We start from the raw sequence: 143428 nt of genomic DNA, 5'->3' as shown, positions 1-143428 counted from the left end.
CTTCCGAGTCACTTCCTTCAGAAGCTAGTCAAGAATCCTTCCTGGCATTCGGAAAACGAAGAGTGGAACAGGCTAGCAAGTGTGCATCATATGAGAGGCCCCACCTTACATTATCCGCCACAGATTTGGGGAAATTGGTCCGTGCGCAAAGCATTGTGGGGATTTGAAGGACGCAAAGTCTACATGTGCAGCCTCGAAGTTCCCTCAAACCAAGGACGCGGCCTCGGTGGAATTCCGAGTATGCTGGAGATGGGAACAGTCCTTCGGCGGCAGAGGCGCGGGAAGGTATTTTGAGTGGGGGTGCTGAGGTGCTGGACTCCAGTGAACACTATTACGGGCACTATAGAGCACGCACAAAAGCACTCCCCACACGCAAACACACAGTACACCCGCGACTGTTACAATGAAGGCTCGATAATCAGCTCACGGCATATAGGCAGGGGTAAAGTGCTATTTTTTTACGAGTGGGGAGCGGACCTCACCTCCTCTAGGGGGGTCCGGGGGCATGGTCCCCCGGGAAGATTTTTTTTAAATATTGAAGTTAAAAGCATCAATCTGGTGCACTATAAGAGCAACATTAAGAGATCTATGGATACATCTCTCAACACCCAGATGAAACACAACTGTAAGCAGATGTTCTTTTTCTTTATGGATATTTTACAAATCACTCCCCTTTCAAACTGTATTCTTGTTTTACTGCCATATAGTATTTCATAACTGTTTTTCCTTTATTCTCTTATTTTTTTTATAACGATAATGATCATATGAAAGTGTGCCGCGGAAATAATCTTTTGAATAATTTGTGACCAAACCGTTTGAGACCCACTGAGATAACTTAGACTAAAGTGAACTATCTAAACACTCAGAGAGTCCTTTAGCTCACCTGAGCCTCTCAGTCTGAGAGGAGAGCTCTCCTCCAGCTTGTTGTGGAACCAACAGCTCCGTATGTCCGTTAGTGCAGCTAGCTAACCAGATGCTAACAACACCGTCCCTGCTGCTGGCACCGGTCCCTCTCTCTCTCTCTCCCTCACACTAAATGCGACACACACACACACACACACACACACACACACACACACACACACACACACACACACACAACACACACACACACACACACACACACACACACACACACACACACACACACACACCACACACACACACACACACACACACACACACACACACACACACACACACACACACACACCACACACACACACACAACACACACACACACACACACACACACACACACACACACACACACACACACACACACACACACACACACACACACTGAATACATATTTACTGTGAATGTGTGCAAAAATGTATGGCATATAGCTGTCTAACAGAAGTTAAATTAATTTCTCACTTATTCTGACAATGTACTTAACCCCAAATAAAAGAACCCAATAAAAAGAGTTATTAAATAATAGTGAAGTCACGTTGTAATAACAATAACTCATCTCTCTCGAGTTTTCCTTTTGAGCTTTGCCAAAAGCCACTGTGTCAATGTTGTCCTACTTGGGTTGCCGTCCGGCGTTGTCCAATATGGCGGACCATCTCGCACATGCGCACTGCAGATCAGACAGAGCTGCAGATCGGGTAGTGACTGTCACTACCCGTCATGACTGTCATAACTGTTTTTCCTTTATTCTCTTATTTTTTTTATAACGATAATGATCATATGAAAGTGTGCCGCGGAAATAATCTTTTGAATAATTTGTGACCAAACCGTTTGAGACCCACTGAGATAACTTAGACTAAAGTGAACTATCTAAACACTCAGAGAGTCCTTTAGCTCACCTGAGCCTCTCAGTCTGAGAGGAGAGCTCTCCTCCAGCTTGTTGTGGAACCAACAGCTCCGTATGTCCGTTAGTGCAGCTAGCTAACCAGATGCTAACAACACCGTCCCTGCTGCTGGCACCGGTCCCTCTCTCTCTCTCTCCCTCACACTAAATGCGACAGATCAGACAGAGCTGCAGATCGGGTAGTGACTGTCACTACCCGATCTGCAGCTCTGCCCGATCTGCTGTGCGCATGTGCGAGATGGTCCGCCATATTGGACAACGCCGGACGGCAACCCAAGTAGGACAAAATTGACATCTAGACCGTCTGAACCATTCGCAAGTTTTTACATGTGACAAAATATGCATTGCGCATTCGCGAGTTTTTACATGTGACAAACGGTGATTTGCATTGCATCTGACAGAATGAAGACTTTTGCATCTGACAGAATGAAGACTTTTGTGTTTTATTACAGAATGAAGACTTTTGCATCTGACAGAATGAAGACTTTTGTGTTTTATTATTTGGGGTTAAGACAGAGCCTATCATACTGAATACATATTAGAGCAAATCTCTGTTATCAGTCCTTTTCTTCAGACTATTATTGCTAAATTTGAAAGAGTCCTTACCAGCTTTGGAATTCCATATATATATATATATATATATATATATATATATATATATATATACACACAATTCCATATATATATATATATATATATATATATATATAGCACCTTCTGCCATATCGTCACCCTTTGCAGTGATTGACTTGAACACTGAGAATGTTTTTATGAACTTCAGACATTTTCATATACAAATGTGATCATACACCAACACACATTTTAGAGATATACATTTTTCACACACAACCATTTACTAAATTAAACCATATCCCATCATAATACGAACAAATAAGAAGGCACAGCAATACATATATTGTGTGCGTGTGGGTGGGGGGGTGTTAAGATCCAGGTCCAATGGGGGCAGAGGGGAGAGGTGGGAGAGAGTTCAGCAACCTACAGGAAATGTCATTTGCATGTAATATTATTTATTCATATGGAATTATATAACTGGAGTTTGTTATCCTTTAATTTTGCTTGATTAATTAAAAAAACAGAAACACAAACATAAAAAAGGGGTCATTCAGGAATACAATTATTATATTATAAATAATAATAAAATAATAAATTATATTATAATATTGAATTAAATATTTGTTTGTATAGTATTATTTCATTTAGAAAGGCAATACAAATACAATAGAATACAAATACAATACAAAACTTGGGACAGAGCTAAGTAACTGATCAGTTAGTCACAACACAAAATAACAGGAGAATGAGAATTAATTACCTTTTACTGTAAAGTTCGATGACGCACGGCACATTTGATCTCGCTCATTTTTAGAGAGGTCTGTGTGAAATTCACCTTCAGACATGTATTCTCTCAAATTGTTGTAAAACACAAAAGTCTTCATTCTGTCAGATGCAATGCAAATCACCGTTTGTCACATGTAAAAACTCTGCAAATCACCGTTTGTCACATGTAAAAACTCGCGAATGCGCAATGCATATTTTGTCACATGTAAAAACTTGCGAATGGTTCAGACGGTCTAGATGTCAATTTTGTCCTACTTGGGTTGCGGTCCGGCGTTGTCCAATATGGCGGACCATCTCGCACATGCGCACAGCAGATCGGGCAGAGCTGCAGATCGGGTAGTGACAGTGACAGCCAGTATCCTCGAGATTGAGAAACGGCCACTCTCTGACCATGCCGTTGTCAGTACCAGATATGTTCGGGCTACCAGATATGTTCGGGTGTATTTCCGTCGCATCCGTCTTCCGTCATATCCGTCATATACTCACCTCCCTCTGCTCCCAGCGCTCTGCTGCCACACACCGGCCGTCTGCGGAACTGCAGCCGGAGGAACTCGGGACAGCTTGTTATGTGTGGGGTGCTATGGTGGGGTCCCATGTACTTGTGCACATAAATAATGTTTCTAATTATTTACAATTAAAAAATATATATATTCTGCGTTACTTTAGCCAACACTTTTATAAGGCCACTAGATTAGATAATTACGAAATGTGTAGATAGAATACATATATTTCAGGTTGTTATTTTGTCATTATGTTTAATGTTTTATTTACCTTTTAGTATTTTTATATAGTATCTGAACTTTGGAGAGGAGTTGGGAGACACACGACACATCAAATCACATCTACAGATCAAGGCGAAGCGAATGGATGTACTCCCATACTCCTAGCGTGAAAATGTTTGTGAAAACGTGTGCAAAGTCTCCGAAAATCCTAAAAATAAGCTCATATTTGAATTCCCCATAAAAAAACACATCATTCAGTAAAAACAAGGCCCCACTGATCATCTACTCTTTGAGACGATTCCATGGATGTCTGGCTTGAGTTTCGACCACCAGGGAAAGTGGACAAAAGTGCCCGAGATCAGCCTCTTAATTTACCCAGGGCCTAGTGCTTGGCTTTTGGCATGAACATTCAGGAAACTCCCCTGAGTATTTTATTAAATATCTGAACTTTGGAGAGGAGTTGGGGGGACACACGACACATCAAATCACATCTACAGATCAAGACGAAGCGAATGGAAGTACTCCTAGCGTGAAAATGTTTGTAAAAAACGTGTGCAAAGTCTCCGAAAACGGAGCAGTGGCTGTGATGCTAGATTTGCGGCTAGCGGTTAGTTGTTATTGTTTGAAGTTGTTGCTATGGAAACAACATGACGGAGAACAAATTAATATCTTCTACATATAATAACGGACAAAGTAAAGAATGAAGTGTAGGCTATGCCTGTTTGAAGTTGTTGCTATGGAAAGAATATGACGGAGAAAAAGTATAATTTTCTACATATAATAACGGACAAAGTAAAGAATGAAGTGTCGGCTATGTTTAAATGTTCGGAATTTGACCGTGATGGCCCTCTTGAGTTGCCGTAAAATATGACGAATATGACGGATGCGACGGAAATACACCCGAACATATCTGGTAGACCGAACATATCTGGTACTGACACCGTTTCTCTGACGCTAAACCGGAAGTGGCGATACCGTAAACCAGAAGTGAGGCTAAGAACGGCGAACTTAAAGATAATATGACCATTAGCACACCTAGTGTTGACTTTATGAACTGCAAACAAATTATAACATTATAAAATGCACACTGTTTGAAGCGCTGCACATTATATAAACTACCGTTACACACGGCAACATATATACATGAACTGCAAACAGTCGTGAATTGTGTGAAGTGTAACATTAAACAACCTATTAACATATTAAATACAACATTTATGACACCACTCGTTCCACTTACTTCTCCTCAGTGAGGAGCTAGCGGACGCCATTAGCCACTGTAGTGGAGCCGAACTAGCTCACATAATACATTAAACTACACATAAAGAACAGTTTCAAACACACTTCTTAGATCGAAATATGACATAATCTTTGTACACACTACTAACCTGTTAAACAGGAGAAATGAATGAAGCAGGGAAAGTTGCTGCCATTCTAGCCAGAATGCCAAGTCTGCGGCAGACACAATACTCACTTTACGGCATGCGCCCAGCAACACATTCCCTTTACGGCATGCACAATGAGGCCTTTCCGTGTCCTATACTGCCCTCTGCTGTTTGTAATGATGTACAACAATCCCTTTCTCATCCAAGAAATTACATTTTCCTCCCTTCTTTTAAACCCCACCTTCCTTCCATCCCCCACATACCTTTGCATTTTATAAAGATGTCTTCCTGTATCACTAATTAATGTTCTTGCCATGTTGTTTGTGCAAATTATATTTCTGTATGTTTTAACCTCCGCTTTGCTAAGAGGAACTTCTATGTCTGTGTTCGTAATTCTGAGTGTTTGTTTGGTCAGAATATCCACCTGTTCATTACCCTCCACACCAACATGAGCTGGTGAAGACCAGATGAAACGAGTTGCTATGCCTTTGATTTGCATTTTATATAAAATTAGAAATATTTCATTTATTATGTCTATTCTAAATGAAGGTCTGCCTGATCGTATACTCGATAATGCTGAAAAGCTGTCTGATGCAATTACACTATTATGTATTTCTTTCTCCTCTATCCATTTCAATGACAACACCAATGCCAACAACTCAGGCATATCTTGCCTCAAAACGATGCAGAGAAACTAGTCCATGCATTTGTTACTTCAAGGCTGGATTATTGTAACTCTTTATTATCAGGGTGTACCAAGAAGTCAGTCAAGTCGCTTCAGCTGATTCAAAATGCTGCAGCTCGTGTACTAACCAGAGTTAGGAAAAGGGACCACATTACTCCTGTTCTGGCTGCCTTACACTGGCTCCCTATAGAACACAGGATATAATTTAAAATTCTTCTTCTCGCCTACAAAGCCCTTAATGGGCAGGCGCCATCTTACCTTAAAGAAATGAAGCTTAGCGCAAGTTCAAGAAGGAAGACCATACCCCCTGGTGTTACACGTCACTGCAAGCTCTTCTCCCATTAAGTAATCAGGGGCGGTACTCCCCAGCTAGCAATCATTGCACCTGCTAAACCCTTTAAATCTGCTCTTCCCTCTCTGTCAGTTGTCATTTCAGGTGTCAACGCACAAGTGTACGCGTCACGGTGTTCATGGTTAAGCCAAGCAGCAGCAGGGCTTTGTCCCAGCTGAGGGCTTCGTTCCAGCTCCAGGCATTTATTCATCAGCTCCGCAGTATCGCGGATTAAGCTACAGGCGGCGTTCCCCAGTCGGGTAGCGGGTCAGCCGGCCGTCCCGCAAGCCCGGACGCGGGAGGAAAAGACAAGGAAATCGGGCTCCATGGAAGTTCCTCCGGCCTAATGGGAATGGCTACTTCACGCAAACAACTGACGTACGCTTCAGTCTCTTGAGAAGGCATCACTGGCATCAGGGCCGCCTAATGCGGCGCTTCCGGCTTCACGCGGAACGGGTCCTCATCACATGCGGAGTTTTACCCATTCTGGCTTCAACTACAACCCCTCCTGCAGGCAGGCAGGGCTTAAGCTATCCCATTGAAGCTATTCCTCCTGCGCTCACTTCAACAGGCGTCAGGGTAACGTTGGCAAAGGCAGTTGCAACAAATTCACGAGATGTTTCGTATATTGTTACGACATTTGGGTCATGCAGAGTGAGATCGCTACCCTTAAGAGAGGGGTGTGGCGTGTGCATGTGTGCATGGGCATGGTATGAGCGAGCGGGATACATGTTTTCTAGAAATAAACGAGGCAGCAGAAAAAAGGAAGGTCTGTGATCTTGCGAAATCTATCTTGCGAAACAGGAGAGCTAAATAATGCAACGACCTCCCAAGAAGAGCTCGCCTCTCTCCAGTCTTTCCGATAAAATGAGTTATTGAACCAGAAGCGTGTTGCTTCTGCCCTGGGAGAGGACAGAGAGTCACCCCCCCCCCCCCCCCCGTTTCCTCGACTACGGTCTGGGAGCCGACAGGAAGTTCAACACTATGCATTACTACCTCTAGTCAGGGTTAAGGTGAGCTTCAGGCAGTGTTGGGGGTAACGTGCTACAGTATGGAGTTTCAGTAACGTATTACTTGCATTACTAATGCAGTCGGGTAATTACTCATTACAATGCTCAGTAACTAAACGCAGGTTCAAGCTTCAACACAGCGTTTCCTGAAATGAATGGCGTTTCGTAGGGCTTCTTTTCCTCAATGAACAAGTCGCTGCACATTATCCTGTTTATGACCAGATACTAAATAAATTAGGAATTCACTCCCAATATTAATTTAATGATTATTGACTAAATGATCGGTTTTCTCTTTTTCTTCTCCACTAAGAATATTCCGTTTCTTGGTGCACCAACGGCTAGATCTGCGACAACAACATCTCCTTGGCAGCAAGGCAAGTTTATTTATATAGCACTTTCAATACAAGGCAATTCAAATTGCTTTAAAAAATGAAAGACATTAAGAAATGGCATTTAAAATCAGTCATTTAAAAGGAAGCTAATAAAATAAACATTAAAAGAAAAAGTACATGGATCAAAGTACAGTGCAGTCTAAGATATGAATAGTTCAATTAAAAGCAGCGACAAAAGAGCCTGGATGTAAAAGTAGTCAGAGTTGCAGCGACTAAGGGTGCAACAACTAATCGACTAATCGATCAAATCGATTACCAAATTAGTTGCAACTAATTCAGTCGTCGATTCATTGTGACGTCAGCAGTGTGTTTACGCGCGTAAGCTCCAACGTTATTGGTCTTTTTATCAGTACCGGAGACATTTATAAATATATGTCATGTTTATTGCTACAAAAAAAACAAAAAAAAACATTATATCGCAGTCTAGTGTCACAACTCGTTCTAATATGCAAAGGACAAACAAATGCGCCTATGATGTATTTTCGATCAGATGAGATCTCTCTCCCCCATCGCGAGGGGACGGGGCAGTTTGCACACACAGCTGCTACATGCAGCGGAGCACACTGCGGAGGTGGCGGAGAGAACGCGCTCCGAGGCGTGCTTAACTTCACCCGCTTCGACGTGGAGAATGCTCGTTGCCAAAGTGCAATAAGAGTTTATCATGTAAGGGCGTAACACGAGCACTTTGTCTAAACATTTAGCAAAAGTGCTCCACATCCAGACGGAGGAATGCACCGGGTTCCACTGTCTTTCTAGCAGCTCCGTAGCTCCATTCACGAGTAACGTTCCCACGTCAGATGTTATGTATGCTAGCAGCAACACACAGAGTAACTACATTATACAAACTCGGTTAATGATTAGAGGTAACTGAGTATTTATTAGTTTCAATTTCAGCTTTTCTGTTTACAGCCTGTCGACAGATTACTTAATACAATTCGGTAAATGCTCAGGGCAATCTCGATGACAAGGTCAATGTTCCCCCCTTTCTACGCACGGAGATAATGTAATCTAATAGCGTGCAGGCCAAGGCTGGCTCTTCAAAGCAGATATTACGACGCGCTTTAATGTTCCCATCATCGTTCAGCGGAACTCTTTCAGCCTTAAGTCAAGTAGGAGAAACTATGCGTGCACCGGCTATTCGGGTAATAATATTAATAGCGTCTCTCCCCAGTTCAAATCACCCACTGCTCAGGGAGATCTCCTAATGCGTTCAAATACAACATTACTAAACTACAACTCCGCTCAACTGGGAAAAGAGAAGAAGAAACAGAAGATACTCCTCCAGGAGCACAGTGTTCCTAATCATGAGGAACTACAGGCCCAGTCTCACACCGGAGTTCCTAGCCATCACATCAAGCTCATGGTATTATCGTTCCTCTAACCAACTGCGTGCATCCACATAAACGTCTTCAACGACAGTTGCTCTTCCTCACCGGGCAACCGTACTTTGCATGCGGATTCTTCGGCACGCATCATCTCCCGTTTCCTGGACGTGGCATCCGCCGGCCTCACGACGACCGTGTTTTCCCCGACTTAAGGACGTGCACTGCACATCCTCCGTTTTGGGGGGGATATCTGCATGAGATCATCAGATTTCCACTATTTCTACACATTTATTATCACACTTGCTGGATCTAACACTAGCGTCCCTCCATCATCCTCACTTCAGATGATAGAAGACAGTCTTAATCACTCAATCAGCTCATCAGCATCTATGACTCATCCCGGCACACTTAACGCTAATTAAGATATACTATATCATGGGTCATGTCTCAGTATTTAACTAAGTGTCCGGCACTTCATTCATATTCTCGGGTTCATGCTCACTTGGCTCGTGGTAAACCAGGTTACGATATTCATGCATCACCGTACTCAAGCTAACAGCTCTCGGGCATTATATCGTCTACATCTCCCTCTTCACCGGACATCGGCTCGTGCCGCCAATCAAGATCTCTTCAGTTTACCTATGGTAAATATGCATATAACTGGTGGTGGCGTCTAATAGCATATCAGGGCTTTCGTTCAGACAGGTGCAGCCATTCAAGGCATATCTCCCTCCTCCCTGCCAACTCGGACGGTGGTCCTCCTCCGCCTTCATATCCCACATTCGCCCGGACATCCGTGCGTGCTGGCCATCCAAGGTCCGAACACTAAACGGTATTTATACATACAACTGGTGGTGGTCTTAGCAAGTCAGCACTTCATATCGTCGTGACCTTCAGGTTCGCTCGTATTGAATCCTGCCGCGCAGGTTGCGGCCAGTGGGTCCGCATTATGTTTAAACCCTGCGCGTGCAGGGCGAGTAGGTCAGTGTCATGTTTAACCCTGTGTGTACAGGTTGCGGCCTATGGGTCAGCATTTGTTTAACCCTGCGTGTGCAGGTTGCGGCCTATGGGTCAGCATTTGTTTAACCCTGTGTGTACAGGTTGCGGCCTATGGGTCAGCATTTGTTTAACCCTGCGGGTGCAGGTTGCGGCCTATGGGTCAGCATTTGTTTAACCCTGTGTGTACAGGTTGCGGCCTATGGGTCAGCATTTTGTTTAACCCTGTGTGTACAGGTTGCGGCCTATGGGTCAGCTTTTGTTTAACCCTGTGTGTACAGGTTGCGGCCAGCGGGTCAGCGTCATGTTTAACCCTGCGCGTGCAGGTTGCGGCCGGTGGGTCAGCGTCATGTTTAACCCTGCGCGTGCAGGTTGCGGCCAGTGGGTCAGCATCGTCTAATCCAACATGCAGGCGCTAAGCATGGTTGGCGTTCACATTAACCCTACAGTTATTCCGACAATCTCATCATGTCCCTGTGTTATCTCATTTCATCCACAGATCTCCTCAATCAGCCAGCAAGGTAAGAAATGCTTCACATCTCAGCACTTCTTACTTCTCTTCTCTTTGGGGGTTCATCGGAGCGGTTTTCCCCCTGAATGATATCATACAAACCGGGGCCTAATCTCCAAACATCAGTTGATTCATTGTTGTAATCTGTCAATCATAATTTTCTATACCACGTGTCCGGTATTAAACATGTATTTCATACATCACGTCTCTCATGATTGAAATGAAGCTTAGCGCAAGTTCAAGAAGGAAGACCATACCCCCTGGTGTTACACGTCACTGCAAGCTCTTCTCCCATTAAGTAATCAGGGGCGGTACTCCCCAGCTAGCAATCATTGCACCTGCTAAACCCTTGAAATCTGCTCTTCCCTCTCTGTCAGTTGTCATTTCAGGTGTCAACGCACAACCCACCTCCACCCCTTCGCCTCCTGTCTCCTAATTCAGGGCCAAGCTAATCCTTCTTCCTCCAGACCAGACCAAACCATTATCACCACCACCAGTGTCTAGACCCCGGGGGGTTCATCGGAGCGGTTTTCCCCTCCTGAATGATATCCTACAAACCGGGGCCTAATCTCCAAACATCAGTTGATTCATTGTTGTAATCTGTCAATCATAATTTTCTATACCACGTGTCCGGTATTAAACATGTATTTCATACATCACGTCTCTCATGATTGAACTCATTATACCCTACTGTCCTACTAGGGCATTGCGTTCCAAGAATGCAGGGTTGTTGGTTGTTCCTAGAGTCTCTAAAAGTACAATGGGAGCCAGAGCCTTTTCTTATCAAGCTCCACATTTGTGGAATCAGCTTCCAGTTTGTGTTCGGGCGGCAGACACCCTATCCGTTTTTAAGAGTGCGCTTAAGACCTTCCTTTTTGATAAAGCTTATAGTTAGGGCTGATTAGATTCAGCCCCTAGTTTTGCTGATATAGGCTTAGTTTGTCGGGGGACATCTTACTTCTTCCTTCTCTCTGTCTATACCTGTGTACTCTCATGTTCCGATTAACCCAGCTTCCCCAAATGTCTTTCTTTTTGGTGTCTATATACGCCGGGATCCGGAGTCATGGATGATCCTGCGGTCCTGGATCGCGAGCCCTGGATCTTGAGTCGTGGCTGTGGTCCTGGATATCCTCATGGATTCATCTTCCTATTATACACACATGCATTTCCAAACATTTGGACTACCTATGTTGCAAATGTATTATCTTTTCAATTTACACACGCCATCTATTGCACGTCTGTCCGTCCTGGGAGAGGGATCCCTCCTCTGTTGCTCTCCCTGAGGTTTCTCCCATGTTCCCCTTAAACTGTGGGTTTTCTCCGGAAGTTTTTCCTTGTACGATGTGAGGGTCTAAGGACAGAGGGTGTCGTATTGTCATACTGATATCCTTTTTACATTTATTTTGAACTTTTCCTATATGATTGCTCCATGTTAACTTTCCGTCAAACCAAACACCAAGACATCTTATTGTATTAACCTGTTCAAGAGGTTGCTCATACCATTTTAACGATATAGGAGCAATGTTATGCCGTTTTGAAAAACAAATGACTTGAGTCTTAGCTACTGACAGTTTGAATCCCCATTTATTTGTCCACTTTTCTACTTCAGCTATTGCAGCTTGTATTTTCTTTCCAACATGTGCTACATTGCGGCCTCTTGCCAAAGCCCCATCATCTGCATACAAATATTTCCCCACACTTGGATGAACTTGAGAAAAAATGTCATGTATCATTATATTGAACAGCAACGGACTACATACACTACCTTGCGGAGTACCATTTTCCACAGCATAAACACTTGAATATTCTGCAACTACTCTTACTTGTATTTTTCTGTCCAGTAAAACATTCATTCAATATCAAAGAAGACTGCAACCACTACTTCCTTGAAGCACAATATAGAATCCATTGTATTCCGACCCCTCTGGAACCCACTTTGATATGGGGACAACAGAGCTTTACTTTCTAAGATATACGTTAACCTTCCTGTAACCATTCTTTCCATGATTTTGTATAAATGAGATGTCAGGGCAATAGCTCTGTAGCTGGATGGATCTGAAGGGTCTGGCTTTAGGATGGGCACTATTATTGCTTGTTTCCACACTGATGGAAGTTGACCAGTATCCCACACCCTCAATCTTAACACAATGGCTAGAGTTATCTGTCATGTGTTCCAACATTTTATAACAAACACCATCTTTCCCTGGAGTGGTTTGGCAAGCGACCCGACCACGGATAAGCGGGAGAAGATGGATGGATGGTTTGGCGAGCACTAATAATTGCTCTTCTCAACTCAAACATACTAAAATGCAGGTCCAATTGATCCCCTAACACTTCTACTCTATCCAATATTCTCGGGTTTTCCATTAGTGTATTGTTTCTGCACTGCCTGGCTTCCACTGTAAGGTTATCTGAACTGTTTGACCTAGGAGTTCAGCCTTTCCTAAGTTTGTGACCGCACAGTTATGTTGTTTTTCCGGTTTAGTAGACAACGAAAAAAGTAAACAATCCTTCCTTTCTAAAACGGAACAAAGAACACAAAATGATGCAATGTGCAAGTGCACTGAAAAGAAACAAATTCGAATTCAATTTTTAAATTTTTTATAAATTAATACATCTGAGGCTGATAAATTCCCATTTCTTTGAAACATGAACGCAGGCGACAGGCTACCACCTTAAACAACTGGAGAACAGACAGCTGTTGCCAAGCAGTGGGGACAATTAAGGTGAAGCAGATCTTGCAATACGTTGCATTAATACAAAGATTGTAAGTGAATGAAAAGAGATAATACAAAAAAAAGCTTAGTTTCCAAGATTCGAACCCGGCCCTCCCGGAATTTACACCCACACTTACTGTAGGTAATGCAATTTGAAAGATAAGAGTTTAAATTACGTCCACGCAGTACAGCGTCGAAGTGCGCATATTTTACGTATTTAATCATATATTTTCGAATATAAGTGGTATAAATATGATTCAGATAACCGCATAAATATGTGGTTACATTTTCAATGTATATTGTCTTGTATAAATTAAATTATACTCTCCAAGGCCTCCAAGGCATGTTTATGTTAAATATTGTATATCATTACAAACAGCAGAGGGCAGTATAGGACACGGAAAGGCCTCAGTGGTCATGCCGTAAAAGGGAATGTGTTGCTGAGTGCATGTCGTGAAGTAAGGCCCAATCCCAAACCACTCCCTCGACCCTACCCCTCCGTGACGGAGTGAACTCCGTCTGTAGCCACACTCGCAGCTCAACGAGGCTCCCTCCTGTCAGATGGAGGGAGTAAATACAGCAGCAAGCTTTGGGACGGCCTCCCCTCTCTCCGGCAGAAACAGGAAATGCCGTAACTGTATGTAATGACGGTTTCAAATCAGCATCTCTTACCCCCAAAACACACCAGGAGCGTCTGCGTCTTGTTACGGCCGCGCCGCGGCGGTCGTAACGATCGCGGCCACTCTAGTCAATGGATGCTATTACACCACACGCGCCGTGTTACGGCTCAGACGCGTCCCAGAAGCGGCTCGGCGCAGCGCTTCTCTAAAATTAGGATGAATACTATTTTTGCCGCGGCGCAGCCGTAAGGTAAAGTCGGGCAGGCAGCCCCCCCCTCACAGGAAGTGGAAAGGTGAGCGTCCGGGCCAGGCCCATCCCCCACATATACTAATTTAGCAGACCCCACAACACCTCCACTACGAAACGCACCATGGACGACGAGGTGTTCATAATGGAAGTGGAGAAACACACAATTGTATATGATGTAACCAATGCTTTTTACAAGGACAACATCAGAAAGGACAAGGCCTGGTTTTTAGTCGCTGCAGTTTGTGGAGTGGAAGGTAACAACTACATATTAATGTTTTAAAGTTAATTAATACTTGTAGGTACAGTACAGAGCCATTCAGTAGTTTAACATCTTGTGAAAGTCGTTAAAAAACTGTTCAGTAAACTTGCATTTCACAATAAAGTAAGATCTTATTTCCTATATCAAGATTATTATATTATTATTATTTTGTATTTATATTTTTATAAATATTGGTTTTTTAACTATACTTTATCTTGTGAATTTCACCCAGGGATCAATACAGTTGTGTTTAACTCTTTATAATGATATTATATTTTTGTATTATAATTTGTTTTTATTCATGTGTTATAACAACTACCCAAAATACTCTCAATAATGTTTAAATACAGTATGCTGTGGTGGAAAACCTTGCATTTATAGTCAGATGCAACAACAATAAACACGATTTAAACAGACACAAACATAAACCATTTAACTACGTATAGCCTACTTACTTGTAGAAGTACAAATGTCCAGGAAATATTCCAAAATCAACAACAACTGCGAGGCTGCACACACGACGCTCCGCTTCCGCAACGTTTTGAAACGCGTCTGGTGTGTGTTGTCGCAGGAGGAGGTCGCAGCGTGGCGCAGCCGCAACGTAACGCGGCGCAGACGCTCCTGGTGTGTTTTGGGGGTTAGACAGAAAGTTCAAAACTCAAATAAAACTCCAAACATCTTTCATTGTGTTTCAAAGCTCTTTTAGTTTTAAACCTGATGTTTATAAGCTTCTTAGTTTTTGCAACGGTATGTAAATATACACAACTTTATAATAAAATGCACACATTTACCTTTTTCTAGACTAAACACAGGTATGATCCTAAGTTAAAAACATATGAGGTTATCATGAGGTTGTTAACATCGCAGTTTATCAGTGGATGTTTGCTGGAACTAATGGTTAACAGCGTGTTTCCTGACGGACACACACAGCGTGACTCCGGTCAGGTAGAGACCGGTCTCAAGTCAGCACCGCTGCAGACTCGCTGTTTGAGGGCTTGATAGCCCACTCCCCCTCCACACTCGTTGCTTTGGAACAGCCGTTAATATGGCGGACCCTCCGCGTGAACGCGCAAACGGAGGGGTAGGGTGTAGGGGTAGGGTGTAGGGGGCGGTTTGGGAATGGGCCTAAGTGTTGTTATTATGGCCCATTCCCAAACCGCCCCCTACACCCTACCCCTCCGTTTGCGCGTTCACGCTGAGGGTCCGCCATATTAAGGGCTGTTCCAAAGCAACGAGTGTGGAGGGGGAGTGGGCTATCAAGCCCTCAAACAGCGAGTCTGCAGCGGTGCTGACTTGAGACTCTCTACCTGGGGGGTGGATCTAGAAAAATATTCATGGGGTGGCAAGAGGGTGGCAGGAGAATTTCAGGGGTGGCATCCCCTGGCAGAAGTATATGCTGATTTAATCGCAGTCATATCAATTAATGTTAAGTTGGAAAGCCACAATATTTATTTTAACTCAATAACATTAGGTGACATTATTGTGGCACATCAGTAAAGCCTTAAATATAAATATATGAGGTGGCAGACTTAATTTAATGAATTGTAACTGAACAATAACTGAATGAGTCTCACTCTTAGACCAGCAGGAGTACCAAATCTATGCAGACTGCTGCAATAAGTACATTAATTAACTGTCTCATCGATGTTTGTCTAAATTAATATGATACTATTAACAATCATATCATTCCTATCAGCTGTCAATCACTGTTATGATTCACATATTCAGTGTTATTATTAAATAAACTATATTTTTTGGAGGAGTTAATGATGAATGTTCCTCAAGATGCTTGCTCACCCTCCTTCAAATGTTAAAGAAAAATTACTATCATATATCAAAAGATCCAAAAGAACAGTTCAGTGCCCCACGACTTCATTGCAAACAGTTACAACCTTGACTTTACATCAGAAAGAACAAACACTAAAGAAGTGACTAACTGCATCAGTTAGGGTTAAAAAACGTGTATTCAGCTAAAACATAAACATCGCTGCAGTTATTATCCAGTGGAATGTCCTTACCTACTGGCCTAGTTCAATCAAAGTGGTTACTTTCTTTTGGCTGGGCAGTGTAGTTTTACACACCGTCTTATTTGACTTTCTCAGGACTTGAAACTGTTTTTTGGGGGCAGACCCCCACAAAGAAAAAAATATATTTACACACGTAAGGTCATCATCTTAACAGTTTGTTATTCTCATCGAGTCATCCGTGAGCAGAGCATCAAGTTGGCATGCCTATAAGATTACCATCTTGATCAGCAAAACGCCTCACAAACTGATTAAGATTTAAAGCTTTGGTGCGTTTTGATTCAATGCTGAGTACAGCCTGAAGAACATATCGAGGATTAAAAAACTAATGTCACAACAGGACTTAGAAAAGCTTGTCCATGCTTTTATCTTTAGTAGACTCGACTATTGCAATTGTGTATTCACAAGGCTGACAAAAAAATCCATCAGAAAGCTGCAGCTGATTCAGATTCAGAACGCTGCTGCACATGTCCTCACTAACATTAAAAGAGTGGATCACATCAGTCCGGTTCTGAAATCTCTACATTGGCTTCCAATCGGCCAAATAATTGATTTAAAAGTACTATTGCTAGTTTTTAAATCATTACATGGTTTAGGACCAAAGTATATTGTTGAACTCCTGCATAATTACAAGCCATCAAGGTGCCTAAGGTCTTCTGGGACGGGTCTGCTATCGGTTCCGAGAGTAAAAACAAAACATGGAGAGGCAGCATTTAGCTGTTATGCCCCGACACTCTGGAACAAACTACCCAAATCATGCACATCCGCAGAAACGCTTACTATTTTTAAATCGAGACTAAAAACATATCTCTTTGCCGCTGCTTTTAATTGAGATGCTCATATTCGCACTACAGTATGCCTTTTAAACATGTATTGTTTACCTGTGGTGTTTATTTTTATTATTTTATTATCTTTGCTTTGTAATGCCTGTTGTAAAATGCCATTATATATCTGTTTTTACTGTATGTATTCCTAAAAAGTATTTTAATTTGTTTTGTAAAGCACTTTGAATTGTCGCGTACAGAAAAGTGCTATATAAATAAACTTGCCTTGCCTTACAGCCAAACTTGACAGTCTCTTCTCTGTCAATGTAGACCGCAAATACCTCATTCCTTCCGTCTACTTGGATCCGAAATGCTTCTCGTTTTGCGCTGTCCCCCCGTTCAAATGAAATCGCCGCCAATCATATTTCCAGGCTCGCGCCAGGGCCGGGGTTACAATGCTCGCGTCTTCAGTGTGAGAAAAAGTTTTTAGAGAGTACTTGTCCATGGACAAGTGAGTTTAGCAATTTACTTGTCCGAATACATTTTTCACTTGTCCAGAATGGACAAAAATTGGGGCCACTGGAATCTTCTTCTTCGCCATCGTATTTAACATTTTCCCACGGTTTTTACGACACCGCTAACGTAAGTGAGCGGTAAGATTTTACTGCATCACACATAGGGTTGGGTATCGTTTGGATTTTAACGATTCCGGTTCTGCTTTTCGATTCCGGTTATTTTCGGTTCTCGATTCTGGTTCTTTGAGAGGGTAAAAATAAGTCCCATGACAAACTGGGAGAAAAATATATTTATGAAAACATTAAGTCAAATCTGTATTCCTATTTACAAATCACTTCATACTGTTGAATTTCTTACGGTTATTGAATACAATTATATAAAAATAATCTCTGCATTGTTTAGTTAGTTCTAAGTGGTGCAGTTTGAGAATGTACAATTGGCCCAGTCTCCTCTGATGTTACACTGCAACCTGCCTGTGAGACAGAGTCCAACCACACATGTCCAACACATTAGCCTAATAATAATAATACATTATATTTATAGGCCTAGCGCTTTTCTACAACTCAAAGACGCTTGCACGCTTACACATGTCCTGCAATACACATGCTGCAGCTGCCCAGCTGCTCACTGTTTGTAAAAGTAAATAAATAGTATTTTCATTTCAATAATGTACTTTCTATACCCTGCTTCATAAACAATACTGACATCCCTGTGCTCCTCCGAGTCTGGGGGTCCGGGGATGTGAGGACAGCGCGAGGACACAGACAGGGAGGCTGCTTCACTTCATAAAGGAAATGGCGGTCAATATTAACAACACAGGAGCTAAAACGCTTAATAACCTTCATTACGTGTTAGAGAAAGAACATAAGAAAGTTTGACAAAGATGAGGCTGTTAAATGGGCAGCGAATCCGCTGTGTGTAGAAAGAGAGAGAGAGAGAGACGCTGAGCTGCACCGTGCAGCGATCAGCTGATACGGAGCATAGAGAGAGAGAGAGCTGCAGTCCGTGCGGCTCGGCCTCGCCTCCTGTCCTCACAACTCTTATTAATCCCGGTACCGGACAATTGTTATTTGTTCCTACTCGGAACCGAGTTTTGCTTCCCAACCCTGCCACTGTGCTACACTTCCCGCCCCGCCCCCGTCTAACTGTACAGAAAGCGGCGAGATGCATTTCCTTAGGAATCGACAAGCAGAACCAAAACATTTCTAAACGAACAATGGCGGACACGTACAATTTGCAAATGAGTTCTGCCTTTTGTAAACTGAATTTATCAATAATTTTTCAATAATTCGGGGCGAAAAACGTCACTTGTCCGCCGGACAAGTCAATTGAAAGATCTACTTGTCCGATATTGTAAATAACACGTCCTGGACTGTGGGACGTGTACTTTTTCGCACACTGGTCTTGTGCTGCATTCACTTGCACTCGGACATTAGAGATTTTCTCTAATCTAAATATATGTCCGATGAGCCACAACTTTTCTTTCAAAACAAAGCTGCCAACTGGGGTGGCAGCTGGGGTGGCAAGGCATTTTTATGAGGTGGCAGCTGCCACCCCGTGCCACCCCGTAGAACCGCCACTGCTACAGTGGCTAATGGCGTCCGCTAGCTTCTTTAGCACAGGCTATCGCTCCCTGAATAATGTAGAGCTCAAACCACTATATTACTAGGTGTATGACTCCCGTGCACTAGTTTAGCTTACATTTCAAGTGTATTCTGCTTGTATAAATATGGAAATCTCTCACATCGACAACAACAACAATGGCCGATTGTATTGAAGCGCTGTTTGCTTTGGTTATCCTCTTACGAAACGAAATGGAAGGAATCGGACGACTTTACAAGGGACGATTTTACTTGGAACTTTACAAACATCACACGCAGGCATTTTGTTGTTGTTCAGGAGGTTGATCCCGCCCATGCCCCTGCCCCGACGTAAGAGAGATGTAAGCGGCACCGCCTCTTAGCTCCGAAGCTCTTGCCTCTAGACCGACAATTTTTTGGAGCTGGAAGTGAAACGGATTCCGGAGCTAAGAGGAGGCGCCTCTGCGGTGTGAACAGGAAAAACCGGTACTTTTCAGGCTCCAGCTGAAAACGCGTTGGTGTGAAAGGGGCATCAGTGTACAACAGAGCCAGGTTAAGGTGAGTACAGTCCACCGGGTTGTGTGTGTTATCACTGTATTATATACTTAGGGTTGGATATCGTTTGAATTTCCACGATTCTGATTCCGATTCCGATTCTACTTTTCGATTCCGGTTCTTAACGGTTCTCAATTCCGATTCTTTGAGGGGCAGGGTAAAAAAATTATACATGCTTCTTCCACCAAAAAAATTACATTTATTCGAGAAACTTTTACACAGGTTAGTTTACAGTAATATTCAAAAGAATCAGTCTGTTTATATTCACTGCTATGTAACTGTAACCTGAGAACCACTGAAGCTACAACAGTGCAACAGCCCAACTTTTAAAGAACAGTTCTTGTTGAGAAAAACAAGCATATCTCCCTTCTCAGGCAAACCGGGAAGAAATGTTTGAACATTTAAAAGTAAAATGCTTCAATCTGGTGCACTTTAAGCAGAATTACTAGAGACTAGATCTAGGGGGTACAACTCTAAACACCCATATGAAAAAGATCGGTTTACATTTTAATAATTAAATAAGTATGTGAACATAACCAATAACCTACCATAGCCAATAACAAATACATGTAACGTATTTTATTTTTGTTGTTCATTCATATCTTATTTTACTATTTTATTTATGTATATTTGTATATCTCCAGTTTAAAACGATATGTCTGGTTTACTGTCCTATAGTATACATTGGAATGATTTCAAACCTGTTTTATCCCAATAATTATAAAGGAGTGCCTTGGAAATATGTGTTTACATAAATTGTGATCAAAACGTTTGAGACCCACTGAGATAACTTAGACTAAAGTGAACTATCTAAACCAGGGGTGTCAAACTAAATTTCAAATAACCACTCTCTGTTTTTGTACCATTCTGCATTGAAGTACCTTCTCTTTGTCCAAATAAGCTTTTATTGGCCCGTCACAATGTCCCGACAACAAACCTCCATGCAGTCGGAACCAGCCTGTTTCGGTTCAACGATGCCGGCGGCGGCGGTTTTGACAGCCTCTGCGACCGCAGAGCTGCTGCTGGGGTTCATCTGGCTGCGCTGGTTCTATGGTTGAAGGACCAGGCTCCGGAGTTGTGGATGTCAGGGATGTGACATTCAAGTTGTTGAATTTCAGCTTAGTTTGACTGTATTTTGTTTTCTTATGCGCCGGTTCTTCTGACATGTTTGCAAGTTTATCTATCTAGGTTAACGGCTGACACACACTGAACAACGTAACACATAACGTAAACAACGTAACAAATAAACACATCTAAGCTTTGTTATTGGTTGTAATGTACATGGATACATTTGAATGGTGTGACAATGTCCTATTTGATTGGATTAAAATGTACATATTCTTCCTGTTATGTCTGCCTGCTGTATTTTACCTAATGCAAAGTGACCTGCTCCATCGAAATCAGTCGCATTGATCCGAAGACACATTTTGAGTTGTATATACTGTTGGAAAGAGGAGATTCCTAGCTTTCTAATGATATCAGGATTGTTTTTGTACTATATTAAGCAAAATATGTCACATTATATAATGACTGTCACCGAGTCATCATTTTGAGAAAAAGGCCTTTAAAGTTTCCTCTTCTCTGGATCGATCTGATTGATTATTAGCGGAGCAAATGATCAAAGTAGTACGGAGGGAAGATATTTTCGTTTGGATTACTGGTCTGGGGGGAGCTCGCGAGTGTGTGCGTGTATACCACGTGTGTGTGTTTTGTGTATTTTTGCGTTTGTTTCCCGGGGAAAACTTTCAGGAGAAACACCGGCTGTTGTTATGCCTGCTGTGACGTTAAGTTACTCCGTTCTCCGCTTGTAATTATGCCGTTAAAAGCTTCAAAGCTGTATTTATCATCTGAATTTGCCGAAACAAGTTTAATATTCTGAAAGCCAAGACTTTGTTTATTTGAAATCAGATGAAAACAAACTGTAACGGACCCTGCGGTGTTATCTATGATTACTATTTGCCTTACATTCATAATGTCAGCGGAGGGAGGGGGAGCGGCGCTGTGGAAGAGCAGAGTGGCGAGTGAGAGGCGAGCTGTGTTCTTCCCTTTACAAGCTTAAAAAATGCCTGAAGCTAATGAGATTGAATATAACAATCAACAATAACAAAATATACACAGCTAGATCAGATGGCGTTCTTTTTAGATGCGACTTTAGAGTAGAGGGGAATTATTGAAACGGGATGTGTACAGGGTTCCGCGGCATCCGCTGCTGCGAAAATGTGGAGCAGGGCCGTAAAGTGGGGGGGGGGGCAATGGCCCCCTGGCCCCCCCGCTTCCGGCGCCCTTGGCTTAGATACTATACTTAAATAATCTGTGGAGTCTCAGCTTTAATCGGATATATTGTGTGTGCAGTTTCGATAAGTAATAAGGGTATCTTTATTTAGAATTCTGTGCTAAAGTGTGTTAGCATTTTTTTTTTTTAAATGAATTAAAACCGCACGTCCCTGCGGTGTGAATACCGCGCATGCGCATACCGCGGTTATCGCCATGACATGGTATATCGTTCAGCCCTATCATATAAATACATCAGGTTTCATAGAGCCAAACCATTTCAAGTGCTACTCAACTGGCTTTAGATAAGCCAGTCCTTTATTAGTATATAAGTGCTTTGTTAGTGCAACTCGATTTTGACAAGAAAGCTACTGGAGACTTCTAGAATTGTGTGAGTAACATTGTGTTTTTAGACTTCTCTGTTTCAGTGTGTGTACTCTCTATCAATGCTCTGTAGTTGATCTGACTGGAATTGTGATTTCAAAACTCAAAACCGCTACAGTATCTGTCAGGCAGAAACTTTGGACAAGTCATTTGACTGAAACCTTAAAAGTGAACTAACTGACTGCGAGGGTTAACTTTGATTTAAACATTTGTAGAATACTAAGAGCTTTATTGAGTAGCTGTAACTGTATTAAGGGTTAAACTCATAACTTTATAACTTAGGGTTTAATGTAATTGACTTAAAAGACAATAACATATCAGGAGGAAGCCAGTCTCGATTGAGACCCATCAGCTGTGATCTGAGGCCACTCCCCCAACATAAACTGTATTTAAATCTCATCCTAATCACTGACCTGCCAGTGTGCAACTCGATTTTGACAAGAAAGCTACTGGAGACTTCTAGAATTGTGTGAGTAACATTGTGTTTTTAGACTTCTCTGTTTCAGTGTGTGTACTCTGTATCAATGCTCTGTAGTTGATCTGACTGGAATTGTGATTTCAAAACTCAAAACCGCTACAGTATCTGTCAGGCAGAAACTTGGGACAAGTAATTTGACTGAAACCTTAAAAGTGAACTAACTGACTGCTAGGGTTAACTTTGATTTAAACATTTGTAGAATACTAAGAGCTTTATTGAGTACGTGTAACTGTATTAAGGGTTAAACTCATAACTTTATAACTTGTGTTATGTAATTGACTTAAAAGACAATAACATATCAGGAGGAAGCCAGTCTAGATTTCCTTTTGAGGGCCACCAGCTGCAGAGTTAACTAATTAAAGGGACATTGCCCCACAGCTGTGAGAACTCAGCAATCAGGTGTCCATTTTAGGTAGCACTTTCCTGGAGCGTCAGCTTCAGCGTCAGACAGGCTAAGACATTAGAGTCCTGCTGGAGTCACGAGGGAGGCAAAGAGGAGGCAAATCCTACTTTGATTGAGCTAAGTATCGCTGGTGTTTTATTTTATTTGGTTGTTTAGCCCCTCATGCTATAATCATGTGTATTTTCTCCATTCCTGTTCATGTGTCTTCTCGCAATTATCACTGGCCCCGTGTATCTTGTAATCGATATAACCGGCCTGCTCTCGTCTATCCCACATGCTCCACTGAGATCCAACATCTAGTTTCAGGTGGCCTGTGGAATTGCCAGTCAGCTGTTCCTAAGGCTGACTTCATCTCTGGCTACGCCTCCCTGCAGTCTCTGGATTTCCTTGCTCTCACTGAGACCTGGATTACTCCATCCAACACATCCACCCCAGCAGCTCTCTCCACTGCATATTCCTTCTCCCATACACCCAGACCAACTGGCAGAGGAGGTGGCACTGGTCTCCTGCTCTCTCCCAAATGGAGCTTTTCCCTCTTCAAACTACCTAACTTCACTCCTTCCACCTTTGAATTCCATGCCGTCACAGTAACCCATCCTATACAGTTAACCATTGTTGTTCTCTACCGTCCACCAGGCGCCGTGGGGGACTTCTTGGAGGAATTAGATAATCTCCTCTCACACATCCCTGAAACTGGCCCTCCCGCTGTACTTCTCGGAGACTTCAACCTCCAGACAGGGAAGATAGACGAACTAACATCTCTGTTAACCGCCTTTGCTTTCTCACTGTCTCCGTCCCCACCGACTCATAAAGCTGGCAAAGTCCTTGATCTCATATTCTCAAGGAACTGCGCTACTTCTAACCTCTCTGTAAACCCGCTCCACACATCCGATCACTTCTTCATTTCATTCTCTCTACCCCTTTCCAAACATAACAAACTAATCTCTTCTCATCCTGCACTTGTCCGCCGTAACCTTCGCTCCCTCTCCCCCTCTACCTTTGCCTCATCGGTGCTCTCAGCCCTCCCTTCCTCTGACTCGTTCCAACTCCTGCCTCCAAACTCTGCTGCAGAAACTCTCCTCTCTACTCTCTCATCCACTCTGGACTCTCTCTGTCCTCTCACATCTCGGCAGGCTCGTCAGTCCCCTCCTGCTCCCTGTCTAAATGATGCACTGCGTGCTAATAGAACCGTCCTTAGGGCAGCAGAGCGGAAACGGTGGAAATCCAAACACCGTGACGACCTCCTAACCTATCAGGCTCTCCTCTTTCTCTGCTTCGATCTCTCAGGCAAAAAGCACTTTCTTTCAAGATAAGATCCAATCTTCCTATTCCAATCCTAAAAAACTATTTTCCATCTTCCCCACCCTCTTGGACCCTCCAAAAGCCCCTCCCCCTCCTCACTTCTGTCAAGCGACTTTGTTACCCACTTTGAAAAAAAGGTTGATGATATTCGCTCTTCTTTTTCTGACTCACCTTTACTCACCGCTGGGTCACCAGACCCTCCTTCCACCAACATACTTACCTCCTTTTCCCCTCTCTCTCCAAGTGAGGTTCTTACCCTCATTACCTCTGCCCGCCCTACCACCTGTCCTCTGGACCCTATCCCTTCAAACCTCCTTCAGACTATCGCTCCTGATATTCTACCGTTTCTCACCCATTTCATCAACACTTCTCTAACTTCTGGTCACTTTCCAAACAGTCTCAAGGAGGCAAGAGTAAACCCTCTCCTAAAGAAACCCACTCTCAACCCGTCTGATGTTATAAACTACAGGCCTGTCTCTCTCCTCCCGTTCCTGTCTAAATCACTTGAACGCGCTGTCTTTAAACAACTCTCCTGTTATCTCAATCAGAACAACCTTCTGGATCCGCACCAGTCTGGTTTCAAGGCAGGTCACTCCACAGAAACTGCTCTCATTGCTGTCACGGAGGAACTGCACACTGCCAAAACTGCATCCCTCTCCTCTGTCATCATCCTGTTGGACCTGTCTGCTGCATTCGACACGGTGAATCATCAGATCCTCCTTCGCACTCTCCAAAAACTTGGAGTTTCAGGCTCTGCACTTTCCCTCCTCACCTCATACCTGAAAGACCGTACCTACAGGGTGACTTGGAGAGGGTCTGAGTCCGACCCTTGTCAATTAACTACAGGGGTCCTTCAGGGCTCTGTTCTTGGTCCCCTCCTCTTCTCCCTGTACAGCTAAATACAATGTAATGTAATGTAATGTAATTCTGTCGCTCGAAGTGGAGTCGAAAGAGATGAGTTTTCAGTCTCCCCCGGAAGGTGTGTAATCTTTCTGCTGTCCTGATGTCAATGGGGAGCTCATTCCACCATTTTGGAGCCAGGATAGCAAACCCACGTGTTTTTGCTGATGGGAACTTGGGTCCCCCGCGCAGTGCGGGTGCAGCGAGCTGTTTAGCTGATGCAGAGCGGAGTGCATGTGCTGGGGTGTACGGTTTAACCATGTCCTGGAATATGAAGTCATTACTCAGTCCTGATGTAACTTTTCTGTGGTGAAAGTAGAGTGATAGAACTATTTTACTCCAAATTCTAATTAACACATTTTCATTTTAGACATGAATAACACATTTATATAGGCCTATAGGGTCATTCATATATTTCACTACTTTTGTGAACCAAAGACTTTGGTAAACCAAATCTGAAACACCAAAAAAAACAGTTTTTAAGTTTTCCAAAAATCGGATCTCTAAGCTAAGTATTTCATAAGACAGTGCCCTACGGTGAGTGACTTTGCGTTTCTAGCAAGACCAGAGACTGAACATTTTGATAAGTAACACCATGCCATGTTATAATAAGTACATTTAAAAGGTGATTTAAGGAGACATCTAAAAATTGAGAAAATACCCTTCACTTCACACTCCAGAGGGTTTAGGAAAAGGGCAAGGCGATTTTATTTTTAAAAGACAATGAAGGCAGGTTATATTGATTGATATACTTATTATATTGAAAGGCAAATTAATACATAGTCCCATGAATCCGGAATAATGTGCAATTCACAGCCTCACAATGTCAGGAACTTTTCATCTACAGATTGCTTTGGTCTGGCTTTACTCTTCACTGATTGGTTACTGAAACTTTGAACTTATACGGACCTCCCCGTTTATACGCGCAAATCATGGCGCAAATGGCTTTCCACATATGGCACCCCTGGGATGTGTGACCACATTGATATAATAATTATTATTGTTTGGAGTTGGAATATGCCTTTGTTTTGTACATCTGTCTATTTTCATTTCGTTGGCGGGGTTGAGCAGTGCATTTGGTAGTGTGGCGGAACGTTTGTGTTCCGGGGACTGGTTAGAGGGACGGACTTCCGGGGTTTCCTCAGAAGTAATCTGGAAGGAAACTGAACACAACAGCCTCATCCCAATACCCCTCCTCGACTCCTCTCTTCCCCTCCTCCGGGACTTGACCCGGAAATCGATCAAGACACGCCATTTTGAAGGACGTCCCAATAGCTGAAATGCACACGGAGGAGTTGAGGAGGGGTGAGGGAGGAGGGTTGCGGGAGGAGACGAAAGGGAGGATACACGCGAGCAGACTACACGGAAGTGTTTTCACTACTAGCGTATAAAAGCCCCGCCCCCACCTTCACAGCTGGTCGATTTCAACAGAGGAAAACCGACAACTGGAAGATGAGTGGAAAAAGCGTCACATAATAAAGTGCTCACAGCTCCGTGGGAATTATTATGTGCAATTCATTTCTAAAAGGCTTTCACATTACTATAATTATATTTTTATTTAAATGTAGGCTACATTTTACACCAAAACGGAACACAAAAGCAGGACCAACCATCATTGAATTCCTTGACTAACAAGAGAAAGATTCATTCATTTAAATAAATATTTAACAAGAAATGGGCCGGTTCTAAGGGGTTATTCAGTTAAGCCCGATGAGAGGGGATACAGCTGTGCACATGTCATCATTAACAGACGTCGTTTAAGAGTGACGTTTGAGTGAACGTGGACATCCCAATAGAGAGGCGAAGTCCCTCCCCTTCCGGGAGCCTCCATGGGACCCCGGAAGCGGAAAATTATACATTGAAGTTAATGGAGAGAGAAAGGTTATCTTTTGATCCCGTTTGAATTGTGCCACGAATGACACATATGATGTTTGTCAATTTAAAATAACATTTTACAAGTCAAAAAAATAAAAATGTGTCGTAAAACTGTGAAGTTACACATTTTTTTGTGTGAAACCGCTCAGTGAACTACAGGTCTCTGGTCTCGCACAAAACGCGTCACCATCACAAAGACGGCCGTCACGTTAGCAAATTTCACCTGTTTCTTTCAGAATGAGGCGAAAAGTATAAAACGAGGTGAACATCACTACAAGTCTGGGCATGTTGAGAGCTGTACATACACGAAAGGGGAGTTAGTCGGTTCTGTAAGAGCAGCGGGACCGGCTTTACAAGGTTTCGGTGAGTAATATGAGTGCAATGTGTAACGTTAATGTCAGCTAGCTAACATTAGCTAACAAGGTACACTAACGTGTTTTGTTTTAGTAACTAGTTTTCTCCTTAAGAAATTCGTGGTCTCTGTGTATGCTGTGGATAACATTAGTGTTCACAAGAACAAGGTACACTCCCGTGTTTTGTTTTAGTTGCTCTTCAGATTAAAGCGGACAGTTTTATATCGACTATACTGTATGTGTGATCTCCTTTTTCTCGTTGTGTCATTTGAGTTTATTTGCTGTGTGTAGATTCAAGGATTTTGGTTATCTAGGCACAGCTGTGTGTGACTCCCTCTGGTACACTGGTATGTGTTTTCCTAATGTAGAGAGCATTGATTCATTAATAAACTACACACTGAGTCTAGATCCTGACCAAATCCTTTTTTATTGTTGATCAAATGTTTTTCAAAAATGTATTCATACACATTTAGAAAAATACAATGTACAATCACAACCAATACAGCACAAATTACAAAAAATACAGAAAAAACAACAATAACAACAATCAGACAAGAGGACAAAACTATGGAAAAATAAACCCTCCCACCCCCAGATCCGGACCATCCTTGTATTATTGCTCATTCAATCTATTATAGCATGCTAACAAATGGTACTTACTTTATTTTTACAGATCTGCATGGGAGACGATGGCGCGATGCAGAGTGCTGTCTGTGATTGTGCACGGGGGATGTACAAATGCAGCCACGCTGCAGCATTGGCAATATTTGCCATGTGGCAGATCAGCTCCACAGATGTTGAGTGCCAGTGGAGGAAGCCTGGCACTTAAAAAGTAGTCCAGCCGGTGTCTCAACTTTACCAACAGCGAGAGGAGACATACAACCCACTGGCCAGAGACATCGCCAACTGTCAACTGGGGGGTTGTAAACGAGGCCGAAGGGGTGAAGGCTTTTGTGGAGGCCTATCAAGTGACAGTGTTCGAATCAAGTCTGGTCTCTTTGTGAGTGAGTCGGGTGTTTTGGGAGCATCACCCGATGGACTTGTGCAGCCATCTGCCCTGCTGGAGGTGAAGTGTCCACACAGCCAGAGGAACATTACCATCGCGAAGGCAGTCCAGTTACCATCCTTCTGTCTCCATGAGGAGGGTGGGTCATATATTCTCAAGGAGAATCACCCATACTGGCACCAGGTCCAAGGGCAGCTGCACATCACAGACCAGAGTCCCTGCTACTTTGTTGTGTGGACCACGAAGGAGGCGATCATCATCCCCATCCCCAAAGACCCTGCATGGCATGGAAATCTCCTCCTCCTGGAACAATTCTACACCCAGCATATGCTCCCTGTGTTGGCCAGTAGAGAGGAGGACATTTAAATAAACATACTCTTAACACCCTCGGACTCTGCGTTGTGTTTCGTATGTGTGATGGGGTGTTATGCAGAGGAGAGGAAAACAGGACACAGCAGATTGGGATTGTGGTGGAGATGCTGAGCAGTTATTTAATTGTTGCATGTAATTATTATTATACTGCGTGCTTCTTAGTTATTCCATCTTTTGCTGTAACATGGATCTGTATGTAACTCTATATTTACTTGTTATCTACCACACTTCCTTCTACATCATACACCATCATTATACATGATGGTGTATATAGGATATATATATTTGTATACATATCTGTAAATTGTATAATTTTATTTAAACGTCTTTTTGATCTCTCTGTCTATAAACACAAACTGAGTAAGATTGACAATAAAGTTGACTTTGAAAAATATATATATTCTTTATGAAAATAGTTGACTGTTGTCAAATGAATCCAAATGAAACGTTGGACTGAACTACAACTACGCCTTTAAATCTCTACGGACTGTTTTTCAGTGGGATGGCAAGTTCCTATCTTTAAACATTTATTAGTTTTTTCTCAGAACAGATTTGATTTTCTGAAGTTAATTTAACTTTGCCGACCATGTAAGGTCATTATTAAAAGGTACAATCAATTTGTTTAGGGTTGACTAAAATAATGAAAAACATTTCATTTGGATAATTTACTGACAGAATAATAAACTCAATGATGCTCTACTCACCTGTTCCCTTTTTATAAAGTGAAACAGTTGAAACGATAGATTTGAGTAAACTTAAAAACAACCTTCTCCAAAAGCTATCAAGGAATATACCGAATACTTGTTTTAGAACTTTATTACATATTTTTATATAAATAGTTTGAATGATCCATAATTGACAGAAGCTTGTGTTTACACTGACCTGTTACTCATATATTAATGTCTTTGTAACTTCAGTAAACCACTACCTCACTAATTTCTTTCATTCATCACGGTTCAGTAAACTAAGTGATACATGAACCAGTTTAATCATTATAATAACGTAGGATTGCAACTCTTTGAAACTGTAGGTGGCTCTTAAAAGAGCCGTTGTGTTTGGGTGTGCTGGTCTCAGGTCAGTCTAAGCCCTCTCTCCGCGGATGCGGCGGGCCAGCTGGATGTCCTTGGGCATGATGGTGACCCTCTTTGCTTGGTTCATCTTACTGGGGGGCAGCTACATGGATGTCGGTGCAGTCCACAATCATTGTGCAGTTGAAGGCAGAATTAATTTATTATTGACTCCGAATGAAGCACAACTTCATGTCATACAATACAATGACTTTATTTGTAATTGTGTAAAAAAATATGAGCATTGATTAGCAAGCAGGACCTGCAGGAACAGAGAATGGTGATGGATGGAGCTGGGAAGAGAGAAGAATAAAGAAAACAGATCAACTTTATTATCAGATATTAAAAATTCAATTGCAAAACAAGTTGCCGCTCCTACAGTTTTCTAGTATGTAAAGATGATTTCACATGACCTATGCAAAATATCACACTCAATACATGTGTGTCTCTGGGGGGTGCATTGTTTCTTTGATGTATATAAATAATATACCATAACCAAATACTATTACGTACAGTGGAAATCAGGTTGCCAGAGCAGGTCAGTGTGCATGTTCCTCAACGTCTCAGCAGTTACAGGTGAGGTAAAGAAAATAAAAGAGAAAAAGGTCAGTAACAACACTTTAAAGTAACAACACTTTGAATAATTATCTCTTCTAACAATTTTCTCTCAGTAAGCACACAACGACTGTCTTTCCAACAAACAGATTGACTCACCCTCACTGTCATCACAATGAAACACGTCCAGAAGAATGTCATGCAAAGCTCCATGCCTGCCTTCGACTCTCCCTGAACTGCTTCCTTAGCACCCGGTGGAGGGCGCAGTAGGCTACTCTTCAAAAGTTTCACGAAATACTTACCATCATGTTTTGTTACTGTTTAACATTTTGGTTTACTTCATGTAATAAAATAATAACTTCATGGTAAGGCTAATAAAAATGACAAGGCTAAGTAATGTAATGCTAACTAACGTGCTCGCTACTCGTCGCTACTAGCTAGGTAGCTAACTTGACTATGTTCCATGCACAACATGTATATTACCTATGATATTACCTGATATGTCTGATCCAGCGACTCCTGGTCCTTTCATCAGATGGGAAGCGATAGAACGAGCAAGTGGTATGATCACTTTTGTGATTACAACCTGGTACAAAGCACACAGGCATCTTGTAAAAGTTAACCAACCACTTGGAGCATTATCGCCGGTGACATCACTTACGCGACCCAGAATGGGATTTGGGATTTGTAGTCTTTGTAGTCGCGTATTTTTCATAGTCTTATATTTCAACAGTTTTACGACAAAATGTGACTTTTTTGACATGGAAATGATTGTTTAAGATTGACAAACATCACATGTGTAGTTCGTGGCACAATTCAAACGGGATCAAAAGATACGTTTTCTCTCTCCATTGAATTCAATGTATAATTTTTTGCTTCCGGGGTCCCATGGACCGGAAGTAGATGGGCGTGACTTCGCCTCTCTATTAATACCTGAGGACTCCTCTGTCCTCGCGTCACCTCCTCGTGTCCCTCGCTCGCAATTTACGGAGGCGGAGCTAAGATGCAAGGAAGGGACGCGAGTGAGGGAAAGGAGGAGTCGAGGAGGGGTATTGGGATGAGGCTAACGTGTTGAGACTTCTGTCTCACCTGCACCATACAGGTTGGTAAACTGTGCATAAATCACAATGAATCCCCCATAAGGTTTGCGTAAATAATATGTAACGGCCCGCTAACAGTTAAAGACTTTGTAGCGCTGTTTACATGTGTAAAACTGTTAAATAATGTGTGTATATTAGCCTAGCTTCCCCGGTACGGCGCCATTTTGGGGACAACGTGATCTGACGCAGTAAGGATACAAGTTTGTCAGTATATCTGAAGGCTCCCGCAAACATACATGTATAATGATTGTGAATTTGTAATAAATATGTACTTTGTAAGGGTTATAAGTTAGTTACTGTTGGTAAAACAGTAAGGTTGTTTGTTACACTTAAATATGTTTCAGTAATGCAATTTAGTGACCTGTCATTAATAGAGAACCGCAGTGACGCGTCGTAAAACCCGGAAGTAAACTTCTTCCGGTTCCTTCGTGAAAAACACATTGCAAATTCTCCATAGGATTTTGGAAAATAGCTGGAAATAAGGTCTGTGGTTGACACACATTTAAGAGAGGGATCACGTTTTGTTCAGCCGGATAATCTCCACATGTCTATCCTACTTTTATAATTTTTGAATCATAAATCTAGTCGCCAAAAGCGAAATGCTAACGTTATGCTATAAACGAACTACAAGCCAGTACAGCAGCAGGGTCGCACGACTTCAACGTCACGCCAACTTAAGATCGTTTCAACTGACTTGCACTGAAACTGCACTTTGAACACTCTAAATATTTTAACATTTTAAACTGTATACCCCGTTTATCTAGGCCCTTTTTGTTTTGTTTTATGTATACATATCACACTGTGGGAAATGATATTTCTGGATGTATAACACATGTAGAATTTTTTACAATAAAGCTGACTTTGACTTCCGCGTGCTTGCATATTTTAACAAAGCTTTTAATTTTAGCCACACTGAATTTAACTAGAAGTCATGGCTGTCAATGACCAGTCTGATATCGTTTTACAAAGATGACAAGAAGAGTGTAGATAGAGGAGAGAACCACTACAAGTCAGGACACGTAAAACAGTGCAGCCTAGATGAAGGTGTGCTTACCGGTGTTGTCAGGGCTAGCATGAGGGACAAGGTTTATAGAGTGTCGGTGAGTAGTGATAGCAAGAGTACCGTTAACCTAGAGTTAATTTATTCACATTAATTCCCATCAACAAATCCATTTTATGTGTCACATGAAATCTTTATTAGGCAAGGCAAGTTTATTTATATAGCACTTTTTAACACAAGGCAATTCAAAGTGCTTTACAAAAAATGAAAGACATTAAGAAAAGGGCATTTAAAATCAGTCATTAAAAAGAAAAGCTAATAAAATAAACATTAAAAGAAAAAAGTACATGGATAAAAGTTACAGTGCAGTCTAAGATATGAATAGTTCAATTAAAAGCAGCGACAAAAAGAAAAGTCTTCAGCTTGGATTTAAAAGTAGTCAGAGTTGCAGCGGACCTGCAGGTTTCTGGGAGTTTGTTCCAGATGTTTGGAGCATAATAACTGAACGCTGCTTTACCATGTTTAGTTCTGACTCTGGGGACAGAAAGCTGACCAGTCCCTGAAGACCTGAGAGATCTGGATGGTTCATCATTTAGCAGAAGATCAGAAATGTATTTTGGGCCTAAACCATTCAGTGCTTTATAAACCAGCAGCAGTATTTTGAAATCTATTCTTTGACACACAGGAAGCCAGTGTAAAGACTTCAGAACAGGAGTGATGTGATCCACTTTCTTAGTGTTAGTGAGGACTCGAGCAGCGGCGTTCTGAATCAGCTGCAGCTTCCTAATAGATTTTTTAGTGAGACCTGTGAAGACACCATTGCAGTAGTCGAGTCTACTGAAGATAAAAGCATGGACAAGTTTTTCCAAATCCTGCTGTGAAATTAGTCTTTTAATCCTAGATATATTCTTTAGGTGATAGTAAGCTGATTTAGTAACTGTTTTAATGTGACTGTTGAAACTCAGGTCAGAGTCCATGACTACACCTAGATTTCTGGCTTTATCTGTTGTTTTGAACATTGCACACTGAAGCTCAGCGCTAACTTGTATACGTTCTGCCTTGGCTCCAAAAACCATTACCTCAGTTTTATCTTTGTTTAATTGGAGAAAGTTCTGACACATCCAGTCATTGATTTGTTCAATGCACTTACTCAGTGTTAGAATTGGAGCATAGTCTCCTGGTGAAATTGTTACGTAAATGTGTGTGTCATCTGCATAGCTATGGTAACTTATTTTGTTGTTTTTCATTATCTGAGCCAGTGGTAGCATGTAGACGTTAAAGAGAAGAGGCCCCAAGATTACAAATATTACACACCAGAAAACACAGAAATATCCATGAAATAAACATACAGTAGGCTATAAACAATTAAAGGGATAATTGGGAAGGCATTACAAATGTAAATATATTTAAAATAATAAAACAATCCCACCACCACAGGTATCTACAGGAGAAGAGGGAATTCTCTCCACAAAATGTGAATGCTCATGTGGAGAATGGAAATGCAGTCATGCGGCTGCATTAGCCATCTTTGCCATCCACAATTTCAGCTGCACTGACACCCCCTGTCAGTGGAAGAAGCCAAAGGCAGCTAAACGTACGCATTCAGTGGAGGAGCTATTTCCTCCAACCAATAACTCATTCAACCCGCTGACAAGAGAGCCCACCTCCGAAGATCGTGACTGGCTGAGGGACAGACTCGGGGGCAGGTTCTCAGGAATGTCTTGGCTTCTCTCCCCCGAGCCAGAAGAGGAACACTACAGCTTGGAAACACTTACTGTTCCTGAAATTATCAAATCTGTTGGGCATCAGTGACCTGAGGCAATTGTGGCAAGCATGGCATTGTCTGAGGAGCAACAGAGGGCAATTCAGGTGGCTACCACTGGTCAGCGAACCAACCTAAACTGGCATTTGTTCAGGAAAGGAAGGTTGACTGCCAGCGACTTTGGAGCTGTCCTGAGGTCAAAGCGTGTGACTGCTTCCCTTATTGCCAGGGTGCTAGGGCAACAACAGGCCCTTGATGGTGTTTTGTCTGTACAGTGGGGGACTATGAATGAATGTGAGGGCGTCAGGGCATTCACCACTGCAACCCAGATGCAGGTCCATGAGTCAGGTTTGTGGCTCTCCCAATCAGAAGTGTTGGGGGCATCTCCAGATGGTCTGGTAGGGTCTTCCGCTGTGCTGGAGGTAAAGTGTCCCTACGGAGCCAGGGAAATGACAATTAGTGAAGCATTGCAAATCAAGGGCTTCTGTGTCAGTAAGGAGGGAGTAACATTCAGCCTGCATGAGGAGCATCCTTACTGGCACCACGTGCAAGGTCAGCTTCACCTCACTGCAAGAAAGAAGAAGAAATTGTCAATCGTTTTTAATTTACATTTACTCGCCTTTGCAATGTTGTGGTTGTTAGAGTGTTAGGCTTCCTGTCAGCTCGTCTGTTGGGAAGATATAAAATATTAGTTTCATGGAAGTCACACCGTCACATATAAGAGCATTAAGACATACATAGTCTAAAACAAAACATCTAAAGATATAACCTTGCACTTTGTCTCGTGAACATTTTCACTATTTTGACATTTTTATAGATGACAATTGAACTAAAGAAATAAATGGTAGATTAATCCATATTGAAAATAGGTGTCAGCTGCTACACTAATTATAATAGTTATATTTCTTAATTAATTAAGGTAAGATATTACTGTATTGATCCCAATTTGGGAAATGTTTGTGTTGCAGCAGCATAACAAGAAAAACAACATATAAATTGTTATATAAACAAAAGTATGTGAGGGATGGAATATTAAATTGAATATAAATGTAAAATGTACATGTGATGTTACGTCCAAGAGAAGCTATGGAGCAGAGAGTTCTCTGCCAGCCAGAGGTGATTTGGTATTAGTTCAATATGTCAAACTGATTTCCCTGACTACAATCTTTAGTTACATGGTGAAACGTTATGCTGCTTGTACTAATTAGACTTATCATATAAGCCACACAGGTTTTAATAGGATGTATTCATTATCTTTACTTATGTTGCGGTCTTTTCAGCAGCGCCATCTCTAAAACGGCGATACAGTCACTACCCATCATTTACATTTCACCGTGACATGGACACAAATGTAACGTCAGCTTACCTCATGGCACGAATCCAGACTCTCCTTTGGAAAACATTGGCCAGGAAACGATAGAACGAGCACGTTTCATGCAAAGACCTGTGGCTGCAACCCGGAGCAAAGCAACAAACCATTGCGTATCCAACTAGTAGCGCTAGCTTTAGCTAACGTTAGCTAACGAAACGAACTGCCGAGTAAAATTGGAAAACACTGGTAATTAATTATTCTATAATTTGTAAAACTACGGTGTTAAAAACGACAATTTCAAAAATACAGATTTTAATGGTCAGATATAGATATACAGATACTAAAGATAGGCAGGTACTTGCTTTCAAGCAGAACACAGGGGAAAACAAACTTAGCGGGAGTGTTTACGTGTTCAGCGTAATGACGTACAACGGCCTCGACAATTTCTGCAGTCCTATTCAGCCACTCGGTAACAACCATCGTTTTTCACGTGGTTGACACGTAAACTCTTCAAAAATCACCAGTGGGGTCACTGCTGATGTATTTAATGTCGTAGAATAAAACGTGATTTATCTCTTAAATTTGTGTCAACCACAGACCTTATTTCGAGCTATTTTCCAAAACCCTATGGAGAAAATGCATTGCTTTTTGACGAACGAACCCGAAGTGCTCAAAATGCTAACTTACTTCCGGGTTTTACGACGCGTCACTGCTGTTGACCAATTAATGGCAGAAGGTAAATAGTCAACATGAGAGGTTAGAGGGGTCACGAAATACTACTTTTAAGTGAAAGTAAAAGAAGAGTAGTATTATATACAGGTTAATACTGTATACAAATGTATTTAACGTACAACAGATTTGATTGAATGTGAAATTCAATTTGACATGTGTTTATCACATAAAAGTGTAACATACAGACAGAGTGAAGGTATGTGAATGGTTATTGAGGAATGTAAGTCGAAACTGAAATGCACAAGATAATGAATGTTTATATGATTTTGTGTAATAAAACAACCTCAGGAGAAGTAATCTGGAAGGAAACTGAACACAACGTGTCCTCATTACTTCTGTCTCACCTGCACCATACAGGTATCATCACTGTTACTGTGGTCCTCATATCGGGGACCCGTAACACATACACAGGGGTTTAATTTGCGCGCGAGGGTCATTTCATGCGCGTGTAAAAGCACATTTTCCACTCGTGAGTAGCTTGTTTTGTGCGCTAGAATATTGACCCAAATCTGACTCCATATTTAGCATCTCATTCGAAGCAAGGTATTTTAATCAAGCATGCTGAAAAAATTTGAAATGTATATGCAAAACACTTTTTTGGAAATGTCTCCCTTTTCTTTTAAGGGAAGTGCCTACAGATGCTGAGGGATAAAGACAAAAGTAAAATCTATGAAAACATACAGGAGCTATTAAACGTATATGCTGTGGAACTCTTCTGAGTTAAAGCTGCAGAGAGAAAGGTATCCATAACAACATCTCAAACTGTGACCTCACATATAACATATTACCAGAGGTGTAACGTAACTAAGTACATTTACTTTACATGTAACTACATGTACATGTACAATTTAGAGTACTCCCATGTTTGTGCTACTTTGTACTTCTACTCCACTACAAATCAGAGATAAATTGTGTACTTTTACTCCACTACATGTATTAATACCTTTAGTTACTTCACAGATGTGGATGAATGATGTGAAATCTAATCAAGTGTTAAATCAGACTTTAGTTCCACCTGGAGTAAATCCACACGCTACCCTGCAGTATACAAAGTCATTCAAACTAGCTGCACCTTTACCAGCTTTGAGAACACTTTCATGATCAATCATTATAAAACATATCATATATATTATTCTGAAATGGACCAATCTGCACAAAGACTACTTTCACTGTCGCTACTTTCACTATATTTTGATGAGAATACTTTTCTACTTTTACTTGAGGAACATTTTGAATGCATGACTTTTACTGTAACAGAGTATTCCTACACTCTGGTACTTCTACTTTACTCAAGTACAAGATCTGAGTACTTCTAGTTTTACTGAAGTACAAGATCTGAGTACTTCTACTTTTACTGAAGTACAAGTCCTGAGTACTTCTACTGAAGTACAAGTCCTGAGTACTTCTACTTTTACTGAAGTACAAGTCCTGAGTACTTCTCCCACCTCTGCAGATTACCAACGTGACAATACCCCAAAGCATTCTTCCCAGAATCTTCCAATAGTAAGATGTGAGGGTGCTGTATTACATACCCCAGCTGTCAGTCACAGGTTATTAAAGACACGTTTGGTATTCAAGAAGAAATCACGAGTCCATGAGGTGGCGCCAAAACACCGGCAGGTTTTCTGTGGTTAAACTGCAGGGAGTGTGTAGAGACGGAACAACTTCTCACACTGACCTCACATATAACATGTGAACCTTAACCAGTGGCGTTTCTAGGTGTACAAAACTGGGGGGGCAGAAAGAGGTCGGGGGAGAGAGAGAGAGAGAGAGAGGGGGGGGACAGAGAGAGGGAGGAGAGAGAGAGGGGGGACAGAGAGAGGGGGGGGAGGAGAGAGAGAGGGGGAGTGTCAAATTACATACTGAAGACCACAGGAGCAACACTGTGAGCGCATACCTTTACGTACACAGCGTGGGGATGTCATAGTAATGCACCTTCATACATGGAGTAAAGGTCACCATCACAAAGTAATTCTTAACAATAACAACAACCGTAATGCTTTAGCATTAAAACACCATAGACTGTAAATATAAGGAAAACACAGACACTCATCATCGAGGTCACAATATCAATCGATCCAGCAGAGGCAAAACACAGAAGATCAACAAAATATATGACATAAATGAACTTACCAAAGCTGAAGGCTCACTTGAAAAGAAAAGCGGCACGGCGGTCCTTCCTCTGACAGAATGTGTCTATCACTTTGGGGATGAAGTCCTGTAGTTGCTGGATCAACTGGCTTTCAATTGAAAGCATGGCCAATGCGTTAAGTCGCGGCTGTCCCATGGTGTTGCGAGTGAAAGTCTTTATCCTTTTGAGGGTGGAAAAGTTCCTCTCTGACTCGGATGTCGTCATCGGAGTTGTCACTATTATTTTGACCAAAATAACAGTCTCAGCAAACGTTTCCTCCAAGTTGTTCTCATGAATGGATTTCAACAGAGACAGGGCAGTGTTTCCAGTGTGAAGCTCACTGTGGCGGTAGAGCGTGGTCAGCTCAGACTTCAACTTCTCCTTGTTTCCCAACGCAGGCCACAGTTTCACGGCGCAGTCAAGCTCAGGTGTAGGAAATGACAGGACATGCTGTGGGAAGAATGAGCTGTCAACAAGCTTTGCAGCGATCAAATGGTCACTCTGTGAGAACCTCTGTTCCACCTGTGAGATGACTGTGTCACAAGCCTCCTTCATCACCGGCGCTGTGCTGCTGACTCGTCGGCCTGGCTCGTCTGTTCCATCATGAGCAGTGGCGGCCAATGCATCAGTTTTCTGCCTCATTTTCTGAACATTTTCCTTGAAACGGCAGAGCGCGCTGTTGATCCCAGGTGCATCGATGCTTCGTTTTTGCAGAGTGTTGTATAGAACATCCACTTCTGGCATAAGCAACGGAAAAAAACTCCAGGAGCTGCATAAATGCTCGGTCCCGCAGTTTCTTTGACAGGCCGTATGCCTCACTTATGGTGACCGCATCCCATCCTGGTTGTGCGCGTATATGCTTCATACACTGAAGTAGTGCATCTCGGGTCTCCCAAACCGCGTTCACAGTTCTGCTTTTAAAGTTCCATCTCACAGCCGGTGGCCGTGGGATGCGTCTCTGTGTTGCCTCTGCAAGAGCTGCAACACGTTTTGGAGCACCGGAGAAAAAAGTGGAAAAAGCAGTTAGATCTGCAAAAAACACCTTCAGGATGCTCATCCTTGCTGAACACAGTTGCTGCAGGGTCAGGTTCAGTTGGTGGGCGTAGCAGTGAACAAACTGAGCGTTTGGGTACGTCTCCTTCATCACCGTCTGTACCCCGCGCACGTTACCGCTCATGACGGCCGCCCCGTCATAGGTCTGAGCGATTAGCTTTTCTTTCAGCTTCAGGGGTTCCAGAACAGCCTTGATGCTGTTAGAGAGACCTACACCAGTTTTGTCCTTTACTTCCACAAACTCCAAAAAACGCTCTGTAACTGTGAGGTCAGGCATAATGTATCGCAGCACAATCACCATTTGCGATTTACAGGAGACATCGGTTGTCTCGTCGGCCTGAACGGCAACAAATGATGTGTTGTCCACTTGCTTGGCTATTTCCTCCCTGTACACATCATACATGCAGTCCAAGAGTTCATTCTGTATGGTGCTTGATGTCCCTTTGAAAACAAGCTGAGCTTCGTAGTGCCGTTGAAGCCTGGAATCGCCCTCACACATTGTCTCGAAAATTGACCTGAATATCCCTGGATTCAGAGAGTCCGCCGACTCGTTGTGGCCCCGCAGTGCTCTCTCACATTTCCCACACAGTTTAATACAGGTGATGATCCGACCAAGGACGTACCTGTTTTCTTCCACCTTCCTATTATGAGAATCAATGCCGCGTCTGTAGGCGCTGTCAATCTGAGCTGCAACATTCACCCTTCCAAGTAATCCCAATTTTACGGCATTTTCCAAATGACTGTTGCTGCTCTCATGCTTCATTGTCCTCTCCGAAAGATGCTTTAAGTCCTTGTAACCTGTCCTCGACCAAGTACCTTGATCTTCACCAAAAAGCAGGCAAGGAAAGCAAAAGAGGGAATTCTTCTGGATGCTCGCCGTTAGCCATTTCTTTTTAGCAAACCACTCAGCGTTAAACCCACGTTTAACTTTGCCCGCAGTCTGGACCATTTGGAAATCCGGTGGATGGTGGGCACCGAGGCGCTTTACCTCCAGTTTCTCTCCGAGACTAAGTGTCTCAAATGTGTGCTCCAGTAAATGGTCAACTTCATTCATTTTCTTTCAGTTTTTTACTTCTTTTAATCGCTGGTGATGTTAGCTATATGCTGCTCTCTCGTCACCTCTTCAAACTACACGTGACGTTTCTCAGCACTGCACACGTGAGTACTTACAGCCAATCAATTCTGAATTATGTGAGATGACGTATGGTGGGGATGGGAGCACTATGCCCCTACGGTCATTATTTTTTTGCCACACACATTAAATAGAAAAATACTCTGAGCATGCGCAGTGTAGTTTTTACAATCACCGTTCACTTAGACTGTGAGAGGGAGGGGCAGGATCGGGTTTTGTCCCACATGGCTCTAAACAGCTCAAAACGGCACTCTAGACACTAATTAGAAGAACACAGACTAAAACAGAAATGTACAGACGAATCAGATTATTAAACATGACCTTAAAATATATTTTATATGTTTTTTTATTTATTTTTTTGTAATCATTATTTGTAATACTTTCTTCTGACACTAGGTGGGGCTGTGCCCCACCTGCCCCTAATGACCCGCCGCCACTGACCTTAACACATCCATACTCTCATCTTGAAAAGGGAAACATTTGAACTTCACAACTAAGAACAACTCTACAGGATTTAAGCTCTTTCATTTATTTTACTTTATTAATTCCATCTAGTGGTTAGTTTCCTAAACACAATTCTAACTAGAAAATGCATTTCCTGCAGAAAATGCGTGCAAATGCTGTAAACTGTGAACATTTGTTGCTGAATTTAGCTGACAATGCAGAAAAAGCTGAATGTGTTCTTAGCTGAATGGAAGCTGCTCTAGCTACAGAGACCAAGTCAGTGTGTTGCTGAACTTAGCGGAGAAATGCAGAACAGTGAAATGATTTGATCAAATTGTTACAGCTCAAATGCATTGCAATGACTTTGTTGGACACTTGAAAGTGAAATGTTAAACTGGAAGAGGAGGACAAATAGTGAAGAAGCTTAATATTTAAAAGAAAAGGTTTTAAAATAATGTAATAGTTGAATGGTTTCTGCAGCTGAAAGTAGGCTGAAGGAGTTACATATCAGATGTACGTAGTAGTGAATGAAAGTGTATTAAGATGAGAAAAGAAAGTAAAAAGGCTTGGGAAAGCAGCAGAATATTTTTGACTGCAAACTCTTTAACTAAAACCATACGTCACCAATAATGTAAAAAAGATGTGGAACATGTTGAAGTCTGTATGAAGTCTCCATCAGACGGAAAAGAATAGGCTGTTGCACAGCATTCACACTAATGATAGCAGAATACAAAAATGTTCTTTTCATTTTTAAATATGTCTGACACATTTGAGTTACATGAATGTTACATATCATTATAGCATAACAACTCAACTCACACAACATGTGTGTTCGTCTGTTACTGTCTGTCTGCTCTTTAAATCACTTTTTAAAGAATTGATTTAATGTGATTTATGTTTCATTCTTTTGGTCTGCTCTGATCTCTGTGATTTATTACTTGGTTTTTATTTCATTTCATTTTCTGCATGTATTTCATGTGTCCTGTTCTCCTGTGAAAGCACTGTGGAGCTCAGTTTGAAAGGTGCTAATAAAGTTGGTTAATATTGGGATTATTCTTTTATTGCACAAGTATCCTAATGCTAAAATGGGAGCTATTACATATATGCTAAATCACTAAGCAGCACCTTGATAACTAGTTAGCTATAACATATTGTTATTTTGATATTCTGGTATAGTGTGCATCATAGAAAGCTCTGTTTATTTATTACACTTTGTTCCTGTTGTAAAAAAAAGAAGGCTTTTTTAGTCCTCATTCACAGTCATTTACCAATTTTGGGTTTTCTGGAAATTGTAAAGTAGTCTATGCTTTTGATGAATGTATTAAGCGTGAACAGCATTTGTAAACTAATACTGTTACTACATTTTTATATATGAAATATATTGGTTTCTTCTTTTCTAAGGTTACATTGTTACATAGAGTTAAGTGTTATTTATATGACCTTGTTTGCAAAGTAACGGAAATCAATCTGGTTACTTTTATATGTTGTTACTCTGATAAGGTTAATGATAACATTTCTGACATGTAACTGGTTATTGTAAGAGATTACATTTTGAAAGTAACCCTCCAAACCCTGTTAGGAATGTGTTGAATGTGACCTGAGGACACAGGAAGGTCAATCAGTGATCCTGCTGTCTCACACACTAAGTGAATACAGCTTCATTATGTGTATGTGGAAGCAGTGCTCCTAAACACTACACAGCCCTACTCTGAAGATGGTTCTTTCACATCATCATTTCTAGTGATTACCTAATGTCCTCCTTTAGTAATATTATGCAGCACCATTCCTCTGAGAAAGAGTTGCTCTGGCCGGGTGACATTGATTACATATTTGTAATGGATCAGTCTGAAAATGTAGCATTTCTCTGCTCCTCATGTTGTCTTAGTTTTGTCTCTTTAAGGACTGCTGTACAGATCACATATTTCTTCTTAGTTTTCTCCTTCCTCCCATTTTCAGCAGCTGCCTGTCGGATGAGTAGGGGGGGGAATGTTTGGTGACTATTTGTTTTCACATCATGGTACCCTGCCTAGAGAGCCAGGATTCCTATGTTTCACAAATGTCCCTCATGGTACATTCCTACAAGGATATCATAGATGCAAGGATAAATAGACAGTGAACAATAAAAGAACACAAGTGGTTGAAAGAGCGGTTGTCTTTCCCCTCTCTGTTTATCTGCTTTCACATGTCTGAAATGGGAAGGACTTAAGGAGTCTTAAAGATCTTAAATTGTTTGCCAAGAAATAATACATTATTAAAACACTTCCTAATAAATGTTGGAAATCTGAGAACAAATGATTTAGACTATTTTTTCAGAATTCTGACTTTAATCTCAGAACTGAAACAAAGAAAATGTTGTTTATTGGATCCGCAATGGAAGTTCTTTATGCTTCAGAACATAAATGTGTCGTTGGCCCTCAGGACACATCATTGGGCTTTAAATATGCCAGAACACTTGATTATAGATGTTCCGATAATCAAGAGATCTGTTACACACAATATTTGAATAAATGAGAACATATTTCAAATGATTTTTTACTGGCCCCGCCATCACGGAAGAATTTCGTATTGTAAGTACGAAGTCATTTACTGTAATTAACTTTTACAAACTAGAGTAGATTGGATAAAATCACCCCATGTCAAATGTGATGCTAAATTGGGAAGGAGTGGTTCATGGCTTCAGCAAAAAGGTTGTAGAAAGGAACATTTTTGTTTATTTTTGTATTTGTTCTAGAAAAAGGCTGTGGGGCCTTCAGGGACCGACTCACCCGCTCCTCCTTTGCGATTCTTCTTGACCCTCCTCACTGACTGCAGAGCAGTGTCTGGGAGCCAGGACACAAAGGCAATCTAAAGCACCTCAGGTTTCTCTGTACCTCAGAAATCAGCTGAAGTCAGAAATCCAGATGTAACTTCTTTATTGGAGTTCATCAAAATCTGAGTGATAGCATACCATAGCTGCATGTTTACTGATGTTGTATCCAAATGGTGTGTATGACACACAGGAAGTCAGTGTAGAGTGGACCGACAGCTCATCTGTAGCCACATGATGTGTTACACCATCTCACACGCACCATCTCACAAACACACACCATCTCACACACATCAACAAGCTACAGGCCTGACCTCTGTTCTACACGACACATAAAAAGAGTATATGACCCGGACCACGTAGCGATGAAACAATACTGACTCACTGGAGCTAACCCAGGCTCCAAAATGTGTTTGGCAAAGCAAATCAGCTGAGAAGCATGTCCTAATATTCTGTTCATGTGTGTTTTGAATTTATTCTTGAAGATGCAATAAGCCCATCAAAAACATTAGTATCCGTAGTGGTCACTTTCCTTGCATCAAACACTGAGTGGTCCCTAAAACATTTAAAGGGCCAGCAGCACCTTTCTGTGTATGAACACACAGCATATTCCTGTGTGACAGTCTGAAGTACCACAGAGTTTCTGTCATCCTATTGACCCAGATCCAACCTATCGGGATGAGTCAGCAGTATTTGTACCGTGTCATTGGCTGTGCAAACAGATCTGGTACCTGACGCCCCCCCCCACCACCTCTGATGTAACACTGTTCAGATGGGAGTGTTGGGCAAATGTCCGTTAGATCCCGTGAGGGCCCCGTTACAAGCAAAGCCACGGCCCTGTCCGTTACGTTTGCTCAGAACCTGGCCCCCCTGGAGGCCCTCCTGCTCCACAGGGGTCCTTCTGTCGGAGTCTCGTCTGGGGGGCCCCGTCTGGGGGGCTGTCCGGCTCCGGCAGCGCTGTCTGAAGACGTACAGCAGCGTGGTGATGAGCAGACTGAGGCTCAGCACCAGCAGCACAGACACCACCACCAGCTCCTTCAGGTAGCAGGGGCCCCGCGCCGCCTGCAGGGGGCCCCTGTCCCAGAGCTCCGTTTCTTTAGGCTCCTCCGCCCACAGGGACACGTTCCCCCCCCGCGGAGCGTCCCTGCTGGTGGGTGTCGGCTCAGTCTCTATTCGACTTGTTTCTGTTCCCTCGGGCGCCGCAGAGGGACGCAGCCGGGCCCCTGCCTCTGTGGTGGGGATGGGGGGGTTCTGGGGCCAGCTGTGGCTGCTGGGGGTCTGAGCCACAGGGCCGCTCCCCTGCTTGACGTGGTAGATGGCCACAGTCTGCTGGTAGCCGTTCTCGGTGGACAGGCAGAGGTAGGGGCCCAGCGTGGCGGGGGTGGCCACAAAGCTCAGGCTGCCGTCCCCCAGGAGCAGGTACAGGTCTGGGGTCAGCCGGCTGTTGGGACGCTCCCACAGCTGCTGGGACAGCAGGGACGCTGCGGGACACTGCAGACGCACCACCTCGTTCAGAGACACCGACACCAGCTCACCTGAGGACCGGGGGGAGACATAGCTTATAATATCCATGCTGTTAAGTAGGGGGCTCAGCCTTAGACCAGTTTCTTGTTATTGCTTTCTTGCTTGCATTATCAAACACACAATCATTTGTATTTCAAAAGGTATAACATTTTGCAGTCCTTGGGTATTGAATAACCCAGAATGTGTCTGATAGCAGCATGCACATTTTCTCAGTAAGTATTTAGTTGATCACATTCCCAGATAATGTGTGTGTGATTTGCCTCTCTGTTCCCACATAACCGACAGCGTTTTATAACTTTTAAGTCCAATTTATTTTAATAAGGGCTATAACAGTGTTCAGGCATTGAATTAGATTTTCCTAAATAAAATGTTGTCTCTTTCCCAATGTAAGTCAATGGGAAACTCTTTTTTGGCCCAGTGACGTCACAAACTGACACGGAAGTTGTAGTATCACCACAAAAAATAGCTTTAGCCCCCCTTTCCTTGATCCCACAAAACACCAAGACCCTCCATATTCTCTTCACAGTGTCACCAGATATCAATAAACTGCCAGCCTTCGTGGGATAATCAGAATCATCTAATGGGAAATGTAGATTTTCTATGAATAATGTTTTATATAGTGTGTAACCTACCATAGACTGAAACAAGTGACTCACCTGCAGGCAGTTTGTTTGGACTGAACCGGACTCTGTGTGAGAATGAAACACTGTTGCACGCCTCTTCAACATTCCCTCTGTCTACATCCTGGCCTCTGAGGATGGAGAACAGTCACATGGTCATAATGGGACAGAGACTGATTTAAACATATTGTTGTTACTAGTGTGTACAAGTGTACAATGACATTTAATGCAATACAATGACATTCAATGCAATATGTAGCCTTAAGACGTTCTTTATTAAAAAGCAGTATCATATATCATCATAATCCCCCCCTTCCAACATGACAGTGAAAGTATCTTGGCACTCACAGACTGGCCTGGCTGTTGGAGGCCCCCACACAGGCCCTGCTGGCCGGGTCCCAGCCACAGAAGGGGTCCCGGGCTAGGACACACTGAGGACAGGTCCAGTAGAAGGAGCAGTTTGCTGTTGGAACCCTCACCACCCCCTCGGAGGAGCCCACATAGATCATACCCTGCAGAGAGAAGAGAGTCAAGCCGTTACAACAGAACACTCATCCTGAGATGGGCTGGGGGGCCAGTAAGACTAGCATCAGAGTTTAAGAGTGTAAACAGATGATTTATTAGTCATAGCCGGCAGTTAGGCTGTAATGATGAGCTTGTGTTTCTGTATTTTAAGAACGAATGAATCAACATTTTTGAATGTATGCATGCCTGCAGGGGCGGTTCTATGGGGGGGGGGGGGGGCAGTACCCCCCTAACACTGCCTTTAGACCCCCCTGTCTTTTTTTATGATTAAACGATTTCTTGGCTGATGGAATAGGTGGAACCAACGCTATTTGTCATTCTAGTCGGACCCATTAGAGAGAGCACACCTTTATCTATTTCATATACAGATGAAGCGCTCCATTTCAGACGCCTACCCGTGCGGGTCCGTGATCGGCACGGGGTGGGCCCCTGCTGAAAAGGAAAACCCCCCGCAGGACTTGAAACGCCCCCTTGATAAATACATTTAATTATAATGAAACCAGCTGCAATGGATAATGGATCCACCAGGGGGAGCCGTGATTAAAAAGCTGCCACACTGGAGCTCATGTGAAATAAACAGCTGATCTACAGGTATCTGATATAGCGGATATTTGTTAAGATCCATATGTCACGGATAGGATCATATTCTGTGCTAAATAAGAGACATGTAATCATTTACTAAACATCCCCATGTTTTTATTTAACAAAATAATGTTTAATTCACGTTGGCGTAAGTACAAAACCATCACTATGTTTTTAGATCAGGAAATGCATCCAGGCTCAAACAAACGATTTTCAATCATCATCCTCACGATCATTTAATGTACATATGTTCGCGAGTTGAAATGAATGCACTACATTTAATCCACGTGAGTTTACAACAACAAAAATAATCGCTTTGTTTTTATATCACATCCGACCGGAGGAAAATGCAGCACGGGTCTCACTACCGATCATCCTAATCCCACGGGCAAACAATAATATGTACAGTGTTAATAGTTTACTGTATTATTAGTGTCTAATATTACTGGGGATTTCGGAATGGTGGCCTACTGGATTTTGATTTATTGTATCGGCTTCATATCGCAATATATTCCCGAAGTCTGAAATGCAAAAATGTCCCACATTAGGGCAATTCACCCTACATTTAATTATTCATACAAAATCATATTTCGTTTATTTTTAACGAAATAAATGTGGTTTAATCCACATAATTTACTGTGTTAATTGTTTACTGTAGTATTGTGCACATTACTTTTCGCTGCTTGTTGCACCTGGTTAGAAGCTAAACTGCATTTCGTTGTCTCAGTACCTGCAATATGTGCAATAACAATAAAGTTTAATCTAATCTTGAGCAGGAACAAATGTATTTAGGCTACTTAGTACATATCTGACATACACGATTAAACACATGTGTGCATTCTTTAAACCGAGTCAAGCCGAGTCCGGAGGTGGCGGCACATTAAAGTGTGCACCTGATTGTTTAACTTGAAGGTGCCTGATGACACTTAATCATTCAAACTAAATCATATTTCGTTTATTTTTAACGAAATAAATGTGGTTTAATCCACATCATTTAGGCCTACTGTGTTAATTGTTTAGTATTGTTTAACTTGAAGGTGCCTGATGTGAACATTTCCAGAAGCACTCTAGCTTGAATGGCCTTTGTATGTATACAGTAGGCCTAACATAGGCGGCGCGTGAGGCTCAGGTTTGGGAAGGCTAAATAACTTTTTTTTTCATCTTACGCTGCCCGCCTCCGGCGTCTATAGAAAAGAGATCAACTCAGTGAAAGCACCATCTGCTGACCGATCAGAGCTCAGTGTGCGGAGTTTAAATCTATCAAGTCATATTACAGGAAAAAGGAAATGCAGTTTAAACTGCCGTATGCAGAGAAGACGCCGACGTGTCGCACTTATCATTCATATCACACTGACATCACATCATCAATCAGATCATCGATCTCACATCGATATCACAATATTTCCTTATCTGAGTCAGCTTCTCGAGCCGTATCTGGCCGTACAACACTTAGTTACATTGTCACATATACTGTATGCAGACGTATTATTTTAAGCAACACATTAAGTTGACGAAACACTCAACTCAAATGTAATAAAGTCAGATCCCCTCGTGTTTTAGATGGGGCAGTATCATAAAACTGTTGTACGCTTTCAAACACTCGGTAGTTTATTTTTTAACGAGTTGTTCTGTATTCTCCTTGCAGGTGCAACTATGTGGCTTGTATCCTGGATTATATGTTTAAGTCATCATGGATGTTTAAAGTTCATATTTGTCTAATATTAGTTTACTTTTCATTAATGAAGTATGATGTTGCGCTGTCAGTACACTTGTCCCTGTTTGTGATTGGTCAAATGTAGCTAACCCCGCCCCTTTCACGTGAACGCGCTCTCAGCTGGAGAGAGAAACCCTGGCTTGATTTACCGAGTTGATAACCAGCGCCGTAGGACCGTTTAGCGAGATCGCGTTTGTTAGGGTTAGTTAAGATAACTCAAGCATATCCAGGGTCTGTTGAACTGGCTTCGTGGTACAGGGCACAGGTGGCTGCATAGCAGCGCTAATGTCAAAGACATTATATTTGTATTTTACCAGGATGCAGTTACACAAATATTTGGGAAGGCTTAGCCTTCCCTAGCCTACAGCACCCGGCGCCCCTGGGCCTACAGTATAGCCCAACCATGTACACCTTCCTTTTTTCCCGTCCAAAGTTTGAATTGGATAAAGGTAATGGTTATCGATGGTGCTTTTATAGCCTATTGTATAATAACTGTGTGATTTATATTGCTTTTCAAATGCATACGGCCACCCATTTACACTGCTCTTCCCGTCAAGAATATGAATAGAACTTAGTTAGATCACTTTACATTTCTGCAAATTAATTTTTAATCACACACGTCTCCCCGTCCCGAAAATGATAAATAAAATAAAAAGAGGAAACCATTTTCAAGTTCAGTTTTCAACGTTTTATTTAAAATAACTGACATAAGAGACACCATACTGTAGGCCTATCTGCTGCGGAAACCAGGACGAGCTATTTCGGGATCTGTTTTTCGGGGGCTCCTCAGTCTCTCATTTACCCGGCTCCTGATTAGAACACATCCTGGGGATTGTGTTTACAAACATTGACCAGACCGTTCACCAGCCCCCACCCCCCATGTTGCCTATGCTGTCCTGTGTTGCGAACTCTTTGTTTAAAACGAATTGGCCATCGGAATGTGTGGAGGAATTCTCCCAAGGGTCACATTCCACAGCTCTCCCCCCCCCCCCCCCCCCCCCCCCCACTCCTGTGATCTCCCATTCCCCAGTCTGTAGGTTTGTGTTTGCATATTTATATGCCGTAATTCCTACTGGTCCTCTCACGCACATACATTCTCCTTACAGTATACATACATAGGCTATATGAGTCCGTGTATCTACGGACCATTTGTTTTTCTTTATTAAAAAAGTAAACGGAAGAGCGTCTGAGAGGCGTTTTTGCCCTTTTGCTTGTTACCTTACTAAATGGTCTAATGGTCAGTGGAGCGAGGGGGGAGGCCCGCGAAACTCACGGAAGTGATTTCAAAACAAAGAGCACTCGTTTGCTTGGAACAAAGAAAACGGCCAAGACACACATTGAGTCCAGAAAATGAATGTTATTAAGGGCTGTAAATATAATAAGCCTGTGTCTAAAATTGACAACAGGCTTATTATATTTACAGCCCTTAAGATACACTTTTGTGTTTAACAGCTGACCACTACCATGACATACTTTGTTTTAGTAGATTTCGCATGAGAGCAAAATGTATAAATATGAGCATTACATTATATGAATATGAGAACAAAATGCATGAATGTGTGAGTGACAATATATGAATGTGTGCATTGAAATATGATAATATGAGAGCAAAATGTATGAATGTGTGAGTAGTGTGTGAGAGTGAAAATGTATGTATGTAAAAGGAGAATATATGTGTGTGAGAGTGAAAATGTATGTATGTAAAAGGAGAATATATGTGTGTGAGAGTGAAAATGTATGTATGTAAAAGGAGAATATATGTGTGTAAGAGTGAAAATATGCTGCATTTTGAATGTCCGATAGTCCACCATTTCCACCGGAAATATCAAACATTTAATAAAAGTGAAAAACAATGAACAAGACTTAACGTATTCATCATAATTAATTATATTTATTTCGTTTGGATGTAGGATTTTTGACTTTGTTTAGAGCAGTGATCTTCTACTATATGAACATTTTGGACCCAAAATGACAAAAAAAAACGTAAAAACAGATTTTGAAAATGATATTATTTTTCATATGTAACACAAACATACACAACGAAACCATTTAAAAGCTGGAAATATATACATGGGATGCCACTATGATAATGTGAAAGTTTGATTGAGGTAGCATGGGATTTCATTCTGATAAGGCAAAAGTGTTATTATAAATATAATACAAATATATATATATATATATATATACACATTATGTACAAAAATCAGTTTTTTCTGTCTTTATCTGTGCCACGCTTCAAAGCGGTTTCTGTCAATACGACACAGAGGGCAACATCACAGGTTCCTCCTCCTCCATGTCAAAAAACAAGCTTAAAGCTTGACTCATGTTCAGAGTTCTCTTCATCATAGTTGAATCTTCAAAACTCTAAATCTATCTAACTATATCTAAATTCTCAATGTTTGTCTGTCACTTTACTTCAATCCAGTCTCCCGCCATCTCTCTTCGTCTCCCGCCGCCTGTCTTCGTATATCTTCGTCTCTCTCAATTCCCGCCGTCTCTCTTCGGTTCCCGCCGTCCCTCTTCGTCTCTTTTCGTCTCGTTTCGTATCACTCCGTTTACCTGATTACCTCACCCCCTCCCTGGTAAATACATCCTGTTGAGCAGAATCTACAGTTTCCAGTATTTTCCGTTTCGTAAAATTATCAAATACGGCGAAGATATTAAAATATGTGCTTCCATTATTCATACTTCTGAAATATATCTGTATTAACTTTATATCATCGTATGTCCGTGTTTATTTTTGTCTGTTTATTGGGTCTTTTTGCATGAAACAAAGACTGGCATATAGTTTCAAGCCAGTACTTTCGACAGAAATACACATATACAACCTGTTGAGCAGGATCTAGAGTTTCCAGTATTTTCCGTTTCGTAAAATGATCAAATGCGGCGAATATATTCAAATATGTGCTTCCATTTTTCATACTTTTGAAATGTATTAACTTTATATCATCGTCTCTCCGTGTTTACTGGGTCTTTTTGCATGAAACAAAGACTGGGATATAGTTTCAAGCCAGTACTTTCGACAGAAACACACGGCAATGTTGTCCGGACTGTTGTTATTATGCGGCACAGGTCATGTGATCTGATCACGCCGGCGTGACGGTTGACTCCAAAGGGTTAATATTAAATACATATAAGTATTTTTACAAATTGTATTTAGAAATACACTGTTGTAATTATTGATGCATAAATGTGTTCATCCATTCAATGTGGCATCTGCTATAATGGGGTTAATGTATGATATTACTTAATAATACAATACATTATAATACATGATATGATAATTATATTTTAGTTTTATTCATTTCTTATTTCATAGTTTCTCATTATTATTTTTTGTATAGCTCATCTTATTTTTGATTTTATTAATCTGTGTGAATCTGTGCTGTCCTGTTTTTCACTCTCACCCTGTTGCTGTTTGAACTACTGAATTTCCCCACGGGATTAATAAAGGTCCATCTTATTTTATCTTAATGTATAAGTTGATTTACTTCAATCTACTGTACTGTGTAAAAACACCCCAACAATATTACAAGAAATATACTGCATAAAGCAAACTATATACTTTATTTGATCTAAAATATTGATGTTTTTTCATTATAGTAGCTTGTGAAAACCATACAGTATCAAATAAGTGATTAAATGCTACAGTATTCAGCAAACACAACTGCAGAGCTGCAAACTTTGCAAACAGTTGTCTTTGTGTATTTTGTGAATGAAGCGCCATCTCATGGTTAAATCCTGTAATTGAACAAATGGGGAAATTGGGCAACGCCCCCTAGCAATTTGGCAACACCCCCAGCCGCTGGCATCCGCTGGGCTTTTGACTGGGACACACCCACCTGAGTCTGATCTGGAGTGCTTCATCTGTAGTTGTAAAAAATAAAGTAAGAAATCATTCCAATGTGTACTATAAGACAGTAACAAAAATTAAAAAGAGTTTGAAAGGGGAGTGATTAGTAAAATATGCATAAATAAAAAGAAAGAATGCTAACTAGGTAACATAAGATAAGAATAAACTAGTTTAAATGATTTGTTATTGGTTTTAATCATATTCCAAAGATTTTTGGATTATTGAAGAGTATACAGCTCCCTTTCATCTGAGTGTTGAGAGCTGTATCCATAAATTCATTTTGTGCTCAAAGTGCACCAGATTGATGCATTTCACTTCAACAAAAAAAAAAAATCTTCCCGGGGGTGCATGCCCCTGGACCCCCCTAAAGGATGTGAGGTCCATCCCCCAAATAAAGAAGGTTAAAATAATTAAATTGCATACATTTTCTTTTAGTAAACACTAGCGATGGGTATCGAGAACCGGTAAGTCTAAGTCAATACCGGTACCTGATTGGACGGTATCGGTATACCGTTAAGCCGCTGGACAAACGGTGCTGCTATCGGTATATGTGCAGTGTTGCCAACTCTCACGCATCTGGCGTGTGACACACGCTTTCACTCTCAATCTCACGCTCTCACGCTGCCCAAACTATTCTCACGCCAAAAACAAGAATACCGAAGACAAGAAACGGTTTTGAAAACTGTTGTCACGTAGTGATCGTCTTCTCAATAGAACATATTTGATAATGTCTTCTGGCCAATCAGAATCAAGATAACGGCGTGGTGTTGTTGCAGGAAGTCCCGACGGAGAATACTTTTGCTGTAGTACATCTCTATATACATCGATACAACATTACGTGTTGATAGAAATCAACACATAATGAAATAAGACCCCACGGTTTGATGATTGATAGGTGTGTGGGCTGTCTTTCATTTTGACACACAGAACAATGGGGGCTATCCACCCTTATCCACAATGTAAAGTAATTCACACAGCCTTGTCCCTCTTCTCTCTGTGAGGAGCAGCAGGTTCAGCTTTCAGAACTAAGTAACACAAAACTAAAATGGCATTCATTTTTTCGTCGTGAACTAATAGATTTATTTATTTTTCTTCTCCAGAGAGTACCAGAATGTGTATTTTATGTTAGTATTTCAAAAGATCTCCTGGGGGAGAATCCCCCCAGACCCCCCTGCAGTGCCAAAGCACCCCCTAAGCACCCCCAAGAAATGTGTTTTTATTTTTCGAAAATAATAATAATAATTTTTATTAAATTAAATTAGAAATATTATTGATTACATCAATGCAAATGTGAAACAAACACATTTTTGACCAAAAACATAAAGCCAACACAGGTGATATGATTAGGCCAATGGCCAGCACCGATTCGATTTTTGACCTACCCATAGGCTAAATGACTTTGTGACACTTGATGACTTCCTGTTAGCTAGAGCGCCAACTTATTTGCAAACAGCAAAGTGAAAAATGGATCGTTTTTTAGTCCTTAAACGTCCACGTGTGGACACTCAATCAAAACCACCTGAAAGCGAGAGGGATTCTGCACATAATAGCATAGCCTCGTGAGTACAAGTAGCTTACTTCTGGGTCTCTGTGTTTCATTCAAGCTCTGCTCTGTGTGTGTGTGGCACGAGCCATTTTGTGTGCGTGCGCGAGCGAGTGAGAGAGCTCACGCACCGGTGGGTAGGCCTATCTACTGGAGATCGTTGTGGTTAGCATCTGGTGCTAGCTAGCCAAGCTAACGGATATAAGGAGCTTTTTCAACAACAAGGTGGAGGGAGAACTCTCTCCTGTCAGACTGAGAGTCTCAGATAACCTCAGCTCAGGTGAAGTAAAGGACTCAGTGTTTAGATAGTTATCTTTAGTATAGTTATCTCAGTGGGTCTCAAACGGTTTGTTTTAAAAGGGGAGTGATTTGTAAAATATCTATAAAGAAATAGAAAATCTGTTTACAGTTCTGTTTCATATGGGTGTTGAGAGATGTATCCATAGATCTCTTCACGTTGCTCTCAAAGTGCACCAGATTGATGCTTTTAACTTAAATATTAAAAAAAAACCTTCTCGGGGAAGCATGCCCCCGGACCCCATTAGAGGAGGTGAGGTCCCTCCTAGAGGACGTGAGGTCCACTCCCCACTTGTAAAAATAGCACTTTAGCCCTGCTTACACCTATATGCCGTGAGCTGATTATCGAGCCTTCATTGTAACAGTCGCGGGTGCACTGTGTGTGTGTGTGTGGGGGGAGTGTTGCAGTAGAAAATTCAACTGTAGCGCTGGTAATGTTTGAGCACCCTCTATGAAACGTCAAGCTACCCCACAGCACCCCCTAGAGTTAATCTCTGGCACCGCCACTGGTTAGCCCTACCATAGATTACCCAACACAAATACTCTCTCGCAACTGCCGACCCGTATTGCGCATGCGCAGATCTAAGATCCAGTAGAAATGATAAAAAAGTAAAAGTCTGCTGCTTATTGTTCTACTAGGCCAAAATAGAGTCAAAGAGTATATGAGAGTGAGAGTGTGTTAATTAATATGTTTGGCAGTTTGGAGTAAGTCTGTAGATGTATCTGTGTGTGTGTGTTTCATGTATAGGCCTCTCACGATAATTAATTTTGTTGGATACATTTTCCCGGAAATTATTGCGATAAACGATAATATTGTCGGCACCGTTGTATGACCATTTTAGACCACTGACATAATGATAATATATAATAATAATTAAAGTATCCTTTCAAACTGCTAGTCACATCCTCATATAAATGGCAATTTATCGAGTTCATTTTTATTTATCGTACGATAAGTCAATTAATTGCTTATCGCGACAGGCCTATGCACACAATAAAACAGTGGAAACAAACATGTGTTTGACTTTCATTAGTGAATTAAACTGTGTGTCCTTTATAGTCTGTGTCCAATTTTGTGTATTTGTATATATTGTATATATATCCTATATATATGCTATGGTCCCGCTGCTGACACGATAGCAGTCATTTCGTGCGCATATGTGTAATTAAACCCATGATATCAAAATCTCACTCCAGCCAGGTATCCAAAGTTGGCAACCCTGATATGTGTTACGTCTACTTCCTTAGTTTAACTTTAAACCATTCTGGTTGGTTGGGAACCCTCATCCCGTGTGATGTATCTGGTTTGAGACCCCTCTGATTGGCCACTGTAAATGCCACTCGTCATCTCTCTCAACAGCGCTCTTATTATTGTTGAGAGACTCCCGCAGGCATGGCGGACAGAGCGAAGCGATCGAAGGTCTGGGTGCACTTTAAAAAATGTAGTGGCGATAGTGCAAGGTGCAATCTATGTACTCAATTAGTTGCTTGTAAAGGGGGTAACACAAGCAACTTAATGAAGCATTTGCAAACGAGACACTCATTGAATCTAAAACGGTGCAGCGTATTTGACAGCCTAAACAATGTGGCTGCGAGCGATACTGCTAGTGCTAATAGTGCTAGCGGGCTTCAGCCGCGCCGTGTGTAAATGTGACCTGAGCGAAGGCTCGCAGGCAGGTCAGCTGCTGCGCACGGGTAATATGTTTTTTTACCTGGGTGCAGTCTTGCAGGCACATCTCCTTGTCTTGTTTTAGTTTATTATCACTGACAGTGATCTTACTTCTTCCTTCTCTCTGTCTATACCTGTGTACTCTCATGTTCCGATTAACCCAGCTTCCCCAAATGTCTTTCTTTTTGGTGTCTATATACGCCGGGATCCGGAGACATGGATGATCCTGTGGTCCTGTGTCCTGGATCTTGAGTCGTGGCTGTGGCCCTGGATCATAGGTCCTGGATGGATATCCTCGTGGATTCATCTTCCTATTATACACACATGCATTTCCAAACATTTGGACTACCTATGTTGCAAATGTATTATCTTTTCAATTACACAACGGCATCTATTGCACGTCTGTCCGTCCTGGGAGAGGGATCCCTCCTCTGTTGCTCTCCCTGAGGTTTCTCCCATTTTCCCCTTTAAACTGTGGGTTTTCTCCGGACGTTTTTCCTTGTACGATGTGAGGGTCTAAGGACAGAGGGTGTCGTATTGTCATACTGATATTCTGTACACACTGTGAAGACCACTGAGACAAATGTAACATTTGTGATATTGTGCTATATAAATAAACATTGATTGACATTGATTGATTGACAGTGTATTAATGTGAGCTCCTACACCTAATAATTTGGCCTTTCATTGAATGCTTTATAAACCAGTTAAACTTACAGATGTCATTGTGAATTGGAAAACTGCATTTAAATGTTGTTAAAGGTCAACGTTTCAATGTATGGTTCAGCAATTGTTGGTCGTTTTCTAGGAATTGACATATGTTTTTAGCTCAAATACTTTGTTCTATGTTTAAACCTTCAGACACATTTTGACGTGTTTCAGTTCAGCACATCATTTATTTTGTGATGATTTAAAAGTACAATCCAGAATAATATACGCACTCGCCTTTATCTTTTTGCCATCTTAGCCTTTTTACCAATTTCTTCATATCACAGTTTTGCATGATGTCACTGTAGGACAATGTTTTAAGGATATCTTGTCGAGCTAGGTTGTCAGTTTTGAAACGTCTGGATGAAGATGTAACTGATTTACAAATGTTAAAAAATGCCTATTTTCATCCTCTGTCTGAGGTAGGGTGACTAGATGTCCCGCTTTGCGCGGGACTGCACAGCATTTTCACGACTTTTGGTGCGTCCTGCAAATTGAGACCATGCCATGCATATTTCATTTTGATTGGCTAAAACGCTTTTCTTAAAATCAGATTTATCTAATGGCTGTTGAGAAAGCAGGGAAGGCTATCATCACGGGGCTGTGTTTGCTGTCAATCAAACTGTAACACACGGCGGGTGCTGGTCAAGTGTTAACCAATGAGAGTAACTCACTCACACACCCCCCCCCCGCCAAACAACAACAACGAAAGTCAATAACGCAGGCGACGCAGCAGGTTATGGAAAATGGAGGAAACTGAAACTACAGCTAAGAAGAAAAGAAGATGCACATACAACAAAGACTGGGAAGACACGTACCCGTGGGTGAAGCCAGTGCAGGGCGACTCTCAGAGAGTTTTTTGCAATCTTTGCAAGAGTAATTTTTCAATTTCACATTGCGGTGAATATGACGTCAAAAGACACAGAGAATGCGATTCTCACAAGAAACGTGTCGCTCAAAAAGAGACATCCCACTCTATGGAGACATTCTTACTCAAACCAAAAAATGATGGCCACTCAGACAAGGTAACAGCAGCAGAAATAACCAGTGTTACCATAGTGACTGTAACAAGCTAGCGCGACCATTTTTCCAGACTCTGACATAGTAAAGAAAATGTCATGTGGTCGTACAAAAGCAGCGTCCATAATAACAGATGTGATTGCCCCTGCCTCTGTGGAGAGTTGTTTGACAGAGCACCTGCTGTTGCTGTGATGGACAAAACTGAAAGCTATTTTATTTTATGTATTATTATGTTTTTGTTCCCTCCTGGCCAGTTTTGATTTGTACTTATGGTTTTATTTTATCTATTAATTTATGTTGTGCCTACTTGTACAGGTAATACACTAGTTGAATTAGGAAGATGCATTTCTAAACACTTGAAGTGAATAATGCCTGCTGCCTTGGTTAGCCTTAGTTTACTTTTCTTTATTAAGATACTAAATTGTTACTGCATTTTAACCTCACTTTCTGTCATTGTTTATTGGATGCTGTTGAATAAACCAAATGAAACAGAATAGAAATAGAGATGTTTTTCCCGGGGGGGGTTGGGTGCTGTTGAGAGGGTGTCTCAACAGTTACTGTTTAATCTTCACATCTTGTATTCATGTCTATAATTTTGAGCACCACATTATTGAAAAGTATCGATAAGAGTATCGAAAAATACCGATACCGATAAGCAGTACCGGTATTGATCAAATCCTAATGATACCCATCCCTAGTAAACACTGAAAACGGGTCCCACAGACCCAAACAGCACACAAAGGTTAAAGGTAAGCATATAATAATGTTAAAATGTGCTAAATATATACACTGCAAAAAACAACAAAAGAGGAGTAAAAGTAGCTCACGACTTGTTTTGTATTTTGAAAGTAGCTCTCATCCTAAAAAAGGTTGGAGACCCCTGCATTAGAGCGTAAACACTGTAACTATAAGTATCTGAAATAAATATGTGTAATGAAACAAATACCAATAACTGTATTGCATTGTTTTCTTATGCACAATTACTTCATACTGTCTTTGTCTTTTTCGTCCTGTATTTATTGTGCCCCCCTCAGAAATAACTTACCCCAGCCTGGCCCCCCCAGTCAAATTGGTCTAGAACTGCCACTGCACGTCTGGAAGTTACTTACGGCCCGTCCACACAGCGGCGTGTGTTGACGCTTGCCGGCGGGCAACAACCAACAACCAATCACATGAATCTCCCGCCCCAGACACACAAGCACGCGGTTTGATTGGCTAGAGCTTGTACTGGCATATGATTCGATTGGCTGAACATTGCTCAACTTTTGAATCGAGCAACGCCAGCAACGCTCAACGTCGCTTCCCAAAATGCAGTTCGGCTAAAAGTGACGTCACCCCATTCAAAGTGAATGGGCAGAAGCGTTGGAAGCTTCAACGCTGTGTGGACGGGCCGTAAGTGTCCAAATGTTCAACATATTCTAATCCAGCATTACTGTGTGTGCTTTAACCTCAGGAGGACAAGCTTATGATGAGACAATTCACTATCGTTAATAAATCATTGTGGCACATCTAGATTTCGATGGTATCTTGAAGGCAGCATGTCTAATAATGAGTATCCCTCAGAGTGTCCCTCGGTGTGTCTCTCTGTGTGTCCCTCAGTGTGTGTTCCTCGGTGTGTCTCTCTGTGTGTCCCTCAGTGTGTCCCTCAGTGTGTCCCTCAGTGTGTTCCTCGGTGTGTCCCTCAGTGTGTCCCTCAGATTGTCCCTCAGTGTGTCCCTCAGTGTGTCTCTCAGTGTGTCCCTCAGAGTGTTCCTCGGTGTGTCCCTCAGAGTGTTCCTCGGCGTGTCCCTCAGTGTGTCCCTCAGTGTGTCTCTCAGTGCGTCCCTCAGTGTGTCCCTCAGAGTGTCCCTCAGTGTGTCTCTCCGTGTGTCTCTCAGAGTGTGTCCCTCAGAGTGTGTCCCTCTCAGAGTGTCCCTCAGTGTGTTCCTCAGAGAGTGTCTCTCTGAGTGTCCCTCAGAGTGTGTCCCTCAGTGTGTTCCTCGGTGTGTCCCTCAGAGTGTTCCTCGGTGTGTCCCTCAGAGTGTGTCTCTCAGATTGTCCCTCAGTGTGTCCCTCAGTGTGTCCCTCAGTGTGTCCCTCAGAGTGTGTCTCTCAGATTGTCCCTCAGTGTGTTCCTCGGTGTGTCCCTCAGTGTGTCTCTCAGTGTGTCCCTCAGTGTGTCCCTCAGTGTGTCCCTCAGTGTGTTCCTCGGTGTGTCCCTCAGAGTGTTCCTCGGTGTGTCCCTCAGAGTGTCCCTCAGTGTGTGTCTCTCAGTGTCCCTCAGTGTGTTCCTCGGTGTGTCCCTCAGAGTGTCCCTCAGTGTGTCACTCGGTGTGTCCCTCAGTGTGTGTCCCTCAGTGTGTCCCTCAGAGTGTGTCCCTCAGTGTGTCCCTCAGAGTCAGAGTGTCCCTCAGTGTGTCTCTCAGTGTGTCCCTCAGAGTGTCCCTCAGTGTGTCCCTCAGATTGTCACTCAGTGTGTCCCTCAGTGTGTCTCTCAGAGTGTCCCTCAGAGTGTCCCTCAGTGTCCCTCAGAGTGTCCCTCAGTGTGTCCCTCAGTGTGTCCCTCAGAGTGTCCCTCAGTGTGTCTCTCCGTGTGTCTCTCAGAGTGTGTCCCTCAGAGTGTGTCCCTCTCAGAGTGTCCCTCAGTGTGTTCCTCAGAGAGTGTCTCTCAGAGTGTCCCTCAGAGTGTGTTCCTCAGTGTGTTCCTCGGTGTGTCCCTCAGAGTGTCCCTCAGTGTGTGTCCCTCAGAGTGTCCCTCAGTGTGTGTCCCTCAGTGTGTCCCTCAGTGTGTTCCTCTGTGTGTCTCTCTGTGTGTCCCTCAGTGTGTCCCTCAGTGTGTGTTCCTCGGTGTGTCTCTCTGTGTCTCAGTGTGTTCCTCGGTGTGTCCCTCAGTGTGTCCCTCAGTGTGTCTCTCAGTGTGTCCCTCAGAGTGTTCCTCGGTGTGTCCCTCAGAGTGTGTCCCTCAGTGTGTCCCTCAGAGTGTCCCTCAGTGTGTCCCTCAGTGTGTCCCTCAGTGTGTTCCTCAGAGTGTTCCTCTGTGTGTCTCTCAGTGTGTCCCTCAGTGTGTCTCTCCGTGTGTCTCTCAGAGTTTCCCTCAGAGTGTCCCTCAGAGTGTGTCTCTCAGAGTGTCCCTCAGTGTGTCTCTCCGTGTGTCTCTCAGAGTGTCCCTCAGAGTGTGTCTCTCAGAGTGTCTCTCTCAGAGTGTCTCTCAGTGTGTCCCTCAGTGTGTCCCTCAGTGTGTCTTTCCGTGTGTCTCTCAGAGTGTGTCCCTCAGATTGTGTCCCTCAGAGTGTGTCCCTCAGTGTGTGTCTCTCAGTGTCCCTCAGTGTGTTCCTCGGTGTGTCCCTCGGTGTGTCCCTCAGTGTGTGTCCCTCGGTGTGTCCCTCAGTGTGTGTTCCTCGGTGTGTCTCTCTGTGTGTCCCTCAGTGTGTCCCTCAGTGTGTCCCTCGGTGTGTCCCTCAGAGTGTCCCTCAGTGTGTCCCTCAGTGTGTCCCTCAGAGTGTTCCTCGGTGTGTCCCTCAGAGTGTGTCTCTCAGATTGTCCCTCAGTGTGTCCCTCAGTGTGTCCCTCAGAGTGTGTCTCTCAGATTGTCCCTCAGTGTGTCCCTCAGTGTGTTCCTCAGTGTGTCCCTCAGTGTGTCCCTCAGTGTGTCCCTCAGTGTGTCCCTTAGTGTGTCCCTCAGTGTGTTCCTCAGTGTGTCCCTCAGAGTGTCCCTCAGTGTGTCTCTCCGCGTGTCTCTCAGAGTGTGTCCCTCAGAGTGTGTCCCTCTCAGAGTGTCCCTCAGTGTGTTCCTCAGAGAGTGTCTCTCAGAGTGTCCCTCAGAGTGTGTCCCTCAGTGTCTTCCTCGGTGTGTCCCTCAGAGTGTCCCTCAGTGTGTGTTCCTCGGTGTGTCTCTCTGTGTGTCCCTCAGTGTGTCCCTCAGTGTGTTCCTCGGTGTGTCCCTCAGTGTGTCCCTCAGTGTGTCCCTCAGTGTGTCCCTCAGTGTGTCTCTCAGTGTGTCCCTCAGTGTGTCCCTCAGTGTGTCCCTCAGTGTGTCCCTCAGTGTGTCCCTCAGAGTGTGTCTCTCAGATTGTCCCTCAGTGTGTTCCTCGGTGTGTCCCTCAGTGTGTCTCTCAGTGTGTCCCTCAGTGTGTCCCTCAGTGTGTCCCTCAGTGTGTTCCTCGGTGTGTCCCTCAGAGTGTTCCTCGGTGTGTCCCTCAGAGTGTCCCTCAGTGTGTGTCTCTCAGTGTCCCTCCGTGTGTTCCTCGGTGTGTCCCTCAGAGTGTCCCTCAGTGTGTCACTCGGTGTGTCCCTCAGTGTGTGTCCCTCAGTGTGTCCCTCAGAGTGTGTCCCTCAGTGTGTCCCTCAGAGTCAGAGTGTCCCTCAGTGTGTCTCTCAGTGTGTCCCTCAGAGTGTCCCTCAGTGTGTCCCTCAGATTGTCACTCAGTGTGTCCCTCAGTGTGTCTCTCAGAGTGTCCCTCAAAGTGTCCCTCAGTGTCCCTCAGAGTGTCCCTCAGTGTGTCCCTCAGTGTGTCCCTCAGAGTGTCCCTCAGTGTGTCTCTCCGTGTGTCTCTCAGAGTGTGTCCCTCAGAGTGTGTCCCTCTCAGAGTGTCCCTCAGTGTGTTCCTCAGAGAGTGTCTCTCAGAGTGTCCCTCAGAGTGTGTCCCTCAGTGTGTTCCTCGGTGTGTCCCTCAGAGTATTCCTCGGTGTGTCCCTCAGAGTGTGTCTCTCAGATTGTCCCTCAGTGTGTCCCTCAGTGTGTCCCTCAGAGTGTGTCTCTCAGATTGTCCCTCAGTGTGTCCCTCAGTGTGTTCCTCGGTGTGTCCCTCAGTGTGTCTCTCAGTGTGTCCCTCAGTGTGTCCCTCAGTGTGTCCCTCAGTGTGTCCCTCAGTGTGTTCCTCGGTGTGTCCCTCAGAGTGTTCCTCGGTGTGTCCCTCAGAGTGTCCCTCAGAGTGTCCCTCAGTGTGTGTCTCTCAGTGTCCCTCAGTGTGTTCCTCGGTGTGTCCCTCAGAGTGTCCCTCAGTGTGTCCCTCGGTGTGTCCCTCAGTGTGTGTCCCTCAGTGTGTGTCCCTCAGTGTGTCCCTCAGAGTGTGTCCCTCAGTGTGTCCCTCCGTGTGTCCCTCAGAGTCAGAGTGTCCCTCAGTGTGTCTCTCAGTGTGTCCCTCAGAGTGTCCCTCAGTGTGTCCCTCAGATTGTCCCTCAGTGTGTCCCTCAGTGTGTCTCTCAGAGTGTCCCTCAGAGTGTCCCTCAGTGTCCCTCAGAGTGTTCCTCAGTGTGTCCCTCAGTGTGTCCCTCAGAGTGTCCCCTCAGTGTGTCTCTCCGTGTGTCTCTCAGAGTGTGTCCCTCAGAGTGTGTCCCTCTCAGAGTGTCCCTCAGTGTGTTCCTCAGAGAGTGTCTCTCAGAGTGTCCCTCAGAGTGTGTCCCTCAGTGTGTTCCTTGGTGTGTCCCTCAGAGTGTCCCTCAGTGTGTGTCCCTCAGAGTGTCCCTCAGTGTGTGTCCCTCAGTGTGTCCCTCAGTGTGTTCCTCTGTGTGTCTCTCTGTGTGTCCCTCAGTGTGTCCCTCAGTGTGTGTTCCTCGGTGTGTCTCTCTGTGTGTCCCTCAGTGTGTCCCTCAGTGTGTTCCTCGGTGTGTCCCTCAGTGTGTCCCTCAGTGTGTTCCTCGGTGTGTCCCTCAGTGTGTTCCTCGGTGTGTCCCTCAGAGTGTGTCCCTCAGTGTGTCCCTCAGATTCAGAGTGTCCCTCAGTGTGTCCCTCAGTGTGTCCCTCAGTGTGTTCCTCAGAGTGTTCCTCTGTGTGTCTCTCGGTGTGTCTCTCGGTGTGTCTCTCAGAGTGTCCCTCAGAGTGTGTCTCTCAGAGTGTCCCTCAGTGTGTCTCTCCGTGTGTCTCTCAGAGTTTCCCTCAGAGTGTCCCTCAGAGTGTGTCTCTCAGAGTGTCCCTCAGTGTGTCTCTCCGTGTGTCTCTCAGAGTGTCCCTCAGAGTGTGTCTCTCAGAGTGTCTCTCAGTGTGTCCCTCAGTGTGTCTTTCCGTGTGTCTCTCAGAGTGTGTCCCTCAGAGTGTGTCCCTCAGAGTGTGTCTCTCAGATTGTCCCTCAGTGTGTCCCTCAGTGTGTCCCTCAGTGTGTCCCTCAGTGTGTCCCCTCAGTGTGTCCCTCAGTGTGTCCCTCAGAGTGTTCCTCGGTGTGTCCCTCAGAGTGTGTCTCTCAGATTGTCTCTCAGATTGTCCCTCAGTGTGTCCCTCAGTGTGTCCCTCTCAGATTGTCCCTCAGATTGTCCCTCAGTGTGTCCCTCAGTGTGTCCCTCAGTGTGTCCCTCAGTGTGTCCCTCAGTATGTTCCTCAGTGTGTCCCTCGGTGTGTCCCTCAGTGTGTCCCTCAGTGTGTCTCTCTGTGTGTCTCTCAGAGTGTGTCCCTCAGAGTGTGTCCCTCTCAGAGTGTCCCTCAGTGTGTTCCTCGGTGTGTCCCTCAGAGTGTTCCTCGGTGTGTCCCTCAGAGTGTGTCTCTCAGATTGTCCCTCAGTGTGTCCCTCAGTGTGTCCCTCAGAGTGTGTCTCTCAGATTGTCCCTCAGTGTGTCCCTCAGTGTGTTCCTCGGTGTGTCCCTCGGTGTGTCTCTCAGTGTGTCCGTCATTGTGTCCCTCAGTGTGACCCTCAGTGTGTTCCTCGGTGTGTCCCTCAGAGTCTTCCTCTGTGTGTCCCTCGGTGTGTCCCTCAGTGTGTGTCCCTCGGTGTGTCCCTCAGTGTGTGTTCCTCGGTGTGTCTCTCTGTGTGTCCCTCAGTGTGTCCCTCAGTGTGTCCCTCGGTGTGTCCCTCAGAGTGTCCCTCAGTGTGTCCCTCAGTGTGTCCCTCAGTGTGTCCCTCAGTGTGTTCCTCAGAGTGTCCCTCAGTGTGTCCCTCAGTGTGTCCCTCAGTGTGTCCCTCAGAGTTTTCCTCGGTGTGTCCCTCAGAGTGTGTCCCTCAGTGTGTCCCTCAGTATGTTCCTCAGAGTGTTCCTCTGTGCGTCTCTCGGTGTGTCCCTCAGAGTGTGTTCCTCAGAGTTTTCCTCTGTGTGTCTCTCGGTGTGTCCCTCAGTGTGTCCCTCAGTGTGTCTCTCAGATTGTCCCTCAGTGTGTGTCCCTCAGTGTGTCCCTCAGTGCGTCTCTCAGATTGTCCCTCGGTGTGTTCCTCGGTGTGTCCCTCAGAGTGTCCCTCGGTGTGTCCCTCAGTGTGTCCCTCAGTGTGTTCCTCGGTGTGTCCCTCAGTGTGTCCCTCAGTGTGTCTCTCAGTGCGTCCCTCAGAGTGTTCCTCGGTGTGTCCCTCAGATTCAGAGTGTCCCTCAGTGTGTCCCTCAGTGTGTTCCTCAGAGTGTTCCTCTGTGTGTCTCTCAGTGTGTCCCTCAGAGTGTCCCTCAGAGTGTGTCTCTCAGAGTGTCCCTCAGTGTGTCCCTCAGTGTGTCTCTCAGAGTTTCCCTCAGAGTGTCCCTCAGAGTGTGTCTCTCAGAGTGTCCCTCAGTGTGTCTCTCCGTGTGTCTCTCAGAGTGTCCCTCAGAGTGTGTCTCTCAGAGTGTCTCTCAGTGTGTCCCTCAGTGTGTCCCTCAGTGTGTCTTTCCGTGTGTCTCTCAGAGTGTGTCCCTCAGAGTGTGTCCCTCAGAGTGTGTCCCTCAGTGTGTGTCTCTCAGTGTCCCTCAGTGTGTTCCTCTGTGTGTCCCTCGGTGTGTCCCTCAGTGTGTGTCCCTCGGTGTGTCCCTCAGTGTGTGTTCCTTGGTGTGTCTCTCTGTGTGTCCCTCAGTGTGTCCCTCAGTGTGTCCCTCGGTGTGTCCCTCAGAGTGTCCCTCAGTGTGTCCCTCAGTGTGTCCCTCAGTGTGTCCCTCAGAGTTTTCCTCGGTGTGTCCCTCAGAGTGTGTCCCTCAGTGTGTCCCTCAGTATGTTCCTCAGAGTGTTCCTCTGTGCGTCTCTCGGTGTGTCCCTCAGAGTGTGTCTCTCAGAGTGTTCCTCAGTGTGTCCCTCAGTGTGTCCCTCAGTGTGTCCCTCAGTGTGTTCCTCAGAGTTTTCCTCTGTGTGTCTCTCGGTGTGTCCCTCAGTGTGTCCCTCAGTGTGTCCCTCAGTGTGTCTCTCAGATTGTCCCTCAGTGTGTGTCCCTCAGTGTGTCCCTCAGTGCGTCTCTCAGATTGTCCCTCGGTTGTGTTCCTCGGTGTGTCCCTCAGAGTGTCCCTCGGTGTGTCCCTCAGTGTGTCCCTCAGTGTGTCCCTCAGTTTGTCCCTCAGTGTGTTCCTCGGTGTGTCCCTCAGTGTGTCCCTCAGTGTGTCCCTCAGTGTATCCCTCAGTGTGTCCCTCAGTGTGTCCCTCAGTGTGTCTCTCAGATTGTCCCTCAGTGTGTCCCTCGGTGTGTTCCTCAGTGTGTTCCTCAGTGTGTCCCTCAGTGTGTCCCTCAGAGTGTGTCTCTCAGAGTGTCCCTCAGTGTGTCCCTCAGTGTGTTCCTCGGTGTGTCCCTCAGAGTGTTCCTCGGTGTGTCCCTCAGTGTGTCCCTCAGTGTGTCCCTCAGTTTGTCCCTCAGTGTGTCCCTCAGTGTGTTCCTCGGTGTGTCCCTCAGTGTGTCCCTCAGTGTATCCCTCAGTGTGTCCCTCAGTGTGTCTCTCAGATTGCCCCTCAGTGTGTCCCTCTGTGTGTTCCTCAGTGTGTGTTCCTCAGTGTGTGTTCCTCAGTGTGTGTTCCTCTCAGTGTGTGTTCCTCAGTGTGTGTTCCTCAGTGTGTCCCTCAGTGTGTCCCTCAGTGTGTCCCTCAGTGTGTCTCTCCGTGTGTCTCTCAGAGTGTGTCCCTCAGAGTGTGTCCCCCTCAGAGTGTTCCTCAGAGAGTGTCCCTCAGAGAGTCCCTCAGAGTGTGTCCCTCAGTGTGTGTCCCTCAGAGTGTGTCCCTCAGTGTGTGTCTCTCAGTGTCCCTCAGTGTGTTCCTCGGTGTGTCCCTCAGAGTGTCCCTCAGAGTGTCCCTCAGTGTGTCCCTCAGAGTGGCCCTCAGTGTGTCCCTCGGTGTGTCCCTCAGTGTGTGTCCCTCGGTGTGTCCCTCAGTGTGTGTCCCTCAGTGTGTGTCCCTCAGTGTGCCCCTCAGAGTGTGTCCCTCAGTTAGTCCCTCAGTGTGTCCCTCAGAGTCAGAGTGTCCCTCAGAGTGTCCCTCAGTGTCTCTCAGTCATGGATGTATATTAAGAACTGGATACAGCGTGGGAGGCGGGGCCTCATTCATTCCTATGAGAGTTGCTCATTAGCGCATGATGATAAAATGGCCCAACTTTTGAGAGAGTGAAACGTCACAGATTACCCGGCATGCCTGAGAAGTACCCGTATGTGCGCTCATAGCGCATGCGCAACTTTAACCAAAATGCTCGTTCAGATCAAGCACGTCAATTTGCGTACACGTAACAGCACCGCGCGTTCATGACAACATGGTAATGGATTGTTATTATGATGGATTTTATATTAACGAGGCGGCAGTTAGCAGCTAGCTAGTAATTATGCTAATGTACACATCAATCGTTATGTACTTATATTACGTTGTAACAGGATCTAGTGATATCCAAGCAACAGAGCTTCATTTAGCATGAAATAATTATTGCACTGTATATATACATATATATATATATATATATATATATATATATATATATATATATATATACACACAGTGCAATACGAAGCTACAGGGACGTTAATAACGTCGGTAATATTAACTTTATTTAATACAACATTTACGGTACAAGATTTAATCATACTGATTCACATTGGTTTCTCATACAGCATCTCTGTAAACTACGTGTATTCACTGAATTTCACTCTCTGCCTTTAACGGCTCGTTGTAGCTCCAATAGCTCTAGCCCCCACCCTCCCTGTGAGCACAGTGTGCTCTGATTGGTTGGGACCATGCTGAACACGTAACATGAACGTGCCGGGCGGCGCGGTCCCGTGGGTTAGATGCGCGTTCATAATGCAGAGGGAAATAACTCTCAGAATAACGTTATTAACACATTTTTACAACTTGAGGAACGAATGTTTAATAAGTGTTCATACTGGGTAGTTTATTTTTATCCAACGATTTACAGACCACTCTTTCCCCATGTAAGTCAATGGGAAAAAGTGTTTCCGGGCCTGGCAACCAAACGGAAGTGTAGTACCGCCGTTTGGCCACCACGAATATTTTCATCTGAGTCCGGCGCACTTCCTGGGGGCTTGCTCTCAGTAGGCTCGTTTGAGATGAGCAAGACTATGGCAAGCCATTTGAGTATTTATTCAATTTCCTTGATATCAGACGGCAGCGGACTACACTAGTTGGCTCTTTGATTTCACTTGTTAGATATATGGTCAAACTAGTCAGGCACTCTGCTTTACTAGTTGAATAAAACATTTCACTAGTCGCTCTTTTTCAGCAACTAGTGGCACTTTTGTCCGACTAGTTAACACGTATGCCTTACTAGTGACGCCAGGAGCAGCACTAGTAGCACCAAAGTCCCAACGTGTAAGCTTTTTGATGAACTAGTAGCCCTCTGACCGTACTAGTGACCCTAAAAGTCTTACAAGTTAACTAGTGCACTGCAAAAGCTCTGACATGTTAACTAGTCACACAAAAGAAGCACAACTAGTTAACATGTCAGAGATTTTGCAGCGCACTAGTTAACTAGTCGCACCCAGAATCACTCACTAGTTAACTAGTAAAGGCAAAATGTTCACTAGTTAACTAGTTGACGCCTCTTTTGACCTTACTAGTTAACTAGTGGGGCTCAAAATGTCTACACGTTAACTAGTGAACCCGTTGCCTTTTACTAGTTAACTAGTGAGAGAAGTTTAAATTCCACTAGTGAACTAGTGAGGCTTAAAATGTTCACTAGTAGCACTAGTGGATCCCAAATGCGCACTAGTCACACTAGTTGCACAGAATGCTAATGAGGAGGAGGGGAAAGAACGCATCGAGGTCTCCTATTGGCCCTAAGATATAGAGCGCCACCCAGCCAAAATAGTTTATTTAAGAGCTTAAATACACTGTTTTAAAATATGACCATATTTAAACGAATATAAAACAAAAGTATTTGTGTAATTGTGATCATTGTATATCAAATTAGGTAAGAACATTGAAGACTTTCTTAAAATTAAAAAGTTGCCTTAGGACTGCAGGCAGGAATATAGATCCTCTTTAACACATTTTATTAAACTGCAATTTGAAAGGTGCTTGGATTAGATTAGCATTGTGATAACAGAGGGACATTATTGATGGATTGAAAGAGGAAGTAACCCTCTTCGGATCACAGCTTTGAGAGATCGCCGTGACTTCCGTAAATATTAGTCTTGGCAAATATGGAGAGGTTGTTTATCTTCATACGGATCTATCGTTACCCTGATTTTAAGATCTGTCCAGTGTTTCAGCTTTATTCATTTCATGAGCACCGCTGATAAAATGTCCCACGATCACTTCCTATACTTTTGTGTCTCGAGTGCCGGTGTTCTCACACACAAGCGTGCGCACATTCGCACCAACAAAAACACACACACAAAGCGGAACAAAGCAGAAGCAGAAACATGTATTTTCCTAGGCAAAACACACACTTACTGACTTCCCACGGACAATATGTTAACAGTAGGCATAAATACCCGACTGATGCACCTCACGTCTTCAAGACGTTGCTAAAAACATCGCAGAAGAACGCCCCCTCAGGCTCTCCCTCAGAGAGCTGAACTGACCAATCAGAATCTGGGTCCCGCCTGCTTCATTTGCATATAAAGGCTCACTAGTGAACGTGTATGGCCTTCACGTTCACTAGTGAGCCATATGAACTGCAACTAGTTAACTAGTGGATGCATATCGGTCTCCTATTGGCTCTTAAGATAGACCTCGCCCATCAATCTTCACAGAAGTTCAAACACAAACATGGGAACCGTAATATGTGATTTTCACAGAGCATGCTTTTGAAATGATTTCTAACAAAAACCTTTCTAAATTATAGTAAATTATTAAAAAAGTTTTAGTCAATACGTTTTTCTGCCTAAAATAGTTGAAATTGAACGTAAACTATATGAAACACCAGATGCATGGCAATTAACCCATTTTTGCCCGCTATTTAAATTGACTTTGGTTAGTTAATAAAAATATTGATATTATATATATATATATAGCATATAATTGATGCAGTCTTTCTGAACACTTTTTAACAAAAATACTGCAAATAAAGAATATTTAAAATGTTCTGCACAGATAGTGCCCTAACTTACAGCAGTTGAAAAGATTTGTGGCTCTCTAGATAAAGGGCGTTGTATGGTTGCTTGTATTATCCTCAGATAGTGGTTTGTTTAAATAACTAGTGACATTTTAATAAATATTGCAAAAAAGGGCTCCAAAAAAGGCATATATATATATATATATAACCTGGCCGGCTTAGCCAGTGTGTATTTCTTCAAGCACCACAAGATTCATAGTTTATAAAGTACAATTCTGGGCCATTGATTGTGTCATTTCTTCAAACACATACAGTAAAAATGCCTGTTTTTGAAGCCTTAAAATGGTGCAGGAAAAGGACTTTATATTGGGTTATACTTAAAGACAGAACTATTCAGTTAAGACAAGAGAAAAAAGGAAATAAAATTGTTATAATGGGTGATTTAACATTAATGACAGACGCAATTTGAAGTCCCTGGCACTCAGACTCTAGAGGGGTCATGTTGTGATCATGTGTTCTTGTTTAAGATTATTCATACTAATGTGTGTATTTAACATCCATATCACTCTTCAAAACTGAAACAACTAAAACATTTTTTTTAAAGCATTGCAGGCCTAAAGCTCCACGTCAGTGACCTATATTTTAATTTCTTCCATCAAACTTTAAAAATGGCAAACAGCATGTTTTTAAAGATGTAATCTTTTAAGAAACAAAATATCAACTTTGAACAGAAGGGTTTAAACACACGTTTTTAATGCAAATAAACTTCAACTTATATATATATATATATATGATATACATCATATATATATATACATACATATATATGCAAGTATTGCTAATGCAATTGTTTTTTAAGTTTTTGTACATAGTCTCAAATGTTTAAATTGTTTATGGAGGCATTACAATTTAAGACTGATAAATTAACACTGAAACTACTGTTTTTTTTGCATTAAGTCATACTGAGATGTTTGCTGAAATTGATTGCATGTGGTACAGCCCTACTTAGAAAAAAAATCCACCAGCCGCCACTGCTTATAAGGCTCTTCACTCAGTTTGGACACTGACCAATCAAAATCTGGGTCCCGCCTGCTTCATTTGCCTATGGCTGACTAGTTAACGTGTTGGCCATATGAACGGCAACTAGTTAACTAGTGGATACATATTGCAGCTTACATGTTAACTAGTGAAGGCAAAATGTTCACTAGTTAACTAGTTGAAGCCTGTTTTGGTCTTCTAAGCTGACTAGTGAGGCTCAAAATGTGCACTAGTTAACTAGTGAGGTCCAAATTGTCCACTAGATGCACTAGTACAATTGTTTTTACCTTACTAGTTAACTAGTTACACACACTTTATCTCACTAGTTAACTAGTGAAGCCTTAGAGGAGTCACTAGTGAACTAGTGACACATATGTTTTTCTTACTAGTTAACTAGTGGAGGGCATTTATTCTCACTAGTGAGGTTATATTATAAACATGTTAGTCTTTGACCTGACATGTTGCACATTTGTCTTACATGTAAGGCCTTTCCTTCGACTAGTTTGGCTTTGTTTGCACTAGTGAGCAACTGCATGCAACTAGTTAGCTATTGATTCAACATGTATGGCTTTTTCCAGAACTAGTGGATATTTAGAGCCCACTAGTTGTGGTTTTGTTCTCTCTAGTTCAACACAATGACTTACTAGTTGACGTGTACGTGCAACTAGTTAACTAGTGAATTGTTTAAAAGTCATACATGTTGACTAGTGCATTTGTTGACACATCACTAGTAAACTAGTTGTACGTACACGTCAACTAGTAAGTCATTGTGTTGAACTAGAGAGAACAAAAGCACAACTAGTGGGCTCTAAATATCCACTAGTTATGAAAAAAGCCATACATGTTAAATCAATAGCTAACTAGTTGCATGCAGTTGCTCACTAGTGCAAAAAAAGCCAAACTAGTTGAAGGAAAGGCCTTACATGTAAGAAAAATGTGTAACATGTCAGGTCAAAGTCTAACATGTTTATGACAAAACCTGACTAGTGAGAAAAAATACCCTCCACTAGTTAACTAGTAAGAAAAACATCTGTGTCACTAGTTCACTAGTGACTCCTCTAAGGCTTCACTAGTTAACTAGTGAGCTAAAGTGTGTGTAACTAGTTAACTAGTAAGGTAAAAACAATTGTACTAGTGCGTCTAGTGGACAATTTGGACCTCACTAGTTAACTAGTGCACATTTTGAGCCTCACTAGTCAGCTTAGAAGACCAAAACAGGCTTCAACTAGTTCACTAGTGAACATTTTGCCTTCACTAGTTAACGTGTAAGCTGCAATATGTATCCACTAGTTAACTAGTTGCCGTTCATATGGCCAACACGTTAACTAGTCAGCCATAGGCAAATGAAGTAGGCGGGACCCAGATTCTGATTGGTCAGTTCAGCTCTGTGAGGGAGAGCCTGAGGGGGCGTTCTTCTGGGATGTTTTTAGCAAGGTCTTGAAGACGTGAGGTGCATCAGTCGGGTATTTAGTGCCTACTGTTAACATATTGTCTGTGGGAAGTCAGTCAGTGTGTGTTTTACCTAGAAATATACATGTTTCTGCTTCTGCTATATTCCGCTTTGTGTGTGTGTTTTTGTTGGTGCGAATGTGCGCACGCTTGTGTGTGAGAACACCGGCACTCGAGACACAAAAGTATATGATCGTGGGACATTTTATAAGCGGTGCTCATTAATAAAGCAGAAACACTGGACAAATCTTAAAATCAGGGTAACGATAGATCCGTATGAAGATAAACAACCTCTCCATATTTGCCAAGACTAATATTTACGGAAGTCACGGCGATATCTCAAAGCTGTGATCCGAAGAGGGTTACTTCCTCTTTCTATCCATCAATAATGTCCCTCTGTTATCACAATGCTAATCTAATCCAAGCACCTTTCAAATTGCAGTTTAATACAATGTGTTAAAGAGGATCTATATTCCTGCCTGCAGTCCTAAGGCAACTTTCTAATTTTAAGAAAGTCTTCAATGTTCTTACCTAATTTGATAAAGAGTCATATGATCATAATAACACAAATACTTTTGTTTTATATTTTTGTAAATATGGTCATATTTTAAAACAGTGTATTTAAGCTATTAAATAAACTATTTGGGCTGGGTGGCGCTCTATATCTTAGGGCCAATAGGAGACCTCGATGCGTTCTTTCCCCTCCTCCTCATTAGCATTCTGTGCAACTAGTGTGACTAGTGCACATTTGGGATCCACTAGTGCTACTAGTGAACTATTTAAGCCTCACTAGTTCACTAGTGGAATTTAAACTTCTCTCACTAGTTAACTAGTAAAAGGCAAAGGGTTCACTAGTTAACGTGTAGACATTTTGAGCCCCACTAGTTAACTAGTAAGGTCAAAAGAGGCGTCAACTAGTTAACTAGTGAACTTTTTGCCTTTACTAGTTAACTAGTGAGTTATTCTGGGTGCGACTAGTTAACTAGTGCAGACAAATGTTTGCCACTAGTTAACTAGTTGTGCTTCTTTTGTGTGACTAGTTAACATGTCAGAGCTTTTGCAGCGCACTAGTTCACTTGTAAGACTTTTAGGGTCACTAGTACGGTCAGAGGGCCACTAGTTCATCAAAAAGCTTACACGTTGGGACTTTGGCGTTACTAGTGCTGCTCCTGGTGTCACTAGTAAGGCATACGTGTTAACTAGTCGGACAAAAGTGCCACTAGTGGCTGAAAAAGAGCGACTAGTGAAATGTTTTATTTAACTAGTAAAGCAGAGTGCCTAACTAGTTTGACCATATATCTAACAAGTGAAATCAAAGAGCCAACTAGTGTAGTCCGCTGTCGTCTGATATCAAGGAAATTGAATAAATACTCAAATGGCTTGCCATACACTGCAAAATCTCTGACATGTTAACTAGTTGTGCTTCTTTTGTGTGACTAGTTAACATGTCAGAGCTTTTGCAGCGCACTAGTTAACTTGTAAGACTTTTAGGGTCACTAGTACGGTCAGAGGGCCACTAGTTAATCAAAAAGCTTACACGTTGGGACTTTGGCGCTACTAGTGCTGCTCCTGGCGTCACTAGTAAGGCATACGTGTTAACTAGTCGGACAAAAGTGCCACTAGTGGCTGAAAAAGAGCGACTAGTGAAATGTTTTATTCAACTAGTAAAGCAGAGTGCCTGACTAGTTTGACCATATATCTAACAAGTGAAATCAAGGAGCCAACTAGTGTAGTCCGCTGTCGTCTGATATCAAGGAAATTGAATAAATACTCAAATGGCTTGCCATACAAGACCAACGCAGACCAACACAATTGCGACCGCCGTCTTGCTAGTGCGTTGCATGATGGTTAGTCATTTTGTCCGACTTGCTCTGAAGGCTCGACTCCATGAGACGTTGAAATCTTGTGGGACAAAGACGCCGGCAGCCTTGAGAGCGAGGCGGCGCAGTTCCTCTCCACGAGCTGCAGAAGTGAAATGCTTGATGGAAAACGACTCGCTGGTATCTCGAGCTGAGCGCTCATTGGTGGTTTTTACCCCGTGCTGGTGATGAAACTCTCCCATTGGCTCGGCAAAAGTTTGTTATTGTTTTGTGTCAGTTTTACGTCGCCACTTCCATTCACATGTTTCATCATTGTTCCACAATGTTTATCATCATGAAATTAATATCTATATATTTTATACTATACTTGCACTGCTTACCGTTTTCATACTTTATATATCTAGTGTATTCATACACACTGTTCATACTGCTCACAGGCTGCTGTGTATATCTAGTGTATTCACACCCCTCACTGTTTATTCATCATTCAATTCATTCTATATTTTATTCTGTAGATTGTGTACATTACTTTTCACTTCACTGCTTGTTGCACCTGGTTAGAAGCTAAACTGCATTTCGTTGTCTCAGTACCTGTAATATGTGCAATAACAATAAAGTTGAATCTAATCTTGAGCAGGAACAAATGTATTTACTTAGTACATATCTGACATTAACGATTAAACACATTTGTGCATTCTTTATAAATGCAAATTGGTCAAGACCACTGACGGAAGTGGTTTTGAAAAGTAATAAGTGGTTCTGTCTTTTACATGTAGGATTCAACCCCCCTTTTATTGATTTGTTTTAAAATGAGCAGACACTTGAGTCATTCATTTGTAGTGATATAATAATTGTGGGATTTCTATTGCATCCACTTAATCTGCAACGAAGAACGCCAACACAATTTCTGCCATCGCAAACCGAGTCAAGCCGACTCTGAGCTGTCCGACTTCAGGCGAGCTTTTTGAGACCTCCCCCGGCTGCAATCGGCTATTCTCGTCTACTTTCGAGGCGAGCCGCAGCTCATCTCAAACAAGCCTAGTGTGTCCCTCAGTGTGTCTCTCAGAGTGTCCCTCAGTGTGTACCTCAGTGTGTACCTTGGCTGTGGACAGCTTCAGGCTCTTGATTGGCTGAGGCTGCTCAAACACCTGCACCTCCTCTATGACGTGGGCCCCGCCCTGCAGCAGCACCGCTTTGTGAAGGTATCCCGACTCTGAAACAGTGTTAGTGGACACATTTATACATTATACATACATGTTATATCATACATATACAAGTCGACACTTCCCCCACTGAATTCATCCTTACAGAGGTCATCACACAAACATAAAACTTAAATACATCACTAAACCCCGCCCCTCCCGCCGTGGTGGTGGCCTTGCTGTAATCCACAACCAGAACATCCAGATCACAGAACTCACCCTCCCCGCAGTATCATCCTTTGAATTAATTGCCTTCAAAGCCCCTCCCTCACTGACAGTCATCCTCATCTACCGGCCTCCTAAACCTCATCCCTCTCTGATTTCACTGAATTCCTCACACTTGCCTCATCCCTCTGTTACTACTTGGTGACCTCAACATTCACATTGACTCACCCACCTGCAAACTGGCATCCGAATTCACAACCCTACTGGACAATTTCACTATCACCCAACATGTCACCTTCCCCACCCATGACAAAGGACACATCCTTGATCTCGTCTGCTCTACCAACCTCCCAGTGCTTGACCCTCCACCATAACCATCTCTCCGAACTGCTATCATCTAATCTCCCCCTGGACGCAACCCTCAGCTCACCTGATGATCTGCTCAACCACCTCAACTCCACCCTACTCACCTCCCTCAACACCCTAGCCCCCCTCAAAAATAAAACTGTCACTTTCAAGACCTCCTCACCCTGGTTCACACCCGCACTCCGTAAAATGAAGCAGCGAGGCCGCCAACTTGAACGTCTTTCAAAGAAATCATCCCTCACAGTCCATTACATAGGCTACAAACTCCATCTCAATGCATACAAAGATGCTCTTATTGCCGCTAAATCTGCTTACCTCTCCAACATCTTCACTGACCCCTCCCGTAACCCCAGGACCCTCTTCTCCACAGTTAACAAGCTCTTCAAACCCTGCGCTGACAACCTCCCTACTTCTACTTCCGCTACTTGCAGCTCATTCCTCAAAATTAACACCATTAACCACTCCTTCTCAGCTCCATCTGACATACAAGCATCTCCCCCAACCTCCACCACTTCTCCCCCCCATCTCCCTTGATCTCCTGACTCCTCCTCCCCAGCGCCGCCTCTCCCAGTTCAACCTGGTTACCCCACTTGAAATACTCCATCTGATCGGTTCCTCAAATCCAACAACCTGCTCCCTTGACCCTCTCTTCTCCTGAAGTCCTGCCTCCCCGTCTTGCTAACCTTTTCAACTCCTCGCTGTCCCATGGAACCGTCCCCTCTGCCTTCAAAACTGCTGCCGTTACTCAAATCCTCAAAAAACCCGGTCTTGATGCCTCCTCCGACACTAATTACCGCCCCATCTCCGACCTACCATTCCTCTCAAAAAATCTTGAACGCATTGTAGCCAAACAAATTCACTGCCATCTCCAAAGCAACCAGCTTTACGAACCCCTTCAGTCTGGATTTCGTCCTCACCACAGTACAGAAACTGCACTCGTCAAAGTCCTCAACGACCTCCTCACCTCTGCTGACACTGGTTCCCACAATTTTAGGGGTGTAACGGCACACGTACCCGTACCGAAATTATTCGGTACGGGCCCTTCGGTTCGGTACACATGTGTACCGAAGTGTACCGAACGAATATAACGTTAAACGTAAAAAATTGAGAACGTGAACAACTTTTTGGAAGTAATCTCAGGTGCTGCGTCGCAGCATTCAGAGTAATTTGCTCACATTGTGTTCATCGCGTCATAGAGCGAGCAAGTCATTTCATTGGACGAGAGGCATACTATGAGAGCTGGTCAGAGGGATGCGTTCTTTTTAGCCAGTAATTTGAGGAACTGTCGAAATGGCAAACGCAGAAAAAGTTGAGCTCGAAAATCCTCCAGCATCATTGAAGTCTCCGGTTTAGGAACATTTTGGTTTCGCAGTTACGTACAAGGATGACGGACAAAGACAGGTGGACCGAACCAAAGCTGTTTGTCGGCATTGTTCAACTAAAATTGGTTACGCGGCTGGCAATACATCAAACTTGCACACTCATTTGAAAAGGCATCACCCGAACGTGAATATTACCGGTACCAAAAGAAAAAAGACTTGCAAACCCAACTCCCACTAGCATGTAAGCCTCCACCACTCGCAGAGAGTTCAGACCGAGCCAAAGCTATTACAAACGCCAAATATCCGTATGTTGCCATGTTAGCAAAGCGCTACCTGGCTGTATCTGCTACCTCTGTCCCTAGCGAGAGGGTGTTCTCCACATCAGGAGACATTGTTAGTGCCAGCAGATCTGCCCTTTCAGCAAGCAATGTGGACAAGTTCATCTTTCTTTAAAAAAACATGAAAATACAATGACAAGCAAGTCCTAATGTCAAACTGGCTGCTTAGGTACAGTACAGTTCAAATACAGATTATTTCAGTTCATCGACATGCTGCACCTTAATGTTTATTTTATTATATTTTGTATTTGAGTGAATATTCACAGTTTAATAATAATAAAAAACCCAAAACTAATAGTTTATGTTTTGTGAGTACTAGTACAGTAAAGTTCAAATACAGATTATTTCAGTTTATCGAAATGCTGCACCTTAATGTTTATTTTATTATATTTTGTATTTATTTGAGTGAATACATTATTCACAGTTTAATAATAATTAAAAAAACCCAAAAAATATTTTATGTTTTGTGATAATTTTTTCTGCTGTACCGAAAACGTACCGAACCGAACCGTGACCTAAAAACCGAGGTACGTAACAAACCGAAATGTTTGTGAACCATTACACCCCTACTCAATATTCTCATCCTCCTCGACCTGAGTGCAGCCTTCGATACCGTGAGCCACAACATCCTGCTCACCCGACTCAGGGACATTGGTATTGAAGGTACTGCACTCAGATGGCTCCAGTCCTACCTCACTGAATGATCCCACTTCATCTCCCTCCCCAACCACTCCTCTGCCACAGCCTCAGTCACCCAAGGCGTTCCTCAAGGATCAGTACTTGGCCTCCTCCTCTTCATCATTTACATCCTCCCCCTCGGTCAGATACTCCGCCAATTCAACCTGGACTTCCACTGCTATGCTGATGATACTCAGATCTACCTCAGCACCAAATCCCTCCATAACCCACCCCTTACCCACATCGACTCCTGTCTGACAGCTATAAAAACTTGGATGCAACACAACTTCCTCAAACTGAACAGCAACAAAACTCCTCCTAATCGGCTCCAAATCCACCCTCAGCAAGGTCACTAACATAACACTCACCACCTCACATCCGCCAAATAGTCAAAACCTCATTTTTCCACCTCCGCAATATTGCAAAAATCCGACCCTCTCTCACCCGCCCCGCAGCCGAACGACTAATCCATGCCTTCATTTCCTCCCGCCTCGACTACTGCAACTCAATTATTTACGGCATCAGCACTACATCCCTCAACAGACTCCTACGGGTTCAAAATGCAGCTGCACGTCTCCTCACGCATACCAAATCATGGCATCACATCACCCCAGTCCTCAAAGACCTCCACTGGTTTCCTGTCTCCCATCGAATCAACTACAACATTCTGGTCCTCACCTACAAAGCACTCCACCATCTGCCCCCCCCCTTATCTCACAAACCTTCTCACTCCTTATCAACCCCCACGGTCCCTCAGATCCACCGCAGCCGGACTCCTATCCATTCCCACATCCACACTCTGCAGCTTTGGGTACAGAGCCTTCTCAGTGGCAGCTCCTAGGCTCTGGAATTCCCTCCCCCGAGATCTTCGTGACTCTGAGTCCCTCACAGTCTTTCAGTCCTGCCTCAAAACCAATCTCTTCAACTCTGTCTACCCATAAGCCCCCCTCTCACTGAACTTCCTCTTGACTGCCTTTTCTGTTTTTTTGTGTCTACCCTCCCTCATACTGTAAAGCGTCTTTGAGTTGTAGAAAAGCGCTATATAAATATAATGTATTATTATTATCACACTGTTCAAATGCGGTTAATCTCCTACCATCAGCATATTTTTGAGTATTTTTTTATGATTTTACTTTAAGTCGCTTTTTACAAGTATATGTTCATTTGTATGTAGGGTTTTCTACTAAATATATATATTTTTGAAAGAGCGACAGAGAATAGAAGAAGAAAACTTCCTGTTTTAGGGTCAGTGAAGCGCTTCTTTAAAGTTACACTCTTCTGGACTGGAAAACAAACTCACCATCAATACTCTCCTGTAATGATAATCACTGATGTTCTCGATAATAATCAGTTTACTTCGTTAAACTTATCATATCAGTACCTCCATTTCTCAACTGCTAAACTTCTTCCTCCTTTAGCTTTTTTTTTGGTGGCAGCCCTTACGGTACATCCACACAGCAGCTTTTCAAAAATCTTGAAAATCTTGGAGCTGGGCGTGTCTGAAAGCTTGGGGATTTTTTGCGAGCAACGCGACCAACAACCAATCACATGAATCTCCCGCCCCCGACATACAAAGCAAAAAACCCCGGGGATTTTATGCGAGCAATATTTATATATATATAAACTCCCCAAACAGGAGCATTAACCTACCAGTTTCACCCACTGTCTCTGCCACCTCCCTCCATGCCTGGTTCCTCCGGTTTGTATCCCGTTAATAGTTCTGGTCGTAAAGAACCGGGTGATTTGCTACCGTAATTTCTCGTTTGGAATATGAGGAAATGAACTGCGGTCTGGTTCTCCCTGCTTACACGCGGTTTGATTGGCTAGCGCTTCTACTGTCAGATTTGCATAAACGGGATTTGATTGGCTGACGCTTCCAGCTCAGCTTCAAAAGTAGAACATTGCTCAACTTTTGAATCCTGAAAATCCTGGAAATCTTCGCTTCGCTCCCCCACAATGCAGTTCGGCGAAAAGCGAGGCAAAGTGACGTCATCCCCATTCAAAGTCAATGGGCAGAGAAGCGTTGGAAGATTTGTTTAAAGCTGCTGTGTGGACGTACCGTTATATTGTGTTTACCTATGCTAATAATAATAAAATAAAAACAACAACATTATTATCAAGTGGATACATCATTCAGCACACCTGGGTGAGGGCAGATTTTAATGGAAGGAGACTGGAGTTGACTTCTCTCAGAAAAATCAAACATTATAATGACCGGGTCCTGCATGAGGCAGGTGGTGCTGGGGGGGCTGACCTGTGAGCAGGAACAGCACGGTGTAGCTCCGGCTGCCGGCGCCCTGCACCCTCTGCACCCTCAGGTGTGTGTAGCTGTGCTCAGCGGACACCACCGTCACACTCCTCCCCACCGGCCGCACGCTGTCGTCTGCCAGGAAGTTCTCTTTGACGAAGCGCAGCGCGTTGTCCGAGGCGTTGTGCAGGCCACACTGACACAGGCAGGGAGAGAGAAATACAGATACACACTGGGTAAAATCTAATTATAATATGAAATGAATATCTTACATACAGGTCAATTCAACTGCTTAATCCAATTGAACACAACTTGGATCTTGTCATTGTGAAATGGTTTTTAAGGGATGCACGATTTGAAATAGAAAAACTAATTGAGATTATTTTTGATTTAACTCAGAAGATAGCATCGCAAGGGCTCCAACGACAAAAAGCAATAGGATTTTTCTGTTGGATTTGATCATTTTGAAGAAAATATGGCAAAATAAGGCAATCTGATGTTTATGGTACTTACACATTTCGTTCAGCAGGATAATCTCCACATATTAACACCCCTTCATGATTTTTGGAGCCTTAATGTAATCTCCAGAATAAAAAGCCAATATAAGGCTGTACACAAACTACAGCACAATCACATGGCTGCGCATCACATTACTTTTATTTGCACTCCTTATCATTTGACTCTTTCCAGCTCTGTATTGAAGCTGCTGCACAACTGTTTCAGTTATAATGTTCCTCTGCATGAGCGAGGTTCTATCCTTGTTCCATATTCATAATGATTCATATGAGTGTTTACCTCTCCTGGATTGGCAACCTTCTCTTGAACCCGTGTGCTCCACTGTAGCGTGTCCCTGTTCAGGACTTTGTAGTTCCCAGAGAACACTGATTTGATGTCAGCCAGGCGGAATGAGCACACTGCTGAGCGTCCGGAGTTCACAGACCTAGGTAATGGAGGGAAAAACATTAAAGACTCAGTTAGATAACTGTGACCGAAAGCACCGGTCAACAAGAGTAAGCAAAACCTGACATGCACTTTATATCATCTTCAATGCTTCTTTCAACATGCCTGGTTTCTCTCTCTATACACTGAGTTAGTTAGATGTAATACAAAAGTTGGCGTTTCCTTAGGTGTATAGCTCTGCCTCAAGCTTTGGAATACACATGTTGCTAAATGCATGAATTTCCCAGTGTTTCTACAACATGTAAGATTCTGTACGATCCCATTTAAATGACACCTCGCCGTGCACTCAAAAAGCACAAATCATTCGAGACTGTCTGTATTTATGATCAGGACTGTGGTGGAATAGTCTTTTATGCTGAGGAATGTTTCTAACTGAGTTGGTGGAATTGTCTAAATGCTGAGGAAAGCTACTTCCTTTCGTATCTATCAAAGATAATGCCATCCCATAATTCCGTGTAGCAGCTAAATCTAAAATGACCGTAGACATATTTAAATGCATGCTATGGATCACATTTGAAAAACTTCCATCTCAGGAGGTGTGATTGTGATTAAGAAAGGAATCTTTACTTTACTGTTCAGCACTAGCTAGCATTGCCAAAGCCACTGTCCCAGAGAGCCGCTGTGAATGTTATCAGGGCATTTGCTAGTGTAGAATCATCTACTGCTGCTATCTGCTCCTACAGGGGTGACTCTGCTGTCTCACACTGCTGTGACACTTCAAGAAACACTCCGTCTACACCCCACCTAAAGAACGAGTGCAGAACATTTGTCATGGATCAGTTGTGCTTCATCCAATCCAATCCACTTTATTTGTATAGCAAATAATAATAAAAACAGAGGGTTTACCAAAGTGCTTCACATCAAACATAACATTATAATAAAATATAATATTACAATAATAGATAAAAGGCACATGTAACACATGCACCAAAAGTGAATGCTGAGCACAGAATTATTTATACGAATCAGTTTCGATCAAACCTCTCTAATATAAATGTAGACATTTCAGTGTGTGGACCAGCACATCAGAAGTCTAGGTTGCTCAGGAGAAAATGGATACTGTGCAACAAAGGTGAAAAGACACAAAGCAGACGTTGTTTGGAAAAGGTAAAGAAAGCTATAATATTTATTCTCTTTCTTTCAGATAAACATTTGATATACATATATATTCAGTTCAATCAGTTCTTGGCTCTCAACTTGTGAAGGCAAGGCAAGTTTATTTATATAGCACTTTTCAACACAAGCAATTCAAAGTGCTTTACAAAAAATGAAAGACATTAAGAAAATGGCATTTAAAATCAGTCATTAAAAAGAAAAGCTAATAAAATAAACATTTCATAAACGTGAAGAGGAAAAGATGCGCAAGTTCTTGTCCTACCACCGTTGTGGGTAACTGTAATAGTTATTTTCCTTTAGATAGGTCGATGGGTAGCTCGCAATTCGCCACAGTACACCAGCAGAGATGAGGGCAGCGTTCCAGTCAAATAATCCAGATAATCTCCTTCACATCACACAAAAAAGACCCGATCTGGCAACAAGGCCAAGAGTCAAATGAATGCTTATACAATGGTTTAAATGCTAATTGAAACAGCACTTCTCTGTATCTTAATCAAATCAACAAAATACACTGAACATGTTCCTAAAATCCAATTAAACAAACAATTCTAAATACAACAATTATCAGTCAGCTTATTTAACACATCTGTCACACATGTTATTATTTTAACAAAGTCTACTAAACTCATTTTCGGCCAACCTATAACCAGCCACAGTTAGCTCCACTTTGCTCATATTCCACAACAAATAAATAACTGTGGTCAATGCCCCTTCAATGTGCCACAACAGGCGGCAAAGCAACGTGAAGACCACCGCCAAAACCACAGACAATGGAGTGGTGCGGTGACTTCACCTCCCTCCGCTCCGCACACATTAAAGCAGTGGTTCTCAAACTTTTTCTGTCATTTCCCACTTTGAACAGGTGGGCCTTTTCATTCCCCACCTGTTCCTCATCGCTCCAATAAAATGGTAGGCCAAGCTTAAAATTGTCAAATGTATCGTTCTATAACAGGGGTCTCCAACCTTTTTTAGGATGTGAGCTACTTTCAAAAAATAAAACAAGTCGTGAGCTACTTTTACTCCTCTTTTTTGTTTTTTTGCAGTGTATATATTTAGCACATTTTAACATTATGATATGCTACCTTTAACCTTTGTGTGCTGTTTGGGTCTGTGGGACCCGTTTTCAGTGTTTACTAAAATAAAATGTATGCAATTTAATTATTTTAACCTGCTTTATTTGGTGGTGGACGTCACATCCTCTAGGGTCCGGGGGCATGCACCCCCAGGAAGATTTTTTTTAAATGTTGAAGTTAAATGCATCAATCTGGTGCACTTTGAGCTAGGGCTGCTCAATTAATCGTATTTTAATCACAATTACGATTTTGGCTTGCAACGATTATGAAAACAACATAATCGAAATAAAACGATTTTATTTATTTTTTAAATAGGGTTTTCAGTTGAATTATACTTAAAGTTCAGGGTCATCAACTGTTAAAAACATACTTTTCAAATTATTTTCTTCAATAAATTGATGTTTTTCAAAGTAAATGGTTAATCGTTTTTAATAATCGTGATATCAATTATTGACCCAAATAATCGAGATTATGATTTTTGCCATAATCGAGCAGCCCTACTTTGAGCCCAACATGAATTGATGGATACAGCTCTCAACACTCAGATGAAAGGGAGCTGTATACTTTTCAATAATCCAAACATCTTTAGAATATGATCACAACAAATCATTTAAACTTGTTTATTCTAATCTTATGTTACCTAGTTAGCATTATTTATTTTTATTTATGCATATTTGACTAATCACTCCCCTTTTAAACTTTTTACTGTCCTATAGTACACATTGGAATGATTTCTTACTTTATTTTTTACAACTTTATTAAATAGATAAAGGTGTGCTCTCTCTCTTGCTCTCTCGCTCTCTCTCTCTCTCTCTCTCTCTCGCTCCACATTGCTTTTCTTCCCGACTGCAACGCTGTTGTGTGTGTCTGTGAGAGCCTTTCACATGTGTGTATGAGAGATTTTTACCAGTGGCGAGCCTGTCTCTGAGGGCCTAAGATATTCTACAAAATAATATTTAAAAACATTAAAACAAATTATATTTTTCTTTATATATTTTTTTTAAATATGTTTTTAGTAATATTTGTCATTAGTTTTACCAAAAATAACTTGATTAAATTGTATTTAAAATAACATTTCCAAAGAAATAAATCCTTTGAATCTGCCTATTCAGTTTCTGTTTGAATGTGAAGGGTTAAATGAAAGAAGCTCCTCTCTGCGAGTCTGTGAAGACAGGAGCTGATTGGACGTCCAGCTATGAATTCACAGAGGGCCAGCTATAGTAACTGAACGAGAGAGTAATGTCAAATGACAGTACAATTGACCAATCATATCTTCCCTCTAAATGGGTGGGCTTTATTATCGCGGACTTTATGACAAGTTCCGCCCGCTGTGAAACGTTTCTTGTTTCCATAGCAACAACAACTGTCAACAGCGTAAACTCGCCTTCAAAATAAAAGCATGCCAAATTACACTTAAGACATACAACTGCAACGAAAGTAACAAACACAATGCAATATCCTTTTCAATTTCAAAGAACACAAATTGGGTTATCTACAGGTGTTGTTTTGTGTGGTAGAGGGTCGCTTTCATTGATGCGTGTTGCACCCCGGGCGGGCCGTTGTTTTGATATTCCACCAGTGAGAAAAAAAAAGAAAAAAAGAAAATTTACATTTTTTCTTTTTTCGCGACCCACCAATCACATCTCTGAGAAACACTTTGAGAAACGCTGCATTAAAGCAACATAGATACACGCTAGGCTAACGCGTTAGCAATGGTTAGCCGCGGCTAATTTAGCATCGATAATTTCATTAAAATACATATGTAACATCCGTATTTTCTCATGCAACTCACCAAGGGTATCATATAAGAGGCCATGCTCTTGGGGAAAAGTAGCAAAGTCGGTCATTCTACATCAAAAGTTGTCCAAATAACTACAATCAAAATCTACAGTGCTAATGCTACTGAGTCATCGTCCCAAAAAGATAAACAGAGCATCTCACTTCCTGGTAGATGGGCAGACACGGGGCGGGTCTAAACTTTGATTTGCTTAGCCTTGCTTTACAACCACTTTAGATGGACAGGGGATTTATCTAATCACACTCATTTAAATGTTTTCATGAAGAATGGTCTAAATCATGTTGTCCTAAATTGCATATTGTGTATCTATATTGTTTCTATTTTAGTTTCAAATAATTGATATTGTTTGTGTATGTAGTGCTAAGCCTTAAAATAAAGTTGACATTTTAGTCTGTGTTATTTCTCAGTGTCTTAGTAACCGGGAATACACACACATAAGAATTAATACACGGTACATAAAGGCTATGGACAGACAATAAAAGCATAACAATCGATAAAACATAGCTCAGACTGACTCGAAAGCGAGAGAAAAGAGGTGGGTCTTTAGGCGGGACTTAAAAGTTTGGAGAATGGGCGACAATTTGACATGGGGGGGCAGGTCGTTCCAGAGCCTGAGGGCTACCGCTGAGAAGGCTTGGTCTCCCCTGGTCTTTTTCTTGATTTTAGGGACTACCAGCAGCAGCTGATCAGCCGACCTCAAAGCCCTTTAGGAGCACCTTTACACCTTTAGGAGGTAGATGTACTGAGAGGCCAGCCCATTAAGCGACTTAAAAACAAGCAATAAAATCTTAAAATGAACTCTAAATGGACAGGAAGCCAGTGGAGGGAAGCCAGTGGAGGGAAGCCAGAATAGGTGTGATGTGCTCATGCTTGCGTGGTCCTGTAAGCAGCCGAGCCGCAGCGTTTTGTACCAGCTGCAGGCGTGCCAGCGAGGTCTTGTTTAGGCCGGCATAAAGTGCATTAAAGTAATCTAGACGCGTAGAAACAAAGGCATGAATAACACGCTCAAAGTCTAAAAAGGATAAAACCGGTTTGATTTTGGACAGGAGCATCAAGTGATAAAAACTGGACTCAACCACAGAGTTTATCTGTTTATCCAATTTAAAAGCACTGTCGATTTTGACGCCCAGATTTGTGAGCATGGGTTTTGCATACTGTTGCTGGGAACCCAAGTCAATGGACGGAACATCACCATTTGGCCCAAACACAATGACCTCCGTTTTGCTCTCATTTATGTTTAAAAAGTTTAGCGCCATCCAGGCCTTTATGTCATTAAGACAGTCAACCAGGGGCATCAGAGAGCTGGTGTTTTTTTTTTTAGGGGTACGTATATTTGGGAGTCGTCCGCATAAAGGTGGTAGGAGACACCATGTTTTCAAAAAATTAGTCCAAGGGGAGAAGGTATAAGGAAAATAAAATGGGCCCCAAAATAGAACCATGGGGAACTCCACAGGATAGGGGGGCAGAAGACGATGTAAAGTCACCAAGCCTAAAGGCCGCTACACACCAACCTGAGACCAAAGAAGGCGTACCGAAGGCGTCCCGAGTTTTACGTCCGCTACGTCGCCTGCATCGGCTACGCCGCCCGCCTACGAACACACCGCAAAAACTTTAGTCGACGAGTGGCAATACCTGTCCTTACCAGCAGGCAGCGGTAAATAATAATAATAATAATTCATTTATTTTATATAGGCGCCTTTCAAGGCTCTCAAGGTCGCCGTACAAACACATAAAAAAACAAGATACACAATACCTAACACCAGCATAAGAAACATAAACAAGACAATGCAACAAATCAAATAAATAAAACAGAGGATGTGTGATGGATAATGATCAGGGTGGATATGCGAGTGTGAAGAGATATGTTTTGAGGCGTGATTTGAAAATGGGGAGAGAGTCAGTGTTGCGGATGTCAGGTGGGAGGGAGTTCCAGAGGCGGGGTGCAGAGCGGCTGAAGGCTCTAGACCCCATGGTGGTTAAACGGAAGGGGGGTGCAGTGAGGCTGAGGGAAGCAGAAGACCTGAGAGTGCGGATGGGTGTGTTGATGTGCAGGAGGTCGGAGAGGTACAGAGGAGTGAGGTTATGGATGGCCTTAAAGGCGAGGAGCAGAATCTTAAAAACGATACGGGATTTGACGGGGAGCCAGTGAAGTTGCTGAAGAACAGGAGTGATGTGGTTAATGGAAGGGGTTCTGGTGATGATGCGGGCGGCAGAGTTCTGAACCAGTTGAAGTCTGTGGATGGATTTGAGAGGGAGACCAAAGAGAAGGGAGTTGCAGTAGTCGATGCGGGAAGTGACCAGGGTGTGAACAAGAATGGCGGTGGTCTTAGGGTTAAGGGACGGCCGGAGGCGGTTGATGTTGCGTAGATGGAAATAGGCAGACCGAGTGATATTACTGATGTGAGATTTGAATGAAAGTGTGCCGTCGAGGATGACACCCAGACTCTTAACCTGAGGGGAGGGGGAGACTGAAGAGTTGTCTATAGTAATTGAAAAACTGTCAGGTTTGGTTAGGGTGGATTTTGAGCCAATGAGGAGAACCTCGGTTTTACTGTCGTTAAGTTTGAGAAAGTTAGAGGAAAACCAGGATTTGATGTCCTGTAAGCAGTCAGACAGGGAGGATGGAGGGAGGATGGTGGTTGGTTTGGAGGACAAGTAGAGCTGGGTGTCATCCGCGTAACAATGAAAGTGGATGTTGTGTTTACGGAAGATATTGCCAAGAGGAAGTAAATAGATGATAAAAAGAAGAGGCCCCAGGACAGAGCCCTGGGGAACACCGGTTGTGACTGGAAGTGGCTGTGATTTGAAGGTTTTGAGTTGGATGAACTGAGTGCGGCCAGAGAGATATGATTTAAACCAGAGGAGGGGTGTGTCAGTGATCCCGATGGAGGTCAGTCTGTCAATGAGGATGCTGTGGGAAATGGTGTCAAAAGCTGCACTAAGATCAAGGAGGATGAGGATAGTTAGTAGTCCGGAGTCAGCTGCCATGAGGAGGTCGTTAGTGATTTTCACCAGTGCTGTTTCTGTGCTGTGATGGGGGCGGAAACCAGATTGAAATTGTTCATACAGGTTATTGTCAGACAAGTGCGGTATGGATTTGGGATGCAACAGTTTTTTCCAGGATTTTTGAGAGAAATGGTAGGTTAGATATGGGACGGTAGTTATTAAAGTTGTTGGGGTCTGCACCAGGTTTCTTCAGTATGGGCGTGATGGCGGCTGATTTGAAAAGTGAGGGAACAAGACCAGAGGTGAGGGAGGAATGTATGATGACAGTAATAAGGGAGGACAATGAAGGTAGACAGGCTTTTACCAGGGGGGTAGGAAGAGGGTCTAACTGACAGGTAGATGGCTTGGATTTACTGATGAGGTCAGATATTACAACAGCAGAGGGAAGTGTGAAACTTGAAAGAGAATGAGAGAGATGGTCGGTGAAAACAGGGAGAGATATACTGCAGGTGGTGTTAGGAGTTAGTTGCTGGTGAATGTTTTCTATTTTGTCATTAAAAAATGACATGAGGGAGTTACAGTAGGCAGTTGAATACTGATGAGGTGCAAGAGAGTCCGGTGGTCGTAGAATGTTCTTCACTGTAGAGAACAGGACCCTTGTGTTCCCTTCGCCAGAGCTGATGAGAACTGCGTAGTATGATGATTTGGCTGTAGAGAGAGTGTCCTTGTAGTGGAGAATGTGGTTATTGTACATCTCTTTGTGAACGACAAGTCCAGTTTTTTTTGCAGAGGCGTTCCAATCGACGGCCTTTTGTTTTGAGTTGGCGTAGTTCAGGTGTAAACCATGGAGCAGAATGGGTTAAGGAAACAGACCGGGTTTTTAAAGGAGCCAGGGTATTGAGCAGTTTATGAAGATTGTTATTGAAATGAGAAACCAGTTCATCAGGCGGGGATGAACAATTTATGCTGGGGAGGTTGTCAATGCCACTGGAGAGTGTAGTTACATTAATATCCTTGATGTTGCGGAAGGAAATAACACGTGACAAATTTGGTTTGGACAGTGTTAAGGTGACAGTAAAGGATATTAATGAGTGATCAGAAATGGGAAGATCAGTTGCAGTACATTTAAGAGGAGTGACACCAGAACAGCAGATCAAGTCCAGAATATGTCCTTTGGAATGAGTCGGAAAATCGATATGTTGCTGTAATCCAAAACTCTCCAGGCAAGATGTGAAGTCCTTTGTGAGAGCATTGTTGACAGTATCCATATGTATATTAAAATCTCCCAGCACTATTATGTTAGGTGAGAGTGAGCAGAGATGTGTGAGGAAAGCAGCAAATTCGTTTATGAATTTATTATTAAGCTTAGGTGGACGGTAGACGCTTGCAACTATGGTAGGGATAGGCCCATTGAGTTGTAAGGCAATTGATTCAAATGAGCCGTGAATAGGCACAGATACAGACGAGACTTTCAAACTCTCGCGGTAAATCATCGCGAGACCTCCCCCTCTGCCGGTGGCACGGGGTTGACAGATGTAAACAAACCCAGGAGGAGTAGATTCATTCAGCTGTGAAAAGTCATTAGGTTGTTGCCACGTTTCTGTCAAACATAGAAAATCAAACTTACGATCAGTCAGGAGATCTTGGAGAAGAGGACCCTTGGTCGTAAGAGAACGGATATTGAATAGTGCAAAGTTGACATCAGTGTGGTCGTGTTTATGTTTAGCACTAACGTTAGCCGACCTGGCTAAGCTGGCTAAGACAGTGTGGTCAACTTTGCGTGCGGAGTTTCTTGGGTGTTGTCGAGTTGAAGACCAGATGGATTGTATGGGTTTGGAGTCATCGATGTAAAACCTTCGCCGGGAACCACGGTGGATATATTTCCGACGGGGATGACGAGCGATGTCCAGAAAGAGTTGCAATGCCTGTGATGTGTCAGGCAGGTGGAATCGTAGTCGGAGGAGCTCAGCAGCTGTGTATTGGAGTGCCGCTGTCGCTAGGTTGAACGACAGGGCAGTCCAAATGAGAACAGACCACACAAACAGCTCGTTGATCCACATAGTTGTCGGTGATGTTTGGCTAGAGGATGGGCCTCACGCCACGGAAGCAGCCAGGTGAGGGGTGGTGGCCCCGACACACAGCAGGTAGGGTTGATGTTAGTCCAAAATACACACACACTGCATATACGTACACCGGTTAATTCGATCGTTGGGCAGATACATCCAGATCATATTATAATGGCCAAAGTCATCAAAGTGAGTGATAACAGTTGCATTAGGCTACATAAAACTAAAAGTAGCTGGAGAGCAGCGGCAGCTAAGTGCGCCAGCGTTCGCTCTCAGAGTAACAGCTGATGAATACTTGCGGTAGTGTGTATTCATCATTGAAAAGAGGCAACAACCGGAAGACAGACTGCGTTATACACCGAGAGAAAAAGAACAGACTGTGTGATATAAACAAACAACAAATAACGTCTGGGTTCCATTTTCACTCTCTCTCGTCAATCGAAAACATGTATCGTACAGTACTGGCGTAATCAGCAATTGGAGTGTTGCTTGCGGCTGCAGAGATTAAGAAGCGGAATGACCATCTTGAACAGCTACAACGTTAAAATACTTCCAGGCAGATTGTGGAGGATAATGGGAGAAAGAATAGAGGGGCAGACAGAAACACCCCTCTGAATAATGGCCACTTCTTGCAAAATGTACATGTCCATGTGATGCTCACAATAGGTAAATGAACAATGAACAGTGGTAGACAGTAGCTCTGTCTGTCTGTGTGTGCCTTCTTAATCGTTTGTTTTGGTCCCTCACTTCTATGGGCTCAGAACAGTCTCATAATACACACATGCACATAGAAGGATTCACACTTGTATTTCATGATCCGCAAAAGGATCCACACTTGTGTTTTTCAATGCACACACAAATGTGTTCTGGTTCATATACATTTAAATATAATCCAAATACAGAAAAAAGTTTTACATATGTATTTTTGATCCTCACATATTTGTTTTCCGTTTAAATCCCCTGAACCTGTAAACACAAACCGCTTCCTGTGCACGGATCGCTGTGCATTCGTGTGTGGGTTTTTTGAGACTCCCCTGACGGTCACCCGATTCGTATTTGTAATTGTTTCTATCTATAGCCAATCAGATGTCTCATTCATTCTAAGCCAATCACATGAGCGCGCCCCCACGAGGGTATGATTTATTGTGTTCATGACACTTCTATACGCATTTTTGCGCTGTCCGGTCAGCTCGCTAAACAGAGGGCGGAGCATCAGGTGATTATGCAGAGCTGCGTGTCTCCGTCAGACTCAGCAGCTGATCTGATCTCTCTCTCGCGTCCGGTTAGACTTCACTCGCGTTTATGTCCATATCGATCAGATCCAGCTCTCCTGATCCTGATCCTGAGCACCGATCAAACTATTAAGAGTGAATATCGGCCGATAATGACCGGCGGGGCTCCCCCGTTGACAGTTCACTGTCTAGCACTGGCTTCGTAGTGCACTGATCGATTAGGCTAAGCTAACCTGTAGCTGCTCCCTCCACACTCACAACAACTTCATACAGACATAAATAAATCAGCTGTATTCGCCATACAGGAAACACACATTTAAAACGGTTTTGCCTGCCGTTTTTGTGTACACAAGCATTCATCAATGGTTCGGAAAGTGGCGCTGTACCTTAATAATATAAAGGCTTGTATTTGCGTGCATTTCCTATTCGGAAAGTGGCGCTGTACTGAGAGTGGAGGTGTCCTGAGATTAGCGCCTGCAGGCAGGCTCCATGGACCTGTCAGCTCCGGGCAGCGCAAAATGCATACAGGAAGCGCTACGTCATGAACGCAAGAAATCTACCCTCGTGGGGGCGCGCTCATGTGATTGGCTTAGAATTGAGGAGACATCTGATTGGCTATAGATAGAAAAAAATACAAGTACGAATCGGCTGACCGTCAGGGGAGTCTCAAAAAACCCACACACGAATGCCCAGCGATCTGTGCACAGAAAGCGGCTTGTGTTTGCAGGTTCAGGGGATTTAAACGGAAAACAAATATGTGAGAATCAAAAATACATATGTAAAACTTTTTTCTGTATTTGGATTTTATTCACATGCAAACGGAACACATTTGTGTGTGCATTGAAAAACACAAGTGTGAATCCTTTTGCGGATCATGAAATACAAGTGTGAATCCTTCTGTGTGCATGTGTGTATTATGAGACTGTTCTGAGCCCATACACTTCCGCTTCGCTTCTCGTGCACTGATTCACTAAGCTGAAAAGCCAATCAGAGTGATTTCTTTGGCCATCTGTCTAGGCCGTGAAAATGTGCCGTAAAGAGACAACGGTGCGGGACACACCAACCTGAGTAGGGCGCCGCGAATGCCCGACTGCCTCCGACGGCCTCTGACTCCCAAAATCGGGTTGGTGTGTCAGGGCTAGGGATGGGTATCAAGAACAGGTACTAAGTCAATACCGGTACCTGATTGGACGGTATCGGTATACCGTTAAGCCGCTGGACAAACGGTGCTGCTATCGGTATATGTGTTACGTCTACTTCCTTAGTTTAACTTTAAACCATTCTGGTTGGTTGGGAACCGTCATCTCGTGTGATGTATCCGGTTTGAGACCCCTCTGATTGGCCATTGTAAATGCCACTCTTCATCTCTCTCAACAGCGCTCTTATTATTGTTGTGAGACTCCCACAGGCATGGCGGACAGAGCGAAGTGATCGAAGGTCTGGGTGCACTTTAAAAAATGTAGTGGCGATAGTGCAAGGTGCAATCTATGTACTGTTGGAGCACCACCCAATGGCGGTGGTGGAAGGTTCACCTCTGCTCCGCGCGTCCCTTGATGACTGATGAGCTGGTACATTTTACAAAAGAAGGAACTCAAAGCACCAGGATAGAGGTTAAACAATAATCTGTTTTAATGGTAAAAGCAACAATACAATACAGAGCACTCTGCAATAGTACCAAATACAGAGTGCTCCGGGCTCAATTCCTACCACCGTGTGATATACGTAGCACGACAGCCAGTCAGGAAAAGAGCGCCGAGCATGAGAATATCGTAATATTTATACACACAAGTGGGGAGGAGTTGTATCGGTTACGGAGCGTCCACACAGCAGCGTGCGTTGACGCTTGGCGGTGGTCGTGTCTGAAGCTTGGGGATTTTTTGCGAGCAACGCGACCAACAACCAATCACATGAATCTCCCGCCCCCGACATACAAAGCAATAGCAATGTTAAAACGAAGTAAACTGGATATAAAATCCCCAAACAGGCGAAAACCTACCAGTTTCACCCACTGTCTCTGCCACCTCCCTCCATGCCTCGCTCCTCCGGTTTGTATCCCGGTAGATGAACAGAGACTGATCATTCAGCACAGGGTGATTCACTACCGCTATAATGAATTTTCCCTCAATTTTTTGGAATATGAGGAAATGACCTGCGTAGTCTCTCCCAGCATACACGCGGTTTGATTGGCTAGCGCTTGTACTGGCAGATTTGCATAAACGGGATTTCATTGGCTGACGCTTCTGCCGAGCCGCCAAAAGTTGAACATTGCTCAACTTTTGAAGCCAGCAACGCCAGCAACGTTCCACGTCGCTTCCCAAAATGCAGTTCGGCTAAAAGTGACGTCACCCCATTCAAAGTGAATGGGCAGAAGCGTTGTAAGCTTCAACGCACGCCGCTGTGTGGACGGGCCGTTACTCCTCCCTAGCTATTTGTTATTGGCGAATTCACTTCTGGGCGAGCTAACCAATGAGTTGGCAGTTCTCCATTGGCCAGTTTCACTTCTGGGCAAGTCCTAGACCGTGAGCTGGTAGTTCTCCATTGGCCAGTTTCACTTCTAGGCGAGCCCTAGACCGTGAGCTGGTAGTTCTCCATTGGCCAGTTTCACTTCTGGGCAAGCCCTAGACCGTGAGCTGGTAGTTCTCCATTGGCCAGTTTCACTTCTGGGTGAGCCCTAGGCAATGAGTCAGGAGCTGCCGACTCCGTCTGATTCGCTCCCTCTCCTTACTGTGTGTGTGTGTGTCTAAATAAGGATGTTTCCTGCCATGCAAACTGCTCCTACTTCATACAGAGTAATTAAGCACACACATATATTTAAGCCAACCAACAAAGGTCAACTGCCCCCACATCCCAAGGCCCCCTCTGAACTTCCTCTAAACCCCGAAGTCAGCTCACTTAACATGAATACATATATTGATAATTCAGAAGGACCATTATCCCTCTAACTGTGTGACTCTGTGAGGCTGACAAGTGAGCGGCCCGACCAAGTAAGGAGACAGAGGCAGAACGTCTTGATACAACCCGGTGTGGGTATTTATTCATCTTTTGTACATGGTTGACCACATCAATATCCCCCAATGACTGTCTCCCACACTATTCTCTCCCAAATGAGCCCAACATGCCACCCTTTATAGCCCCACCCATTGGACCGTACCATCCAAAAGGGGTGGCATGTGCAGAGATGGTCAGCTCAGATAAGGACCATAGTTATTCACAATAAACATTTAGTGGAGAATGACAAACATCCTTTACTTACATTATATTGAATTACTGTATGCAAAGAAAAACCATTATAAACTAACAAGCCAAATGTACATGATAACAAATCACCCCTGCCTCCAACCTGCTCCTTTAACCCCATCCAGAACGATAAAAAGGATCCGCTGTTTCCCCGGGGACCCTTTACGATGACGGACCTTGGGACCGGAGACGGGAGAGCAGGCGGAGGTGAGTGTTATGATGTTGACTGTTATAGGAGTAACTTGTACCATTAATGCACCTTATATCATGACTTTTACACGCTAAACATATCCTTTGCACATAATCTCAACCGCTGTCAATCTACACAAACCAACACTTTGGCGCTCTCGCTATAACTCCCCTTTCTTTCCAGGTGGAGCCGAGAGCCTGACCAGCGTCTGCCAGACGACATCACAATTTAATACGGTTGAATCATTTAATACACACTACATCAATAAATAGTATTAAATGTGCAAATAGGCAATGTTTAACTGTACTGTGCAAATCCCGCTAATAAAGTGCAAAACTGTTCACTAAAGTGCTGAGTGACATTTGTCCTGTGCAAACCCACATGTGCCAGATTACCCGGCCCGAAGCCGTCAGTCCATAGTGACAAAGTTACCTTCGTCACAGACTCAATAACAGACATCTTCTCATGGCCTCTTTAGGAGTTTTGCAGGATATGAATTATCCAATTAACTAACGTCTGCACAGTAGCGCACATACATTTTCCCCTATGCAGCTTACGCACCAACATTTGTATCGTTTCTTAGCTAATGCATGCTGGATATGAACCACTAATCAACAAGACTTTAATTGTATTAGGTCTGAGGAAGCCCATCTCTTGGAGTTCCTCTGACCTCTTACCAATTCAATTAACATGGGTACATCTGCTGTTAATTTGCAAAGACCATTGATAATTAGCAAAGAGACTCCCGGGCCTTTTCTACTGACTTTCTGAAAAATACTCATCCACGGGTAATCCTTTTACTCAAGGCAGAAATCACAGGTTGTACTGTACCTCACCTACTCACAAATAGCCAAAAAAACACCTTTTGATTATACAGCAGTTGTGGAAGAAAAGACCACTACTTCTACTAAAAATGGGACATCATTATAGGAATATTTAATATAAAAAAACCTCTCTATATTTAAGAGGAAAAAATGTACTTGTCCATCCAAGTTTTAACACACATGAATATATATAAAAACACACATATATTAGATGACATTAAAAATGAATATACCAGAAATACGCTATACTAAACTTTCTGCTTAATACGTTATTTTAATACTTCAGTACTCAATTAGTTGCTTGTAAAGGGGGTAACACAAGCAACTTAATAAAGCATTTGCAAACGAGACACTCATTGAATCTAAAACGGTGCAGCGTATTTGACAGCCTAAACAATGTGGCTGATAGCGATACTGCTAGCGCTGTGCTTTGGGCTTCAGCCGCGACGTGTGTAAATGTGACCTGAGCGAAGGCTCACAGGCAGGTTAGCTGCTGCGCACGGGTAATATGTTTTGTTTACCTGAGTGTAGTCTTGCAGGCACATCGCCTTGTCTTTTTTTTAGTTTATTAACATTGATATTGTATTAATGTGAGCTCCTACACCCAGGGCCGCCCCTCCCTACAGGCCAATCACGCAGGCTGCATGGGGCCCCGCCTTGCCCAGAGGGCCTCAGCTGCTGTGCGCAGTTCTCCGCGCACCCCCCGCGAGAGTGAGAGGTGACAAGGGGAGCACGTCTGTAATCCGACACCGTTGCAATGAATCGACATCTGACCAATCACGGCTTTGATACGGCCACTAGTGCAGGTGAAGAGATGTCGGTGAAAAGACAGTTTCAGTCCGGCGCAAGCAAGAGGGGAAAAAAAACAAAACATGAAGAAACTAGAGCGTCACTCGAAGGTGGGTTATTGTATGAGTCAAATGTACAACTTGCGAATGTTGTATAAGTCAAATTGCCAATTGCCATATTAAAACATCAGCTGCAATTCACGACATGAAGAAGGCAGTCTCTGCATAGCATATAGGCTAATGGAGATGCAGTTATTTCCAGCATTCTTTATTTAACATTCATTCAAGTAATTTATGCCTTTTATCTGCTAATGTACAGGAGGAAGAGTGATACACTGTCTGTCTAGTTGGCTTACATAACAGTTAAAGTTTACAGTTTAAAAAAATGGAGCATTGTTTCCCCTTTTATTCATTTGTATGTCAATTTGCACATTTCATGGTGATGCTCAGCCTCTCCCCTTAACTCCTAACAGTCATCATCATGTCAACCACAACACAGAGAAATACTGTACTGATAGAAATGTGTGTGAAGTTGTTGATACATTGCTGACAGAGGGAACTACATTTGAATACAGATTTAAGAAATATCAGTTTTTGAGCATGTCATAAGCATGTTTTGTCTTGACTATATTACAACTATATTATAATAAAAATAATATAGTATTTATATTATTGAATTGATTATGATTATTATTATTATTAGTAGAAGTAGTTTATTTGCATTAATTATATTTTAATCTTTTTGAGACTAGTATTTGGCAGGAAATGCAGACGTATTCACCTGTAAACACATACTGAACGACATACATTTACCATTTACCTCACTGTATAAAAAAGTAACTGTGTTGATAATAATAATAATAAACAGGAATTATATTTGTAAAGTAGCCTACTTTGTTTTAAAAAAAAAAAAGTTTCACTCCTGTTGGTTGGGGGGGGGGGGCCTCATCTCACAATGTCGCTTGGGGCCCCAAGTTGGCCAGGGGCAGCCCTGGGCCTTTCATTGAATGCTTTATAAACCAGTTAAACTTACAGATGTCATTGTGAATTGGAAAACTGCATTTAAATGTTGTCAAAGGTCAACGTTTCAATGTATGGTTCAGCAATTGTTGGTCGTTTTCTAGGAATTTACATATTTTAAGCTCAAATACTTTGTTCTATGTTTAAACCTTCAGACACATTTTGACGTGTTTCAGTTCAGCACATCATTTATTTTGTGATGATTTAAAAGTACAATCCAGAATAATATACGTACTCGCCTTTATCTTTTTGCCATCTTAGCCTTTTTACCAATTTCTCCATATCACAGTTTTGCATGATGTCACTGTAGGACAATGTTTTAAGGATCTCTTGTCGAGCTAGGTTGTCAGTTTGAAATGTCTGGATGTTAAAAAATGCCTCTTTTCATCCTCTGTCTGAGGGAAAACCCCAAAAAGCATGATAGGGTGAGCCAGTTAAGTTATTTTATTTATTTTTGTCTGCTTCTGAGAAGCTAATGTATAAGTTATACAGTTATTTCTGCAAGAAAATTACAATACAATTACTGTTTAATCTTCACATCTTGTATTCATGTCTATAATTTTGAGCACCAAATTATTGAAAAGTATCGATAAGAGTATCGAAAAATACCGATACCGATAAGCAGTACCGGTATCGATAAAATCCTAACGATACCCATCCCTAGTCAGGGCCTTAACAGAGAAAGGATCTCTGGGACAAATAGGACCTGGACCACTAAGGCAATGCCCCTGATACCCACACAGTGCTCTAGACCAGCGGTTCTCAAACTGTGGTCTGCCGACAACTGGTGGTCCGCGAGGGTACTGGAGGTGGTCCGTAGAAAAAAGCTAAATAAAATCCACTTTTTATTATCAAGGATTTTCGGGGACCACCTCATATGTGACTTGCTCTATCGAAATCAGTCGCATTGACCAGAAGACACATTTTGAGTCATATACACTGATGGAAAGAGGATATTCCTAGCTTTCTAATGATATCAGACAGTGGGGTAGTGGTCGTTGGGCTCATCGGACATTTATGAGAACATTTCTAATGTCCGAGTGCAAGTGAATGCACCACAAGACACAAGCCTTGTAACCCCTCCCCCGGCCCTAGCGCGAGCGTGGAAATATGATTGGCAGCAATTTCATTTGAACGGGACGGCGCAAAACGAGAAGCATCCGGACCATGGATGTATAATAAGAACTGGATACAGCGTGGGAGGCGGGGCCTCATTCATTCCTATGAGAGTTTCTCATTGGCGCATGATGATAAAATGGCCCAACTTTTGAGAGAGTGAAACGTCACAGATTACCCGGCATGTGCGCAACTTTAACCAAAATGCTCGTTCACATCAAGCACGTCAATTTGCGTACACGTAACAGCACCGTGCGTTCATAACAGCATGGTAATGGATTGTTATTATGATAGATTTGATATTAACCAGGCGGCAGTTAGCGGCTAGCTAGTAATTATGCTAATGTACACATCAATCGTTATGTACTTATATTACGCTGTAACAGGATCTAGTGATATCCAAGCAACAGAGCTTCATTTAGCATGAAATAATTATTGCACTGTATATATGTGTGTATGTGTGTGTATATATATATATTAATGCTGTCAAAATTATCGCGTTAACGGTGGTAATTAATTTTGTGAATTAATTGCGTTACAATATTTAACGCATTTAACGCATGCGCAGAATGGCTCGCCCCATACATCCCACCAGTGGCAGGGCCAGGGTATGGCTGGGGTAGGCTACAGCCATACCAAGAAATAGCTTAGCCCCACCATGAAAAATTATGTTAAAGTGAGCAAAATAAAACCCGCTAACTCGCGGAGTAAATTGCACAGACAGTAGTTAGTAAGATTGATTTCAGTAGCCACTTGTCTGGAAATACCGAAGACTAGAAACGGTTTTGAAAACTTTTGTCACGTAGTGATCGTCTTCTCAATAGAACATCTTTGATAATGTCTTCTGGCCAATCAGAATCAAGATAACGGTGTGGTGTTGTTGCAGGAAGTCCCGACGGAGAATACTTTGGCTGTAGTAGCCTACACCTCTATAGAGAACCGCAGTGACGCATCCTAAAACCCGGAAGTAAGTTAGCATTTTTACCACGTCCGGTTCCTTCGATAAAGAGCAATGCAATTTCTCCATAGGATTTTGGAAAATAGCTCCAAATAAGGTCTGTGTTTGCAACACACTCTCACTCCATAATCGTCCAGGAGCGACGTTTGGTCAGGGTCCCGTGGCGTGCAGTTGTGACGCTCCTAGGCTCCTTCAGCTTCATAAAGGGACGCAAATAGCTTTCAACTGATTGCAATGTATTCCCATCTGCGGTGGGATTTGACGCTCATGGAAGCACGGCATTCGTTTGTGTCGGCTGCCCTTAAAGGCAATGTGAGCTTCATTTAGCATGAAATAATTATTGCACTGTATATATGTGTATAACGGAGAATTGTACACCCGGAAGTAAGTATTCCCCTTACTGTCGATTGATTTTACAGTGATATCTGCACTACTCATCGACTAAAAAACACCAGATTATCCTTGTTAATTACACAACATTGATTGGTTTAAATTGTGTGCAATGCTTTTGTATTTTTCCCCTTCGATTCGGAGAAACAAATATTTTTTCAGAGTAAAGGATGGCAGAAGATAGTACACTACCCAGAATCCCCAGCTATCGTTTAGGACTATACCATGTGCTCTGTTTGACAAACCCCATTTTTTTTCACCATTCATTCCAATGGCTGGCATCTATGTCACGTGATCTTCAAATTTCTCCCTGCAGAAAAAAAAACATGGCCGAACTTCGTTTTATTCTCGGTGTAAAATGCCTATTTTAAAGTTAGTTTGGCCATTAAAATGCGTTTTGATGTCATTTGATGCGAGAAATATGAGTTGTTATTTCAGATTATGTGTGGATGTACATGATCTTTAATTTGCTAGTTATTACGAAGATTACTTCAGGAAATTGCGTCCATAGAATGTTTTCATTGTTACGAAGGTGGTTGCTAGGGACGCTGCTATCGATATTATTTCTGTTATGTTGTGTAACTGTTTAATGGTGTTATCTTTATTGCTACCCCCTTCCCCGTCAATGTATAGTGTTGGTCCACAGCGCAAACGTTTAACAAAATCCGCATCTAAAGATACGTTATTTTCCCCTGTGCAATTCCAGTCTCACATCTCACAGCACATCGTCATTAACAAATACCGGAAACAGACCGAAAACATTTAAAAAATAAATAAATAATACTTTATTCCGAGTGTGCTTGCTTTTCTCTTTGAAAGTCATCACATAACGGCATTGTAATACACGGTTCGGCTGCATTAAATATTACATATCTGCCGTAGTTCTGTATTTATAGAGCCCTGATGAGAAGACTTCTAGACAAACATGAGGAACTGCCGTCAACACTGAAAACGTGACGTGGATCATAAATATATCAGCAATTAAACAACATCTTACATTTCTTTTCACACAATACGTCTCCTTGCAGTATCAACACTAATTCGGCTGACTTTTATATTTGATCCAATTGGTAGATAGGCTGTATTTACACCATAAAGGTGCACAGCTGATATAAAGGGACACCTAGTGGTTAAAGCATGTTATTGAATTTCATTATTTTTATTATTAGATATTAATAGGATCCCTATAAAGTATATTCATTACTCGTTATTCTCTACTAATAGTTAATTAAAGACTGTATATGACTATTTTGCACATCCCTTTCAAGATTTTCTAAGGTTTATTGACATATCATATTCACAAACGGTGTAGTTATGCAATGAATGAAAAACTTGGGTCGCAGGTTCCTCAATAGTGCATTACAAGACATCTATCAATATGTGTGTACCTCCAGCAATGTTAACTATGTTGAAGCACTTATTTTAACTGATATTATACACATGTATTATACTCTTATAAGATGTATGTAGATATTTCATCTCCGGCCTTGTCAGGTATTGAACAATCAATAAATAAAGAACACAGAATTATTAAATATAAAACACCGAATTTGTGTGATTATACTAAATGATTTACAAATAAACACCACTGCATATTTACAACTGTTACACATGCTGATGTAACGCAAATGTTTCCAACTTGGGATCAATAAATTATATCTTATCTTAAGATGATCGATGGCTACTGCCATATTTGCTAAATTTGCCTCTGAACCTTGACAAGTGCATATTTCAGGCTTAATAATGTAATGTTATCAATTAACAACAGAAGGGGTCACAAACATAAGACCAGCTGTTAAATAAAGCTCTTCTGACCTTAGCTGGCATGTTGTATACAATATATTGTTGTATACAACATATATTGTTGTATACAATATATTGTATACAATATACAATATATATACAATGCAGACAGACACCGGTCACAAAAATATCAGATAGGCTTCAATTTACTTTTGATGTTCTATAATTAACTATAAAAAAATATCGGCGTTTTAACACTACGTTTATATATTATGTACTTATTTTTACGGTTTGCATATGAGGTGGTCCGCGAAAATCCTTGATGATAAATAGTGGTCCGAATAAACAAAACGTTTGAGAACCCCTGCACTAGACGAGAGATAAGAATGGAGTGGTCAATCGTATCAAAGGCAGCTGTGAGGTCTAAGAGCATAAGGATGGCAGAGTCACTAGAGTCTGTAGTGACCAGGAGGTAATAGAATACTCTTAGAAGGGCAGACTCAGTACTGTGAAGCGCTTTAAAACCAGACTAAAAGAGACTTCCGGTATGATGGTGGAGTGAGAAGACGCAAGTTAACCAACTCTCTCAGGTCGGTCCCGCATAAACCCACGAAAGTCAACTACTCGACGAAAAAAAGTAAGAAATTAGTGGGACAAACAATAGAAAAAGCCGGAAATCTAACAAAAAGCAAGACAAAGTAGGAGAACAACCCGAAATGGACGAATCCGCCAAAGCTAGCGAACACGAGGAAGATCTAACAGACGCCGGAGCCACGGGATACCGCAGATATGCTACGTGCCGGGCTGGCAGCTATTAGCAATGATATCCGAGAGCTCAAGCAGGATCTACGACACCAGCTATCCACATTTAAAGATGAACTGAAGAAGGAAGTGAAAGAAGAAATCAATAACCTCCGGCAATAATTATATAGTAAGCTCACAGAAAATCAAAACGAACTACAGACACAGAAAATGTGTGTTAGCGAAGCCCAGACACGCATAGCTGAGTTAGAAGAGTGGTAGTCAGTGGCTAACGGTGCACTGTTGGGAATGTCGGATCATACACGGCAGATGCAAGACACATTAACGGACCTGGAGGCAAGAACAAGAAGAAACAACATCAGGATCTTTGGTATACCGGAGGATACAGAGGGGAGCTCCGCCGGTAAATACCTGGAACGACTCCTCAGCACTGAACTCGAACTCTCCGACGGACTCCCTCTCCAGATCCAACGTGCCCACCGAGCCCTCGGTCAAAAGCCGCCCCCCGAGTGCACCTCCAAGATCAATGATAGTGAACTTTCAAACGTACGAGACTAAGGACATGATTCTAAAGAAAGCATGGCAGAAAAAGATTAAAGTAGGAGACAGGCAAATCTTCTTTGATCATGATTATGCGACAGAGATCGTGCAGAAAAGGAAGGCATACTCTGGTATTAAAATTATCTTAAAGGAAAAGGGAATTCGCTTTCAGACAACTTTGGCAAAAATACGCATACATTGGAACAACGGAGTAAAGACGTATGGAAGCGCCAGAGAGGCTGCACAAGATATGAAAGAAAGAGGCTACTCGGTGGAAACTCCCGAAGGCGACAATGAATCAACAGCGGAGGGGAGACTGCGAGGAGGGACGGAGTGGCAGCTAGTGAAGGGGGCAAAGCCGAGAAAGGAGGCAGCGCACCGGGCGAGAGAAAAGCTACAAGCCTACCAGATGAGAGCTAAGCCAAAGCCTTAGGACTCTTTACTAAAGGACAGAGGTTAGACATCTGAATACAAAAGCAGGTATGGCTATAAAGTTAAACTGTTAAAGCCACTCAAGGCTTATTTAAGTGAATACAATATGAGACGGCCTAGAGATGTTGAGTTAGTTATGTTGGACATGATTGGACTTTATGGAACCCCCTTTTTTGGGTCTAGTTTGAGGTCCAAGGAGGGGCCCTATTTGAAGAGGAGGACTTTCCCCACGCACTGTGATGGAAGATTCCCACATATTTGAAAGCCCTTTTTATTTCTGGTTTGTTCATAATGTACATGTTTACATATTGCAGAGTGGTTTTGGGAGCACATATTGAGGAAGCAGTAGAACGTAAGGATGTCTAACAGTATCAATATAGTGTAGCTGAATGTAAATGGTCTAAGGACACACAAAAAAGAGAGAGGCTTATAAGAAAAAGGAAAATGTACAAATCATATTCCTTCAGGAGACCCATTTATCCAAATTAGAACATGAAAAACTGAGAAGGTACGGTTTCAGAAATGTATACTATAGTTCATATAAGGAGAAGAGGAGTTGCAATATTAATATCCAATCAAATGCAATATGAATATGAAAAAGAAATCAAAGACAAAGAAGGAAGGTATATCAGCTGGAACTCTTTACCGGTTCACATCATTCAGGAACATTCTCAAGTACATTTCAAAAGGTTGCTAAAAAAATATTTAAGTATTATAAAGTAAATTTGAACTGTGCCTGTGGCTATGTATGCATATACAGTGGGGCAAAACAGTATTTAGTCAGCCACCAATTGTGCAAGTTCTCCCCCTTAAAAATATGAGAGGCATGTAATTTTCATCCTAGGTATACCTCCACTATGAGAGACAAAATGAAAAGAAAAAAAGAAAATCCAGAAAATCACATTGTCTGATGTTTAAAGAATTGATTTGCAAATTATGGTGGAAAATAAGTATTTGGTCAATAACAAAAGTGAATCTCAATACTTTGTTATATACCCTTTGTTGGCAATGACAGAGGTCAAACGTTTTCTGTAAGTCTTCACAAGGTTTTCACACACTGTTGCTGGTATTTTGGCCCATTCCTCCATGCAGATCTCCTCTAGAGCAGTGATGTTTTGGGGCTGTCGCTGGGCAACACGGACTTTCAACTCCCTCCAAAGATTTTCTATGGGGTTGAGATCTGGAGACTGGCTAGGCCACTCCAGGACCTTGAAATGCTTCTTACGAAGCCACTCCTTCGTTGCCCGGGCGGTGTGTTTGGGATCATTGTCATGCTGAAAGACCCAGCCACGTTTAATCTTCAATGCCCTTGCTGATGGAAGGAGGTTGTCACTCAAAATCTCACGATACATGGCCCCATTCATTCTTTCCTTTACACGGATCAGTCATCCTGGTCCCTTTGCAGAAACACAGCCCCAAAGCATGATGTTTCCACCCCCATGTTTCACAGTAGGTGTTCTTTGGATGCAACTCAGCATTCTTTCTCCTCCAAACAAGTCTAGTTGAGTTTTTACCAAAAAGTTCTATTTTGGTTTCATCTGACCATATGACATTCTCCCAATCCTCTTCTGGATCATCTAAATGCTCTCTAGCAAACTTCAGACGGGCCTGGACATGTTGGCTTAAGCAGGGGGACACGTCTGGCACTGCAGGATTTGAGTCCCTGGCGGCGTAGTGTGTTACTGATGGTAGCCTTTGTTACTTTGGTCCCAGCTCTCTGCAGGTCATTGACTAGGTCCCCCCGTGTGGTTCTGGGATTTTTGCTCACCGTTCTTGTGATTATTTTGACCCCACGGGGTGAGATCTTGCGTGGAGCCCCAGATCGAGGGAGATTATCAGTGGTCTTGTATGTCTTCCATTTTCTAATAATTGCTCCCACAGTTGATTTCTTCACACCAAGCTGCTTACCTATTGCAGATTCAGTCTTCCCAGCCTGGTGCAGGTCTACAATTTAGTTTCTGGTGTCCTTTGACAGCTCTTTGGTCTTCGCCATAGTGGAGTTTGTAGGTGACCAAATACTTATTTTACCGAGGAATTTACCAATGAATTCATTAAAAATCCTACAATGTGATTTCCTGGATTCTTTCCCCCCATTCTGTCTCTCAGAGTTGAAGTGTACCTAGGATGAAAATTACAGGCCTCTCTCATCTTTTTAAGTGGGAGAACTTGCACAATTGGTGGCTGACTAAATACTTTTTTGCCCCACTGTATTATTATGTACACTTATTTGTATTCACTTTTGTTTGGCCTTAGGATGGCGATAATTGGATGACCATTTTAGTTTTCACTTCATACAGTACTGCAAATTGCATGAAATGATGAGCTGTTTGTTTTGTTTTAATGTTTATGTATGTTTTGAGTGTGTGAGGACCCCAGGAAGAATAGCCAATGCTCATGCTAGTGCTAATGGGGATCCTAATAAAGACATAAGACATAGTTAAAGGAAGATTAGAAAATGAACCAATAACACTGATAAATACATATGCACCTCCAGAAAGCGATACAAACTTTTTAAAATCTCTGTTCGATGTAATTGCTGTAGAAACAAAGGGAATCTTAATTTGCGGTGGAGATTTGAATGTTGTTATGAACCATATTAAGGATACAACTAGTCACAAAAGATCCAAACGCCAATTATCAAAATTCGTAAATATATCGCTGGAAGAAATCGGGATGATAGATGTATGGAGAACCCTACATCCTTTGGAAAAAGACTTTACACATTTTTCGGCCACCCATAAGGTCCACTCAAGGATAGATTATTTTCTCATAAATGTAAATGATATTCACAGGGTAAAGGAATGTAGGATAGGAGGGGCAGATGTGTCGGACCACAATCCAGTCTTCTTAAAAATATGTTTAAATAACAGGACACGACACACTGTCTGGAGACTCAACACTGGAATATTAAATAGTGAACAAAGAAAGGAGAGAATAAAAGCAGATATTACAAAATACATAGAGGAGAATGACAATGGAGCAGTAGACCCTACAATCCTATGGGATGCCATGAAAGCGGTCATCAGAGGGAAATTGATAGCTGAAACTGCAAATGCAAAAAAGATTAAATTAGAGGCATATAGAAAATATTCAAAAAGATTAAGAGAATTGGAAAGGGAATTTCAGAATACAAAAGAATCAGAAACAGAACAAGAAATCAAACATTTGAGAACAAAGATAAATGATTTACTACTTGATGAAATTGAAAAGAGAAACAAGTTTGTGAAACAAAACTATTATGAAACTGGACCCAGAGCCACTAAACTATTAGCAAAACGTTTACGAAAACAACAAGTCATCAACACTATAAATAAAATTAGGGACCCAGATACAAATGTGCTAACGTATGCACTGGAGAATATAGAAATAATTTTTCAGGATTATTACAGGCAATTATATACACAACCAGCATCCGCAGATAAAGAGGAAATGAGAGCTTTTTTAAACTCACTAGACTTACCGTCAATTGGCAACATGTTGTGATGTTCTTACAGCGGACATCACAACAGAGGAGGTGAATAACGCAATAAGTACATTAAAAAATAATAAATCTCCAGGTAGTGATGGATACCCTGCAGAATGGTACAAGATGTTTAGAGAACAGCTGGCACCGCTTCTACTATCCTCTTTTAATTGGACAATTCAAAATAACAAGATGCCACCATCATGGACTGAGGCAATCATTTCAGTTATATCTAAACCAGGAAGGGATAAAGAACACTGTGGAAACTGTATAGACCCATCTCAATATTGAGCATGGACTATAAAATATACACAAAAATTATTTCTAAACGACTGAACACTTTTATATCAGAAATGATAGAAGAAGACCAGACAGGATTCGTAAGCCGACGTCAAGCACAAGATAATATTAGAATAACCTTACATATAGTGGACCATGTACAAAAGACTAAACACAGTACTGTACTAGTAAGCATTGATGCAGAAAAAGCATTTGATCTGGTAAACTGGGTGTGAAATCTAACAGCACGAGTGACGTCATTGAGCCAGGGTTCAGATTTAGCTCTGGGGCGCATGAGTTTCAGGGGAGCAACAATGTCAAGAGCTCCAGTGCAGGAAGAGAGAAAGGCTGAGGTTAATTGCTCAGTGTCCAGGGAGTCAGAGGACATATTATCAGACTGGGATAGGTTTACAAATGTGGGGGAGAAACTAGCAGCAGTGGAAGGTTTCATCATACGACTTTGACAGACAGGAGCGCATGATTTAAGACTATGACAGGGCAGAATAAAATCAAATAACACAGGCAGGTGATCTGATCACACACATTGACATTTGAAATGGGCAGAATATGGGATAAAACCAGGTCTAATGTGTGCCCATGCTCTTGCGTGGGGCCAGGCAGAGACATGTTGTATGAAGTTAAAAGCATCTACAACATCAAGAAAGTCTTTAGCTAGTGGCTTAGAGATACAACAGACATGCACGTTAAAATCCCCGACAATTAAAACGCTGTCATAGTTTGTCACGATACCGGTCAATAGTTCAGAGAACTCCTTTATAAAATCTTTGTTGTACTTGGGCGGTCGGTAGACAGGATTAATCCGTCCCAGCTCAAAAAGGCTCAGTTCAAAGGAGGAGAATGAGATAGACAGCGTGGGTTTGCAGTATAAACTGCTCCTAAAGACCGTCGCTATACCTCCTCCATGACCCGTGGTCCGGGGAGAATTAATGAAACTGCAGTCCGGAGGCAATAGCTCTGTAAAAGCAGCAGACTCACCCACAGACATACAGGTTTCCGTTATAAAAAGCAAGTCCACAGCATGTGACGTGAAGAAGTCCTGGGTGATATAAGCATCAAGCATCATTTTTGAGATAAGCAAAAAGGTATATTAGATCACAACCCTGGAAGGGTGCAAGATCCCTACTAGGTTGCCAAAGTGCCCCCCCCTGACGGGGCAGATTTCATTGTTTATTTTTCATCTTTGACATGTTGAAGAATGCATGATACAAATTAGGGCTGCTCAATTAATCGTATTTTCAATTTTGTCTTATTATGAAAACAACAAAATCGAAATAAAACAATTATTTTTTGTATTGGTTTTTCAGTTGAATTATACTTAAAGTTCAGGGTAATCAACTGTTAAAAACATACTGTTCAAACTTTTTAATAATCGTGATATCAATTATTGACTCAAATAATCGAGATTATGATTTTTGCCATAATCGAGCAGCCCTAATACAAATGTTCCTAATGTAGATTATGTAAAGAAAAGTCAGGTTATGAACATGTGAAAGGACTGTATGGATGTCCAGCCCACTGACCACTGGGAGGTGAAGATGCCGTAAAACAGAGTGTCATCTGCCGGAGCACCCTCTGCTGGGGGGAGGCTGTCTATGTCCTGGAGCACGTTGTAGGGCAGCTCGTTGTCAGCCTGGCACAGCAGCTGAGCTTTGGCAAACGTGGTCCAGCGTCTCTGCAGGGTCCGCTGACCCCCCACATCACTCTGCCAGGGGGAGGGGAACACATCACTAATCACCACCAAACTGATTCAGACACAGATACAGACAGAGTCCCCCCCCCTACAGGGACAACTCTGAATAGAAGGGGCCTTTTCTGCTGATGTTCAGGTGTATATCAGTATGTAGTGTCTCTACTTTAAAGAGTCCTCCCCTGCTGATGTTCAGGTGTATATCAGTATGTGGTGTCTCTACTTTAAAGAGTCCTCTCCTGCTGATGTTCAGGTGTATATCAGTATGTAGTGTCTCTACTTTAAAGAGTCATCTCCTGCTGATGTTCAGGTGTATATCAGTATGTAGTGTCTCTACTTTAAAGAGTCCTCTCCTGCTGATGTTCAGGTGTATATCAGTATGTAGTGTCTCTACTTTAAAGAGTCCTCTCCTGCTGATGTTCAGGTGTATATCAGTATGTAGTGTCTCTACTTTAAAGAGTCCTCTCCTGCTGATGTTCAGGTGTATATCAGTTTGTAGTGTCTCTACTTTAAAGAGTCCTCTCCTGCTGATGTTCAGGTGTATATCAGTATGTAGTGTCTCTACTTCAAAGAGTCCTCTCCTGCTGATGATCAGGTGTTTATCAGTATGTAGTGTCTCTACTTTAAAGAGTCCTCTCCTGCTGATGTTCAGGTGTATATCAGTATGTAGTGTCTCTACTTTAAAGAGTCCTCTCCTGATGATGTTCAGGTGTATATCAGTATGTAGTGTCTCTACTTTAAAGAGTCTTCTCCTGCTGATGTTCAGGTGTATATCAGTATGTAGTGTCTCTACTTTAAAGAGTCCTCTCCTGCTGATGTTCAGGTGTATATCAGTATGTAGTGTCTCTACTTTAAAGAGTCCTCTCCTGATAATGTTCAGGTGTATATCAGTATGTAGTGTCTCTACTTTAAAGAGTCCTCTCCTGATGATGTTCAGGTGTATATCGGTATGTAGTGTCTCTACTTTAAAGAGTCCTCTCCTGATGATGTTCAGGTGTATATCAGTATGTAGTGTCTCTACTTTAAAGAGTCCTCTCCTGATGATGTTCAGGTGTATATCAGTATGTAGTGTCTCTACTTTAAAGAGTCCTCTCCTGCTGATGTTCAGGGGCCTCATGTATAACGCCGTGCGTAGGATTCACGTGGGAAGGTTGCTTACGTAGTAGAAATCCGAAAAATAGGTCCATACATTTTCCGCCACTTCCCGATTCACCAAACATTGCGTACCGGCAAGGAAAGTGCGTACAGCACTTCCTACGCCGGTTTCCCTTTATAAATCACAACCGACTCGAAATGCGGTGCAGCTTTTGCGGGCTTCACGTAACGCCCATATTTGCCTATAAATAGTCAAAGAAACGCCCATTCATTCATTCTGACTGACTTTATGAAGAAGATCGCAGGAAATGACGACAGAACAGTTAAAAAAGACATCTCACACCGTGTCAGATTTTGGTTATTTTGGGGAGGTGGAGATAAATCATATTGTTTGGTGGATGCAGTTTGAACCAGAGTAGCAGCATGGAGGTCGGATCGTCACCAAAATAAATAAATAAATGGTCCGAAAAAGGTTAATGACAAAAACAACACACATAGCCTTCCTCAGGCAGTGTGTTTGTACCGGGGACAGGAGACCCCCCCTTGATGAGAGACTGTAAGAAATTATCGGGAATCCCTCCGGAGTGGAGTCATGACGACTGGATCTGAATTATGTTTTTGTATTTGGTGGTTTGTGTCCCAGCTGTCGATCAGCTGTGCGCAGTGTCTCCACTGCAGCAACTCTATATCCACCAGTTAAAGGAAATACAACTAATGTGTTGTGTTATATCAGCTGTACAATTGACCACATATGGTGTTCTTAGCTTCCATACCTCCTGTGTTTTACGAGCGACTTATCAAGTCTTGGCAAACGGCATAAAACACGATTAAACGTGATAGTATATAAAACCATGCTTGTATCTACAACCTATAGAAATGCAAAACGGCGTCAGTTTAGACGTAATTCTGTCCTCCTGCTTACCGCATCATTTATGAGAAAACATTTCATGACATTAACACAACATATTCGAGGTGGTTTTAAATAACATTTCCGTATTTATTTACTTCTCCAAGTTATGTTTTTGTGTGCACTGAGGAGTCTCTAACAGGCGTTTGTTTAATCTTTTTAAGATTGGCTTTAATCAATGTTTGAAAATGAATTCTTCATATATGACAAATGAGAGGTAACATTTTATTGATGGTATTATTTCCACATATTTCTCTCCATTCTTCCTTCTGCCAACGGTGTCGCAGTTTCTCGTCTCTCCCGTGTTTGTGCTTAGTGCGTACGCATGGGTTAGAGTTTGCGTGGAGGACCGCACGTTTTCCCGTCAAGTTAGTATTTTATAAATCGCAAACATTGCGTAGAAACTGGCGTACGCCATTTTTTGAGCGTATATCGCTTTATAAATGAGGCCCCAGGTGTATATCAGTATGTAGTGTCTCTACTTTAAAGAGTCCTCTCCTGCTGATGTTCAGGTGTATATCAGTATGTAGTGTCTCTACTTTAAAGAGTCCTGTCCTGCTGATGTTCAGGTGTATATCAGTATGTAGTGTCTCTACTTTAAAGAGTCCTCTCCTGCTGATGTTCAGGTGTATATCAGTATGTAGTGTCTCTACTTTAAAGAGTCCTCTCCTGCTGATGTTCAGGTGTATATCAGTATGTAGTGTCTCTACTTTAAAGAGTCCTCTCCTGCTGATGTTCAGGTGTATATCAGTATGTAGTGTCTCTACTTTAAAGAGTCCTGTCCTGCTGATGTTCAGGTGTATATCAGTATGTAGTGTCTCTACTTTAAAGAGTCCTCTACTGCTGATGTTCAGGTGTATATCAGTATGTAGTGTCTCTACTTTAAAGAGTCCTCTCCTGCTGATGTTCAGGTGTATATCAGTATGTGGTGTCTCTACTTTAAAGAGTCCTCTCCTGCTGATGTTCAGGTGTATATCAGTATGTAGTGTCTCTACTTTAAAGAGTCCTCTCCTGCTGATGTTCAGGTGTATATCAGTATATAGTGTCTCTACTTTAAAGAGTCCTCTCCTGCTGATGATCAGGTGTTTATCAGTATGTAGTGTCTCTACTTTAAAGAGTCCTCTCCTGCTGATGTTCAGGTGTATATCAGTATGTAGTGTCTCTACTTTAAAGAGTCCTCTCCTGATGATGTTCAGGTGTATATCAGTATGTAGTGTCTCTACTTTAAAGAGTCCTCTCCTGCTGATGTTCAGGTGTATATCAGTATGTAGTGTCTCTACTTTAAAGAGTCCTCTCCTGCTGATGTTCAGGTGTATATCAGTATGTAGTGTCTCTACTTTAAAGAGTCCTCTCCTGATAATGTTCAGGTGTATATCAGTATGTAGTGTCTCTACTTTAAAGAGTCCTCTCCTGATGATGTTCAGGTGTATATCGGTATGTAGTGTCTCTACTTTAAAGAGTCCTCTCCTGATGATATTCAGGTGTATATCAGTATGTAGTGTCTCTACTTTAAAGAGTCCTCTCCTGCTGATGTTCAGGGGCCTCATGTATAACGCCGTGCGTAGGATTCACGTGGGAAGGTTGCTTACGTAGTAGAAATCCGAAAAATAGATCCATAAATGTTCCGCCACTTCCCGATTCACCAAACATTGCGTACCGGCAAGGAAAGTGCGTACAGCACTTCCTACGCCGGTTTCCCTTTATAAATCACAACCGACTCGAAATGCGGTGCAGCTTTTGCGGGCTTCACGTAACGCCCATATTTGCCTATAAATAGTCAAAGAAACGCCCATTCATTCATTCATTCTGACTGACTGCATGAAGAAGATCGCAGGAAATGACGACAGAACAGTTAAAAAATACATCTCACACCGTGTCAGATTTTGGTTATTTTGGGGAGGTGGAGATAAATCATATTGTTTGGTGGATGCAGTTTGAACCAGAGTAGCAGCATGGAGGTCGGATCGTCACCAAAATAAATAAATAAATGGTCCGAAAAAGGTTAATGACAAAAACAACACACATAGCCTTCCTCAGGCAGTGTGTTTGTACCGGGGACAGGAGACCCCCCCTTGATGAGAGACTGTAAGAAATGATCAGGAATCCCTCCGGAGTGGAGTCATGACGACTGGATCTGAATTATGTTTTTGTATTTGGTGGTTTGTGTCCCAGCTGTCGATCAGCTGTGCGCAGCGTCTCCACTGCAGCAACTCTATATCCACCAGTTAAAGGAAATACAATTAATGTGTTGTGTTATATTAGCTGTACAATTGACCACATATGGTGTTCTTAGCTTCCATACCCCCTTTGTTTTACGAGCGACTTATCAAGTCTTGGCAAACGGCATAAAACACGATTAAACGTGATAGTATATAAAACCATGCTTGTATCTACAACCTATAGAAATGCAAAACGGCGTCAGTTTAGACGTAATTCTGTCCTCCTGCTTACCGCATCATTTATGAGAAAACATTTCATGACATTAACACAACATATTCGAGGTGGTTTTAAATAACATTTCCGTATTTATTTACTTCTCCAAGTTATGTTTTTGTGTGCACTGAGGAGTCTCTAACAGGCGTTTGTTTAATCTTTTTAAGATTGGCTTTAATCAATGTTTGAAAATGAATTCTTCATATATGACAAATGAGAGGTAACATTTTATTGATGGTATTATTTCCACATATTTCTCTCCATTCTTCCTTCTGCCAACGGTGTCGCAGTTTCTCGTCTCTCCCGTGTTTGTGCTTAGTGCGTACGCATGGGTTAGAGTTTGCGTGGAGGACCGCACGTTTTCCCGTCAAGTTAGTATTTTATAAATCGCAAACATTGCGTAGAAACTGGCGTACGCCATTTTTTGAGCGTATATCGCTTTATAAATGAGGCCCCAGGTGTATATCAGTATGTAGTGTCTCTACTTTAAAGAGTCCTCTCCTGCTGATGTTCAGGTGTATATCAGTATGTAGTGTCTCTACTTTAAAGAGTCCTGTCCTGCTGATGTTCAGGTGTATATCAGTATGTAGTGTCTCTACTTTAAAGAGTCCTCTCCTGCTGATGTTCAGGTGTATATCAGTATGTAGTGTCTCTACTTTAAAGAGTCCTCTCCTGCTGATGTTCAGGTGTATATCAGTATGTAGTGTCTCTACTTTAAAGAGTCCTGTCCTGCTGATGTTCAGGTGTATATCAGTATGTAGTGTCTCTACTTTAAAGAGTCCTCTGCTGCTGATGTTCAGGTGTATATCAGTATGTAGTGTCTCTACTTTAAAGAGTCCTCTCCTGCTGATGTTCAGGTGTATATCAGTATGTAGTGTCTCTACTTTAAAGAGTCCTCTCCTGCTGATGTTCAGGTGTATATCAGTATGTAGTGTCTCTACTTTAAAGAGTCCTCTCCTGCTGATGTTCAGGTGTATATCAGTATGTAGTGTCTCTACTTTAAAGAGTCCTCTCCTGCTGATGTTCAGGTGTATATCAGTTTGTAGTGTCTCTACTTTAAAGAGTCCTCTCCTGCTGATGTTCAGGTGTATATCAGTATGTAGTGTCTCTACTTTAAAGAGTCCTCTCCTGCTGATGTTCAGGTGTATATCAGTATGTGGTGTCTCTACTTTAAAGAGTCCTCTCCTGCTGATGTTCAGGTGTATATCAGTATGTAGTGTCTCTACTTTAAAGAGTCCTCTCCTGCTGATGTTCAGGTGTATTTCAGTATGTAGTGTCTCTACTTTAAAGAGTCCTCTCCTGCTGATGTTCAGGTGTATATCAGTATGTAGTGTCTCTACTTTAAAGAGTCCTCTCCTGCTGATGTTCAGGTGTATATCAGTATGTAGTGTCTCTACTTTAAAGAGTCCTCTCCTGCTGATGATCAGGTGTTTATCAGTATGTAGTGTCTCTACTTTAAAGAGTCCTCTCCTGCTGATGTTCAGGTGTATATCAGTATGTAGTGTCTCTACTTTAAAGAGTCCTCTCCTGATGATGTTCAGGTGTATATCAGTATGTAGTGTCTCTACTTTAAAGAGTCCTCTCCTGCTGATGTTCAGGTGTATATCAGTTTGTAGTGTCTCTACTTTAAAGAGTCCTCTCCTGCTGATGTTCAGGTGTATATCAGTATGTAGTGTCTCTACTTTAAAGAGTCCTCTCCTGCTGATGTTCAGGTGTATATCAGTATGTAGTGTCTCTACTTTAAAGAGTCCTCTCCTGCTGATGTTCAGGTGTATATCAGTATGTAGTGTCTCTACTTTAAAGAGTCCTCTCCTGCTGATGTTCAGGTGTATATCAGTATGTAGTGTCTCTACTTTAAAGAGTCCTCTGCTGCTGATGTTCAGGTGTATATCAGTATGTAGTGTCTCTACTTTAAAGAGTCCTCTCCTGCTGATGTTCAGGTGTATATCAGTATGTAGTGTCTCTACTTTAAAGAGTCCTCTCCTGCTGATGTTCAGGTGTGTATCAGTATGTAGTGTCTCTACTTTAAAGAGTCCTCTCTTGCTGATGTTCAGGTGTATATCAGTATGTAGTGTCTCTACTTTAAAGAGTCCTCTCCTGATGTTCAGGTGTATATCAGTATGTAGTGTCTCTACTTTAAAGAGTCCTCTCCTGCTGATGTTCAGGTGTATATCAGTATGTAGTGTCTCTACTTTAAAGAGTCCTCTCCTGCTGATGTTCAGGTGTATATCAGTATGTAGTGTCTCTACTTTAAAGAGTCCTCTGCTGATGTTCAGGTGTATATCAGTTTGTAGTGTCTCTACTTTAAAGAGTCCTCTCCTGCTGATGTTCAGGTGTATATCAGTATGTAGTGTCTCTACTTTAAAGAGTCCTCTCCTGCTGATGTTCAGGTGTATATCAGTATGTAGTGTCTCTACTTTAAAGAGTCCTCTCCTGCTGATGTTCAGGTGTATATCAGTATGTAGTGTCTCTACTTTAAAGAGTCCTCTCCTGCTGATGTTCAGGTGTATATCAGTATGTAGCAGAGGTGTGGACTCGAGTCACATGACTTGGACTCGAATCAGACTCGAGTCACCAATTTGATGACTTGAGACTCGACTTGACAAAATCACAAAACACTTGCGACTCGACTTGAACACCAATGACTCGGGACTTGACTTGGACTTGAGCCTTCTGACTTGAGGTGACTTGATCATTTAATTCAGAGGTCTCCAACACGCCGATCGCGAGCTGCCGTTAGAAAAGCAGACTCCAGTCGGGGAGAGCAGAATCTTCAGCCGCTCCTACTCTTGCTGAGAATCCTTGCAGGCAGGGGCGGGTCTTTATTTAGCTGGGCCACCATGCGGCCAACCATATGCGAGGACACACTAGGATCATACCATTATGTGAAAGAAGGGTGGGGGGCAGACGCTTCAAAGACAGCAGGTGTAGTGGTACAGGCCAGCTACACAGAGCGACAGGGAGCCGGATTTAAATGCAAGCGTGTCGGAAAAAGTCAAGATATGTGCGTAAACCGTAAAAAGACGCGGCATCTGGCTGCATTTCAATTATATTGGAGAAAGCAAAGCTGAGTGCAGGATTTGTAAAATGAAAATAACCCTTTTTTTTGGTAACCACTCAGGATTTATTGTCAGAGGTGGGAGAAGTTCAGATCTTGTACTTGAGTAAAAGTACCAGAGTGTAGGAATACTCGGTTACAATAAAAAGTCCTGCATTCAAAATGTTACAAGTAAAAGTATATAATACAGTGGGGCAAACAAGTATTTAGTCAGCCACCAATTGTGCAAGTTCTCCCACTTAAAAAGATGAGAGGCCTGTAATTTTCATCCTAGGTACACTTCAACTCTGAGAGACAGAATGGGGGGAAAGAATCCAGGAAATCACATTGTAGGATTTTTAATGAATTAATTGGTAAATTCCTCGGTACAATAAGTATTTGGTCACCTACAAACAAACAAGATTTCTGGCTCTCACAGACCTGTAACTTCTTCTTTAAGAGCCTCCTCTGTCCTCCACTTGTTAACTGTATTAATGGCACCTGTTTGAACTCGTTATCAGTATGAAAGACACCTGTCCACATCCTCAAACAGTCACACTCCAAACTCCACTATGGCCAAGACCAAAGAGCTGTCAAAGGACACCAGAAACAACATTTTATTATTATTATTAAAATAGTATTATTCTGTTGCTCGATGTCATTACATTTGGTGAAAAGCATATAATGACTTGTTTAAGACTCGTTTTGTCAAAGTTTAGGACTTGGACTTGACTTGAACTTGCCCATCCTGACTTGAGACTTGACTTGGACTTGAGCGCGAAGACTTGAGACTTGACTTGGACTTGCCCATCCTGACTTGAGACTTGACTTGGACTTGAGCGCGAAGACTTGAGACTTGACTTGGACTTTCAAAACAATGACTTGGTCCCACCTCTGGTATGTAGTGTCTCTACTTGGACATGTCTCCATGCTTTAATGCTAAAAAAAGCTCTTTATTTTTCTCATACTGTCTGTGCTGCAGCACCGCTTTTCACCCTCTGTCTGAAACCAGAGCCCAGTCTGCTCCGATTGGTTAGCTGGCCGGCTCTGTTGTGATTGGTCACACTATGGGAAAGCTAACAACACAAAAACACAATAGGGCCTCTTTAATGGCCAGTCTGAACATTGCATCTAACAGAACATGGAAACATATGACTGTTGTTTGAGACAGACTTTAGTCCTTTAAAACATTTCAGACATTGTTTATTTAAGCGTTCTTGTTAAAAAAGTGGGCCAAGAGCCTGAAGAGCTATTTTTTTTTTAAAACTCCATCTGCATGAGGCTGTTCATGAGCATAAAGACTTCCACAATGGTGAGCTTCAAGTGGCTGTTGCAAATCAGAGAACAGACTCCAGTGGTCCTGTTAGAGGAGCACTGCCATCACATCGTTGCCCATAATGATGCTGGGAATGTAGTCCTGTGTGTGATGAGGTCACAGTGGCATTGTACTGCCCTACATTACATTTGTATAGAAGTGTTTCCGATGTGTTCCCTAGCATAAGGGGGGCAGGATATTGGAAACACCCACCAAAAAAGAGTCATGAAATAAACTAACAATGAGCTCCACGGTAGAACATATCAACTCCTGAACACTACAGGCATCATAATCGTTTTTCAGGATGACATTAGTTTGTAAAGGTGTACCCAATAAAGGAGACAGTGGTTATTGTTTATTAAATGTATTCACAGAATGTATGTACAGTATATGAGAATACAAACGTATGAGTGTGTGAATGAAGTAGATATGTATGATTATAAAAATGTGTGCTAGTGCAAGAGTGAAAATAACATCAGATTGCAGGGTTCTTACCATGCAGATCTGAGACACGCGAGAAACGATGAACTTGTCGATGAAGTCGTACTCTCTGCCCACCTCACTGAAGAAGAAGTAGATCTTCTCCTCTTCAGGGATGAAGCTGGAGCTGATGAAGGTCGGGTCTACAACAGAGGGCAACGTTTGTGGGGATATGTCAACATCTTCTCTGTTTGTTGTTTTTCTCTGTTCTCTTTTTAGTTTTAGTAGTTCACATATCCTCAAGTATGGTACTTAAGTACCATTTTAAAGTACCTGTACTTTAACTAGTATGAGTACAAGTACAAGTAAGTATTTGAGTTTATGTTTCAGGGTGACCCTCACCCTCCAGCCAGCCCAGCGTGTCGTCCAGCTTCAGGTCCACCCTCCGGCCCTCACTCAGGTGTCTGGAGATGAGGGGCCGGTTCCCCCTGTAGTCTGCCACGGTGCCGGTGTACAGCTCTCCGTCTGAGGGGCACAGCACAATCCTGAGGAGCCTTCAAACTGAACACTGTTTCAACACGACAGCTAGAACCTATGTATGACATCATCATCAAAGGAACTCTAAAATGTACTAAACTGAAATGTTAGCTACTGCTATACAGGACATTCCCCTGATACTCTGATCAATCAGTTTGCTTCATGTTTTTGTGTTACTATTTAGTTCAGCATTACCTTGTCTGTATATTTTTCATTTTGACAGCTTTATCACCCTGCCAGGCAGTTTAATATAGGTATATAATAAATACATATTTAATATAGTGTTCTTTGCAGACAAACCTTAGGTTAAAGGAAGGAAGTTGTTGCCTGATAATTATCCTGTGTTCCTCAAATCACATTTGAGTTTTTCTGAAGATAAATCAGAAATATTAGTTATTGAGAGACAACCATTTGTTTTCCAGCTTACTTGACATGGTGCCTGAAATTATTTTTGAGTGAATATATGGTGTAAATAAAAAAACAGAAAGCCTGTGGGGACCAGGTCTCATTTACAGCTCTCAAGGACTCAGTCATGTGCGGGCAGAAACCACAGTTAACACGGTCTTTGTTGTAATGCACTTTAAAGTGCTCCGAGTGGACGCAGAATAACAGCACTCTATATGAATGCAGTCCATTTAGAACTGTTGTGCTTTTGTTCAGAAGGATAATCTCCACATATTAACACCACTCCATGAATTTTGAAGAGTAAATGCAATCTCCAGAAATAAAAACCTAATGTTAGGCATTCAACAAACTACAGCAGGGTCACATGACTTCATCTCAACACGGCTAAGCTAAAGGAGGCTTAGGAGTGAAGACAGTTAGCAGTGTGATTTAGTCACTTGTTAGCAACCGTTGTTTTTCTGATACATTGAAGTTTTAGACGTTCACCAGTGGGGTATTTACAGACATATTTTATGTTTAGAACAAAACATTAAATTATCTTCAGTTTGTGTTAACCAGTGGCGTGGCCACCATAGGGCCAGGGTCCACCCTGAGAAAGCTTTGGTGTAATTTAAAAAAAGTATTCACCCATTGAGAATATCCAAGAATTCAAAGTGAAATTCAAGTGAACAAATATCGAGTTTAATTAATGTTGTATGTGCTTTGTCCTCTGAACCGAACTCATTTACGGTAAAACTGATTGTTGGTTCCGGCACGCGCCATAATAACGTGAGAGAGGCAGAGAGCTGCTTGCAAAATAAATGATGGCTCAAAGTTCACTAATGAACTTTGTTTGTTTTTTTTAAAAACAGACTCCAAGAAGAGTTGCCCTCATCTAGCAGCGATCTATACGATCATTTTCTGATAACGATGAAATAGCCCCGCCTCCCTCTCCCCACGCCTCCCTCTCCCCACGTCTCCCTCTCCCCACGTCTCCCTCTCCCCACCTCTCCCTCTCCCCACCTCTCCTGCTGCTGGGCTGTCAGAAGAAAATAAATGTTAACGGAAACCCCTCCGCACGGTTCCCTCGTCCCTTGGAAGAGGCGGAGAGGTGGGTGTTTTTCATCTGCTGGTGGACAGTCCGGAGAGATATACACAGGGTTGGGTTGTAACGGAGTACATGTAACGGCGTTACGTAATCAGAATACAAAAATCAAGTGTATTCAGCTGGCGTTACATTTGAAAAACGAGTAATCTGATTACAGTTACTTTCGTAAACCTGAAGTGAATACATTTTGGAATACTTATTGGAATTATTGGTGGAAAAGTTTCCTCACAAAATGTAATATTCATTACCGGCAGAACTGTGTGCACACTGCACGGCGCTGCAGCATGTCTGTGAGCGAGAGAGATGCAGCGTGTCTGTGAGGCCCCGCCCCCGCACGCAGATGAGAGAGAGATCTCTTTTAAAATATATTGAAAGTTAGAAACGGAGATGGTTAGATAAAATGTGCAAGATAACGTTTATGTAGCATTTCTTTATTGTCGAGATGATGACATTTATAACGGGATCAAATCAAAGTGAATGGCCTGCTGCTGCTGAATGCATGGGGCAAGTGACTGAAACAGTTTTAAAAGTTATTACATCGTTTCAGATAATAATAATAAATAATAATGATAATTCATTCGATTTAGGGGCGCCTTTCAAAGCACCCAAGGACACCTTACAATTCATAACATATTCTAAGGAAAGGTTTTAAGACAGTACAAAGAATGCAGTCCGGGTGATGTGTTTTATGTGGGGTGCAGATGAGAGAGCTGTCCAGAATGACACCAAGATGTTGTGTTTGTGCTCTTGATAAGCCATTAAACCAATAACATACGTGTCTCCTGTTCAGCAAAACATACCCATCTGTTATGGAAAAAGAAAGTATTCCAAAAGTAATCTGCCACCGGTACTGGCGGGGATTGTTGTTAGCTTCTGATGCGCAGAAGAAAAATCTGGCCCACCCTATTTTTTACAGGCCCACCCTAAAGTACATTTCTGCCTACGCTACTGGTGTTAACCACAGACCTTACTTCAGGTTTCTAACCACAAACATGTAAAAGAAAAAAGTCGACTTAGAGGCAATGGAGCCCTAAATGCTAAAATGCCAATAATGAAAACGTATTTCTGGGTTTAGGACTTATTCCTGCACCACTTTATATGTAGGTATGTTGGAGAAATGTCACATATAGTCTATAGATAATCTGTTAAAACATGTCGAAGTGTTGAATCACAGCTAATAAGTTGTTAAAGAGGGAACAGATTCTCTAGAAATGATTGCTGGGCCACCAACAGCTATAGAGTGAACATTGGTGGTGACATCATGGCCGCACTGACCTACGATGATGGCGGTGTTGCGTTGGTAGGGATCGTAGGGGCAGCGACCCCGGCCTTCATCGGGCTTCGTGCTCATCATCAACGTCTCAGAGGTCTGGACAGAAAATATAGAAAGATATAGAATTAAATAGAGATCAACAGAGAAACCAAATGTGGCTGTTGAAGTAAACATGGTTATATTGCTTGGAATCCATGAACATTTTATACCGTCAAAAAGTAAAACCAACCAATCAGTTGAACGTCTGTGTAAACTCACAATGTAGGAGCAGCGGGGGCTGTAGGCAAAGGTTCCACAGGCGTATATGTGAGTAGTGTTCAAGAACTGCAGCACACGGATGAAATTAGGACAGTCGGCCTAGAGAAAGACAAAAGACATAAAGTTAGATGTTTGAGTCCACCAAGATGTACAGCGAGCGGCGTGTGCCTCCTGGTTCCTAAGGGACGTTAGGATATCTTGGCAAAGCACGCTCTCAAACTAACAATTCACATTTCATTGAAGACTACACACCACTCTACACGGTGCTCTTTAACATTAACAGCCCGATGTGAAAGGTGTATTTTATGAAAAGTGGTTTTGTTTTATTAGTACTAAAAAGGTCAGAAGGAGACATTTTTTATTCACTTTGATTTTCCTACTTATCTAAATACAGTGATCAAACTCTCAAACTTGCCATTTCCTTTCCTTTCATGGAACACTGTTCCAGGTCTTTGTCTGAAGGGCTCCAGTCCAGCTGGAAGAAGAGGAGAGGAGCTGCAGATCAACCATGAAACACTCATTGCACTCATTACATCTTCCGTTACAAAGATGGAGTATTATGCGGGGTGGGGGGTCCATTCACATGACAATAGCTGCTAATGTAACAGTTCTTGATTTTGTCTATTTTTTCAAATGGTGAATCCTATTGAAGGAATTCTACCCGTTTTATCTTTGAAACACTGTGACAGGATCCCTTGATCACATGATTCTCATACAAGCAGAAGAGTCATTGGAAATGTTAGAGCCAGTTTATTTCAGTTTGTTTTGTGTAAAAAGGTTAAACAGTTTGGTCTCCTAGTGGCGTCCTCTGTAGACAGGATATATAAAAGACTACAATTCCTACAGCGCCAGACTTTAAGAGACACAGATATGGGCAACCTATGGGGAAGAGGCTTTCCAGCTTTTAAATCATAAAAATGTTTACGTAATAGAAAAAAAGACAATCAAATTTGCTAACCCTTTTATTTGAGATGTGCCTCTTTTGGTTTTGATTTGTTAGACTATTGCACATTGACTATTTTCATTTTTGAATGCATGTGGAAATTCATTTATTTTATTTGATTAACCACGAGTCACATAGCATTGAGCCATCATCAGAAGCCAGGAAAGTCAACTGTGGGTACCAATAATAAATAGAAAGATACCGGGTCGTCTGTTTAGGCATCTGAATGGCTTTGAGCAGGGGTGTCAAACTCAAGTTTCATCGCATGCTTAGTTTAGCCAGATTATTGGCACCGTACTAACATAAAAGCGGCATTAAACATATGATAAACTTGTGATATTCTTTGAGAGCTCTCGCTCCATGAATGTAACATATAAGGAAAGTGATGAGTAACTGCAGTAGTGTGACTGTTATCAGTGGTGGCGTCTCACCTGACTCCTCAGTGTGATAGCGTCCTGGTGGCTAACGTCCAGAGCTAACACAGCATCCCGGGCCCCCACATACAGCATGTCTTCGTCCTCACTGAGCAGCAGGGTGCTGGTGTTGCTGACCTCAGGGCTGCTGAAGCGGGTCACATGTCTCCCAGGACTCCCTGTTGGTTCACAGTAGGTAACACTGGGATTAGGAAACTTCACACATTTACCACGGACAATTAGAAGCATCCAGATGTTCACAGGTTGCTGTCTGCTCATTTGCAAAGAGCATTTATGTAAACACAACCCTGAATACATCACATAAGCATTTACTGTCCATACACTCTAGTAATCATTATCAACTATCTCTTAGCTAGCCAATTCAACAACGGTAATAAATCTGTAAATAACCGGGGCAATATATACTTCCACCTTTAATACTATCACTACTTTATAAATGCTAAACTCATTGGAAATACTACAAGTGGTACTTTTTGTTGTCCACCTGGATGTGTATTTTTGTAAATTGTAAATGTAAAAAGGAACCAATAAGTCGCTGAGAAGCTGAGGTCGGCCTGGTCGCTTTGAATAATGATTTGCTGAGATCCAAAAATGGTTTGAATAAAATCTTAATTCAATGAACGGTTGGCTTATTATGATATGGACAAGCATATAGTCTGTGTAATCCAGTTGTCAAAAGTTGCAGTCAACAGAAAACACAGCGACCCTCTCACCCTCTCTTCCACACACACCTCACACAGGTGGACAGGTATTTATATTTACTATGAGTGCCACCAATATTCAATCAGAGCCAACTGATCCATTCCATAATTCATCACAAAATAATAATATAAACAAAGACCAATACCAACGTTTATCCAACCAAAAACCCTTATTAAATCTACAACACAAACAACCTCTTCAGCCTTTCATGGCTGACAGCTCATCAGCTAAATCTGTTGTATAAAACGTGATGCACCATAGGAAGGGCAGGTCTGAGACTTCAGGACAGTTATAGGGCTTTCACACCAACGCGATTCCCGGAATCCGGTTCGTTTCAAGCACCAACAAATTGTCAGAATAGAAGCAAGAACTGGGGGCTGAAAAGAAAACCTGGTTCCAAACCAGAAAAGCTCTAGCGGGAATCGCGTTAGTGTGAAAGCCCCATTAGTGGACCAGTTAGGACAGGTTGTAGTAGAGTTCAGTGAGCTTTACTCCCACACATCAAACCATCCCAAGATAATGACCTAGTACCATGGAAAGCAGTGGAAACCAACGCTAATTAGCTCAACTGTCATCGGCTGATACACTCTATTGAATCTGTGCGATAGATTTTTTTTTTAATGGTGGGGTTGGGATTGTGTTAGAACAGAAGCTATAGGTCCCTTACTTTAATATTGAAAGTTTGAAGTGATTTTTTAAAGTAAACTAGGGTTGGGCAACAGAGAACTATGCTATCTGTATGCTAACAATCTTCTAACATTATACTAAGTGGTCAAGTCCATATTTAGCCCTAGTACTGGAGTGCAGCATTGGCTCATCAGTGTGTATCTTTGGGACATGTGAACATGGCAGCATCATGTTTGTTGTCTTTCTAAACTTTGAGTATTAATCAGCTGTTCAGACTCTTCTGATGTCAGGCTTTCCACCAGATGTGAGAACCTAGCAGCAGGGATTTGATCCCTTTCAGTCACAATATGCTGTCTTTAGTCTGCTCTGCCCCGGGACCCTGTCAAAATAGACAATTGGCCCACAGCTCTCTTCGGCCCACATTAACTGATTTCCCGCAACGGGCCATAAAACTCTTCTCCCGCAAATCCTTCCTTCATAGGTGTGGTAACTGCTGAGCTGTGTTGGAACGGCTACACCAACATAGCATAAAGATATTGTCTTAACAAAACACAATGCACGGTTTAAAGGGAACCATCACTCACCCATATGGAAGGAGACCCTGGGAGTCAGTGCCGTCAGACAGGGGCTCAGGAAGCTCAGCAGGGCCATAGAGAGGGACAGCAGGCTGCGGTTCTCCATATCAGCAGTCTGAGCTGTATTACATCTGATGTTCATCCAGAGGGTCAGAGACGTGTTGGAGCTGGAGACATACTCCGCCTTCTGCAGCACTCCATCACTGCATCTGAGGGCAAACACAGGTGCTCAAAGTGTGTTCACAACAAAGACATCCAATCATCCTAATCATAAAATATTCGATATGTGGATGAAACTATAATGAGTCCGGGGGATAAGAAGTCATTTTAGCTGTCTAGCAGAATACTTACAACAGGGCCAAAATGTACGGAAAGACTGAAAATAATGCAACAGATATACAGTACGTGCTACATGTGCTTTCGGGGATGGCAGTGGCTTAATCCGTAGAGGCTTGGGCCACTGATGGTCACTGATTGAAGTCCTTGTGGACCCAAAAATAAACGTAGTGTGGGCTGTAGCTGGAGCGGTGCCAGTTCACCTCCTGGGCCCTGAACATGTTCTACACTGTAATGTGTACACAACAACAGAGAGAAAACTGAATCTACCCTCAGGGATTCATGTCTCCTACTTCTTCTTTTCTTGGGATTTATTGTTCCTGATCCTACTGCTCTGTGTTGCTCATGTGATCCGTGTGAAGCTCAGCATTCTGCAGAGGCCTGAACTGTCCATGCAAATCAATGAGAGACGGACAAAGTCCAAGTGTTGCTACCCCACAACAATTCAGAAGTAAATGGTGTACTTTTTTTAGTGTGGTGTAACACTACATGTATTGAATACATTTAGTTACTTCACAGATGTGGATGAATGATGTGAAATCTAATCAAGTGTTAAATCAGACTTTAGTTCCACTTGGAGTAAATCCACCAGCTACCCTGCAGTATACAAAGTCATTCAGACTAGCTGCACCTTTACCAGCTTTGAGAACACTTTCATGATCAATCATTATAAAACATATCATATATATTATTCTGAAATGGACCAATCTGCACAATCACTACGTTTGGTACTTGAAGTAGATTTTGATGCTAACACTTTTCTACTTTTACTTAAGTAACATTTTGAATGCAGGACATTTGGAGTAAAAGTACACCATTTACATCTGAATTGATGTGGGGTAGAAGTACAAGCATACTTAGGTAACAAGTATAATATTTCTAATAGTTTAAAAAGGCCCATGAGCTATCCTGACCTTAAGTCAATTTAAAAGAGAAAAATGGATGGGCCATTGTTAAATATTGTGCAGCTGCTGATCTGATAAACAACATGGGAGCATCATGTGCCACACATCAACAACACATGCATGTCACTGTGTGTGTGTGTGTGTGTGTGTGTGTGTGTGTGTGTGTGTGTGTGTGTGTGTGTGTGTGTGTGTGTGTGTGTGTGTGTGTGTGTGTGTGTGTGTGTGTGTGTGTTTTCCACATCTTAGCTTTAGCTGTGGCTCATTCCCGTGCTCAGACTACCTTGTTTCTGCACACGACACATGTAGCAGAAATGAGCTAAAATGTATCAGAGTTATCAAAACACGTGGTGTGAGTTGGCTCCATATCCTGCTGCTGAAACACTAACACTAACACAACCCTTACACAACACATTCCCGTCCATTGTGTGATGTTTAAGAGCTGTGCGGTACCGTTCCGGTCGCTTCGCCCTGCTGGGGTTCGACTCTTTTCTCTTATCTGTGCAACAGGATGCCGTAAACTGAAGCTGTTCAAACCTGAGAGACAAACACAACTGAAGAAATGTGGCCGAGGTACCTTACATGTGTTCGGTGTGTCTCTTGAGGAACCGCCGCTCTCCTCTGCTTCAGTCCCCGCACCGTGCAGCACCGTGCCCCGGAGAAAGCGCTGACCGGTGGAGCCTTTACTATCACAACAAAGCCCCGGAGCCCCCTCCCCTCCGCGGCTCCAGAGCACACACACAGCCGTTAGACCTGGACCAGCGCCCCCTCTGGTGAGTTCAGGTATGGCAGCCTGCGTGTTCCAGTACAATTCCATATGATTTTAAAAAGATTACATTTAGTTTGACACCCTGACACACAGCACCAGAGGAGAGCCTTCAGTTCGTCTTTATGTGGACACACAATGGTGACATTTGTTCTTGATCAGAAGTGTTTTGGTATTTTGGATATCCACCTCCAATTAATAACTTAATAAAAGTGGCCCGGGGATCAATTGACAGACAGGGCCACTTAATGCGCGGCATGTATCGGCCGGCCGGCGATGAACAAAAAACCCTATGCATTTAATGTTATTTTGGACCATTATTCATATAGTAATCACATTACCTGAGCCCTTGAGTTGCCTAGAGCAAAATAGTTACAGCATATATTTAGTGATTTTAATGTTAACAGATCAAACAAAACAATAAACCTGCTAGCTAACTGCTAGCTAACTAGCCTAAGCTCAGTAGCCTACCTCACAACCTTCCGGAGCTGCCCCTTGGAAGCCACAATCATGAGCTCTGTTTTATTGCTGTTTAGTTTGAGCGGGTTTGATGACATCCAGTTTTGTATGTCCTGTAGGCAGTTGACAAGGGATTGAGGGGGGAGCTGAGTGGACAGTTTTGTGCAGAGATAGAGCTGTGTGTCATCAGCATATGAATGAAAGCTGAAACTGGTGGCGAATGATTTGACCAAGTGGGAGCATGTAAATGGTGAAGAGGGATCCAAGCACAGAGCCTTGAGGTACACTTTGGTTGACTGGGGCTGATGGGGAACTGCAAACACTGATGGTGACAAAGTGTTTCCGGTTCGAGAGGTAGGGCTCAAACCAGGCAAGAGCTGTGTCGGCTGGCGGCTGTGTCGGATAGTGTGGGATGTGGTATTGAAGGCTGCAGAGAGGTCCAGGAGGATGAGAATGCTGATGAGGCCGGAATCAGAAGCAATGAGGAGGTCATTCATGATTTTAATGAGGGCAGTCTCTGTGCTGTGGTGGGGTCTGAAGCCAGACTGAAGGGGTTCATAGAGCTCATGGTTGGACATGTGGTGTTGGAGTTGTGCGGCAACTGCTCTTTCCAGGATTTTGCTGACGAAAGGAAGGTTGGAGATCGGCCGGTGGTTGTTCAGGTCCTCCTGGTCCAAGCCAGGCTTCTTGAGGATAGGAGTGACTGAGGCAGTTTTGAGGCAGGGTGGGACTATGCTAGATGACATTGACAAGTTCACTATGTCTACTATGATGGGGCAGATGGTGGGTAGGGCTGCCTTGACCAAGGCTGTGGGCATGGGGTTGATAGAGCAGGTTGATGTCTTGGCCTTTGTGACCAGCTTGGTTACTAGGAGGGCATCCATTGGGGAGAAGGTGAAGAGGCTGCACCTAGATGGGCGTGTAGCAACTTGCGGCTGATTTGTGGTTTGAATTGGGGGGGCAGCCACCAGAAGCTGCTGGTGGATGGAATCCACTTTGGCCTGGAAGAACCAGGAACTTCGAGCAGAGGACGAGAGCACCTGGGGTCGAGGGGGCGGAGAAGCCGTTTTATGGTGGAGAACAGCATTCTCGGTTGGCACTGTTGGTTGCCAACATAACCGAGGGTGGAGTAGTATGAAGACCTAGTCCGGGAGAGAGCTTCTTTGTAGGACTTCACACGGTCCTGATAGGCTTCACGGTGGACGGTGAGGCCAGTTCTTTTTTGGAGTCTCTCTAGCCGACGACCAGAAGTCTTCAGGGTGCGGAGTTCAGTGGTGAACCAAGGGGCAGACCGGGTAAAGGAGTCAAGGCTGAGGGATATAGCTGTGTTCGGAAGACCCTGATTTGCATGTAGCATTTGTGATGCTGACAAAACATAATTTGACCAGTTTGTGACAAAGATATCTGTGGCTCAGAGAGTTAATGGGGACTCAATAACGTTTAAAGTAATGTGGATGTTCACAGGGAGTCTAATTACGAAGAGGCTTCGCCAAATGCCTAGCTCATTAAGGCCAGAATGACACTGTGGATCTCCTGCAGACCACCGTTAGCCTTTGGTGCAGTGAGGATTTCAATGAAGACTTCAGTCTCTTTACACAATAGACTTTTTGCCTGAACAGGGACTTGAAACCTCCCTTGATTCACCGATCACGCTACAGTAGGTCCAACTGGATTGGAATCCAGAAGACTTTGAATTCCATAGATGCTACTTTTGCATGTAGCATTTGAGATGCTGACAGATTATCATTAGACCAGTCTGTGTCGGAGACGTCAACAGTCAAGCCTACAATGTTGCAATACAGACATTGAGGTATTTGGTCAAAAGAGCCATAGTGCTCCTGTAACTCCTGGGCTTGTTTAGTGACATTATTAATATAAAGTTATGGCTCAACAGCTGTGTAAATAAAATGTTTTACCTCTGCTCTGAATTTGTGTCCCTCATAGGCGGACTTAAAGGAGATTGTTTGTGAAAGGCACAATTAACCCTTGTGTTCATATTTTTGTTACTCAGCCAGTGTTCGTGGGTCTGGTCGCTGCCTTTTTGGGCTTCAATTCAACACAATCAAACTATTTGATGTTGAGATACTCAGCAGATGTTTACTTCATCTCAATTACAAGCAATATAAACAGCAGCATATGGTTAATATTTGCCCTTTTACATTTGTTAGATCACATTAATTAGTGCTACTCGTTTTTGTGCCCGCTGACCGACTGGTCCTGTGGCTCGTCTTTTTTTTGTAACTAGCTGATGCTCAATCTCATCCTCTTCTTCAAAGTCACTGTCAGACTCAGAATTCTCAGAAATGTGATCCTCACATTCTGAAACCTCTTCCTCTTCCTCTACATCATCATCAAATGGTTCTCTCTCTTCCAGAATCATTTGCCCTCTGAGCAGAGAATCTTTTGGCCATCTTGATCAGTTGTGATAAGGACCCAAACTGGCGAAGCTTTATTTATTATTTGCAGCTTGGATAGAGTGTGAAAAAAATAAAGATTTGAACCAGCAAGACATAATGTGGGAATGTGATGTGGATGAGATTGTTGATGATGTTGGAAATTGTTGACGATATTGGTGATGTTGTTAATGATGTCAGGAATTATGTCTTGAATGTTGTTGTATTATTGTTGTGTTATTGTTGTATTGTTTTAAGTGTCGGACCCCAGGAAGAGTAGCTTTTGTCAAGAGCAAAAGCTAATAGGGATCCTTAATAAACATAAACATAAACATACACACACACACACCAGGGTTTCCGTTAGCCGGTAATTACCGGTTTTAGCTGGTAAAATGTATTAAAAACCGGTAAATTCAAAACCTGCCAGTCAAAATGTCCGGTAATAAATAGGGATGCTCCGATCGATCGGCCACCGGTCATTATCGGCCGATATTCACTCTTAATAGTTTGATCGGTGCTCTCTATAAAGGCCGATCAGGAGAGCTGGATCTGATCGATATGGACATAAACGCGAGTGAAGTGTAACCGGACGTGAGAGAGAGATCAGATCAGCTGCTGAGTCTGACGGAGACACGCAGCTCTGCATAATCACCTGAAGCCCCGCCCACTGTTTAGCGAGAAAATTCAGATTGAACATAGTAAAAAACTGTAAATTATAGTGTCCGTCCAAAAATTATTTTTTACTTATAGTGAAAACTACCCTTGGATGATGGTAAGGTAGACTAAAAGCTTTAGGAATCCAAAGTACAACATATAATAAGTACCCTGTATCAAGATTGATGCAAAACAAGTGACATTTGACCTTTTTAGAGAGGTTTAGCAAAAAAAGCTCCACCTCTGGGGTCATTTGGTTGGAAATGGGGTTTTTGCCGTCTCTCTGGAACCCATTGGTCGATTTTGATGATTGACATCTCTTTTTAACCGTTAGAGCCAATAGAATCAAAGGGGAATTTCCACATACACACCAACGTTACCATTGTGAAGTGGGTGCTATGCGCACGCAGTTTCCCCAAATCGAAACCTGTCTCATGCAGGCTCTGAAATCTGAAAATGTAAAAGTAGGTTTATTGCTGATGGATTATCAGAAATAATTTCAAAGTGACACAGACACTTTGGATTAACCTATGGATTAACCTTCAGCAGCGTTTTTATCGTTTTAATGCCATTGAAGACAACTTTTGATCAGACAACGACAAAGGTAAGACATATTGCCGTTTTGGCTACCTAGCGCCACGTGTTGTGATGTCTGTTTTTGTTTATAATGTTGCAAGTTTATTATATATTAAGAAGCCCTCAGACGCTGTTTCCTGCAGGTGATGTGTTTTTCCCCCCGGTGGCGGGGGGATGGGGTTTAACTGAGTTTTAAACATCAGCATATCCGGTCATAGTCCGGTAATTACAGAAACTCTGCTACACAATTCTTATTATTCTTATTATTGAAACATGCCGGTAAGTTACAAATTTGTCCGGTAAAATCAATTCTGTCCGGACATTTGACCGGCAAGAAAAAATCCTAGCGGAAACCCTGACACACACACACACACACACACACACACACACACACACACACACACACACACACACACACACACACAGCCCAAACAGGTGCACCCGAACACCCTGTATGTAATGTAAATGTGTAGGGGGGGTGTACAGTGGGTGGTCATTGAAAATGTGTCCTGATATATGTTCTTCACAGAAAATGAGCTAAGGCCATTAAGTGTGGGTTTGAAAAGATAATTGATCATATCATTTTTCTTTAGCTAAATTATGAAAACGGGTCCCACAGATCCGAATACCATACAAGGGTTAAGACCATTTAAATCCTAAAGTACAGAATCTGGACCAGGGAATGTTTGCAGCAGGCGTTATAGATCCAGCCAGGTTAAAAGAGCCACCTTTGTGACACAGAAAACTGCTAACCCACTGATCTGAGGTCAGGCTACAGCCCTCACATCCTGTTCCAATCCCTGCTACATGTTCACTGCATTGGGAAGCAAAGATGCTATCCAATTATTTCTTGCCTTTTTTACCTGATACCTGTTACTTCTGCTGTAACAATGTAAATGTATAGGAATATAGGAATTCTGATTCCGATGCTGATTGCATTATGGGTGCACATTGTTTTGGAGATTTATCCACACCAGGTACTAAAGGTCTGTCAGTCCCTCAATGTCTCACCCTCCTGCACAGATCCTGACCATTGTACTACTAAATCAGTTTTATGACTTTTGCACATCCACAAAGTGCACTTTACGTTTCAGGAGTAGTCCTTTAAGAATCATACATTAGTAAAGCTAATAAAGATCTATACATCTTATCTTGTGGTTCTCCTCAATACCACTGTCTCAATAATAGTCCTTATTACACATTCATTTTGAGTGGACACAAACTCAAAGATCACAATATTTTTAAGACATGTCAAATATCATTGGAACAGCACATGTAAAAAATGTCACTCACAAAAAATCAATACATGTATCACATGGCAGGTAAAGTGTTTTGAAAGACATAAAGTTAGTCGGATATATGATCTCCACTGATATGACATGTGTTTGTACCTGTTGCTTCTCTTGATTCCCGTCTTGGTATATTCCTGAAGAGTCTTCTAGTCTTCAGGTTATCTCATCTGCTCCTTGAGATGAAACAAGCTGCTGCAGCAGAGTCAGGCCATGACAAAAACAAAGGCTTTATGCACACTCAGGATTTCCCTCATTCAGACGCTCCACTCTTGACTCTTCTTAAAGCGCTCTCCACCCAGTTTCCAGTTCCTCTGTTGATCTAAATGTCTGTTTTACCTGTCTTGACACACCATTACAGATCAGCTGCAATTCCAGAAACAAATTAAGGTTCAAACTATGGTTTGTTAAATTAGATTTGAACAGAATTATTCATAGACGGGCTTCATTGTGAGCGCAGCAGGGAAAGGAGGAGGTAAGATGGCTAATGAGGAGAAAAGAAGATTGGAGGGGATTAGCGGTGACCTGGAAACAGACGTGTGGTAACAGGCTGAAGCCACAACGTCAAACATGAGGCTGCGCACACAGGTGATGTCACCATGTGACGCTCACTGTTGTCACTCACATTTCATTTAGCTGATTCAACTGATGACTTCTTATATTTTCCTTTTTTTTTGTTCCTTGCCGTTATGATAGGTCACACAACATGTTATCCGCAGGGTATCACTTTTGCCTCTAGAGGGAACCACAGCTCCATTGATGTGGAGCTGTTGCTCTAGCTTATTTTCTTGTCCACCTGTGCCTTTACCATTCAGAGATTTATTTTGCACTTTATTTAATTTCCTATTATGTCTCATTTATATCTGAATGGATAAAATACATTGTATTTACTTGTTGGACCGGCTGTTCATGCTGATTTTTACTGCACTAAATTGTATGTGTGTTCTCCTCTCTGTTCTCTATGGTTTGGTATTGGTATAGATTTATTTGCATAATATTTGACAATTTCCTATTCACTTACCCATCCACTTGTTCTGTGTGGGATAATATGGGGATGGTTTACTGTTTAGATAGGGACTAGGTCCCCGGAAGACTAGTGTTAGTGTAAATACAAGCATTAGTGTAATTACATAGATCTGAGCCAGAGTGCTTGATTATGCTGTGCATTTTGGGTTTAGCTATAGGTATGGCCACATGTTTTTGTTGTTGTTTTTGTTATTATCATTACTATTATTATTTTTCGTCGTCCTCTCTTCTCTTTCTCCTGTGTATGCAAGACAGTGTTTGTCCAGGTCAACTTGTGTTTGAGGAACTTCCTAGATGGTGTCTGCCATGACAACGACAGGTAGAGGAGTGCGCCTGATTTCCTGGAATACTAAGGGCATGAACAACGCTACTAAGATTGGTAAGGTAATGACACGGCTGCAACATCTGAATGGGGATGTCATATTCCTGCAGGAAACTCATCTTAAATCTTCTGATACCCTTCGTATTAAAAGGGCATGGATGAGTCACTTGTTCCACTCAAAATTCTCCCACAAAGCCAGAGGGGCAGCAATTATTATTCACAAGAATGTCAGATTTGAATTGACAAATTCGATATCAGATCCTAATGGTCGTTCTGTCATACTTTCGGGCATGCTACAGAACACACCAGTGATACTAGCTTCTATCTACGCTCCCAATTGGGATGATGGTAATTCTTTTGTGAACCTCTTTGCTAAAATTCCCAACACCGACAACCATCGTATTATTATGGCTGGTGACTAGAATTTGGTCCAGGACGTGAGTCTCAACAGGTCATCGCTCACACAAGCCACTCTCTCCAATTCGGCCAAGGTAGTACTGCACAATGCATCACGATTAGGACTCTCAGACCCCTGGAGATTTATTAACCCGCAAAGTAGAGCATTTTCCTTCTTCTCGCACAGGCACCACACTTTTTCACGAATTGATTTATTTTACTCGATAACAATTTGATTCATCTAGTCAATTCATGCGAATACCATCCGATAGCCATCTCAGATCATTCTCCCACCTCGGTTGACATTCATTTCCCTCTTGGTATGTCCCCCCCTCCATTATGGAAATGAAATTCTCCCCTGCTGTCAGACAGTGAATTTAGAGACTATCTTTCCACTCAGATTCCTTCCTACATTGAAATGAATGACACTTCCGATGTTAGTAGCGGTATTCTTTGGGAGACTCTTAAGGCCACTGTGCGGGGACAGGTCATTTCGTACACTTCACGTAAGAGTAAAGATGAAAAGGCTTTCAGAAATCTGTGTTGAGCTTTGCTTACTCGATGAAACATACCAGCCTGTCCTCCTACAAAAATCGACCATATAGGCCGATATACCTTATTACGACCAGACACGTTTTAGTGTATGTTGTTTCTTACACGACCACTAGAGGTGCTCTAGAAGAAAGGGTTAAGAAACTCTAAGAAACAACATGCTCCCGGCCCGTTCATTGCAAACGCTCTGGAGGGACGTTTATTCACGAATAACCCTCTCTGGAAAATCCTAAATTGTGGAATAGTTTGGCCATTAAAATGCTTTTTGATTCGATTTCTGGCGAGAAGTGTATATTGTACTCTTAGAATCCACGTCCAGTCGATGTGTATTATCTATAGTTTGATAGATATTACGAAGATGATTTGAGGTCTCGCCAGGATAACGTGTATGCAGCTTCCATGTAGTTAGTGTGGGTGAAAACAGTTTTTCCGTTCTTGAAGTTTTCATAATAAAACCGGATGTATTCCCCTCGCTGTCAAATGATTACACTTTGATATCTGCATTACTCATCCACTAAAAAACATCAGTTTATCCTTTTTAATTGCACAATATTGATTGGTTTAAATTGTGTACAATGCTTTTGTATTTTTAACCTTCGATTCAGAGAAACAAATAGTTTTTTCGGAGTTTAGACACTACACTACCCAGAATCCCCAGCTATCGTTTGGGACTACAACATCCGCCTTGCTTTACAAACCCCGTGATTGGTCATCAAGACCTGTGATTGGATGTTGGAGTGGCAGTGCGACAGGTTACGCTGAGCGTCAAACAGCTCTATGAAATGGAACTACACATGCTGGCTATTGTGTGTTTCGCAACATGTTCTATGGCACGTCTCTTTATAAGATGTTTTCGTATTTCCCACAATTATAAGTTGCCAGTATTAAACTGTGTACACCCTGGAGGTTTAGGGGATACGAAACACAGTGGTGTTATCATATTTAAAACATATGATTAATAAATGGGTAAATTAATATACCAACATGACACCTAAAGTCAGAAGAGCTTTATTTAACAGCTGGTCTTATGTCTGTGACCCCTCCTGTTGTTCATTGATAAGCCTGAAACATGCACTTCAGACTCTTTATTTATTTATGCATATTTTTTTTGTATCTCTCCAACTTTAAACAATATTTTTTGATTTACTGTCCTATAGTATACATTGGAATGATTTCAAACTTGTTTTTATTTATCCTAATAATTATAAAGGAGTGCCTTGGAAATATGTGTTTACATAATTTGCAAACACATATTTGTTTGAGACCCACTGAGATAACTTAGACTAAAATGAAATCTAAACACTCAGAGTCCCTAACCTCACCTGAGCTGTTTATCTCTCTCAGTCTGACAGCAGAGGACTCTCCCCCCACCTTGTTGTTGAAACAGCTCCTTATGTCTTTTAGAGCAGCTAGCTAACTAGATGCTAACAACAAAAATACAAGTAACCGGTGCGCGCTCTCATTTTTTCTCTCTCTCTCTCTCTCTCTCTCTCTCTCTCTCTCTCTCTCTCTCTCTCTCTCTCTCTCTCTCTCATCTCTCTCTCTCTCTCTCTCTCTCTCTCTCTCTCTCTCTCTCTCTCTCTCTCTCTCTCGCGCCATACATACACACACAAACCCTCCCGAGCTTGAATGACACACAGAGACCAATCGATGGCTTTGATTTATGATCGGTATGGAAGTAGCCATGTTGGCAGGCCATCATGTAGACAGACAGTCACCCTCTGTGAGGCAAACCCACATTTGCGCAGCGTTGCGTTCACAATACATAATTTTTAAAAAATCGCCGGACCAGCAGGCCACTTAACAGGCCAGGCCATCGGGAAACCTCCCGGTCCTCCCCATGGCCAGTCCGGGCATGCCTATTACATACAGTGGCAATGTCTCAAGATTTAGCAAAATACACCTTTTTGATAATACAGTAACACAAATACTACAAATCCACATAACAAACAATCAAAAAGGGTCAGCACTTATTATTATTTATAAAAAATTAAAAAAAACTAATCATTAAAGATAAAATCTTTTTTTCTTTTTTTTTGGTACCTGGCTGGCGCCCCCTAGCAGCAGCGCCGCTATTTGTATATAGGGGAAACACTGCCTACATATCGACTGGACATGGATTCTAAAAGTACAATATACACTTCTCGCTAGAAATCTAATCAAAAAGCGTTTTAATGGCCAAACTATCCAACAATTTAGGATTTTACAGAGAGGGTTATTTGTGAATAAACGACCATCTGTAACGTTAGCATTCAACGGGAGCACTAGAGGGCGAAAACTTTAAAACGTAATTATAGGACGTATTAAGCGCTTGAACAAACAACATATTTGGTCGTAATAAGGGCCCGAACAATCGGCCCATTTGGTCGTATGAGTTGGAGGACTTGGAAATAAAAAACGTCTCCTGCTATATTCAGAACACGACCTTCTGATGACAGGCATTGTTGAGAGACAACTGAGACGTTACCCGTGACGTCAGCGCAACGGCCATACTGGAGTACCAAAACAGACACCGTAATACGCCATACCTGTTCAATGTTTGTTTTTTACCGGACATACAATGGTTAACTTCTGTGCCATTGTTGGCTGCGGCAACAGAGGTGATCGAAACAGGGGGCCGAAGTCATTTTACAGGCTGCCGGCGGTTATTATAACACACCAGGGTGAAGCAACACATGAACTTTCAAAGCGTCGCCAGGAAAAATTGCTCAATAGGATCGGACGGGAGGATCTCAAACCATCCAACCACAACTATACTCGCGTTTGTGGGGATCATTTCACGTCAGGTAAGTGTCGGGTTTTACATACAAACATTCAAAATGAACATATAACCCACGTACTAAGACATGGATCTTAACAAGGAAATAGGAATCCTGGAGTCTGTCATCGATCGACATATCAGATTGTGGAGTATCTACAAAGTAAAGTCATCCCTTGGTCATCTTCACACCAGTCTGTCAATCCCCTGCAGTGCTTCGTTTAACTGTAATTTAAAGTAATTCCTCCCCCTACTATTTGATTATATGTAAACAGTAAAGGCTGTACAGTCCCTGGTATCTTTTCAGAGGCTTTTGGTTGCCTCAATTATTGGTCATGTTCCAATGTCTTGACACCAGCATTTTAAATATATCTAAAGTCTGACTTGTCCTGTCAAAAGAGGTCACATTTGTATTAATTAACAGTTGACCCAGGATATATTAACTGACCTACAAGTGGCACTTTTTGACAAAAATCATCCTGACTGGGAACCGTCTGTCAAATTGGGCCACGAGAAAATTACAGCACCTTCCCCTGCTACACATGCCAGTTATAAATGCGCCAGAAAAAGGTCATCCATCACTACTTGATCTCTACAGCATGGTATCTGATATACCATCTTTAGAAGAGCCCACACCAGTCCTGGGAGCCACTGGGGAAAAATAAGGACTGATTAAACCAGAGACTGGCACTGCAACTCAGACTGATTAAGCTTGGGTAAATACATTTTGAAAAAAACAATTGAAAGGGCAAAGTATTATATTTATTACAGGTTTCCAATTTACCCAGTGAAAAACAAGTACATGCTTCTTTAACTGTAAGCTGCAGAGATCACCTCATATAACAGAGATAGATTAACATTGTGTTCATATTACAGTTTTTTTCAATGCTAAAACACATTTTTTGAAAGCAGGGCTTATTTTCTCAAAACACTAAACACATTCACAAAACCATACACACAAAGTGCAAAACACCTCATATATACTGCAGACTTAAGCACTGCACCCAGAACCACAGAAACACTTACCAAAACCAAACTGTTGCACCAAATGGCGCACACTTCATTCATAGTACAAGACATTTTGTAAAACCAACTACACACCATCGTGCTCAAGCACACTGTTTCATGGCGTTTGATATAGAGAATTCTGCAAATAAAGATTGTTCAAGTCTCCAAAATATGTGCAGAAACACAAATATACTGTTGTTATACTTTTACTTTTCAAAAAGTGGAAAGTTGAATTGCAAATTGGGTGCAGAGCTGAACATGTGTTTAGAGTTTTGGATATTTGAGCTGAGGTTTTGCTCTTTGAGTGTCAGTTTAAATAATGATGATTTTTGTGTCATTTTAGTGTGCACAACTTGTTTTGATTATTACACTTACATTACATTACATTGCATTTAGCTGACGCTTTTATCCAAAGCGACTTACAATAAGTGCGTTCGACCAACAAAATACAACCTTGAAGAAAACAGAATCATATAAGTACATCAGGTTTCATAGAGCAAAAACATTTGAAGTGCTACTCAACTGGCTTTAGATAAGCCAGCCCTTTATTAGCATATAAGTGCTTTGTTAATAGTTCTATCGCTCGAAGTGGAGTCGAAAGAGATGAGTTTTCAGTCTGCGCCGGAAGGTGTGTAAGCTTTCTGCTGTCCTGATGTCAATGGGGAGCTCATTCCACCATTTACGTCGAATGTACTTATTGTAAGTCGCTTTGGATAAAAGCGTCAGCTTAATGTAATGTAATGTAATGTAATTTAGGAGCCAGGATAGCAAACCCACGTGTTTTTGCTGATGGGAACTTGGGTCCCCTTCGCAGCGAGGGTGCAGCGAGTCGTTTGGCTGATGCAGAGCGGAGTGCACGTGCTGGGGTGTACGGTTTAACCATGTCCTGGATGTAGGAAGGGCCAGATCCATTCGCAGCATGGTATGCAAGTACCAGTGTCTTGAAGTGGATTCTAGCAGTTACCGGAAGCCAGTGAAGGGAGCGGAGGAGCGGAGTGGTGTGGGAGAATTTTGGAAGGTTGAAGACCAGACGAGCCGCTGCATTCTGGATGAGCTGCAGAGGTCGGATGGCACATGCAGGTAGACCAGCCAGGAGGGAGTTGCAGTAGTCTAGGCGTGAGATGACGAGAGCCTGGACCAGAACCTGCGTGGCTTTCTGGGTCAGCTGGGGACGTATCCTCCTGATGTTGTAAAGCATGTATCTGCAGCAGCGGATTGTAGCAGCAATGTTTGCAGTGAAGGACAGTTTGTTATCTAGGATCACACCCAGATTCCTTGCAGTCTGAGTCGGGGAAACAACAGAGGTGCCGTGTACTTACATGTTCTTTATATAGATTTGATGTAAAAGAAACAAGTTCAATCAAATAAATATATACACTGTCATTCAGATTGATTAGTACTTCTGTTTCTTTTGAGAGGGGACGCCTTTTCCTGGGTAACTGTCTTGGCATCACGTATCCGTATAGATGTTTCTATGTAGAAAAGGAGAGATGCAACATGGGTACATGTTGATCCCAAACCAGCCTTGCAGTTGCAGTTAGCTGTGATGACTGCACCATCCTTCTTCATCAGTAACCAGTACCCACGGACATGTTGGCCGCAGCCCAATACTCTGAGAATGCAATACCTGAAAAATAAAATATATTAGAACCACCTTGTCATATGCTAGGTAGCACATAACAGAAGCTGACAACCAAGAATAGGTTCACAACTTTTGGAATTTAAATATATTGCAATATATAATAAAGCTTTATTTATAAAGCCCTTTTCATAAAGCATGTGTAGCTCAAAGTGCTTTACAATCACAAGTTAAAAATAAACCACGAGAAATTCCCCTCAGATCAGATGTTAAGACCTTTACAGGTACATAGCAACAACATATATATACATATAACATTTTAAAAGGTTAAGAGACACGGCGAGGTGAAAGGTATGATAATAAAAATACATAATAAGACACAAGACTAAGTTAATTGATGCAACAATATAAAACCCTATAAAATAAAGTAAACATATAGATATAGGTACAACATAAATAAAAGTTGGTGTTTAAAAATGTCCACTGAGTTGGCCTCTGATATTTCTTGGTAGCGTAGTGGATAAAAGCAGCCTCACCCATTTTATTTTGGGGGACTTTAGGGATATTTAAAAAGCCAGCTGAAGAGGACCTCACGAAATATTTACTCACTTTTCCAGCTATTATAGCCACATCTCCTTGATATGCAACGCAAACGTCGCGGATCCACCCGGATGTGAACTCTTTATGTGCCTAGAGTTCTTTGTACGCCTTCATTTCCTCCATGGTGTACAATGGAATAGACGAAAAAACCAGGTAGTTCACGATATCACAGTAGGAAAGTGAAGGCCATGAATTTATATCGGTGCTGTAATCCTTAACGGGAATCAAATAAGGGTCCACCGAACCAATCGACGTACATTTTTCTCTGTAAACGGTCTTATCTTCCGGGTTTAGTGATTCGTAGTAGCCTTTCATTTTCGCCATTTTTGAATGCTCCCGCCAGTAGAGCAGTAGAGTGGTACTCCAAGATGTCTGACGCGAAATCCTGTGACGTCATTAGGAAGCCTCTATAGCAATTGAACCTCTCGCTATCTGGCTCAGAAGCCATGATAGGTTTGAGGGCATTACGCGTCATGGCATGGTTCATAAACTGTCTCTCTAAGCAGATTACCTTCTTCGTATGATCTCGAACCCCTTATCCTCTCTCCCCCCCATACTGTCGATTTTAGATCAATTTGGCCGTGTATCAGGTTACAAACTAAACATTCAAAAGAGCAAAGTATTGTTAGAACGGGGTACAAAAATACGGGACTCAAATGCGACGGCTCAGATTTTAATGAAAAAATAAAACAAAGTTTTAACAAAAAATCACTCATGCGAGGACAAAACAAAACTTCTCGATTTCAAACAAACAAAACTCTCCTCTCTGGTTTTAACGCTGGGTCTCTGGACATGGAAGCACACTGAAACAAGACGAACTGGCACAAGACAAAGGGAGACAAGGACTATTTATACATGCGGGAATAGGGACCAGGTGGAAACAATCAGGACAGACGCTGACGATGACGGAAAATCACCCAAAGTGAGGAATTAACAGGACCTGAAAGGAAAGACCAGAGGTAAGTACAAAATAAAACAGGAAATGGGAAAACGAGACATGACATGAAATAGGCAGACAAGACATGAAGTAACAAGAAAACCTGACTCTACATAGAAACCTGACTAGACTTGGAATTACATACCTGACTAAACATGAAGTGACAGACATAAAACAAACACGACTAACACAATTGACGAGACACCACAGTACCCCCCCCCCCTCTAGGGACTGCTCCGGAAGTCCCAGACCCTCCTGGATGATCCTGATAAAAGTCAGTGATCAAACTCCGATCTACAATGAAGCTTGCAGGGACCCATTGTCTTTCTTCGAGACCTTAACCAACCCAGTCCACAAGGAATTGTTTCCCTCGACCACGGTTACGGACTCCAAGCAGTTTCTTAACAGTGTAGACAGGACCACCATCAACCATCCGGGGAGGCGGTGGGGGCTTAGAGGCGGGCACCAGAGGACTCTCTCTTACAGGCTTGACCTTCCCCACATGAAACGTCGGATGGACCTTGAGCGACCTGGGTAGACGTAAGCGCACAGACACTGGGTTAATCACCTTAGACACCTGGAAAGGACCCACGAACCTTGGGGCTAGCTTTCTGGACATGACATGAAGGGGTAAGTCTTTGGTAGCCAGCCAAACGCTTTGTACAGGCCTATAGGATGGAGCAGGTCTGCGATGCCGATCCACCACCTTCTTCATCTGGCTGGCACTGCGCAGGAGAGCACGACGAGCACCTGCCCAGATCCGGCGGCATCGACGGACCATGGCGTGTGCCGACGGGACCGTGACCTCACCTTCATTGGCAGGGAACAAGGGTGGCTGATACCCATAAACACACTGGAAAGGAGTAAGTCTAGTAGCTGCGGTGGGCAGTGTGTTGTGAGCATACTCGACCCACACCAGGTGCTTGCTCCACGATGCCTGGTTCTGGGAAACGAGACACCGCAAACAGGTCTCAAGCTCCTGGTTGATCCGCTCTGATTGGCCATTGGACTGCGGGTGGTAACCCGAAGACAAGCTGTCGGTGGCACCCAGGAGATGGCAGAACTCCTTCCAAAAACCTGAGATGAACTGGGGGCCTCGGTCCGATACGATGTCCCTGGGAAAACCATGA

The 143428-nt window shown here is 42.5% G+C and overlaps 1 protein-coding gene across 3 annotated transcripts; it reads right to left on the bottom strand.

The window, feature by feature from the left end:
• Positions 1-44348: 44348 nt before the first annotated feature.
• sema4ab (sema domain, immunoglobulin domain (Ig), transmembrane domain (TM) and short cytoplasmic domain, (semaphorin) 4Ab) lies at positions 44349-127715 on the bottom strand. Of its 3 annotated transcripts, none has more exons than XM_034239420.1 (15): positions 127561-127715; positions 125755-125954; positions 123839-123999; positions 122880-122939; positions 122465-122563; positions 122209-122302; positions 119307-119429; positions 118980-119107; positions 109531-109712; positions 81852-81996; positions 81063-81252; positions 75823-75950; positions 46752-46915; positions 46440-46534; positions 44349-45794 (listed from the first exon to the last, which is right to left on the bottom strand). In XM_034239420.1, the coding sequence occupies exons 2-15, from the start codon at positions 125885-125887 to the stop codon at positions 45028-45030; spliced, it is 2469 nt and encodes an 822-aa protein (XP_034095311.1). In that variant the 5' UTR covers positions 125888-125954; positions 127561-127715; the 3' UTR covers positions 44349-45027. The 3 variants fall into 3 exon arrangements, with proteins under 3 accessions (XP_034095311.1, XP_034095310.1, XP_034095312.1); XM_034239419.1 differs by having other exon boundaries at positions 127566-127715; XM_034239421.1 differs by having other exon boundaries at positions 45028-45794; positions 75835-75950; positions 127566-127715.
• Positions 127716-143428: the final 15713 nt, after the last annotated feature.

Source organism: Gymnodraco acuticeps, unplaced genomic scaffold, assembly GCF_902827175.1.
Source record: "Gymnodraco acuticeps unplaced genomic scaffold, fGymAcu1.1, whole genome shotgun sequence".
NCBI classification, from domain to species: Eukaryota; Metazoa; Chordata; class Actinopteri; order Perciformes; family Bathydraconidae; genus Gymnodraco; species Gymnodraco acuticeps.
Note: the sequence above shows the minus strand (reverse complement) of the source record. Positions and strands in the feature narration are given on the sequence as shown.

What these genes read in the sequence shown, in the direction of transcription:
- sema4ab (XM_034239420.1), bottom strand. Translation starts at nt 125,887, where the DNA reads ATGAACATCAGATGTAATACAGCTCAGACTGCTGATATGGAGAACCGC. An exon ending in CCATGAAAGGAAAGGAAATG is followed by an intron (nt 122,564 to 122,879) that starts GCAAGTTTGAGA and finishes GTCTTTCTCTAG; the next exon opens with GCCGACTGTCCTAATTTCAT. An exon ending in CAACACCGCCATCATCGTAG is followed by an intron (nt 119,430 to 122,208) that starts GTCAGTGCGGCC and finishes TGTGCCCCTCAG; the next exon opens with ACGGAGAGCTGTACACCGGC.